The 144,179-nt window shown below is 31.3% G+C and overlaps 1 protein-coding gene, 1 long non-coding RNA gene and 1 other non-coding gene across 3 annotated transcripts; 1 reads left to right on the top strand and 2 right to left on the bottom strand.

Annotated features, from left to right (window-relative positions):
• Nucleotides 1–47,079: 47,079 nt before the first annotated feature.
• TRNAV-CAC (transfer RNA valine (anticodon CAC)) lies at nt 47,080–47,152 on the bottom strand. The gene has a single exon. It is a non-coding gene; the product is annotated as a tRNA-Val (tRNA).
• Nucleotides 47,153–69,338: 22,186 nt separating this feature from the next.
• On the top strand, nt 69,339–72,400 carry LOC146537533 (uncharacterized). The gene has a single exon (XM_085188617.1). It carries the CDS (start codon nt 69,682–69,684, stop codon nt 71,665–71,667), a length of 1,986 nt encoding a protein of 661 aa, XP_085044743.1. The 5' UTR covers nt 69,339–69,681; the 3' UTR covers nt 71,668–72,400.
• Nucleotides 72,401–100,301: 27,901 nt separating this feature from the next.
• Nucleotides 100,302–120,680, bottom strand: LOC146537532 (uncharacterized). Its single transcript, XR_014878132.1, has 3 exons — nt 120,288–120,680; nt 113,216–113,258; nt 100,302–100,490 (listed from the first exon to the last, which is right to left on the bottom strand). It is a non-coding gene; the product is annotated as an uncharacterized LOC146537532 (long non-coding RNA).
• Between the last annotated feature and the right edge of the window lie 23,499 nt (nt 120,681–144,179).

Below are 144,179 nucleotides of genomic sequence, written 5' to 3'. Positions count from 1 at the left end.
AACTGATATTTATTTTTCAATTAAGAGTAGGTACCTAGCCTACGACGTCAATATTTAGGTAGAGAAAGAGATCTCAGTATTTTTTTTAGTTTTTCACTTTCTATTTCTTTTGATATTATTATGACCGAAGAAACAATTATAATTGCTGAAAATGAAAAAAATCAACACAACCATTGTAAGAGTGGTAATCGAACCCAAAACCGACGCGTTTCCTATCCCACTCCGCTAGAACAGCTTATTATATCTCCATGCTTTATATTGGTGAATGACAGACAGATAGGTCATAGGATCGTCTATTCGGAATACATATTAAGCGTTAGGCCTCCGCTAGACACTTAGCGCATGCATTACCATACAATGGCCTGTCATAGCTTCATCCGTCAGGCCCGCGCTACCGGGCTTCATTCTGATTGCTCTATTGGATTCATCAATAAATTGTATGAATATATATTGTGGTATTATTTGTGGGGGAATTTTGTTTTAGTTATCTTATCTTTATCTTTATCTATTTTTTTTTATTTGGATTGTCTTTGATGTTTCTTTCTTTTTGATATTTTTTTTTTTTCATTTAGTAGATTTGACAGATATTGGTAATGTATCAGTCTGTCGTTGAAATTTAAATAGTGGATTTTCGTTACTTGTGTTTATATGAAGTTAATGTCAAAATTAATGTTAAAATTTTTTGTAATAGAAATATTATAATTTCTTCTTTCTAGTAAACTATATTATTTGACTCTCTTTATACGAAGAAAGGCATGAACATAAAAAATAATGTATATAACGAGCTCACATTACAACATTACACTAAATAATCTATTTTACATTGGAATACGGTAAACATTATCATTTATTTGAACAGTGTGTTCAAACCATAACATGGCGAACAAATTGAATTCCTCTAGTGTAGATCGAATTTCATGTAAGTTAAGTTTTTCTGCATATCAGTTTTTATTTTTAGAAATAAAATCTTAATATTAAGAATCTTAATATTGTATCTGAGTAAAAGAGGGGTAGTAAGTAAAAAACGAGGCAAGGCACGGCATTAAATTCCGCCACTCAACTCACAATGTTCCCAGAATTTGGCGGAAAATGGGGAACGGAGAGTCTTAACAATATGTTCTCTCTGCTTACCTAGCTGTGGGCAGGATACAGTGTTAAAACATTAAAACAAATAACAAAATAAACTTGAGCTTTCACTAATTAAAGCTTTAGAAAGGACATTCTCCTACACTTGTAATCTACGTACAAATGACACCACATTATGAGAATCTATGAGAAGTGTATTGTAATAATAATAAATATATTTATGGTAAAGTGTGGTCGTTTGTGGTCAACTTATAGATGGTGTTCAATACATTTGCCTGTCAAAGATATTTCGTTTTACGATATGGTCGAGACACAATAGACATTTACCTAACTCAAGCGACATATTATGTTCTTTAGTTATTAATGTTTAGTTCAAAGCTATAATTTTAGAGATAATTAGTAAGTATTTTTTCTAAGTATTGCTAAAAACTGATTTTAATAAGAGCTTTTAGGTTTAAGCTAGACCTAGTAATGAGGACTTGACGTATATTTCAGTGCATCATCAGTTAATACAATTCTATAGTTTTAATAAACGATTTAGCTTACATAGCAGAGAAGACAGAGCCAACCTACTAATATAGTCTATAACTATATGAAAGACAACGCTATGTTTCTTTTTTCTAAAGTGGAAAAGTCAATTAAAAAACCTAAGTGGGAATCGAATCCACATGCATCGCGTTTACATTTAAATGCCGTGCCACAGGGCCACGACGGGCTTACAATTAAAACTAATTTATTATTTAAATATGTCAAAATAAGTGGATCCGAGAGTCATAACAACATATGGCTGTATAATATTTGGTCGTTGATATTTGCGAACGGAGCCGGAAAGTGGTTCGATGACCTTTACATCTTCGTGACAGACAACAAACAGATTTTGTCAAAAGCTTTGGCGGTTTCGGGAAAAAAAACTATTTCTTGGATGAAAATTCGACGGCGTTGAGTTACGTCATTTGATACGCAATATCTTGAAAATTAGGCGGAAAGTGTCTTATATAATATGTCCACTTTTACTAGGTTATTGCTACTTATCTCTTTTTTTCTCGTTCTCTCTCTTTTTTCCATGCTATGCAGGATATAGCGTGAAACTAAAAAAAAACTTATTTCTACTTCGTGTTTAAAATCACGTCTTAAAAATTTATAAATAATAATTGTAGTTTCTTGATCCTAAATCGTTATCTGCAATAATTAAATATTATTGTTAAGGCAGCTAATTGAAGATTGGAAAAACGTTTTATCTGCATCAAAACTTTGATATGGCAATATATGAATGCATTTTGAAAACTAGCTAAAGCATTTTATCTTCCACGTTTTAACCGATTTTCTATAATAAAATGTTCTATAATGAACTAATTAAAAGAAATAAAGAAAAAAAAACAGGTACAAATCAATAAAAATCTACGACAAATTAGTACGAGTTCGAGGGCAAACACGTGTGCTCACTCACGGTGCGATGACCGGCATAAACTAGCACTAAAATACATAAAATATAATTATTTTTAGTATATTGAACGCTAGATCTCAATCTGGACCAGTTTTTAGATATCGTCTCGACTGGATTACGCAAAAATCAATAAAACATGTAAATGAATGGCAACCAAATGTATGAACATCTTTGAACTATTTTATTAAAAAGATCGAAGTTATTAAGTTCTATTGAGTTCATTGTTCTTTTAACTATATTTTAGCTTTGCAGTTTTATAAATACGACATTTGGTATATTTATTTATTATATTATATATATATTATTGGACTAAGAAGCATAGTGGGACGGTAGTTGGTTCGATTCCCAGAGATATTGAATAATTTTCATTTTCTCGCCGTGCTATATACGGTCGTGAACCTGATATTTTTATTTTTATTACCGTATATAGTCTTAAAAAATATTATAGCTATATGCTAGTATGCTATTTTAAAAATGATGGTGAAGTTTTGTTATGAGAAATTAAAGGAAGAAAGTTTTGCTTTTATTTTGGTAAAAAATAGTAACGATGTAATGGTAATGATTTTACTGTACTTACCATATTTTAAAGATTTTATGTTGAAGTAATGAGAGCAGGTACAGTAGTTTCTTAAAACAAAAGGAATTGTCTCTAGGACAAATTTTATCGCAAGACAAGATTGTTTTCTTAATTTTTATAGCCTTTGTAAATGAAAATATATATTTTTTTACATAAAATTTGATTCCAATAACAAAGAATTTTATTAAAAACGTTGGGACGTTTCTTAATCTTAAGAGAGTGACAAAAATACTTACGTCATCTCTAATTCTGATCCCCACACGTGACTTATATTTGTTTTGTAATTGACATAATTAAAAATGAGATCGTCCTTTTAAGTTTACCATACTCATATTACAAAGCTGCTCTCTTTTAAACATAGTTTTTATTTTTAAGTATAATTTATATGATTTTAATCATTATTATACTGTATTTCATTTATTACTAATATTAGAAATGTAGAGTCTGTGAGGATGGACGTTTATAGTTTGCTTGTATATAATAACACATAGGCTACAATTTATATCAATTTGGCAATAATAAAATAATAAAAAAAAGCGGGCGAAGCCGTGTTTGTGGTCTTATATTCATAGTGTGTACCTAACGCACCAGTTTTCCAATATTAAAAATATTTTATATTTTTTACATTTTTAAGGTGTCATTTTACACTTAGGTAAAAAGATACTTTTTTTTTTTAAAAAAATCAAAAAGGAACAAACAATTATAATATTTTTCTTTTATTTTTTTTACATAAAAACTTACTTACTTTAAAATGAAGTATAGACTGAAATATTAATAATTAAATATAATTACACACTCGCCTATACGTATTACTTAATCCACACAAAAGTTTTGTGTATACAGCTAACAAGTGAAGTACAGAGTACCGTTCTCACGCGTAAGTTCCGGTCGGACCGTAAGAATTTACATAAACTAAGTTTTAACTAATCAAAAATGTGTCTTTTTGAGTTTTGAAATTTTATAAATTTTTCAAATTTGAACCCGTACCTAAAACACCTAAACTACAGTTGATATTTAAAAGCACCTTTCCCAGATTAGGTACAGCTTTATTCATTCTTCATAATAAGAAAAGTTATTATTTGATTTAGTAAGTTTTAAGTGCATACCGAAAAAAAGAAAATTAATCTTTTTATAAATAATTTCATTTATTATTTGTCATATTTAATTGATCGCCGGCGTTGAACTCCTCCACTCATTATATAATACCTCATATAGGAATATATACGTATAACTATATACCTAACATTGAAGGTAGTCTTGGCGCAAGAGCACAGTGTGACCATAGTCGCGACAGGTAGTGGGTTCAATTTCCACCACTCAATAGGCAATGCCTCTGTAATTCAGCGTAAAATGGGAAACAGAGTGTCTTAACACTAAATCTTAAAGCGGGACACTAAAAAAAATATTTAACATAAAAATATAATTAAATGACATACCTAGTCACTTTCAAAACAAAATGTGTTTGTTAAGTGGGTGTTCCGTTTTACGACTATGATAATTGAGTGTTAGATAAGATACAAGTTTTATAACGTTAAGATTCTTATTTCATAATAAATTTTTATAATAGTGTCTCCAAACAATGTAAAGTTGAGAACTTAGTGATTTGACACCTTATTTTCCATGTCGATAATATAAAGGAGTAGTTTTTCGATTGTAGCTTTATGTTTGTTTATTTTGTTTTGCCTAATTTAATAAATTATATTTCTTTAAAATTAATAGTCCCCATTAGGTAGAGGCCGTCATGGCGCAGCGGCGCAAGGGTATGGCTGTAACGCGATGGTTGTGGGTTCGATTCCCACTCGAGGAAGTGAAATATTTATTTATTTCACTTCCTCGAGTGTCTTAACATGAGGTTCCCTCTGCCTACCCTGCTGTGTACGGGATACAGCGTGAACCTTAAAAAAACAATTGAATGCGAAAAAAATATCAATTATTTTTAATTGCACTTACACTTATACCTACTTGAATCAAAAAATAAACAATAAAGCTTAAAAACTAAAGGTCACCTAACATTACTTTCAAATTATACGATAAATTACGCATGTGCCCATAAAAATACCAAACAAGACTAATAAGGCGTTTGACATATAAGGTTCAGTAATATGGCATTAATATCGATGTTTCTGAGTACAAATGAAATGGAATATATTAACATTTTATTTAAAAATTACTTACTTACAAACGTATTAAGCATTTATAATTTATTTATGATAAGACAGTAACGGCTTCTTTTTTGTTCATTTTGGTTTAACATTTTTTGTGGATATCATTTCTTAGCTCTTAAAGAAAAGTATTGTATATTAGATATACGATATTTTCACATTTAATAATATTGGAGAATTGACTGTATTATTCTTCACTAAGAAAAACATCTCTTGGAACGCTTCTAAGAAGCGCGGAATTAAAATAAAGCCTGTATCAGCTAAATTACTAAAAACTAAAGTTAATAGATAGATAGATAGAAGTTAAAGTTAAAGTAGATAGATAAATAGATAGATTTTCTTTCCTATTATATTATAGCCCTTGTATTTATGTTAAGAAGTTGTCAACAATTATTATTTATAAGATTTTCTTTCCTATTGTATATATTCATATATTTTATTATTTGTATTGGATATTGACAAGTATTGGTGGGAGAGATCAAGAGGTTACATTTAATGTCTTTGGCTATCGTGTTAATAGCAGATGTAATAAAATTAAATTGACAGAACTATGATGGCCAATACATCAAAGGGTATAACATAGCTTTATGAATATTATACGTACAAAAATAACAGCTTTCTATATAGAAATATCTTCTCATTTAAAAATGTCAAATTTTAAATAAAACTTCTTCTCGTTCTTTAAAAAAAACTTATTTGAAGTACTCAAAAATAGCTAAATTCTGAAATTATATTAAAATTAGTTAAGTCCTATTTCAAATTAAACTATAAACAATCACCTTTATGAAATATTTTGTGAATATTGATAGATTGTTTTATCATAGGCGAAAGCTGTATATTACCTGGAGAACATACGTAAGAGACCACGATAGAAAGATATATCTTTTTTATCATATAAGTCTCTTTCCTATGTTCTCCATATAATTTGACATTGCCAAAATATTTTGTACTCCACGGGCACCCTCAGAATGCCACAATCAAGAACCTGAACTAAACTTTTACTATAAAAAAAAACAATAGATTATGCCACACATAAAGAAAAACAAATAAATTCCTTTGTTCCTGTATAACTAACCCGTTCTTGCACTATCGGTTCAGAAGTAATGGGACTCTACCTCAACGATAAGGCTCGATAGCGATCTGGCAGAGATCTGGATGTCACTAGTACCATAGATACTATTGTTACTCCTGTAAATAGTGTAGGTTTCATATATTATGTACTGTACTAGATTTCACCTGCGGCTTCGCCCGCGTCCTATTAACTAGATAACTAGAGGTATTCAGCCTTAGTTTTTGTTTTTGTGATTAGGTGGGGGTATATTTTTAATAAATTTAATTTAATGCAAGAACATTTGTAATTGTTTATAGATGTTTTTTTTAGTTTCATGCTGCATCTCGCATACAGCGGTGTAGGCAGAGGGAACCTAGTGTTACCCAATGTGGTTAAAAGTACAAAGCTTGCTTCTGTCAATCATCAATCAAGATACGATAAATTTTATTGAGTGGGAAGTTGATAACGGCCTAAAACGGATAATTTTCTACGTATTCTACAATATGTTAAAGACATCGCATAAAAATAAAGAAAACAAAAGAAACGCTTAGAATATAGAAAATGTATCTACAATCTTAGAATATTTTACGAGTTTGATGACATTTTTTATTTCGATACATAAATGCCACTCGAATAAGATAAATAGAAGTGTTTATAACGTAAATAGCAATAAACACCCACGTAAAAGTTTTATGGGAGTATTGTGGTGTCCAAATAAATCCTATAATCTAAAATCTCATTGTGGGAGTGTAATATGACATCGATTCATTATTATCGAGAACTTGTAGCTGGTGCTTAGTTATTTAGTTTATCTGTGCAATGGTCATACTGATTTTATTGATATGGAATTATGTAAAAAATATTTTTTAGTATTATTAGTTATTATTAGTTATTTCTATACTATAGTTATTATTAGTTATTTATTTTAGTTTAATTTGCATGAACTTTTGAAAACTAGCCCTCCACGAAACTCCGCAAAACCCTAATCTAAGTACCTACATGAGAACTTAAACTTTCTAAGTCCAGTAGTTGTTTATTCCGTGCGTTGTCCGTCAGTCAGTTCAGTAACAGATAAAAAAGAAAATATATAGATATAGAATTATATATAAATATAGATTGTTGACAATCTAAATTTAGTTAACAATCTATCTTTTTAGTTAAGTTAAGTTAAGTTATTTTTTAGATGAAAATATATATTTTTCTATATTCTCTATATTTTCTGTGAAAGCGAAAGGCCACTGCAAGTGAATGATGGATAGTAGATATTTATAATAAGAGTATATCATAATTACATGTTGTAACAAAAATATATTTATTTCACATAAATTTACATTTTTATAAAATTGAAATCACTGAAAAAAACTGAAAATTAAAAAAAAATACTATTCCCAGTTTTTCACAGGCATTTGGATTAAAACAAAAGAATTCATAATTATTCAACACAGTTATTATATGCTGCTATTATATGTAATATCTTTAAAAGGGGTTCAATTTAGTCTATAAAAACATCAATTATATATTATAATAATGATAAAAATTAGGCATGTTTTCTCATCTCGACTCGCATAAACAAGATGTCCTATCGTAAGACCAGCAAAGTTCACAATATGCCTTTTATTTCTCAAAAGCTTATCTCAAATGTACAGAGTAAGTGACATTATTGTCATCGTCGTGTAAATCTCGAGGAATGCTACCGCCATAAATTGTACTGTATCTAAATGGTTAACGCACGCGACTAGTTTGTTTTTATTGTAGATTTTTTTTTCTTTTTGTTTTAGTTTCACGCTTTATCCCGTTTATTATGGGATATGAAGTGTTAAGACACTGCGTTTCTCATTTTTCGTCCAATTTTGCAGATATTGAGTGGTGGAACTGAAAGCCGCTTTGTTTCGTTACAGAGTAAAAATATGTATCTTTTCCATGAGCGAGAATTGGACATATAATTATAGTTTTTTTTTTTAGTTTATAGGTCTGTAATCCAAATCAGAATTATTTTTTTAATTATCTGTACAGATAACGACAAAAATTGCTAAATAGGAAAAAAAACAACATTTAATTATCATGTAGATGTCACACTATTAAATACAAATAAACAAATAAATAAATAAATTTAATTTTCTAATAGTTTAATTGATTTATAGACGTCCCATCATTATTTATGATCGATCGGACCAACTTGTTCCCCGGTGACATATTATACTGTATTTCAAAATCGGTTATTTATTGCTATGTAACGTAGTGACAAATCGCTTTTTGTCGATCCGATCGCTTCGATTACACAAGTTCTGGTGGAAGGGATCGGTAAGTTGAGCCTGGGGCTTCTGTGGCCTTTTGGCTTTGGATTTCTTGTATTTAGATAAGATTTATTTGTTTTTATAGTTTTGTTATGTGAAATATGGCTTTTAGGTAGTGGAAAAAGGTTAATGAGAAATAAACTTGATGAGGAAACGCAAGAGACATAAAAAACGTTAAAAATATATTTAAAAAGAACTATACAATAGTTAAAAAATAAAACTGCTAGGCTTAAAAAAAATTCTATATTAATAATAAAATTCTATATTATATATATATAGTCATTTCCATGATTATTTTAATAATTAAACGCATAGTATTGTTATAATAAAAAATAATAATAAATTACTTAATAGCCAAAATTGACTATATTTAATGATATTAAAATAAGAAATTCGATATAAAAACAAAGGATTTATATATCTAGCGTGCTTAGAAAAACATGAATCGTTGGGTCACAGGTGCGGGAGCCACATAAATCGCGCAGGCACTAAATGCACTCTGATCCAGTGGTATACAACCATTTATTTTTTTTATTTGTAATTTTATCTTTATAGATTATTAATTTTTAAAAAATCAAATGGCCATTTGAGAAATATTTTAATTTCCTTACTGTGGTTAGAAAACAAACAAACAAAAAAATTCTACAAGTTGGATATCACACATACAAATAAAAAATACAAATATCCTATTTAAGAGAAAATAGAACAAAATTTAATGGCAATAACACTATAATGTAAAATAATGAGTATAATGAGCCAGTGGCACAAGTAAACGGCGACAGTAAACCCCCACGGTTGTGGGTTCGATTCCCACTCGAAGAAATAAAATATTAAATATTTTTAATTTCTCGCTCTGATAATGTAGCAAAGCGCGGCGTTAGAACTATTTTAAATTTTACAATAAATGTGCTGAAATTATAAATTTACTCAAAAACTTTTGATATAAACCCAATTACAGCGTTCTATAAATAATTTGCTGCCACTAAGTAATTTTACAGTACAATATTTTCTTATTACCCTACTATAATACCTATACTTATACTGTTATGCCCTATTTATTACTGTGACTGGCGCAAGTAACTTACAATCGATTAGAAGCCTTTACGGATTTACGATTGCTCTTTGAACATAACCAGTATGACAATAGCCAACGGGTTAGAAATCGCGCCTAGGATCGTGATTCTATCGCGATTGATCTAGGACTGTAGCTGAAACACTCCGTCTGTCTGTAAGCCAAGTTATTAAACAGCCATCAGCTATCCTATTAAAATTAATTACTCGTATAGTGCTTGTAATTACACTTCATATTGTTTGAAGGTGATGATTGATTTTTTTGACCGACTTTTAAGTTGTCAACTAAAAATAATTGTCTTGTCTCGCCTGTTATGATATTAATGATCTGTTTTTGACAATTATTGTATTTTTTTATGATATGGTTATTTTAAATAAGTGAAGCAGTGTTATTTACATTGTTAATTTATGCATTCTGTTGTTGTCCTATGAAATAATGTTTTTTATTATTTTCTTTCTTCATTATTTTCTATTACCTATCGGGGAATTAAATTTTTTTATTTCCTCCCTAAAAGTAACAAGACAAAGCGCGGCGTTAAGTTCTGCCATTCGACACGTAATATCTCAAAACTGGGCATTACATAGGAGTGTGTTTAAATACTAGGTTTTTTCTAGCTATTCTGTATTATGCGGAATGCGGCCTGAAGGAAAAATAAATATCTAAGCATTTAATTTCAAACGAAACACAAATGTTTGTCAACCCTGTTTTATTTTTTAAAAGTCACAGATCTCATGTGCTATAGGAGAAAGGATGGCATCACGTGATTCAAGCCCTTATTGGAATCATTTCGTTTAGTATTCCTGACCTTACGTCGTTATTGTAACGCAAGTGGAATTTAAAAATATTTTGTATTGAAAGATAATACTTTAATGTGGAACCTGGTGCAGTTGTTAACTATGTATGACATTTCTTTATAGACAGGTTCAAATTTAAGAAGTAAATATAAGATCTTAAATCTAAACTGCACTACTAGAACTAGAGTTTTTTAGGAAGAAATTACAGAATACATAAAATGTCATATTAAGATTTCTTAAACGTTCTCTTCACTTATCTTTTATCACTCATTGTTAGTGAAAAAAATATTGTAAAACAAAATATAATATTTAATTTAATTTATATATTGTAGAACCAAATTGTTTTCGAAGAATTCTTCGTAAGTAACGTCTTGCAATTTGCGGTTAGACGATACTTTAGTCATACTAATAAATTAATCATAGTTCGCAGTATTGAAAAACAAAGTGGAATATAAAATATAATGACGAATAATAAATATTCAGTTTAGCATAATAATATAATAATATTATTATAAGAATATTTAATAGGGATGCCATTGTAGCACAGTGGCACAGCTATAAGCACTATGGTCATAAACGTCGATACCCTCGAGGGAAGTGTGTTATTTGCATATCTTTGCTACAATTGATATAAAAATGTTATTTCATTTCGTATAATATAACAATAAGTTAAAACGGGCGAAGCCGCATTTGAGCCGCTAGTATAATATAATTTAGATTGCTAACATTAGGCAAGTTAACTTTATCTAATGAAAATCTAGAAATAAGCAAATACTTATTAAAATTCCTAGACGTCTTAAATTCAACATTCCCACAAAAAAATTGCCACTTAATTTTCTAAATTTTAAGGAATTTTACTTCCAAATCGTAAATGGTCATAATTAAGTTCACTGTGTCCATTTTCAGTCAATTATAAATAAGCACTTAAAATAACTTGCATTTTTTACTACAATTGCATTATCAAAACATCTAGATCTAAAAAAATGCCAGAACAGGAAAATGAGAATAAAATTTAAATATAATCATTAATTACTGACTTTAAATGAACATTGATGAACTCCATAACTGAAATAACCTAAAATGTACCACAATTTTCTTTATTCTTATCATGAAGATATCAGAAAAATGATAAAAATTAATTAAATTTACCAAGTATTTTATTAATATGTTCCACTTAGACAGCTATAACACATTCTAACCGGCAGTGTGGCCCCGCCTTTACCTTTACCACCAGCGGTTGGAGCCAACCACAAGTTTTCAATTAACATTCTCTTTTTGAAGATTGCTTATCTCACTGTTTGTTCTTACACTGATTGTTGATCGTGCCATCATGATTTATGTTTCACCAATATCATTTATTTACAACTCTTAAATATAAATTAAACTCTATTTTTACTATTTAAAGTATAAAATTCTATAACTTTCGTCTAAGCTTATTATTCCGTATGTCATTATGTCTACAATTATTAAAGCGTGACGTTTAGATGCGCACGCGCAAATACGTATTGTTTTTTAATTATAAAAATTGAACGCATACGCCATTTTGGTGCAATCTCCTTTATTAATGAGACGTTGATTCCAATCGGATTTAGTTTACATATTAATATATTTTTTTGTTAATTATAGGAATTGTAGTTAGAAACTGGTGTTTTCTATATCTTGATTTACAGTTAGTTAGTTTTTACGCGGTATATAGAGCAATACTGAAAAAAAGGATATTTGATATTTCAATTTGATAATTAATTACTGTTATTTTAAAGTAGTAGAAGGATTTTATAAAATTAAATAAGGTAATATACAGGTAACATGACAATGAATAGCAGATTTGAGTGGTTTTCGTTTATTATAAACGATTTGAATACGATTCGCTAATTATGTAAATGTTTTTTCCTCGCATTTTCACCAATTCCAGTGAATACACTCCAACCTCCCATCCTTCCACCAATTTCATCCAATTTTGAGATATTATTATGCGATGAGTGTCCATATCTAACATTCTTACTGGTTTTACTAGACCAATGACAAAGATGTTTTGAAAACAGCTTCATGTTTTTTCTCCCGTAAGTAGACAGAGAGAGGGTGGTGAGAAACTTCGTAAAAATGTACAAACATCTTGTGAGTTGAGTGGCGGTACTCAACGCCTTTTGCCTCTGACTGGTCGGTCCAAAATTTAAATATTTTTATTTTACAACTTTTAAACAAATAATTATGGGGTATAGCTGTGTCCTTGAAATTTTCCTATAGATTTATTTATAATGTATAATGTATAATTACGAGATTGATATTCAACACATACTCGTATTAGCTGATATTACTATGTTAATATCCACATCAAAAACGTCTAATTAAAACTAATTTGACTAAGTAATGGCTAATAAAATGCCAATTTAGAAGCTGGCAAGTATATTTTTATTAAAATAAGGTCAATATTTTTATATTTTTATTAATAAAGTTTCATCTAAAGGAATGGTAGATAGTAAATATGTCAAAAATATAGCTATAAAAACGAACGGTGTACAGACGGACGGAGTTAAAGCTTGGTTATATTGTTAAGTAAATCATTGTGAACAACTTTCTTGGACTTTTATATCTAATATAAATTTATTTTATGGCTACTAGTGTGTGTTTTGTGGACATGTGCGTATGAAATTGTAATGGTTATAATAGAACCCGTGACCCATTTACTACCTTGTAGGCAGTTGAGAAAAAGAATATAAAAATTATAATAAACACGCATATTCTCAATTATTAGAATTTCTTCTTAGTTCTAGGTATTAAATATTTATGAATTACTGTAATTTTTTTTGAGTTGTTTAAGGCAGAGGGCTGATCTCAGTCCTTATATCGAATTATGGGAATAGGTAACTTATTGCATTCATATTATATAAGTAAAAAATAAGGTACCTATCGATAAATAAATAGCTTCACTCTGTATCATACATGTGATAGAGGAAACTTAGTGTTAAGACACTCCACTCTCTGAATATTCTACATTATATCAGTTTTACGAAGTTTATGTAAGAACAAGTAATTTTCTACAAACTAAGTAAAGTTTATTAGTGCAATTATGTTATAAATATAACAACCGGTTAACCCTCGAGACTACTAGCAATTAAACTGAGCAAATGTGAAAGATGACATAGCCTAATTAGCCCAGGTTGACCCTGTGCCAGTGGGGTTACGCTTTTAACCTACTACTGCCAATGTTCATTTTATAATGTAGCTCCTTATATTTAATGAGAAAATTTAACTTAATTTAACTGAAAATTTAACTAAAAAAGCTATACGAGTATTTTGGTAATATTTTCTGTTCGTTGATTTGAGCAACGCCAGACAGACATACAGACACACACATATTACGTCTTATTTTACGTCTTATAGTTTAATATTAGATAAATTTGTGGCTGACAGTTAAATATAAGAAAAGTTCGTTCATTTACGTAACTACGTTTATCACCAAGTTTGTAGTTTTAAATATTTAAAGCAATCTGATCTAGATACAATACTGTTTATTTGACAATTCCTTTTTTTTGTTTTTACACATGTAGCAGGATACACAGAGTGCTTAGCCTATCCTTTTGCCGAATTCTGGAGGCATTGCGTATTGAGTAGAAGAACTCAACGCCGTACTTTGTCTCGATAACATAAAACCTTAACAAATATATTTTTCTTCAATTCAACAATGTAACCGACTAACTTAACTTCACAACTCTGTAACGTTTTATACTTTAAAATATGTTTTAAACATGAAAAATTAATACATTTTTTATACGAATATTTTAATTAACATGCTTATGAATAATTGAATTAACGTTCGCTCAGTTCGCTCTATTAAGTATACTTGTTGTATTTTAATTGGTATTTCTATTTCATAATTTGTAAACGTAGTAAGTCGCATCAGAAAGTTTATTTTTTTAGCTTTTGTTTCATCACGCATAGAATAAAAATATAGTTTAAAGGCCGTTTCTCTTTGTGCCTAAATTTTGTATTTGTTTTTGTATAAAGATTTTTTTCCCGCTGTATCCCGCACATAGCAGGGTAGATAGAGGGAACCTAACGTAAAGTTGCCACACAGTTTTACAATCCGTTTCCAACATTCCCCTGAATTTTCGAGATATTTCGTGTTGACGTAACACAACGCCGTGCTTTGTCTTGATACCAGAGCGAGAAAATTCAATTATGAAATAATTCAATTCCCCAAGTGGGAATCAAACTCTCAACCGTACAAACACGTAGACATTTGCGCCACAGAACACACATTAATTTCATTGTTGTTATTTTTTTGTTTAAATATAACTGGTATTTCTATTTCATAACTTCAAAGCGTAATAATTCACAACTGACAGCTGAGTAATTAATTAAACAATATTAATTTGTAACATCCCGCGGTCTCAGACGCCATCGCCATCTTAAAAAGTTCACTGAACGGTTGCGCCATATCTGTTTTTATGTTATAGTTGCCAAGTCGTTTTTTTAACCTTCTAAACTTCATATAACGCACACATTTAGTTTTGAGATCAAAATAGTGGTTTAGATGGTTTGTATTTTTTTGTTTAAGTTTTAATAGGCTTTACCTTGTATCCTACATATAGCAGGGTAGGCAGAAAACATAGTGTTAAAACACTCTATTTTTTAATTTTCGGCCAACGAAACGAAATTGTTCAGTTTCTTCAGTCAATTTTAGTATACGAGACTGCTTTTTTTTATTTCAGATAAAAGCCATTAAATTATATTAAAATTAATTCATTAAAAGTCAGTGCAGCTTTCCCATGCTTATCGAGTTAGACCCTTTGTAACATTATGTATGGGTCCAAAAAAATATTGTACTTGTGTGTTATAACTTACCTCAAATAAACAAACGACTATCAAATATAGTTCCTTATTTAAGTGTTATAACAATTTCCTTAAATTTCTCGTCTAACAAAAATCAAGCAAATCAGAGGAAACTTATAAAATTTATTCAAGCTTTTAAATTTGCTCTTTAATTTTAACAGGTTTGTGCTAGACCTTTATGCAAACAGTTTTAGCTTAATTTCATTTATAAAACATTTTACTGCGATTTTTTTTTTAATGGAAAAAGGACAAGGCAAACGAGCGTTCGGGTCACCTGGTGGTGATCACCGCCGCCCACGACCCCGTGCAGCACCAGAGGAGCTACAGGTGCGTTGCCGGCCTTTGAGCGCGCGCTTCTTGAAGGTACCCATATCGTACCGACCTGGAAACACTGCCACGGGTAGACCATCCCACAGTTCGGTGGCGCGTGGAAGGAAATTTCTACGAAACCGCACAGTAGTTACCTCAAATCAAATGTTAGGAACACTTTAGCACAAAAAATCAAAATGCACATGGATATTAACAAACCATAACTCTAAACCTACGTTGTTGTTACAAATATATGGCCATAAGAGAACCTGTTATGGCAATATAATTAATATTCAGATGTACTGTCCTTTGGAGCATAGCAAAAATCAAGCTTTTAAGTCAACACAGTAAAAAGATACCAGCATTTTTTACCGTCTTGCCGCATTTTTAATTAATTTCACTGACCTATAGGGTACTTCTCCTGGACCTACAATAATGAAATTTACGAATTTAACATATAAAATAAATATGGGAAAAATCCGAAAAATGATAATTTTTAGATATTTCATAGAAAAAAATCATTACAAATTTATATTTGTCACGAAATGAGTGTATAACGAAACTAAACGAAACCTTATTAAGTTTTGTAAATTGTACTTCCCATTAACCTATAACGCTGATTGGGCGAGTGGGCTTGTGGGAGAGGGCTCAGTGGGCGAGTCCGACTCGCACTTGACCGGTTTTTTCTTACAATGCACCTATTGAGATCGAAAATATAAAAGCATTCAATGAAAGCCGAGCTCCTAAACGTAATCGGTGGTAATATGTTGATATATTACAAAAAGCCGTTACTCTTAAATGGTACACGTCTTTCCTATATACGAGTACGTGGATGGCAAATGGACGACAAAAAAGTCGTAGCTGGCGACCTGTGTCGTAGGGAGACAAAAACGGAATACCGAGAGGCAGATATCGTACGTACTAAACAAAACGATCGATGACCGTTGATGAATTTAAGTTTTTTATTTAAATTTCATTAATCATAGATATGTAGATATTGTGTAAATAAGTTATAAAGAAGGTTTTTCTTACCATCTATACATAAATGTGTGTTAATAAGATGATAGTATGTCTTTCAATAATACTCGTACATTGGGTACATATTAATTAGGAACCAAGTAGCTTTTTACCAGTAAAAATTGTACTCATTATACATTCGTCGTATAATCTACATTTTCTTACTTATGATAATTCATAAAAATTTGCAATTATGTTGATATCACAATTGCAAATTTTATATGAATTCTATGTTAGGCTAAGTTTGTACGCTTATTTATTTTTATAAAATATTAATGTCGATTTTTTTTCGTATTGTATTCATTTTATTGATTGAACGTTCACTCGACGAATGTTTTATTATTTGTGCAAGTAAGCACTTCCACCTTGTACTAATATTTAGTTTGGTGGTATAAATAACCAAGTAAAATTTAGAGTTTGAATTTTATCCCGAGTCAATACTGAGCTCGGCAACCATATTTGTAGATCTAGATTAGATTAAATTAATTAGAAGATTCCTTAGATTTAATTAGAATTAATCATCATTAGTTATTTGTGTTTTTTTTACTCTTTCTATAGTAATAATCAATAATTATCAGATTTCTGTAAATTTTTTGTATAATTATATTCAAAAATCTACGTTGGTACTAAATATAAAGTTTCTAAGTCACCTAATAAAGGGGTTAAGTTTTTAATCAATGAGTGAGTCAGTTACAAAAATGCCAGTTTTAAATGTCAATGATACACCAATTTAAATTCTTGAAATTATATATTAAAAACTAGGAGGTTTTGACAAATATGGAAAATTTCATGCATGTAGATTAATTGCTTTACCAGGTACGAAGAGCTCAAAGCTTGAAATAGATTGTGTTAAATACACATTATGCGTTTCCAGCTTTTTTAGTTGGTTCGACACGCTGGTGGGTGTCACGATATGGTCTTTGACAATATAATTTAAACATAAGAAAATAAATAAAATTAATAATGAGTTTATTAATTATTAATATTTCAATATATATTTCTTTAATCCATTATTCAATCTAGTATTATTATCATATTTAGTAATGCCGACGCATATATGTAATGTAATATAACTGGAAATGTAATAACATAAGTTATTTAACGACTTACAGATTAAAAGTTTCAGGTTCAAAGGTTCAAGTTCAAAGATGGTACTAGTTGTTGTTAGCAAATAATTATTTTACAATTTTATTTCAACCATTTTATTTTGTATTGTATAATGAAATTATTCTTTTAAAAAAAACAGTTAATCGAGGCTTCCGTACCAATTTCGGGATTGTAGGTCAATGGATGTACGACTTATAAAAGTTGACAAGCTTAAGTTTGCATTCTGTTAGTTTGAAATTAACTTCAAATATAACATAAAACTTAAGTAATTTTCCGTAGTGCAGTGTTAACATTAAATACAACAATGCCCTAGGTTAGAAAAAATTGCCTGGCTATTGCTGGGACAGAGGTCCCTGGCGTGAGACCCTCCGGATGCCCATGAACGTCGTGATGCAGAATATAAGAGCCAATGGACTAACCATCGAAGATGATGGAGACTATGAAAAGTGGGATAGATTGAATAGGAAACTCTAATCATAAAGATTGAGATTAATGTCAGAAGAAGAAAAAGAAAAAGTATTAATATTTATGTCTAGATTGCAATTTCTCTAATGTATTTAGAGAGTTAAGTAATTATTATATAAAAAAAAACTAGGTAACTGTAGGTACCATCTTATTTTATACGTATTCACAGATAACAAAATACCTGTTCTAAAACTTGAAATATCTTCATGGTAGTGCTATTTAAAGTGTTGTTAGCTAGATCCAGGAAGGTCGTTTGGCACTTCATAATCGTGGGTCGTCGTATTTATAGCTTGTATGACACAGGCGAATGTATTGTTTTGATAAATGAAACGTGTCTGCCTATTAATTATTTTATTATTAAGATTTTATTAGATTTATTATGCTATATTAATATAGCTGAATTTGTAAAACAAGTAATAGGCACGAGTTCGAATATTGAAATATTTTGTTTAGCTTTAGGCTGTATCCGGAATTTAGCAGGGTGGGCAGAAGGAATCTAGTGTAAGGCACTCCGTTTACCAGTTTTGCGTGAGTGTTGAGTGGTGGAACATAATGCTGCTCTTTGTCTTTGTGACTATAGCGAGGAAATGAAAATAATAAATAAATTCCCCCAGTGGGAACAGAAGACAAGCGCAATGCTGCTGTGGCCTGACGACCCCAAAAAAACTCTTTTTTTGTGTTCGTTTAGTTATCAAATCTATTCTGAATTTGGATTCTTAGACAACATTTTAATAGTACCTACATGTATGTTAGTTTTTTTTTTTCAAGATTGAAAATAAAATATATGTTTAGACAGTTACAACTACCGTTGAAATAAAATGAAATTAATATTGAATTTAATACTTTGACAGTAACATTTACAGCATAATAAGTAATTTTCATGAATTTTGGGGCTCAATAGAAATGACTAAAGATATATAATCAAAATAAATATAAAAAACATTTTTCCACTGAATATCTAATATATCTTGGTACACTACTCTGTGCATCAATTTATGGCTGAAAGTTAAACATGCATAAACATTATGCTTCTATCAACATATCCTATGTGTCCAGTTAACATATAAAAGTAAAATACGTTGTAAAACCGATAATTAATGATAAGGGGAATCTAGTGATATTTTTTTTTGTTACTCTTCTTATTTTGCAGCTTCATGTTTTATCATGCATAGGCGTTGAGTAGATGTACATGGGAACCTCGTGTTAAGAAACTCTATTTCAATTGAGCCACTTCCGATTCTGTCCCAAAGAAATATAAATAAAAAAGAACTACTCAATAATTACATAGGTGTCATCATCATTACTACTATTGACTTTGACTTTGACTTTATTCTCCACGCAAATAAAGCTACACGCTTCAACACGTAATACGTAAAACAGAAAAATAAGTCTTTTAAAAATAAATGTTAAACCAGCAGACCAGACCATATATATTATATTTCACATTAAAATATAGTTTTATTATAATTAGGTATATTATACTAAATTTGTATTGGTGTAAGGGAAGCGTGTGTTCAAGCAATTAATTCTGCGACTCCGCCCTGGCGGACGCGTGTGGAGTCACACGGCCTAATCAGATACTTCTTCACTAAGTAGCTATTATAATATTTCATATATGAAAGATTCCTCGTTTTGTTTTTTATAGAATTGCTTTTTTATGAACATTTATACAGCTTTCTGGTTGAAAAATACTTTTTCACCATCTTCGAAAAAGAAGGTCATTGTCGCACTTTCAAGAGTTATCTTAAGACTATAATTATATTTAAATTGTGTCATGGAAAAACAGGCTTACACATTTTATTAGGATATTTATCCTGTAGTGTAAACATTTAGACAAAGCCCTGCTTATAAACTTGTTAATTACGTCAAATTATTAAACTTACGATTTTTTTAGCTTCAATCATGACAGGTGAAAGAAAATCAGGACACTCTGTTCTTCACTTCTCATACTAATTTCATACAGAATTCTCCAAATTTTCACATTTAAAATATAAGTAAGTAAGATTTCTTCTATAGAAATCAACTGCTAGAATAGCAAAATATTGTTTAGATATAATTATTCTCATAACTTTATCAAAATTTCATAATGGCGATTATAACATGTGGGGTGTGTTAGGCTGCACGCTAATTATAGATTACGGGGAAGTACGGTTAAACTCTAGTGTTACTTAAGAACACTAAAGATGTGCTACACTGTGAAATGTCTTATATCTTTAGAAACATGACTTTAGCTTTGTCGTCAAATTTATTATTATTCTTTTGCAATGTTACATTTTAAATGCTGCAATTACATGCTTTTCCAATGTAAATTTTTAAAAAAAGGAAAAAAAAAAAAAAAAACTTATATTGCTTGTATTGTATAATTTGATTATTTAATGAAATAATTATCATGGCGTTAAGTACCACCACTCAACACGCAGAGCCTCCCGAATTCTTCTACAACAGAAGCGTCTAAATGGTAACAGAGTATAAATATTAGGTTCCTAGGTTCCTTCTGCCTTCCCGATATAGCTTGAAGCTAAAAAAGTATACATACAGCGCGTACAGGGTCTCCCTAAAACACCTACGCTACACGTACAAATGATTTAGGAAGCTTACACACGTACATCTTAATGGCTTGCTCGATGTATGCCATAACCACTCGTTTATCCCAAACGTAGGACTGTAATTATAGATAGCTATTATCTTTGACGTTTTATATTAGAGGAAAATATGTTTATTACATTATATTGAGGTTGCCGTGGCATAGTGGTTTAACGTGATGATTGTAGGTTCGATTTCCACTCGAGGAAATTAAATATTTTTATTTCCTTGTTCTGGTAATAAGGCAAACTGTGGCGTTTAGTGCTGCTACGCAGCGCAATGCATCAGAACCAGAAGTGGCCCAATGGAAACGGAGTGTCTAAATAGTAAATTCTTAGGTTCCCTCGCCCTCCCTATGTGCTGTATACAATGTGAAGCTATAAAAGCAATAAAAAATACAATATTGTAAACATGTGAACGTTAGTTGAGTAATGTTGAGTTTGTTTACACCGTTTTACTGATAATTTACCAATAAAACATATATTTTGTATAAATAATGTCTTTTGTCCATTGACTTTGAAAAGAGCAACTGTTGAGTTACTTGCCGGCTCTTCTCAGCAGAACTGCCTTCCGAACCGGTGGTAGCTTTTTGCTGACATGTACATGCGACGATTCAAAAGTGCTTATAATAAATGCCTATTTGAATAAAGAATATTTTGAATTTTTAATTTAGTGGTGTGAGCTAGTAAAAATACTCACGCTCACACTGTATACATATAGCAGGATAGGCAGTGGAAATCTAATGTTAAGACACTCCGTTCTCTATTATCCGCCGAATTTTAGAGGCATAGCCTCGATACCAGGGAGAAAAAAATGAAAATATTAAATATTTAATTTCCTCGAATGAGAATTGAATCCACAACTTGTCGTGTTCACAGTAAAACGCTTGGGCCCCTGAGCTACGACGGTCTTTATTCAATATCATATTAATTAATTAACATTTATATTAATTTTATTCGTATTAATTTATCCATCATTTCTTATATATCAAAACGTGAAATATATGGTGTAAAAGAGAATTATAGTCGTTCTTGTTTAGTTTTTACAACATTTTTAAACAGAACTAAGTAAAGAAACGGTCATCATACTTGTTAATGACAAACTGTTATATCGTAAACTGCTCTGACATTTGCTTGGTGATATTTAAAAAAAAATAAATACGTCCTTATGAACGACGGCTGACGTGACTGACATATATGTATTAGTGACCCGAGTCCAGTATAATCCATAGTAGTTCAAGCATATCAATAAAAAAATATTAATAAAAAAAAATAACTGATTTATATGCACAAACTAAAATAAAAACTAGATTCGTAGAAAATAATATTTTATTTACCTCAAAGAAAAAATATTGATATTTATCTTTGTAATATAGCTATTATTTTTGTTGCCAAATTATTTTTTAGCTTTTATAATTTTTTTTAGTTTTAATTGAATAATATTTATTTATTTGCTGGTCAGAAGGTTATTAAAACGGTTCAAAAATGCCAAGACAGAGAGAACCCAGTGTTGATACACTCCGTTTCCCGGCTTCTGCCCAGTTTCCGAGACATTTCGTGCTGCTAGCTGCTAGCTGCTAGCCATATATATTGTATTAATAACTTAAAGTAATTTACGATAAGTAAATCTATTCTATACCTTTCACAATACAAACGTTTAATTATGAATGGCTGTTAGAATAACTAATACACCTGTTATAATAAATTCGAACATAACCATACAATAGTGTCGGGCGCAGGTGCGTACGCAGGGTACACCTTGTGTTTTTTTTACGAATATCCGTTAAAAAGCAATTTTTTGGTATATAGACCGTGAAAGTAAAATCTATCAGCTAATAAGTATAGACACTATACTTTTAGTTTGTTTGATTGAGCGCGTTGATCTCAAGAACTGTTGGTAATTGTAAAAATATTTTTGTGTGAAAGAGTATTTGTCTAGGAATAAGGGTAAAACGAAAAAGTTGCATAAATATATATTATACGTTTTCTAAATTAGTATTGTTGTTAAGAAACGATAATTATAAGTATCTTTTAAATTATTTACAGGTCATAGGAATTATTTTATTAATCTTTAAATTTTAATTAACTTGGAAATCGTTGGATGGTTTCCAAGAGGCGCGGGTTCAAATCCCGTTACGTTAAATGTTTTTATACTTTTTCTAAATAAGTATTGTTAGAACGTATTAACATGTCAAAATTATAATTATCCTTTAAATTGTTTACTTTAATCTAAGTTAATTAATCGATTATAAATAGCGTGTGTAACTGAAAACATATATTCAAATTAAGTCGCGAATATAATGTTATACACACAAAAAGCTTCTAATTAATATATAATGAAGAATATTATCAATCAATCCCGGATGTGAACCTGCTACATCAACCAATTACACTTATAATTAAATACACTAAGAATAATTAAAACTACCAACATTAATTATAAAGCTGGTATTTTATCAGATGCCAAGTTAAACATTCAACACCGTTCATCGCAGCAAAAGATCCATTTTTGCGGTTCTGTTACGTATATTATTTATTTATACATTAATAAATTATACTTGAAACAATCAGAAAAAGTTTATCAATCAACGATGGCGACGCTTACGTTAATTCAAAGACAGATGTGGTAGTAAGGCCTTTACTGCATGGTGCTGATGAAATGTCTTTCTAAAATGTCTTAATAAACATGATCGAGAGTTCGTGTAAATAAGAATGCTAAAAATGTATTATTGCTGTAATAGTTTTATTGAGATTTTTTTAAATTTGGCATTGATTTTTACTCTTCGTGTAATAAATGAAGTTCTTTCACTGATAGAGTGATGTATTTTACAAGAAATTTTACTTATTTTATTAAGTTAACCACCTAAGGGGAATCTAGTGTAAAACACTCCGTTCCCATTAAGACACTTCCGTTCCCCATTTTCCGCCAAATTGAATGCACTTGACTATAGTAGTTTTATAATTTCGAAATACACAGCAAATTAAGTTTAGTCTGTTTTTGGCTGTAAAGGGTTAAAAGTCCATAATCAGTACATTAACAGCACATTGCGTTGGACGCCCTTAGCGAACTCCTTTAATATAATTGACAATTGTATTCAGGAATGATGGATTGTATGAGCTTATCTCGATCACTTTCTACCAAATTAATGGAGACATGGTGTAAGTTTTTGTGGATATAATCTTTGTTTTAACAAGTATACTTAATTTAATGTTATAATTTGTTAATTATTCTAATTATTTTTTCTGGAAAGATGAGATGAATGTGAAGATGTTCAAGGTATTCAAATTTTATCTTTATATCCTACAGTCAACCTCTTTATTTACTGGACCGTTTTCAGACACTATGTTTTTTCTTTTTTTTTCAGCTTCTGTTTTCAAATCGCTCCAAATCAGATTTGAATTGGCAACCACAAAACAATTTTAACAAAGTAGATTGATTAGCACATACAAATGATTTACATTCTTTGAACCATTAATTAATTATTAAAGTTAATTAATTAACGGTATTAAAGTTAATTAATTTATATTAAAGTATTTTTTTTAACTAAAAAGTCAATGATAGACTGAATATTATCGAAATCAAAAAAAAAAAGAATACATGATGTAAGCAATGATTTTAAAAATATATTTTATGACAAATAATCATTTTATTATATTTTATAGGCTTTTAAAATAATCATGACAGTTAGATTATATATATACTGTGCCAGAACAATAACTAAAAAAAAAAGAAAAAAAAAACAAGTAACATAATAAGCAAAAGTCAAGTCAGTCGAAGAATAAAAAGAAGAAGAAATTTAAACAAAATGTCAGTCATATTGCTAGAAGTCGTAAAGTTTTATTCGTATGTTTGTACATCGCATTATAATGGTTGCTGTTCATTTTGAAATTGTATTGTAATTTTTTATCCATTTATATCGTTTTAATTTCAAATACTCCTCATACATAAAATTATATGAGTTATGGGCTGTCTCTCTGACCGTAAGTGAGGGTTGATGATTCGATTCCCACTTGGGGAATGAATTATTTCTATTTCCTCCCTTTGGTAACAAGATAATTGGGGCGTTGGGTTACGTCACTATACACGCGAGACAAAAAAACAAAAACTTAACTCTTATATTTCCACTAAATATATAAACCTTATGTGTGTGGAGAAAGGAATAGTTCATGTCTTAAAAAATACAAAGAAAGAATTATAGTAAAATTTCTATTAAAGATATATTTTTAACAGAACGTGTTAAATACACAAATTTGCAAGTTCAACGTACTCGCTTCATATTTGGTCATGTGCTTTTAAATACTATTCTAAATCACTCTGATATAATAACTACTTGCAAGTTGATGAAATTGTAACATTATAATTACTGAATCGATAGTCCATTACGTTTGAAAGAATAAAATATGAGATTCAATTAATATTATATGTGATGAAATCTCAGATGTTCATAAATATTTTCTAGGGCCTGTAACTTTTAATTGGTATATTTCTCAAATCTAATATAGACAAAAAAGTCTGTTTTATATTAATAATCGACTAATATTACAAATGTGGAAGCTTGTTAAAATGAATTTGTACTATTTTCACGCAATAACTACTGAACGAATTTAGGTGAAACTTTTCAATTATACAGCTTACAATTTTGTTATAGTATAACAATAAGTTAAAGCGGACGAAGCCGCGGTAGAGTCGCTAGTTGGTTACCTTTATTAGTCTTGCTGTCCACAATTTGGCCGCCCCTGTCGGCGAGTGTTTCACGTCCGCGTCCTGCTAGCGGCAACACCCACGTTTCGGCACTTTGATTGATAACTGCTCTTTCATTTATTCTGGACAACTCACTTTGGAGTTTTGTGGACACTTTGAATTATTATTTTTTTATTATTTTTAACCGTTATCCACTTATATACTAAAACAAATACTTTTATAAGTCTTTAATTTTTAATAACTTTAATCATAATTTTTAATTTACAAATAAAAAAAATGATAAGTAAATTTAGGCAAATAAGATATATAAATGCTTCATTATTGCATATAGAAATCGTATATCCATTTCAATTTTAACTCAACTACATAACGCTACAAAGAAGCGCCATATATCAAAAATTGAAAACGCAGCGGAAATTGAATCCATAACTTTTCTGCGATATTTCTAAGTTTATTTTGTTGGATGTGAACCAAGTTTACGTTCTCCTGGTTATATAACATTTTAAATGAAAATATTACAATATATTTGAGGATTGTATTATAAGTAGGTACTTCAAATTTTTTTTGTTAAATTATTATACTTTTACCTACTTTTTTGCTATAGTAACATTATAAGTAAATAAGATAATTTTGAACTTCAAAAAATAAGATATATTTTATGACCTTTAAAAATATTTTATGAAACTATACAAGACTGATACACAGCTAAGAGATAAATTTGAAGAAAGAAAAATTTAATTATAATAATTAAAGATAAAAAATAATACTAAATTTAATAAATACATTTCCAATGTAACTTTCACAAGAGCTTTAATAAAATACAAAAAAGTCCGTTTTGCACTTCAATCATCAACAGGTGCTGCCAAAAATCGCCCGGAGCAGTTTTGACACCGTTCTACAATTACTGATCTTTTTCGCCGTGTGCTTGGCCCGCGGCTTTACTCGCTTAATCCATGCTTTTTCAAATTATTACCTGTATAGTTTAAAATTGACAGCTTTGCAGGGCAGGTGTGGCAATGGTTTTAGGTTCGATTTTCTTTTTAATATTTTTCTTTTTATTTTTTGTATTTGGTGGAGTTCGGTGTTGGGTTACGTTATCTTATACCCAATAATTGCTTATATATGTCAAAAATTAATAAAAAAGAGGATATATTAGGACATAATATCTCTCGTCATTTAAACTTTTTGATTTTTAATGGTGCAAATTCTATTTAATCTTAAGATTTAACAAAGAAACCAGAAGTAACTTAACTTATTATTAGCACAGTGTTGTCAGTAGACAGCAGTACTCGTGGTGCTAAGACAAAAGCGTTCACTGAAAACGCTACATATTGTGGGTTCGATTCCCACTCGCAAAATTGAAGTATTTATTATTTTCATTTCTTGTCTCTGGCGTAGATCTTGAGGTCCGGCACTCAATACGCAATGCCTCCATAATTCGACTGAAAGTGATGATCAGAGTGTTAACACTAGGTTCCCTCTGCCTAGCCTGTTTGCGGGATACAGCGTTAAGTTAAAAATAAACATATACTATAGTCTATGAAGGCTAACACAGCTTAGGTATAGACTCTAGCCCTAATGATGCTACATTAATAAGGGCGTGGCGAGGGTTTAAAATATGCGTCTAATATAAGCTGGAGGATATTTATGCAAATTTCATTATTCGTTATTCCGCACTATAATATGATATATAGTCATTATTATAACCTGACTATCATTAAAGACCATTTGTAACATTTAAAATTAATATCCATTTTGACTTTGCATTGTATTTAATGGATGTTTTGAAATTAACTTGATGGCTTACTTTAGAAAATAAGATTGCTTTTTGATATATAGGTGTATGATGTACTAGCTATACTCATGGCTTCGCCCGCTTGAGCTATACAATTGTTTTTTTTTTCACTAATTTGAATTGTTTTCATATTCTACTAACATCATCCATTAAATGACAATGTCTAAAATTTCAGCCAAATAAATAAAACAGTCATGTCGAAGAAATTTAGTTGAACAAAATAATTTATATTGATATAACTTTTTTATTTATGAACTGATTGAAGTTAAAGGCCAGTTGTGGCGCAGGTGTAAACGAAATATTTAATATTTTTAATTTCCTCGATCTGGAAACGAGACTCAACACGCCTCCAACTCCTGAATTCAGCGGAAAGTTGGGAACGAAAGGATCTCAATGGGAGCACAGTAATTTCTTCGAGTAGGGATCGAACCACAACCAATCGATTTTACAGTCATACTTTGTGCCCTGCGCTACGAGTGGCCTCAGATAACAGTAACCATAGTAATGTAAGTTGTATAATGAATAAAAATAATATAAATAATCATTTCTGCTTCTCTTGAAAAGTACTTTGAAAAAGATACATAAAAATGCATATAAACTTACAAATATTTTATATAAAATTTTATGATAAAATATAAATACATACATTTCAAGCATGTTCCTATATCTTGTTTAATTAAACAGTAAAAAGTTCTAACAAGCCATTTGGATGTCATTGAATACAATATTATTAGCAATATTCACGTGGAGCAGCTGGAACATTAATTACGTACTGGCCTTTGATGGATGGAACGCATTAATTGATTTTTTTTAAATATATTTTGTATGCAAAATTCAACAGCATGTAATCGAAAACAATGTCGCCGATGGCATTTCACGATAAAACTTAAAAAATAACCTGCAAGTACGAAATACCAGCACAATCTCTGTCTCTACCATTGTAATTTTATAATTATTACTCGTTTTACTACAGCTGCTCAAGTATTTAATGGAATACTTTGCGTAACGCCGTAATTGTTTGAGTTTTCTATAACTATAGTGAGAATCGAGTATATTCGTAGTAGGTGTAGGCAACATAGTTGTCTTGATTGATTTGTATGTTTGTCAAGTGAAACAAATAACGTCTCGAGTACTGAAATGGCAACCATTTTAACGGTTTAATTTTTCTTTTGTAATTAAATAAGAATTCTTTTTTTTAACTTTAATTTGAAATAAAAAAATATTTGACATTTTAGCTATACAGAATTCGCTATTACTTTCTATATATTGATAAAATATAATAAAATTGGTACTAATTTGACCAAATATGAGGTAAGTGTGTCCTATGAGGCGAATGGCGTGTTTTGTTAATATAATCGAATCTTTTAGGATATTATTTAACTTAGTTTAAAATAATAATTTATTGAATACTTTTCATAATTATTAGATAATATATTACATAATTGTTTACATACTGTAATCTATCAAGAAAATTGAAAAATACTCTTGCTTTTAAGCCATTTTTCATCAAAAAAAAACAAAATCTAGAATACTGTGATTTAGAAATTTTTCTTGATTAAGTATTTTTGACTTAAGTTTTAGAATAACTAACATAATATACGATATCACTCTCCTATACATAACAAGAAAATACATTTTAAGTAGGTACCTACATTCCACCACCCAAAAGCTTTTTCACAATAGGTAAGCAAATGAAAATAATAGTATTAAAAAAAATGTATGCACAGCAGATTACAGAATACGAGCCTATATGTACATGCTGTTAGCATATGAGGTAGAAATTTGACACTCGGACGCCCTGCGTGGGCGCCTTACTAAATATCACGAGGCACTAAAGTATAAATCTTATTGTTATTTTAACGATTCAAACAATTTTGGTTGCGTAATTGTACGAGTATTTTATATTATGCAAGTATTATATTTACTTAGTAATGGAATAGTTACTTTCAGATTCGAAAAATAGATGTGGTTTCTTTAACAAACCTAAATTTTTTTTATATAAGTTTTTAATATTTTTTTTTAGCTTTACGCTGTTTTCCGCATATAGCAGGGTAGGCAGTGGGAACCTAGTGTTAAGACCGTCTATTCCCCACTTTCCGCCGATTTTTTTTTATGGGTTTTACTCTAAGAATTGAATAATTTTCAATCCCTCGTAAAACTCCGCCATTCAACACGCCGATATGGCGGCCATGAAAAACGACATGATGAAAATTAAAAAAAAAACTAATTCCTAAACATACCATACATAACAACCAACCAGCTTTCATAGTAGTTGGTTACATAGATAGATAAAGGTAGTGAGAAATAATCGCTATATAAATCTTAAGGAATCTTCGATAAATGGCCAGCAAACACGTCAAGTCGATGTCGTAAACAATCACTTCATAAATAAGCTAACAAGCGTTATATCCTATAAGGCAGCTTTGTTATGTTTTATAAAGTCCGAACTAAAATCAAAAATTTTACTTTGATATTGATTTGGTGGGGTGGAAGTATCTTAACACTAGGTTCCCTCTGCCTACCCCGCTATACGTGGAATACAGGGTGATAATAATAATAATTTGAAGCCATCGTCGTGCGGAGATAGTTTCGACTAAATGATTAGCAATATGTAGAAAATTTAGGGGAAATGAGGAACAGAGTGTCTAAACACTCAGTTACCTCTATCAATTCTGCTTATAGGGAAACGTTTGAAGTTATTTTTACATTAACCTGTTTCGGATAATATTCGCTAATCTATACCTAACATCATTGGGTTTATTCTACCATTCTAGCAAGAAGCAGATTCCCAAACATAGTATTATTTTGATTCCACAGTAAAATGGCTGGTACGATGTTGTAAGTTGTGGCTTACTTCTTATTTAAATTACTAGACTTTATTGATTCAAAAAAATACCATAAGCTTAAAGGTTGGCTCTTTATTCAATTTTAGTACAAACATGAAGAAATTAACTTATTTAAGAGAAATTATACAATTCTTTGAGGATTCATAGTTACTTTTTTTTTTATATTTAGTTTAAATATCCATCCATCCATCCATTCATCAGCCTTTCAACGTCCACTGCTGGACATAGGCCTCCCCTAATTCTCGCCACTCCGTCCGGTCCTGCGCCCTTTGAATCCAGCGGTTTAAATATAGAAAGAAATATATTTCATACTTTTTATAGTTGTTACTACACACCCCCATAATTTTTATTGGTCTCTTCACATATTCTTTGAATTTGGTAAGATTAGCAAAACAAGAGTACAATCCGGTTAACTTTAGTCCTTTCCACATACCACTATTATTTAAAACCAACGCTGGAATTAGTTCTCTCATCAGGAAAGATAAAAATGACCGCCTTAAATAAGAAACCGGCAGTGATACTGAAGGTTACGTAAGCCCAAGATGCTCCCAAGACAACATGTATGAAGAGGTTGATGATTGGGCGAGGCAAAACAGGTATGCAGAGACCGTAGCGTTTGGCAATCTTTCTCTCTGGCTACCTACCGATACCAGTAAATCGTGAAGCAAGACAAAAGGAAACTATCATCGAATATTAGTAAAGATAGCATATGGTCGATCATATTTACAAATTATAATCAAAACCTTAGTCCGTGAAATGACCACTGCATACTCAAGATGGCTTACCACTATTTAAATGAGCAAAAACAGTACAACAGTCCACGTAAAGTTGCCGTCATAAATATGTAAATCAGTCTTTACATACTTGTTATAAATGAGCTTAGATTTATCCAGTACATTACCATGCATTATGGACGATTTCCTGCACTTGGTACCTAACAAGGAAACGCGTGCGCATGTGAAGATATATACGCCATTCGATCAGACATCGACACGATTATAATGAGTTAGTTTTTACGAATATAACAACACATAATTGTGGAATTAATTTAAAATATATACAGGAAAAAAGAAAGAAAGAAACTGATGAAATGTAAAAATCATTTAGATTCCTCTACCAATCCTGCTATCCTGGAAGTAGGGTAAACTGTTAAATAATTATTTTCATGGCATCGCTAATAGCCTTACCCAGTAGTCGAACCGAGCGAAGCAAAGCCCCCCACTACAAATGGTGTTCACAAGTCGCGGTCCGAGTCTCAAAAGAGACGCCCTTGGGCCACTGTGTTCTCTTTTGGTACCTTCCACGGTAGCCAAGCCAAGGTCAGAGCTTGTCTAGCTCGGCCTCCCCAAGCCCGGTGACGTTGTAGAGGCCCATATGGCCAACAGCATAATGCTCAATCGAAAAACGAAAACGCAGCGCCAAGTTCCTGAAAATTAGACGAAAAGTGGAGACCAGAGCTTAACACCAAGCTCCCTCTACCTACCTTCTATATGCCTAATACAATATAAATCTAAAAAAATCGTATCGCATACACTATAGAACACCTGTTGCTACGTCAGTCACAACAAATTGTTCGCCAAGCGAACGCCGATGAAATCAACGTGAGCAATTGCATTGCGTATTAACTGCATAGCGTCAGCCCCATCTACGGCGTACTGCAGATACGAGCTTATGTCTGTGTTAGCCTGCTGTGAATAGGAATAGCTAGTTTTAGATTTTTCTTATCTTAACAAGCTCCTATTTGCTTTATCTATCTATCTATCTATCTATCTGTCAATTGAAATATTATCTTGCAAAGCTGTTTTGATAGCAACCTGATGCGTACCAGAATGACCAGCCGAGGTTGTGATTATTATGCCGTTTCCTGATTGTTTAGGCGGAGAGATTGAAATAAAGTCGTTAAATATTGTATTAACATATATTTTTGAGGCAGTTCGCGTCTAATTCTAAATGTTAGTGTGTGGATTCGATTTCCACTGGTGAGAATTGTTTTCTCATTTTGGACATGTATTGTCCATTGCGCGGTTAAGTTCCACCACTTAACACACAGTGTCTCTAAAATTGTGCTGAAAGCGGATCTCAAATCCGTTTCAATAAGGATTATATTAGAATCGCAAAAGATAGTTGACGTTTTGCAATTTAAATTAGAAGTTAGAATTAAAATACTTGTAGATGTTAAGAAATATTTCCTTTCTTACAAATATAAATTAAAATGCAAAGCTACTATAATTAAATTTAATTATAATCGTTAAGTAATTAAACTTCAATCAACTTGATTGTTTGCGTAACTAATGTTTTTTATTTCATTTTTTTATCTCTCATAGTAGAAGTAGGCAGAGAGAACTTACTGCTAAGACGTTCTCCACATTCCCTAAATGAATAATCCATATTCCAAACAATTAAATACCTCCAAACAGTATCCCACTGCGCCACAACAGTCCAGACCAAGAAACAATCCATTCGTTAATTCAAACGTAGTTCAACAAACCTACCTGGCGACCATTCGATATTCTCCCCGCGTGGGCCCAGGCCGAAATAATAGGCTGACATACGTCCCTCACCGACTACAATAGTCTATAAATATTGAAAAAAAAAACAGATAATCTATTAATATCACTTGATATTCAAAGTACGTACCAACTTTGTATGCTTTCGCCGATCTCTACAGAAAACGTATGGAATGATGACGTCAAATTGTGTCTTATTAAATGCTTAATGTTACGCTATATTGGATATATTTCAATGTTGTCAATTTATAATGTGCTTTACGATGTATTTAATTGTTAATAGTTTTGATCTGGTCATCTTGGCGCTGGGGTGTCTGTAACGCGGAGGTTGTGGGATCTAATTCCATTCAGGGGGATATTAATTATTATTTAGGCAAAACCCGGTGTTGAATTCCACTACACACGCAATGCCTCTAAAAATTCGGTAGAAAATGGGAACGGAGTGCCTTAACACTAGGTTCTCCCTGCCTACCCTGCTATTTGTAGAATACAGCGTGAAGCAAATTTATTAATAGTTTTAACCTTTTAATCTTCTATAATCAATTATGAGCTATTAAATTAATACATTCTCTCATTATTGCTTGTAAAATACCGATTATTCGAAGCAATAAGGAAATCAATGAAAAATAATGTCGTATAATATATTTTTACGATAGGTATATTAATATATTTAGGCACCGTGGTACTGTTGCACAAGCATATGGCTGAAGACGACGGTTGTTGGTTCGATTACCAGTCGGGCGATAAAAATTAAAATATTTAATATTTTCATTTTCGTCGCTCCAGTAACAAGGCAAAACGCAGCGTTGAGTTTCGCCACTCAACACGCAATGCTTCGAAAATTCGGCGAGAAGTGGGGAATGAAATGAACATTAGGTTCCCTCTGCCTACTTTGCTATGTGTGGGATACAGTGTGAAAAATTTTCATAATTGCTTATTACTTGAACCACAGATTTTTCAAAGTATAATAAATATATGTAGTTACATTTTGAATTACTTATTTGTTAAATTTAAATTTTACTGGAAATAGATGAAGCTATACGAGCAATTCATTTGGCTCTTTAAAACGTATTATCATTTGAAATATCTAGAGGCAAACCCATAAAACAGAGATCGAGTATCTAATGGAAAGGTCAGCGTTTGATAGTGTTTTGCCTACGCCTCTCCCATTCTTGACATAGTTATAAGAACAATACGTTTACTTAACCAGAACTCCGAAACTGAACCAAACTAACTTTTAACATCATCCACATAAGACTGCCGATTTAAGAAGTTAGCGCACAACAAACATTGTTGTAGTGATTTGAATGGATTTTCAATTTAGTCGTGTCGCAGGTTAGATGTCGTAAACATTTTCTTGGTGATTCGTATTTTATTGGTTGTTTCTTATCTCCGCTTCGTAGAAAGGTTGGAAGGCTGTTATGGCTGGCACTGCCTTTCTACGAGATCGTAATAGGTGTGCCTAATGCTTCTCCGACGTAGAAATGTACATTTTCAATATATGTACGAGTGCTCGAGCCTAAGGTAGATCTGTCACGCTTTTCAAATAACGTGACAGCTATGTATTGTATGGCACATTGAATATGTTTAGTATTTCGGATTACAAAATGTAAGCGGCTTCTTAAATGTACTGACCAAGAGAGGAAGAGAAATCACTGTTATCTTGTTTATTATTTTATGGTTATCAATTCGAGTTTGTGTTAAGGCATTATTAATGCTAGCATAATCTAGGGTTGTGAGTTCGAGTCTCTGTTTTGGGAATGATTAAAATATGTACCACCAGGTTACACTAGGAACACAAAGTACACGGAAATTAAAATAATATGTTCCCCGTTTTATCCTTAAGGCAAGGAACCCTAAAAATATATTTTTTACTCATAGTAGGAAAAATATTATATATTTCATTCCCCCGATTTGGAATCGAACCTAATACCGTCGTATTTACCGGCCTATAATAAGTGAATAGGTAGCTTGTGTTTCTATTATAAAAAGTCTAAAAGTCTTATCTATATGCTTATACGACTGTCGAGAATCGTAAAAATTATAATAGCAGAGCCTACAAATATTTCTCATTTGTACCGTTTTATTGGTTTTTGATGGCCAAACTGTATTAGACTGGGACGATAATTATATGATGTAGCCAATTTGTATTCATTATAAGCTTTGATTACAGCTTATTAATGTATTTTTTTTAAGTTTAAAGCTGTCATTTGAAAGCTTGATAACGGTTTACTATAAATATTTTTATTTTTTAGATATAGAAGAACAAGGTATGAAAAAGAAAAATAGTTTGTGTTTTAAAGATCTTTATTAATGTTCATAAAATTATTTTTATTTATTAAGGCCGTCGTGGGTTCGATTCCAATTCAAAAGAATTAATTATTTTCAGTAACTTAAGCTATTAAAAATGAATCAGCCAATTGTGAATTCGATTTGTGTATTTTTTGGTTATAATTATATATTTTTATTTTATTTATTAACTTACAGGCAATATATTTCTTCATGTTATAAATAAATAGTTTCCACCTACAAAAAGTACACTCATAATAATAAAATAGATTCTTAACATAGATTCTATCCTATAATTGAATTAAGTAATTATGTCTATGCTTATACCGATCCAGGCTGCACTCCCGGAGTACCGTCACCGGATGTTCTGTGGGCGGTCCCGTATATTGTCATTCAAAAAGCCGAAGCTTTATTAGAGCCACCAGGCTTTTAAAATTTTTAAGCATAAAATAAATCCTTTTATCCAATAATGGAGTTGATCTTTTTATATTTTATTCTAAATAATTAAATTCTACTACCTTTATAGTTGTAGTTAGTTAAAGGGTTTGACTTCAAGCGATGATTATCGATTCAAATCCAAGTCTACATATTGTTTTTCCATTTCCACATTCATGTTCTTTTAATTATATAGTTAAAATTAATGTGAACGTATAATATAGACTATATAGACTATAGTCATTTATTTTTCTACCAGTTCCTGAGATTAGTACAGTTCCTCAGATTAGCAAAGAAATAAATTCTTCTTCTTAGTTACAGAGTAAATTATTAATAGTATTAGTAAATAGTAGGTAATATTTCGATTAAAATTTATCTAACATCTTGACGTGCTGTACTTGTCAGAACCGAATGCAATGTTTGGTCTACAGAGAAACCGGAGAAACGAAAATATTTCTTCAAATATTAACCCACTAAAGCTTTAAACGCATAATTATTGCTATAAATATAAATAAATAATATGAAAATTTAGTTTAAATTATATAAATCAATAAATATCACTTAACAGAAGCTACTTTTGTATAACACATGCATAATCGGTGACTAGCATGTACATATGTATGTAAGTATATAACCTCGTCAGCTATATACGGACTTCATTGTAAACACATAATTGTTAGGAATTTATACAACAAATGAATAAATAATAATAATTTCTTGTTATTCTTGAGAATTGTAGTGGTTTAGCGCGAATAAAACGGCAATATTATTTGTTATTATTCAGTATACTCTAGGTACACCTAAAGATTACGAATTCAAATATTTCAGTGATATATTTGATTTAAGTATATGTTTAACACAATTTATTTTAACTTATATGTAATATGGAAATACATAAAGGAAGTACAGAAGCTTAGTTAAGCAGAAGTCAGTCTATAGCGTTCCTATAATCAAAATCTCAAAATTTGATTATAAATAATTTTTGAGCCTAATTTATTTTTATTTCTCTTCTTCAAACACACTCGGCCCGCATTATCACGAAACTGTACTAAAAGAGGAGAACAGAGTGATTTGACCCTGTATTCTTTCTGCCTACTTTGCCATATGTGGCGTACAATGTGAAGGTATACTAAAATAAATAGAATATATTTAGTGGTTTGTGGTCACCCTATACATTATGAACGTAATGTATTGTCTCTATGATGCTATTAGCAAAATTATTATTTACTCACTTCTATCCGCTTATTACTGTCCTGCCATTTCCCTTTTGATTTTGTTTCGCGACTAATTAGGTTTCATTTTTATTATTTTAGTCCTTTATTTGCATACTCGTTGTAGAGTATAGTAGGTTAGTAACTATGTTGTCGGTGTTTTTTACATACAAGTTAAATTTAAATAATAATTTAGAAATTAATGAATTTAAATAAAAATAATGTAAATTATTTATTGTAATCAAATATAATGTTTATTTCGGTTAGCTCGTGGAATGATTATACCTCTTAGTTAAACTATATTATTATCATTAATGACGCAGTGGACTTTGTTTGACTGTAAATGCAAAGGATGTGGGTTCATTTCTTTTTCCTGCTTTGAAGTATTAGTAAAGTAAATTAGTCGAAAAGTGTGGATTGTAGCGTGAAGCAAAAATAATAAATAAAACCTAACTGGCAAAACTATTACCGAGTCCTTTTAAATTCATCCCTATATTCCAACAATAAGAAATAAAAAGATTTACGATTTGATTTTACATTTCCTCAACTCAACTCACTCAACATGCAATGCCTCCAGAATTAAGTAAATGGGGGACAGAAGTATCTTACCATTAGGTTTCCAGGTACCCTCCACCACCTTAAGAAGCTATAAAAAATATACAAACAATACAAACAATCACTAATAAAACAATTTAGTGGTTAATTTTATAATTAATTCCATTAGAAGAGATCCGTATCTAAGGCCATAAAAAACGCCGTAACGCCGTACACAGGCCTATCGCACAATTACGTCGAATTTACGTAACATCCCAAATTACTCCACGCATCATGAATCCTAGAACACAAAGAGATTTGGAACATTAAAATGTAATAGAGCATTGTGTTGTACTTTAATTGTGTTGAAAATATACTAGTAGGGTTAAGTATAATTGAACTTGTTTACATATTATCATTTTGGTTGATATGAATTGGGCTATGACATTATTGTTTTATTGTCTTTCTTTTGTTTCACGCTTTATCCCGCATAGCACGGTAGCATATCCCGTTTAGCTGGGTAGGTTAAGAAAGGGATTTCCCTAAAATAAAATACTAATTTTAAGCGAAGAAATGAAAATATTAATAAATGATAATTCCTTCCTCCGAGTGGGAATCGAACTTACAATCATCTCGTTATTATTACATGCTTTTGGGTCTGCGCTAGGACGGCCTGACAAAAATATTGTTTTTTAAATTCAAGGCATTTATTTATCTGCCTTAAAATTATATTTAGCAGTACATTTTACTAGTTACTATAATATAGATAACAGTAACAAAATACTATAGAGCTATATACAGTGTTTTTGTCATCACTACTTTAAATAGTTTTAAGTACTCTTTATAGAGCTTTTTTGTTTTTGTTTTAATTGTTTTAATAATGAAAAAGTGTTTTTTTTGAAACAAAATAAATAAAAAAAATATCGCTGTAAAAATATATTTTTTAGATATGGTTTTAAAATATTTTTCCCTATATGCTGCTCTCGTAAAAGGAGCGCAGCCGCTTCCACCCTGTATAAGAAATCTGATGTAGAACGTGGTTTTGCATAACTTATAAGTAATATAGAAAATAATCCCCAATTAGGCGCCTGATGCTGCATCCTTTTGCACTGTTGCTATGCATTGCACGAATTGGGAGATTAAAGATTGATATTTAAATGTCGCATATGTTACAGACCGACGTAGCGCAGTGGAGCAGGGCCTGTGGTAGTGGGTTCAAGACAGCGTGAAGCTGGAGAAAATAACATCAACTATTGTTTCATTCTGTATAGATATTATGCTCTAATATACCACAGAAAATAAAAATCATTGATTTTGTCCATTTTATTAATATAATTTCTTATGAGACCTCCGTTATTATACTTACTTTTTACATTTAATATCCTCGATTATAATAAGAATAAGATATATAATTAGAATTTGTATCCACACTTACTAACCAAAGGATGTAACCACTCTACCAAAAGCACTAGATATATTCATATATATATATAAGCAATTCGTATATTTCCCGCTACCTTTATGATGCAAAATAATAAATATTCGTATATTGTTATAAAAAAGTATTTCCTTCTTGTTTGCGATGTAGAGTGTAGAGTTGAATTTAGGCGTACTGCCACATCCTTGTTTCGCTGTTGCTATGTGATAGTGTATGGAAAATATGAGAGTAAACTTTGATATTTGAAACTTTTATTTTTTATATATTTTTCCTATATGTATGGTAATTTATTTTTATATTGAGACATGATGAACCTAGTGTTAAAACACTCCGTTCCCTATTTTCCGGTGTTTTAGAGGCATTGTGTGTAGAGAGGCCGAACTTTGCTTCGATACCAGGAGTAAGAAATGAAAATATTAAATACCTATGTAATTTTCTCGAGTAGAAATCGAACCTACAATCTGTCGCATTTACAATCACTCTTCGTTCCCCTGCATATTAAATTTATTCTCGACTATATAATAAAAACTATAAATTTACAATTTTAATAAAAAATAATGATATTTCATCTATTAATAAAATATCTAAAATTAAATAAAAATATCTAATAACCGAACAAACAATCTAACCGTTCAATAACCAGAGAAGCTTACTCTATGTCTATATAATCTATCGATATCTATAAATAAATAGGAATAATCAAATATTTGAACAAGTATTCATCTCCAGTGTTCACGTACACTCGACGTCAGTGTTGGATTGCGACATCGAAATCAGGAAATGACTCTATCGCGGGTCGCTGCCTCTACTGTACCCCCCTACTGTATCACGATGATATAGAACATGTAAATATCTTTAAGCGGTTTTTATTTTTTTAATTTTAAATTAGACAGCTTCACGCTGTATCCCGCACACATCAGGATAGGCAGAGGGAAACTAGTGTTAAGACACTCCGTTCCCCTTTTTTTTCCTAATTCTGAAGGCATTGCGTGTTAAGGCAGAACGCGCTTTGCCTAGATACCAGAGCGAGGAAATAGAAAATATAAACGTAAATAAATATTTCACTTCCTCGAGTGGGAATCGAACCTACAACCGACGCGTTACAGTCACGCCTTTGTGCCGTTGCGCCACATCAGCCTTTTATTAGTTATGTTCCAAAACTTTATTTAAGTACAGCTAGAGATGTAAAATGAAAAATGTTGTCTTTTCTGTTACTATAGGAGTTTCGACAATTTTTCTACACGTGTTTTCCTACACTATAAATTACCTACATGCTAAATCTAATTTCAATCCTTCTAAGAGCCCTCTCGTTTCGTATGTGCTTTGTCTGTTAGTCAGTACCAGTAGAGTTTTATAAACATAATTATATAAATTAACAATATGTTTCAATTATTTGTATTTACTTACTTTTCTACTATCACTAAAAATACATATAGTATATATAATTTTCAAGTCGCTTCCATTCCTCTAACTCCATGCTTGTCATATTGAATACGCATAGGGTAAACCCCGGATAGTTGCCACACTTTTTGAAAAAGCTCTTTTGTTAGAAATGTATACCACTACATTACCTATTCAATGTGTGTTCTTAAACATAGTATATTAATCTTCTAACTTAGCCAATTTTTTCAAATATAAATATTATTAATTTTGAGTACTGCCTGTTTTACGTAGCCTCTAAAAAAGGGGATAGTTGCCTACTATGGCGGATACTAGCCTAACGTTAAAAATGGTTCGGGGGATACTTGCCTGTCTATTTTTTTTTCAAATAAAAACGAACTTATATTAATTTAAGTAATCACTTTTTGTCATTGAACACAATCTTTCATTAAGTATTAATCAAAGTCAATATAATTATAAAATTACAACAAAATAGACTCCAAAATGGTAATTAAGTATCCAAAATAATAATTAAATATTACTATTTATTTTAAAGGTAGAACAACAACAAAAATAAGAATTAACTTTGGCTTAGCATCTATTAAATAAGTATTCAGTTCTAATTACTTACTGAGATCCTTTATAATTATTACCTAAACAACACTTAAAAGTACTAAGGTTTTAAAATTTTAAATTTGAACATGTAATTTTTTCATTTAAAAAAATAATTAAATATTAGTATTTATCTTAAATATTAAAAATAATTATGGGAATAACTTTGGCATTAGTATTGATTATTACCAGAAGCCAAGGTTTTCAACTTGCCACATCTCATGCAATGGTTTTTGAATGTTGTACAAGTTTCATGCAACCAGATTCGACACATCTCACATTGTATCCAATCTGATTTTGATTTAGTTAAATTATAATTTTCAAAACATTCTACACAATAATTATCAAGTTTAACTTCTTTGTTGGTATTTCATTTTTTTGAATTTGCTAATTGATATTGCTATTTTGAATTTCTTAAGGTTCGAGAGGATATGCCATAAATCCGGGATATTTCGTTGATACTTTTTTGTTTTTTATTTAGATCTTCGAACGCAAGTGCTAAGCTATCTTCTGTCCAGCTGATGTGGCGCGGCACCACGCCTGGCTTTCGTTTATACTTGCGAGGCATTTTGCTGTTGAGAATTTATTTTATTTAAGATAAACTATAGTAAAGCCCAATAAAAATATCACCAAGAAAAAAAGATAAAACCAAATGAAAAAAATAACTAAGAAAAAAATCTGTTTGCTCGTTAAAATGTGTAGTTACGGATAGTTGCCCCAGGGCAACAATCCGCAAAAGACAGTAAGGCAACTATCCTTTTTGATACGGATACTTGCCCTTTTTATTTACAAAATAAATAAAACATATTTAACAACAAAACGTTTATTACAGTGCAATTTAAACTCTAATGCAATCAAAGAAATAATTATTTTACTGAAACCGCAATTAGTTATAATTATATTTAACGGAGATTACTTGCCAATATAATTCTGACGCTCGTCAAAGTATCGTCGCGGAAGATTTTTACTCACACGGACAAAACTCGTGCACCTACTTCGACAGCTGATGCGGCATCGAGTCCTACGCGGGGGACGCTTCTTATTATGATCAAAAAGAAACACTGTAAACACGTCTAACATAGAGCATTTGAAACTGAGGCAAGTATCCGTCCGAGGCAACTATCCGGGTTTTACCCTATTACTTTGATGGAAGTAATGTTTACATATTAGCGTGTACTGTTGTGGTTAGATTAGATTTTTTCATTATAAACTGATAAATGCTGTCCAAACAATACAAACTAAGGCCAATACTCTACAGCTTTACTACACATTAGAACCAAGTCATACTAGCTAATAAATAAAATTTGTCCGTTTATAACATAAGTGAGGACAGTCGTGGCGTTGGGGAACTAGCGACCGGTAATGCGGATTGTGGGTTCGATTTCCATTCAAGGATATTTTCATTTTCTTGCTCTGGTAACGAAGAAGCCGGCGTTGCAGTCCTCAAATGCTTCGAGAATCCGGCGGAAAGTTGGGAGCGGAACTACTTTATTTGGACAGACACACAAATATGAAAAGTTTAAATAGTATAATATATAAATAACAATTATTATGATAACTTTTTACCTTGACTAAAGAACTATTCTATTTTAACTTTTTACGTCGATATCACTGTTTGAGTTCAAACACACCCACGTAATGTATCAATTCGTAAGAGATGTCTAATTTTGTTGAGTAAATAATATTTGCTTGAGTATTGTATTTGACATGAGCTGTGTTTCTTTTTTCTATATATATGTACTGATTTCAGAAATCATTATCGTGTATATAAGTAGTAAGTAGTTTTGTTTTTAGTAACACATTTTATTTCACTTATATTAGAGTAAGTAGGGAAAACTTAGTGTCAAAACAGTACTTGGTCCATCTTTTCTAAGAACACACAGTTCCACCACTCTACACACAGTGCCTCAAAAATACAAGACTATATGATAACTTGGCATTCGTTTTCATTTATTATAATAAAAAATTAGGGGGCTGTCGTGGCGCAACCACAAGCGTGTATCTAAAATTGAAAAATTAAATATTTAATATTACCATTATTCTTAGCTCTAGAGTGTAGATCTGAAAATACTAAATAGTAACGAGACAAAGCGCGGCGTTGGGTTCCGTCACTCGACACGTAATGCTGCCAGTATTCTTTTCTCCCAGAGTGTCTTAAGATTAGGTTCCCAGGTTCCCTCTGCCTACTCTGTTTTTCGGAATACAGCGTGAGAGTAAAAAATAATAAAGTCTTGGCTTTATTTTAAAAAAAATATGCTTTTAATAATTTGAATAACTTTTATTAGGCAAATTCATACACTGAAAATTCATAGTGTTAAGTCTAAGCATAAAATATTTCAAAATAGTAAGTTTAAACTTTAACAAGAAAAGATTAATTGTTTAACTAACACATAAAATTTACTGCCTGGATTAGAATACACCACCTCAGCGAAAGGTTAACACTTCAATGCAATGTTCTCTTGTTTATTCAGTGTGAATTTAGGAGTTACAACGGTTTCGCATACATACATACATATTATAAACCTCGCTTAAAGCTATCATGACATAGAGTTGGTAGTTTGGTGAGCTTTTGGATTTGAGTTTTGTCATTTTGCCACACGTAATGTCTCAAAAAAATGGGGGAAAGAGAGGAGGGGAGAGTCTTAACTCTTAAGGTGTCTTAAATAGTTACCGCTAGGTTCCCCCTGCCTACCATTGCCATGGTCGGTTATTATATTTTATATGCTTAGGTAGTTCTATTAAATTGGGACAATAATGTCCCATCTCATACGATTCCGGGACAGTCTTGGAAGTGCATCCTAGTAATGAACTGATGGTTTTTGAAAGGCCTAAATCTTTTAGTAACCTATAAAAAGATTTTACTGTTATATCCTTCACTAAAGTATATACTTACGAAATATATGTGTAGATAACTTTGTTATTTTTATTCCTATTGCTGGTTAAATATTTCTATAATCTATAGTAGGAATGGCTTGTATCTTTAAGTAAGTAAATCTTGTATAATATAATCTAATTATAAAAAGACATTGCAATTTTCCGTGCTTTAAATGTATTAATGTTGAATTTAAAAATCAATTTTAACATTTATATGGTGACGTGTACGTTACATTTAGAATACATAAATAATTAATAATTAATTTGTAAGATATCTTGTAAGTACAACTAGGCCCTTAATGGCAATGGAAGTAAACTCAAAAGTTCATGTAGATCGACTGATTTTCATCATAATTATATTTTTTTAGTTCATTTTGACTAATAAAGAAAGGTCATTCAAGTCCATTGACAATTTCATACGTGTCACCAGCACGCTCGTCACGTGAACGTGACAAGTAGTGTCACGGACTGAAGACTTGAATGTCGTGCTTTTGAAGTTGCCGTACTGGATATCTAGTTTTCTTGTTTCGTGCGTATGTCTAAGCAAATTCACAAATGATATATCATTAATTTGATAGAACAATGATATTGTTGTATTAAAAAAATATAATTATGAAGTTAAACTATTTATATACTTTTATTGACTTTCCAGCATTTAAAAAAAATGCTAAATTATCTCAGTGTGTTGTTGAATTTTTTATTTCAGATTCACGCTTTACCCTGCTTAGAAGAGTAGGATGAGAGACCTAGTGTGAAGAGAATCCTCATTTTCTGTTTTACGTTACTGAGAGATTCACCTAAATATTTATAAAAATATATAATTGCATAAGACACATATATTAATAGTTTTAGTAAAAATCTGATCTTTCAACAAGTATTTAAAAAAAGCAACGTATCTTTTTTTTCTTCTTGGGTAACTTATATAAACTATTTTTAAGTAGGTTATTTATCCATAATTTTATGTATCCATAATTAAATTACTTTACTAATTTATTACTAATAAGCTTTACCAAATGCTAAATTAATGAGCATACAGACTCGAAAACGTGCAAATAAGTAGCACAAATTATCCTTTAAGTTACTTTTTGCTTTATAAATATTGATGAAACAGTTTTGTATAGTAGAATGCTAGCAAATAAGGTCAAATACTGGTCAAGCTAATTATTCTGATTAAAACCCTGCGCCCTTACCCGTCTAAGGCGTTATTGAAAAATACGTACTGGCATTATTCAATAATTAAACTGACAAATAATTATATTATATTTATTTAACTGACATTATATTTATATAATTGACAAATACTGATATATATTTTTAACTACCTTCAAAAAAAGTTAACAGTATATACAATAGAATGCTAGCAAATAAGGTCACATGGTGTTACAGGGAACGGTATAGTCAAGGGAATTATCTGACTTAAAATTTAAAACACTCCGCCTTTATCCGTCTAAGGCGTAATAATACTTGGTAATAATGTATGTTTTTTTATTGTCGTTAGTTTTTCGGGAATTAAAATTCTTTTTAATATTAATTTAAAGTTCAAAATCGATTCTGTACTTTCTGTAGACACAACAAGTATAATATTTTATAATATATCTATGTAATTGACTGGTTGGTTTTTGGTGTTTAGCATCACACTATAACATATATATATGTATACATTTCACACATAGCAGGGTAGGCGTACGGAACCTGTGCACCTAGTGTTAAAACACCCTGTTCCCATTAAACGACTTTCGTTCTCCACTTTTCACCGAATTATCTATTATTCATTAGAATATTTTATTTCCTCAGAATCAAACCCACTACCGTCGCGTTCACACTTGCACACCTCTGACTGTGTTTCACGATAGCCTCAATTATTCAATTTTCACAATTTTAAACTTTAAAGTTACCGGCAGGACGATCACTCCTGTCAAAGCTGGCTAAATCTTCAGCTATAACCAATAATTATTCAAGATTTGGCAGTCATATTTGTAAAATTATTTATTATTTAATATCGACAGCTGTCAGTGAGAAGCATTTTAAGCTTCACAATCAATTATAAAAATTGCAGCGATTTGTTGATTTTAATAATGTGGACGCGAGTTTTTCATGTTTTTAACTAGACATTTGTTTGTGGTTTTGCCTGTTAATTATATCTTATATTTTTTTTGTAATAATAAGTATGAGATGTATTTTATCTCTAAATTAGAAACTGTCATGGCAAAATGTCTTACTGAATTTTCCCACGAATCAAAAAAAAAAATCCTCGCTTTGGTAAACATGGTGCAAAACAATGTCTCGAAATTGCAAATCGGAGTTCTTTAACATAAGGTTCTCCCTACTTAGCTTCATACATGCTGGATACAGCGGAAATCTAAGTAAATTTTTTTGTATAAAAGGACCAACTTGAGGCAGACGACAGACAGAAAAATAGACAGACAGCGAAATTTTTGACATCATAAGGTCCAGTTTTATGTATAGGCTACGGAATCTTATAAAAAAAAATATTTTATGATATCGTGACGGTTGTGGGGGTATATATATTTATCTCAGTGTTAAAAAAAATTATAGTGGCTATATTCAAAAATAGCATAATACAAAAACTTAAATGTCAATAGTCCCATTAATACAATTGAAGATTAAATTGATTTTTCTAAAACAGAATTACTACAGTCTATATTTATATATAGTAATGATAAACCAAATAGAAAATATAAAAGCCTTCACTAAAGTAAACATATGAAATGACAAAATTAAACAGCTTTTTGTAATTTATACGTAAAATATGAATTATTTATTTAGTAACAAAATTAAGACGCAACCGTTTAACTTATTAGCCATAAATAATATTGAATTTTAGTGTTATTATAATACGATCAACGTAATAAAAATGACAATTTTGGTGATTTTCGTCGATTTTTTTTTTTAAATATTATTTGGTGCAAAAACTTTGTGACAAAAAATAGTCCACTAAAAATATAAGAATCGGGAGACAAATTTGGGGACATTAGGGGACAATGCTTGGTCGGTTTGAGTAAGCTTCATAAAACAAATAAAGTCTAAAAATACTAAATACGCTACACAGTCATGTGTTCATAGAAGGGGGGAGACGAGTGGACTATGCCTAAGTCAGTATAGTCTGGTGCCCACCCCAAAAATTTTTACTTAAAATAATTTAACCTAAAATATTTAAAACATCTCAAAATCGATGAATTAGTTGAAAGCTAATGTTTAAGCCATTTTTTTTTAAATTAAAAAAACTACTTTTTTTAAATTCGAGAAAGATAAATAAAATAATACCTATATAAATAAAAATATCAGTAATACAAAACCAGTACAAATAAAATAATTTTGGGCAAGAAGTGCAACGGTCGTCAAATCATAGTACAGTGCTACTATAGCCAGTTAAAATATATCGGTACTATACGTAAATATAACAAATTAAAAGTAAAAGCTAATTTTAACTTTACAGAAATAAACATAATTATCAATGAACTTAATTATCACTCTATGTAACATTCAAAAATATGTCGAGATAAGAAACTAAAATAAACATTACATAAATTATTTACAAACAGATATGTTAAACAAAATAGTAAGCTATATTCTTTATAGGTATACTATTTTCTATTATAGTAATATTACCCTAAAAAAAGTTTCAGCATGAAAATAAAGAATTGTTTCCGCCCGGGATCGAACCGGGGACCTTGTGCGTGTGAAGCACACGTGATAACCGCTACACTACGGAAACGTATTTGCAATCGTGAAATTTATTATCAGTACTAGCGGCCTATTGAAATATACGAATGTTTATTTGCCAAGTACGAGTCGGACTAGTCCACCGAGGGTTCTGTACTAATTCCAGGATTGTGATTGAGAAATACGAATACCTTATAAGATTTGATATGCGCCGAATAAAGTTAACAAACTTAAGTTTGCGAGCATATGCACTTATTTTGTATCAAATGAACTACAAATATAAGTTTGTAATGATTTTTACTACTTTTTTTACTTTTCAGATTTTTTTTCTTTATTTCATCTTAATTTTAATAACCGTTTGACAACATATTACAAAATGAAGCAAGAATGATAAATAAATGCTCATAAATTTTGACTGACACGTCACGTCTTGACAGACGGAGAGATGAACAACAAAGTTTCCGTTTAATAATAAGATTTCCGTTTTTTCCGTTCATAGTCCCACGCTTGTGCCCTGCGCCACCACTAGCTTATATTATTCATTTATTTTTCATAAAACATAATTAATTAAAACTTTCATTTACAATTATAACCATAAAAATGCAATTACCCTTTCCTTATTACATCGTAATCGGATAAAAAAATATTCTTAGACATTTTATAGCCCAGTAAAATCTTATTAGTATGCAAGAATTGTATACCAACTGACCAGTCGTAGATACACGTGTTATTTCTACGTATGTAGGTATTTTTACATATATACTATACTATACTAGAGTAGTATAGAAGTTTATTTTAACGCCTATAGTTGTAAATGTCAGCAGTTTTATGGTTGTACGAACGCAGATCACATAAAAGGAGATATGTGATTCGAATGCTATCAATGTTTAATAAGGTTATAGGTGGTGATGTGAAATATAATTGTATTGTAGACAACTAGCTTTATTCTGCGACTTTGCCTGTGTGGTCAAAAGGTTATAATTAATACTTTTGTATGACATTCTAATAGGCAAAGAGATTTTGACCATACTCTTCCAATTGATACTTAAACTGAAAATCTAATACTTTGAATAAGCACCAAAACTGGCCATATCTTTTTTTTCGTAATGTAAACATAATGAAGCTTCTTCTAAGTTTGTAACTCAAACTTGCAACAACTGAGAGCAGGCAGACCGAGAATCCAAGTCCTTCACATGAGGAGATTGGTCTACAATCCATAAATTTCATTATGACCGTATTCTTGATTCTCACAAAAAATCCCATAACCTCTTAGTTTATAAGTGCTTACTAAGACGTTACTAAGACTTACTAAGAAATATTAAATGTTTCATTTTCTCGAGTGAGAATCGAACCTAGAACAGTCCCACGATTGTGCCCCTGCGCCCTGAGTGACCTCAATCTTTATATGTATAAATATTCTAGACCTATTATATGATTATACATAAGTTATTTAATAGTTACTATTAAGTTAAGCGTTGCAAAAGCGTTTGATTGTAAATTATAATTTTCTTGATAAGTTCGCAGTCATGAATCAATCAAAACAATAATTAATCATATGGAATTAACGAAACTTATGTAAGCCCATTCGAATTCCAATATGTTGCGAAATGTATTCGGATGAGAATAATATTTGTTGAACTACGTCAAACGTATGTCATTCTGATAAAAAAATAACTTTATTTTGTAACTAATTAAAATAAATAAATATATAAAAAAATGCTTTTTCTACCATTGCAGACCTACCTTAGAAAAAGCATTAAAAGAATTAAGGATTTGCCTCGAATGGGAATCGAACTCATTTTACTACGAAAAACCTCTAATTTACATATTATATTTATTGGTTTGCATCTAAAGCCAGTGATGGTGCATGCGCACAAAGATTGACTGTGAGCGCGACTGGTTGTGGGTTCGATCCCCATTCGAGGAGATGAAATATTTATTTGAATTGATATTTCCATTTCTTTGCTCTAGTGTCCTTCCTTCTCCGTCACTCAACACGCAATGCCACCATAATTCAGCGGAAAGAGGGGAGGGGAGTTCCTTAACACTAGGTTCCCTCTGCGTTCCCTGTTACAATGTAACATTAAATAATTCGAAATAAATGTTTTTTTTAATAAATGTTAATATTTAATAAATGTTATATAATCTATATATATAAAAGGACTTGTCCTCACTGACTGAGGTAAGACGCACGCACAGCCGTAACTGCTGTGCGTAGGAACGTGAAATTTGGACAGATATTTACTTTCGTAATCTGGACATCCACTAAGAAGGGATTTTGGAAAATTTTTACCCTAAAGTGGTGAAATAGGGGTTCAAAGTTTGTATGGAAAAAAAATTAAATCGGCACCGATTTTTATAAAATTTGAAATTTAGATTTTTAAAAGTATTTAATTGAACACGTGTGTCATCGTTTTCTAAAATTCTCCCCCTAAGGGTGCAAATAAGGGGTTGAATGTTTGTATAGATTTTTTTTAAAATCGGCACCAATTTTTATAAAATTTGAAATTCAGACTCTAAACTAAACTCTAAATACTTTTTATTTAATTGAACACATGTTTCATGGTTTTCTAGAATTCTTCCCCTAAGGGTGCAAATAAGGGATTGAAAGTTTGTATGGAAAAATCTTTAAAACGCCACCGATTATTATAATTTTTTTAATTTAGACTCTTAAAAATATTTAATTGAACATGTGTTTCATGGTTTTCTAGAATTCACCCCCTAAGGGTGCAAATAAGGGGTTGAAAGTTTGTATGGAAAAATCTTTAAATCGCCACGGATTTTATAAAATTTGAAATTTTGACTCTTAAAAATATTTCATTGAACATAAATTTCGTGGTTTATTTTAATTCATCCCCTAGGGGTGTAAATAAGGGGTTGAAAGTTTATATAGAAAAATCTTTAAATCGCCACTGATTTTTATAAAATTTGAAATTGAGACTCTTAAAAATATTTTATTGAACACGTGTTTCAAAGTTTATTAGAATTCACCCCTAAGCAATAAGCAAGCGAAGCTGCGCGCGTCCGCTAGTTTACTATAAACCCAAAACAATTGCTTATAATATAGGCAAATAAATTGAGGTCAAAAGGCATAAAGCAATTACATCACGTCATGAAACTCGGACTCTGCTGGGATCATTAAAATAAATTAAAACGTATGTTTACGAGTGTTTCAGTTATCATAGCGCTTTCTATAATCGTAAAGTTGTTAAATAGCTTTAATTCATATATTAATTGTATGAATAATTTGTTTTTATATATGTATAGATAGATATGAAGTATAATTAGGGTTCCGTATATCTAAAGGTTAAAACGGAACTCTTTTAGGGTTACTTTGTAGTCCGTCCGTCTGACAATTCAAGACCATTTATTTCGAGAAAGAATGAAGTTGGAATTGATATCAAATATTTAGATCTGTGGTCCCTTTAAGAACAGAAAAAAAATTTTGATTCTAAGTGAAAGCAATTAACAGATACGAGCATTTATGAGTATGGTTCTATTTTGATATATTTTGTATGAAATTCGTCGTCGCCGCCGTAATCAAAACCAGTAAAAAGGTTCTTCCCGTGGATCTACGGTTATTAAAAAGTAATATATTATTAAAAGTAAAAATTTACAGGTATTTCATTAAGAAAAGTCACTACTAACTCGTGGTTCGTAGTAATGTAGTAGTCGTAGTAATATTTGTAGTTAATTTCAACAAAATGAGTAAAGGTGGCCGACTCGCACTTAACCGGTTTTTTTATATTGATTTCAGTCTTTACATTGTTCTCTCTAGTTATCTTACCTTGAAAGATTATTTTTTCTTTTATCACTGATTAAATATTTTGTATGTATTAAATAAATAAAAAACAGTCTAACTGTATGAAGAAGTACTAACAACAAAATATTAGTTTATTTTGTCTAATACGAATGGCATTAGATGTATTGAAAACCTACAAAAGTAAGGAAGATATTGCATGTTGGGTGGCACTACCCAGAGTGGGATTCGAATCCACGACCATCGTTATACGACGCTTACCGTTAGACGAGACGAGAGCCTCAAATAAATTACTAAGTTATCATAATAAAATAACCTATTAAAATGTGTAGGAAGTGCCATTTGAAAATAAATTGATATGTTAGATGGAGTGGAAGAAACAGAAACAGCGATTAATATAATTGAATTATTGCAAAATGGCGGTAAAATACATCGTTAAAGGGTCGTGCTATGTAAGACGAGTTTAGGCCACTTTTCTTCATAAGTGTCATTTTGCATAACATCTTCATTTCAAATATTTGAATATAAAAATACTAGGCATCGCCCGCTTTGTTTTCGTGGAGTTTAGGAGACGTCAAACGGTAAACGAGTTTTTGGTCGTTCAAGGGAACGATTATTCTATAGACAATTTCAAGAATTCCTTTTAGTGCACACTCTCTAACCTACCTTTTTCCTTTTTTTCAGCTTTACTCTGTATATACCTCATGTAGAAGATAGAAAGAGGGATTGATTGTCGACACCAGAGCGAAGAAATGTAAAAATTAAATATTTTATTTCCTCGAGTGGGAATCGAACTTACAACCTGTCGCGTTTGTGTATGTACCTATAGGACTCTTTGTACAACATGTGACTAATATGTCTAATAACGTCTAACATCTGGCTTATCAAATTGAACCAGTTTATTCAGCTACTGTGCAACTGCGATTATCGAACGTCATCTATAAAATTAAATTACATTAATTATATACTTTCACACTTAAGATATTTCAAATATTCACAAATAAACAAGTTTTAAATCCATTAATTAAAATAATATGGTTGTAAAATACATTGCATCCTATCTTAAAAGGTATTTGATGAACTAATAAAAATATCTCGCGCCGACGTCTTGAGTCTGTGGTATTTGTGTGGAGGGTTGCCATTAAAAATTAAATATTATATGAAATTTTTAGTTTTCTTCTTAATATTTTAGTTACAAATGTTAGCCTCTAAGTAAAAAAGTTTTTTTAGAGCTTTAATTTATGTAAACAGAAAGACAATCCGCCCTTATTTTACTTTTCACATGCATTCGAGATTTCCATTGGCACCGTGTTTGACTGTAAGCGCGACGGTTGTGAATTCGATTCCCATTCGGAAGAGTGAATCATATTTGTTTTACTCCCGCGATGACACTAGGTTCCCTAGCCTATCCTGCTATATGTGAAATACAGCGAGAATTTTTATTTATTTTTATATAATTTAACGACCTATATGAACGATATTTTAAATTAGGCTAGCTTAGATAATCTTATATTTATTTTTATGGAGACTCTACAAAATAAGACAAGTTTAGAACTAAGTGTCACTGTTATAGAGTCCATGTATCTTCGTTAAGTTACCGCCAGTACAATTAGATCCCTCTAATTTTACTTCAGTTATTTATTATACTAAATTAAGAAAAATGTTTTTAAATGACACCTTGTGGATTTATATTTAAAACGTATTTTTACATATATTTTAAGAAATATTACGGTAAATATATATATATAGATTTAAAAAATACAGTTGTAAATAAGTTTAAAACGTCATATTATTCATTTTCTGTTAGTAGGTCGTGATAACAATATCTTAATTGTTTAAACCTCTCTTTCTCTCTCCTGTGCATTATTAGTCCCATCTGATGGTGGGGTCTGTTGACCTCGTGTTTTCTCTCCACTTCGCTCGCCTGGACGCATCGTGAGCGGAAACGTTGCAGGCGTTCCAATCTCTCTTAATGATATCTACCCAACTCATCTTCGGTCTTCCTTTTCTTCTGGACCCAGAGATGGTCAGCTTAGTTAATCATATCAAAACATTTAAATAAATAGCTATCTATACATAAATGTCACCTTGGCTCACCAGATTGTTTTACCAGAATTCGAAAATAATGAAAGAATTATAAGCTTCTTGACTTTTAACGGCGTCTCTAATAAAGTCGGCCGAAATTTTACTACCAATCCAGTGACGATAGTCGAGTGCCTACAAAGTGTTCGGATCTCAACGCGGCAGGCACTAAAAAATTTATTAATGTATACGAAAATAGAACAAACGACCGTTTTTTTATTACTCGCACCATAAGTATTTAATATATTTCAAATTTTATTGCCTTTAAATTTTTAATAATGAGTACATTGAAGACATTTGCAAGTGTTGGAATTAGTTGTGTTAGTTGTTAATGAATTATCTAATGTTATGTAATAATTGTTGTATTAGAAATAAATTAACGTTTTTTGTAGATATTTATTTCTTTGAAGCAGAGAAATATTTCAAATCAGTTTAATGTTATTTGTTACACAGGAAACGTTGAGTTTCGACACTCAACATGTAATGACTTGAATAATTCTTTTTTTTAGGGTTCCGTACCTCAAAAGAAAAAAATGGAACCCTAATAGGATCACTTTGGGGTCCGTGAGTCAGTATTATTATTAAAATTTCAACCATTTATAAATCGAACGTGCGACCAAGCGTACTAAACGAAGCTGCCGGAGGTCGACGTCCATCAAAAAACTGCGGGCAGCAGGATATAGGTATATAGGGCAAACCGTCGAATGCCCTAAAATCTGCCCCAGTAAATAAAGGAGTACTCACACGTGCAAAACCCGCATAATTCAAATAGTAAATCGACTTAAAAATAATATACATAAAAGAATGGATGCAGTCGCGGGGCGCCGTTAACAATTAAGTTCATTGTTCTTAAAAAATGCTTTAAAATATAAAAACAAAAGGTCTCTGGTAACTTCACTCATGCGGGTAGTATTATTGAACTGAATTTACAAGGAAAGTGTGCGATTCAATTTCCGTACAACTGGGTTTTATATATATGTATATGGGATCATATTTTTCTTATTATTTCTACCCATTTTGTGAAATTTTGGTGAAAAACATGAATTTTAAATTTTTCTTTGTTTTCTTAAAAAAAATATATTTTTGCCTCTTTCTTTATTTTTCCACCATATTTTTTGGGGGCAAATGGAGAAACGGAATTCTGTTCACAAAAACTTCTTACTCTATATTTGTTTTGTTTTCCAATAGTATAAATGCATGATATAAATAATTAGTAAGTATATTTAAAAAAAAAGACTTAGATATAAACTTTAGGTTTACACATTTACCTCATACTTATGAGCTAGTGCATATTTCAGTGAAGAATATATGAAAACAAATTTTCCATACAAGTATATAATTTTCCAATTATATATGACTTAACTGGTACCGATGTCGTATAGCGAGTGAACTGAAAGTAATAAAAATAATTGTGCAATTTCAATTGATCTTAAGACAAAGGAAACATGTATCACATAATTATAATTAATTGACTTGAGGCCAGTCGTGGTGCAGGGGCTCAAAAGTGTGACTGTAAACGCGACTGGTTGTGTGTTCGATTCCCATTCGAAGAAATTAAATGCTTATTTAAATTAATATTTTAATTCTTCACTTTGGTGTCGAGGCAAAGCGCGACAGAAAATGGGGAAGGGAGTGTTTTATCACTAGGTTTCCTGCTGTGTGCCAGATACAGTAAAGTTTTGTAGTAAGTGAGAAATGAATAGAGAAACTTCACAAATTAAGAGAAATAGGACGTGAGAATCTGCGAATGTAAGCTATATATAGTTATTTTTATTTCTTTTTCATATTAATGCTGTACCCCACATATAGCAGGATAGGCAGAAAGAACCGAGAAATATGAAAATATTAATAAATAATAATTCTATTCCCCGTATTTGACCTCAGAAAATATAGAAAAACTAAGCAAAGCCGGGAGTGTGAACGATGTATAAAATAATGTTGTAAAATTGTATACATACATAATTTTAAAATTCTAATAGGTATGTATTTTGTTAGTCACTTGCCTTATCACTGTTTCCTTGTAAGCTGAGGTTGATGAATAGAATGGTGTTTGTTTGAATTACACAAAAATTACAAGCAACAAAATTTATCCTCAAATGTATTTACCGAATAAAATATGTATTTAATTTTAAATTATGTACAATTATATATAAATTCAACTTATAAGAATTTAAATGGTTTATTGTCCAGCTTGACTGTAAACAGGATAGTGGGTTCGATTCGCACTCTAGGGAATGAATTATTGTTCATTTCTTCGCTCTGGAAGAAGACAAAATCAAGAAGTTCCGCCACGTAATTGTAATATCTTGAAGGGTCTTAATCATGGAATTCCCTCTCATCGTGGATGAAATGGAAATGATGAAATGGAATTATGTAGAAAGAGAAAATTCATTCGAGCCGTTGCGTGTGAAGCAACAGAACTCTACGCCTCTCTTAGACTAGCAACACTATTCCTCCAAGCGGAAATCGAACCCAGAGCCATGCGCAAGAATAAGCTATAAAAATATTTTCATGACATAAAAATAATATCACCATCAATACTAAAATACAAGTAATCTCTAAGTCAACACAACAAAGTCGGAGTTTTTAGAACTAGAACTATTTACTGTACAAAGACACGCTCGACTGGTACAAACGTAATGATTCATTCCATTTAACCGTGGAGATTCCAATGTTAGTAGGAAAACAATTTTTATAGTCTTCTAATGGCAGCACGTTTTAAACTAGATCAATAATTAAGTACTTTGAAATAAACAATACTAATGATATCTTTATAATTGTTAAATGAAATAACAAAGAAACGGTTTTATATTAATGACAATGTCGTATTATATATAACAAGCGGACGCGCGCAGCTTCGCTTGCTTATTTAGGAGTGAATTCTAATAAACCACGAAACACGTGTTCGATGAAATATTTTTAAGAGTCTAAATTTTAAATTTTATAATAATCGGTGGCGTTTTAAAGATTTTTCTATACAAACTTTCAACCCCGTATTTGCACCTATAGGGGAAGAATTCAAGAAAACCACGAAACATGTGTTCAATTAAATACTTTTAAGAGTCTGAATTTCAAATTTTATAAAAATCGGTGCCGATTTAAATATTTTCCCATATAAACTTTCAACCCTTATTTCACTCCTTTAGGGTTAAAATTTCTCAAAATCCCTTCTTAGTGGATGTCCAGATTACAAAAGTAAACATCTGTCCAAATTTCACGTTTCTACCATCAGCAGTGACGGCTGTGCGTGCGTCTTACCTCAGTCAGTGAGGACAAGTCCTTTTATATATATAGATTGGTATAGCAATGACTGTAAACAACGGTTGTGGATTCGATTCTTACTTTTTTTTATCATAACGCTATATTCCGCACATAGCAGTGTAGAGGGAACCTGAGAACTTAGTGTTAAGATATGCCGTTTCCATTAAGACAGTTCCGTTCCAGAATTTCCGCAGAATTCTGGAACGGAACATTTGGTGTTGAGTGGCGGAACTCAACGCTGTATAAAATACTAGCGGCTCGCTCGCGGCTTCGCCAGCGTGAACTATGTTATTATTAATTTCTGTCTCCATGTATACCTACGTCTTATAAGTGACGTCCATGCAAAATTTGAGACTCCTAGCATGTGTAGTAACGAAGTTTTATACAAATTTTCAACCCCAAAAACAATCCCTTAGAAGTCGAATATTGCAAATTCCCGTCTTAGCGAGCACCTACGTCCTATAAATAACTCATATGCAAAATTTGATATTTCTAGCACATGTAGTTTCTGAGATTTCGTGATGAGTGAGTGACCTTTCGATTTTATATATATAGATTAAACTAGATGCTCTTTAACTGCTCAGAAATGATCTGAACAAACAACGTAAAAGTGAATTTAATGATAAATCACAATTTTGACTATCGTCCACGGAATTACTTTTTTTAATGTCATTATTTTTTTTTATCTATCTATATTCTAGACTAACATTTTATATGGATTAGAGCCTACAGCCATTGCGTGCAATCCGACACGTCTAAATTATTCTACTTAATGACAATGCTATTAGACCAACTATATGGGTCACGTCAGCTAGTACAGTTACTATTAATAATAAACGTACAAATTAGCTTAAATTGTTATTAATAATAAAAAATTGTATATTAATATTAAATTATTAAATGTCGTACCCCCTTTGTTAATACGTCGTACAATTTGTCAATATTTTACGCGTCTATTCGTTCTATAGTTTTACTAAAATTCTGTTATATAGCTCATTGTAAAGCTTTATTTATTTTATTAATTATAGTTATTTATTATTAAATTGTTAACAGTTTTAGTCGAAATCGTTGTATATCGAGAGGCCACATAAACAATATCTAATATTAAAAATGTCGTATGAAAAAATTCTTCTTAGAACAAATTTCTAATTAGAACTAATAGCGACGTTTAATGTATTTAAGTACCTACTTGGTATTTTGAGTCATGGTATATAACGTTTTCCTGCTAGTTTCTTTCACATATATATTTTATTCCATTTTACGGTTTTTGCAAAGTGAAATTATGGATTAAGTCCGTTCTTTATTTTCTTTACATTTCTGTAAAGAAAATCCAACAATAATCTTTCTAACCAATAAATAAGACGTTATACATAACTATACATAAGAAGTTATATAAGCATAAAAAAGGCCGTTATGGCGTAGCGACAATGCGTCCAGCTGTAAATGACTATGTAGGTAGGTAGGCGATAGTTTTAGGTTTGATTCCACCTAAAGTAACGGATTACTTTCTTCGTCACTTTAGTAAGAGTACAAAGCATTGCTGCCACTCAATGCTCAACTCCTCAAATTCGGACGAATAGTGGGGAACGAGAGCTTTAACACTTTTGCGGGATACAGCGTGAAGTTATAAAAATAATTTGCATAGAATATTATAGGAATAATATTATGTATTCGCACTCGTATATTAAAATAATAAAATATTATTTTATTATACGAGTAACGTATTTGGCCAGTCTCTATATATGTATTAACAAACTATTGTGAATTTTAGCATTAATATAGTTTATAGATGTGCGATAGCAAAATGTGGATAGAAAATCCTTAATTTGCCATAAGTTACAAGTTATCGGCAATTTATGAGAAATATTTAGTTAGGCAGAGAGAGAGTTGCGTGTGTTGATGCGTATTTAATTTTCGTTAACGCAACACTTTGGATAAGTTTCTTCTCTAGATGTGCCAAAAGTACTTTTACTAACCAGGCAACACCAACAATTTTTTTTTTAATTTTTTTTTCTTTATGGGAAATGGGACTCTTAACTCTAGGTTCCCAGGTACCCTCTACTTTGCCTTATATATGCAGGATATAGTGTGAAGCTAAAAAAAAGCCATTTTAAAAATTGTAGCCAATACAGAAGTGGGAAGAAACTTAAAACCTGTTTCCTTTATTTACTGCGTCACATTTGTTCCCTAGTAGCTAGCTAGTGTCAAAACACTCCGATCTGCGTTTTCCACTCGAATTCGATCCTTATCGAGTATTGAGTGATGGAACTCTATGGTGCGGTTTATCTCAACAGAGTGACGAAACGAAATAAATATTCTTTCGAGTCAAAATGATGATATATTAACTAAATTAAATTTAACCCTTAACTGCTCGCACGAAGAAAATCGCTTAACTGCTTGCACGGGGTCCGTGGTGACCCCAATTTGTATGGATAAAATTTGATGATTTCTTTTTTTTAATGAAACAAGCGAATAGTAATTATGAAAGTACTTTATTTAATCTATAAGACATAAAAACCACAACTTAAAATAAAATCTTCTAAGGCATAAAAATAACTAAAATATAAACTTCTACAATAAGGAACATTTTTGGCACAACATGAGATCATGCATTAAAATTTCATTAATATTTAGGAACTAGGGCAATCATCGTTATTGCAGTTTTGGCAGTAAACAATGAAGTGCTCATTACACAAAAACTTTTTGCCTTAACTGCATTTTGTGGATACTTTTCAGTCACTCTTTTTCATGCACCGCACCGCCCACGCCCACGCCCAGCACCGCCCACGTTTAGTGGTAGGTGGAGCAGGTGGAGTTTCGAAACCACGTACTTCCAATAGCCGCGTGGTTCGACGTTTTTCATGACTTTCAACAAGTTCCGTTGCAAGTTGTCGCAAGAATGTTTGATAACTGAGGAATAAAAAAAGACCTATGTAAATAACATATTTGTACGAAAAATACAAAATAAAAAAATTCTAAACCAGTAAAACGATAGAAATTATCATTCACTATAATATTTCATTCAAAGTTATATCAATATCTAATTAAAAACAATAAAATATAAAAAGCTTACCTTTCTCAAAAAAGTTACGTAAGTACTCGCACGGGGTCACGGCTCAAGAGAGCAGAGGCTTAGCCTTCACCTGCAGCGGCCTAAACGGTACTAAAGTATGTTCTTTAGCGCATATTAAGAGACTAGCGGGCGTGCGGGGAGGTTCCAACCGTTGCAAGTGCATTTTTTCGATATGCGAAAGTGCTTTGACCCCATGCGAGCAGTTAAGGGTTAAGCTAATAATTATTTGAATATTATTTTCTTGCTATAAAACAAAAAAGAATCACAGCTGTGAATTCTCCTTTTGTTTTACTATAAAGTTCCTTTGTTATGAAAACAAGAGACTTTTTGTATTGCCTGATGGCAGTTAAGAACTATGCACGAAGAGTGTAGTACATGTAAATTATGAAAGACCTATTGACATAAATATTTGAAATATTATAAAATTTAGTTTAGTTAATTTAAAGCACAAAATTAAAATTATTTTGACGTGAGATTTTTAAAACTATTTTAGAAATATCTCTATAGCTCCTATACGTAATGTGGCAATGTGAGATGGACTCTGGTATGCGTTAGAGTTGTTAATTCGATTCCCATTAGGCTAAGAAATAAATACACAGTGAGTATACTAATAAGATGAACTCAACAAGTAATATGTGGAATTTGGAGAGAAAGCGAAGAGCTAAGTGCCTTGACACTAGGTTCCCACTCTACTCTGCTATGAAAAATCGTGAAACTAAAGATAATAGATTATTTTCAACAACACATTTCAATACAACAATATCATTTAAATAACACAACAAAATAAAATATAATTAAAACTTTGTATAAATAGTTTTAAACTTACTACTATTAAATACTTTTTTCATCTCAATTGTGATGAAACAAAAAAACCCAGTGCAGCATCCAGCTTGTATCCACCGACCCCTAATACCATATTTCGTGCACGAATGCTCTTATTTGCATACGCTTATTTCGATCCCTTTTTTTACGTTTTTTTCTATTTTTTTTCTAGATACGCAATCTTATTAGGAAAAAACTGGATAGGGTCAGTTTTTTGTGATCTTTAAAAATTATTGTCATTATAATATCATCTATGTATGTAGATTAAAATATATATTGTTTCACGAACATCTGTCGGTTATTGAACGTTGTGTTCGAAGTTTATAATTTGCATGCGATCCGCTTGTGAAATTTTTTTTTTGAATATGTATGGATTTTTTGTGGTTTTTTATATGTTTATATGTATTGTACGAAATTATTTTATAATTTTAATATAATATTATTCTAAAAAAATATACATTTTTTATTTTTTAGTATAATTAATTGGTTTTAGTTTTATTTTTATATTTTGGCATAGTTAGAGCTTATGTGGAAAAGAAGTGGGTAATGTAATCCTAGCCGGGTTAAAATGTATGTAGGTTTGAAGCGGGATAGCCAGAGGGAAGTTGAGAATCAAGTGTTAAAACACTCCGTTCCAATAAGACACTTCTGTTCAACACTTTCCTCCGAATTCTCGAAACAGCGAAGAAATGAAATATTTCATTCCCCAAGTGAGAATCGAACCAACCATCGCGTTTACAGTCGCACGTTGCGGCACGACGGCTTCAATTTGATAAATCCATTAAAAAAAATGAGTACACACACTACGTCGTAGCATTCACGTTATTAAAGCACCGTCTATTTAACTCGTCAAAGAATCTTCTAGTATTTCTAAACACATGTTACATTGAGATCGAAGATCGTAAGAAAATAGTGACAGATAGCTTCCGTATCAATCAATTAAATGGTTTTTTTATGTACATATAAATGTTCTACACTTGTTTATTTGGTACACAGATTTTACGACCCGTTCGAAAATAAAAACTCTAAGATCTGAGAAGATGTGGCTGCTCTCTTTTCCATAACTTTTTATATTATAAGCTAAAACATTTATTTGGCTAGTTTTAACGAAAAAAATATTTTTAGGACAATAAAAGATAAAACTATATTCAATTAATTTGTTGTAAATAAAATTAGCTTTTTTTACGTACTTAAAACATAAATTAGGAAGTAACATACAATTAGAATTAGATAAGCCCTGTTCACACTGAGTTCCACATTTAGCAGCGTATGCAGAGGGAACCTAGTGCCTGAATTTTCGAGACATTCAGTTGATTATCGGAACACAAAGCCGCGCTTTTTCTTTATACCAGATCGGGGAAATGTCTAAAATCAGTTATTCGTTCTGTTCATCTCCTCGAATGGGAATCGAACCCCATAACCTATCGTATTTACAGTCCCACGCTTGTGCCCCTACAATACAACTAGCCTCATTATCTTTTATATGTAATTAAAATATTTTTTCAAGAAATATTGGAACGTGAGATATGTATAAATAATTGTTAACCTATCGTTCACAGTAAAGTATAGATATCACTTAAAAAACTGGTATAAATAAATATTTTCACGTAAGCACTAATTGAAGGCAAAAACATCTAAAAGTTCGTTCGTTCGTTCAATTTCTTTTGTTATTAACTTTTTTGCTTCAGTTGTAATACTTGGAAATGTTTGTTGTTCAATACAATTCAGGTCAGTGAGCAAATGTATACGAAACCAGAAGTTTCTATAATAATAAGGGCACAAGGGTGTGACTGTAATGAGACGGTTGTGAGTTCGATCCTCATTCGAGGGAATAAATTATTCTTTATTATTATATTTTCACTTCTTCGCTCTCGCACCAAGGCAAAAGCCCGGCGTTAAGGTCCGCTACTCAACTCGATAAATTAGGTGGAAAGTGGGGAACGGAGTGTCCTAATACTAGGTTCCCTCTGCCTACCCTGCTGTGTGCGGGATACAGCGTGAACCTGATTTATCTAATTTTTTCCTATATTATTTTTGCGTGTATCGTTATTATTTACGTTATAGGAGGATAATCGCGACAGGTTACGGATTCGATTCCTACTCGAGAAATTGAAATATTTAATATTTTAATTTCTTTCATTCTTTTTCTTATGGTAAAAAGGCAAACGCGGCAGGTACAATTCGGTGGGAAGTGAGGAACGGAAGTGTATTATTATATTAGTGTTTTAATAGGAACGGAGTATCCCCTAGGTTCCCATGTTCCCTCTGCTTATTTAATGACTGGAAGATTCAGCAGAAAGTGGACAACGGAGTAGGTTCTGTCTGTCTACCTAGCTGTGCGTCAAAAGTGTGAATCTGAAAAAAGTTTTAATCATAACAATTTTTATGATGAATTTTTATGTTTCTTTAATTCTTTAAATTATAGTTTAGACTAACTACCGACTTGTACATCCTCTTTTTTTACTTTTACATCCTCAGTAAAAGTTAAAATCTTAACACACAAACAGAATAATATATTTTTATGTGTATATTTAAAATTTATAGGCATATGTTGGTTTTATTGGTGTCATAAAAAACTAAAAACTTGAATTCGGCATAACAGTTTTTGTGTGGGCTTAGTTGGGCATGGCCCGTAATTTATGACAATCATTTGTTTATTATAGTGGCCGTGGCGTAGTGGGAATAATCACTGTGCCTGTGGGTTCGATTTCCATTTGCAGGAAAGAGTTATTTGCAAACATGCGGCGTTAAATTCCGCCACCGAATATGTAATATTTTGAATTTGGGTTGCAAGAGCAGAACGAAATGCCTTAATACAAGGTTCACTCTCTTTTTGCTATGCGTGATAAAGCTTGAAGCTCAGTGGAAGTAGGTATATACAGCAGCAGGTTCGATTTTGAAGACGTATTTATCAATCGATACAAAAATAACTTTTAAAATATACACTATACGAATTAAATTAAAATTTAAATATAATTTTAAATAAATTTATAATCTCATTATAAAAATCATATCGTTTTTATATACTAAAATTATTTTAATTGATAAAATTATAATTTTAAATGACTCTCATAATATATAATGGCAGTACATATTTTTAGTTTCGTCTGATCATTTCATTAGTCAAATTTATAGAAATACATAAATTACGAAGCAAAAAAATATTAAATTAGGCATTAATTTTTACTGTAGCGTAGAATATTTTTTTATATAGTTATTTTTTTAATAAAAAAATTTAGAAATTTCACATGTATGTGATTAGTAATTTGTTGAATTCCGCCATTCAACACACAACGCCTCAAGAGGAAAGTGTTAAACGGAGTGTCTTAACACTGTGTATCACTTCCCAGTTATACGCGGGATAAAGAGTGAAGCTAAAAGAAAAGAAAAAATACATTCAAAATTCGTATCTCACGATATTTAGTACCCATTTTAATAATATGTAAAATAATTCAACTTACATTTAATACCATTAAGACGTTATTGTGCAAGCTTGAATATCTTAACTTCCGAGTTCACATAAGTTCCCTACAATTCTATTCTACGATCGATTTGCATACACGTGGGAACCCTCAACAGTGGGCCACGATAAATTTTATTTAAGTATTATTTGCTAAAATACTTTTTTGTAATTTACATAATATTGTTACTTTAAAAGATATGGAAATTTTATCTTTTGTATAGTAAGTAGGCAAGCGTAATGTAGGACGTCCTCCAGCTAGATGGGGTGACGATATTCGCAAAGTAGCGGGCAGCGGCTGGATGCGAAGAGCTGAAGATCGAGCTCAGTGGCGTGCCATTGGAGAGGCCTATGTCCAGCAGTGGACGAGGACAGGCTGATGATGATGATGATGATGATGATGATAGTAAGTAGGGTTAGTCTTAAGATTTAGGGGTATTTTTATGATTTGGCCTTAGATACGCGCGGTGTTTAGTTTCGCTCCGTGTTGATGCTGTCTCTGTCTACTCTGCTATACGGAAAACTGATTTTTTGGTCTTACATGATTTTTTAAAAGTTACAATTGTATTAGTTATGGTATCTACCTAATCATCATACAAAAGATAGAAATTATAAACCGCAGAGATATAACACTATGTATTAATATTTAATATAAAATGGGTACTAAATTATCTACAGTTTAATAAATAATTGAAGAGTTAAATTACAATAATCAGTAGATACAAACAGAAAAAAACAATAATTCAACGCAATATTAACATAAACTAATAAGCAAAACATATTTCACGTCTAAACATAGTTCAACGTGATAGCTATAAAAACCACACATTACCTACATTTGGCACACCCACAGGACAAAAAAAACCACCCTCATATAGCAGGGGTAGTGCAAAATCGCCCTTTGCCAATCTATCGAGACGGATCACGATTGGGCCGAGAACCCCAATGCTAGCTAATATAACTTGACCCCCAGTACTATATGAGCTAAGGAAAAAGCTTCCTAAAGCTTAAAGAGGAGGAAGGTCTACCTAATATGGACATAAAAACACGTGTGATGCAATAAAAGTTTTATTTTCCCTGATTTCCCCTATTTCGGGCATTATCATCCCGGGGGAGGTCGTCCAATCAAATTAAATCCGCGATTGACGTCCTGGAGTTTGAATTTCAAATTGTTTTTATGGTATTGTAATTACTGTATCGGGTAATGGTGGGTTTTTTGAATTTAATTTTATTTAAGACTTATAATGTCGTAAAATTTGTGTATTGAATTCAAAGAATCAGTTGAATTAGACGTTTATTTATATATCTTTGTATTAAGGTACATATAGTAAAATTACTTCAGATTTAGTTTTATTTACTAGAGCGGAGAGTTTTGCCACTCAACACGCAATTTGGAAACTAAGAATCATGGATTCCATTCCTGTCACATTCTAATTTTCTTAATAAATTCAATATAATATGAATTATAATCATACAAATTAAATTTAAAACTTTCATGATATATTGTCATATATTGTATATTAAACTTGTCCAAGCTATATTTATTACACAACCGTATAAAGGTGTGTACAAAATAACCGTAACGAATATTTTAATATTAAAAGCTCAAGGGCGAACATAAAATACGTTTCAATCATTATTCACCTAATAACTGCTAATTAAATTTTAAAACCACCTGCTAACTGGAAATTGTATGCTTCATTATTATTGTTACATGCTCAAATTCATACCTAATTGAATGTCTTTGGAGTTTTTGCCTACATTTTACTTTATTGTTCTGTCCGCCAGCTAATGCTAGAATGATATATACCTACGGTATATTTTTCCATTTTATTTTTTACTAGTGGACCCGGACGCGGCTACGCCTGCTTGAACTATAAGAATATTTATTAAATATTATATAATATATTTATCTTATAAGGATGAATATCAAAATATAAGTTCATTTTGGGTGACGTTTTCTTAAAACAACAAAGAAATGACGGTTGTTATTAACATGGCAGAATAAATTGCATGTCAAATTAGAAAGTATTTTAATTTATTAGTATATATGTGTAATGTAATATTATATAGCCTATAGCACTTCTGAAGAATGCAGCTTTCATACAAAACAAAAACATAGTAAATCGGACCAGTAGATCCAAAGATCTTAGCGTTGAACGCAAACACACAAACAAACAAACAAACTCTTCCGCTTTATTATATTAGTATAGATAAATAGATTATAAGAGATCGTTGTGGCGCAGCGGGTCTTAATCGTCGGAATATAACTCTGCAGCTGTGGTTCGATTCCTAATAGAGGATTTTTTTTTTTATTTTCTAGAGGTGAGATAAGAGAAAGCACGGCGTAGGGTGGCGAAAAGTGTTAACAATGAAGTAGAGAAACAAAATAAGATATAAAAAACATAAAACAAGCAAAGTAAGACGTGAAAAATAGTCGAATGTGATATTACCATATTTCATTTTTATACCTCAAAACTACTTTTATAATATTATAATAAAATATTTTAAATGGCTATGAATATATTAATAAAAAAATAACTAGGTATTTTAAATGATCGGATCATATTTCTCTATGATTTAATTTTTCATTTTTGTACGGAAATAGATGAGTCCTGTCGATCGTATTTTGGTGATATGAAGATAAATTAACATTTTTTACGAACATAATGTTTTTTTATATATTTTAGCAGGCTACACGTGTTACCGCGTGAATATTTTTTTATAACTTTCCCAAAGCAGGATAAGCAGACAGAATCTAGTGGCAAAACACTCCGTTCCCTACTTTCCACATCATTGAAACATTAATTAAGTGAATATTTTAAAATGAAATATAAATACTTTTTAGTTAATTAAGCAACAATAATTAAACTAATTCATTTTAGATGTCCTTCCATTATGTTAAAAAAAAATAAGTACACAAATTTAAACATGTTTCTCTATGCTGTAATATGCGATGGAATGGAAATAAATAACTAACTTATGATATTTTTTTGGCTACCCTAAAAAAAAAGAAAATTATTGATTGATACAATAATTCATCTTAATACTTCGAGTTATTATACCAAAAAAAAAAGTTTATCAAATAAACTTGTATTTTTAAAGTGTTCATTTCAATTTCAAGATAATTGTAAGGCCATTAAAATGTTCTTCTAATGGAATAGAATGTCAAAGTAAACCTATAATGGTTAACAACTTCACGAACAAACTTGACCGACACGCTAAACTTCTTTTAACTGCCGCTACGATGAAAAAACATGTTTATTTTAACGAAGTTAAGAGTAAAATTTGATCGGAATATATAGGACTAACTCTTTGTAAAGTTAGTTAAATTCGTTAAGATTGACGGTGCAGGGAAAATATATCTTTGAATTTTGTTAGATTTATTATTGGATTTGCTAGTTTTTACTTACGGTTCCTGAGATCAGCACGTTCATCCAAGCAAATTTCGACTTAATAATATTTCATTGTAACTAATAAAAGGGGCTTATTTATTATTGACAATTTAAAATGATAAAAGTTAACAAAATTTTTAATTAGCAACCCTATAATAGTTGACTTCGATTTCTTTTTTCTATAATATTTGGATTTCTAATAACCATTTAATGTCAAGATCATTTAAGGACATCAACACTAAAAACCAGTTTTACCTAATTATAGCTTCATATCCACTTCACTGCACTATGGACGACAAGCCTAACATTGTTTGGAGGATAACGCAAGTTCGTTGCGGGGTATCCACATAAAAGTTCAATTGTATAAAATCTGGTTCATTTTTAATAACAAACGTACACATATGGCGGTAATCCTTCCTATATGGTAGTTATTTAGTAAATACAATTTTAGTCCTTATTCTTAAAGCTTTTTGGGTCAAATTTGTAGAGAATGGCTATAGTATGTTTTCCAAAGCTTGCAGTTTTGTTGAAGGTCACTCTCACGTAATAATGTAAAGCTAAATGCATATACGAGTATGTAGTGGATACAAGGCCATGTATAGAAACTGAATTTGTATAGATTTTTAAGTAAATAGTGATAAAAGAGAGCAAATAAGTAATGATTTACATGTATAAATGCGTCAGCAGAAATACAACGGTTTTTAAAGTGGTTTTTTATACTTGTAGAAAATATATAATTTAATAATAGCCTATAAATTTTTATTATAAACTAATATATTTAACAAATTTAATATAATTATGATATTTTTTAAAAATTGTAATTATACAGTCCAGTCGTGAGTTCGATTCCGCTCAAAGATATTACGTTTTTAACATTTTTGTTATCTCTCTGTGGTAACGAAGCATAATGCGGTGTTGAATTCCGCCATTCAACACCGCATTTTGCTTTGCATGAGAACACATGCTAGGTGGGAACCTAGATTCCCTTTGCCTACCCTTCTAAGAGCGGGTTACAGCGTGAAACTAAAAAAACTATGCAGTATGTACGTGATGGTACATATTTATCAAGATCAATTTTTCGTTCGTTTTTTAGATTTGCAAAATATAAAGATTTTTTTAAAATGTAAAAGTATTCTTCATTCTTCTTTTTCGTCGTTTCGCTCTTGACAGGGCTCTTCATATTTTGAATATTTGAGAAGAAGTACTATATATATACTACAAAAGAAGTGATACAAAGTGCTAAACGGACAGAAAAATTATTTATGAACAAGTGTAAAGTTTATATACAAATTTATTAAAACACTATCATATCCATAATTATTCGATAGGGATAGAATCTGACTGTAAACGCAAATTCAAGGTTTTGATCCTGACTCGGAGGATCAATTTTTATTATTTAAAAAAATATTCTTTGTATAAATATATTCACTTTTAGGGGCATACTTTTAAATTCTAAAATACAAAGTTATTAGGACTCGACGATAATTTGAATTAAAGTTATAATTGATAAAAAACCACTGTCCATCCGTAAATCAGCTGCAGGATATTTAAATGTACCGATATTATCATTTCCCTGTCTCTCAGTTTCATATAATCAAACAACGTACAAAAAGAACGCCACATCGTCCAACAAAAACTTGGGCTTTGTCCGAAACTTAATAGCCATCCCGTGTTTAATTTATAGGATAAAAAAGGACAGACCATCAGATCACCTATGATTACAGAGGGTTGCACCCCTATTATAATATGAACCCTTTCGGCCGATTCATTATTTCTAAAACGTAAACGTGCTTCGGCATTCACCTTAGTTATTTTTTGCTTTTCTATTATTTTAGTGCTGTGATACTTGGTTTTAGAGTGCGATTGCTTAGTTTTGAGTGTCTAAATGAATGCTTTTTTTTATTGTTGCAACAAATACTTGAAAATTTAAAGGATTGGTTGTCTTAATTTAGATTTTCTATTATTTCGAAATACTAAAAGTATAACGAGGGTTTTAAAGATTTTTTTTTATAAACTTTTGACTTAATGTCCATATAATGTATCTTATTATAAAGAACTAATATGATTTCCTAGATCTTAAATATATAAAAAAAAATACATATACATATATATATAAGTTAATTTACATTCGTGCCCACTACAGTCCCCCTTCAAAGCGCAACGCTTCCAGCATGACGTATCACCTCTGCATATTAATTCAGCGTTTGATTTAAAAAATAATAATAGTCGTTCCCCAAAGCTTTGTTTTAACATCACCCCGTGAAGTCGTAACGGTCTACTATTCTATTCTTATAGAAACAATGCATCACAGAAATATGGGGTAATTAATGAGCACTTTCATTTGAATATGTGAATTCAAAATTATTTATATTGTCAACCAATATTCAGGTCAATCAAGGAACCTCAATTTGTGTAAAAAGAATAAAAATTATAATAAAGGAAGTCTCTTTAGATTTTATTAATATATTTTCAGAAATTCGCATAATACCTTTTGGGATGACTATAAACTATTTTATGATGCCACTGTTTATTTTTCTTATAACATAACTTCAATTGAAGAACGAATAAAGACGTCAATATTTAGAAAAGTATGATTAACTGTCACACATATAACATCATAAAAAACAATTTCAAAATAAAGATGTGACCAAAAAATTTATAATATAAAACTTAATATGTATGTCGACATACTAATCGTTGTTAAGTGGAATTTTAAATAACTACAAAAATGCGCGACATCTGTGTAGACAACTTTTTAACGATGTGCAATCCCAATCATCTTGAAAGGCATTCAGACAGTTCGGACTTTGAGAATCCACAGAAAATACCTGCCGTAGCCCCAAAAGGTGGCAACCATCGACTTTTGAACAGAAAATATCACAATGGAATACAAAGAAATCAATTTAGTGGGGACATAAGTACATTTAATAATATAGGAAACACTAACGAAAGAAAATCAAAAAATAAAATGAACCAATGTTGCCTTAAAAGATACAAAAATAATGATTATAAATCAGATATTCCATGTAAGCTCGAAAATGGAGATATAAATCAATACATTAATGAAAAAGCAAATATACGATCAATCGTGCGAGACAAGGTAATGCCTCGTTTGTCAACTATTTTTAGACGCTCTTACAGTAATATCAGAAACATGACAAGTATTGTGGAGGGTAAAACAGATTTGGTAAATAGTTGTAACACAGAAAATCAACTAAATAATAAGCGCCGACATATATGTAAAGTAAATAGACGAAAAAGAGACTTTGATTTGGTACAACCTGTTTATACAGTAGAAGAAGATGTACCAGCATCTCCATTTCTGCTAAAGAACGACGTAAAACCTTTAAATTATAAAATGAGTGATAATTGTTACGCTAGTAATAATATAAGCTTATCATCTGAACCTGGTGAAGAATATCATGAAAACAAGGAGTATAAGATATTTTTGAAAATGGTTAAAGAGAAGTTAGAAAAAGAAATAAGCAAGGAATATCACGAGAAACATGATACAGTAAATGACCAACAACAGCAATATCCATCTAAATTACCATTAAACTTGCCTTATCAAGTCTACACCTCTGCTTCTTGTTTAGCAAAATGTTCATCTACTGAATTGGATGGTGTCAAAAAAGTACCATCAGACTCATCTGCATTTTGGGACTATTTTGCACAGAAAATGAATTGTAAACTCCATAATAAAAAACCTTGTGATTGTGACAACCATTCGCCGCCATGCAGTCCTCATACATGTCAAAACTTAACTCCACAGAACACTGGCAATTTAAAAAATAAACTACAAATAGGACAACATTCTAGCACAGAGTCCAATATATCCTTAAAGAAAAAGGTTAAAGCTATAAATGTTGAGTGCAAATGTCATTCAAAGAAAAGCGAAAAAAGTAAACCAAAAAAGTTACTAACGTCACAAGAGGCTAAACCAATACCATGTCAAGAAAGTCACGATATCCTCGCAGCAGCAATTTCAGAAAAATATAATGGTGAAATATTGTGTATTCATAACCCACCGTGTATTTTAATTAATGGATGCCTAAATTTGCCTCCTCCAAACGTAAACGTACAAGGGCCAAATCTTTGGCCAGTGACTCAGAACAAAAAATGTAGTTTTGTCCAAATGTTCCGAAAAATTAAACGTTCTAAGCAAACTAACGACAACGCCAGCCAGTATCATCCGCCTTACGTAGACATACAACAGTGTAGTCCAGAATACAGAACAGAAAAACTAATTCAAAGTATTTGCGACCACGAACCTCCGTGTGAAATTGTCCACACCTGTTATAAAGCCTCGTACGACCCTAAACTCCAAAATTCTTGTGTCCACGTTCCAATGTGCCGAAAGTTACCAGAATGTGTGCTAGTGGAAAAAAATAGTGAAAACTCATTGTGTAAGCATAACCCCAAATGCGCAGAGCTTCCGCTTTGTTCGAGGAAGTATATTGTACTCACCGCAAAGGAGGAAGTCGGTACTCAAGTGAGGCCCAAAGCAAAGATGGTATGTCGACATGAGCCGCATTGTTTCATGATACCCAAATGTTTAGCGCAGGCGATCAGTGGTGACTACATACCGTACGGTGCCATACCAGGATGTGTCCATAACCCACAATGCGAAAATATACCAGCTTGTTGCAGGAAGTCTCTCAAAAAAATGACTTCTGTTCCGTCCCAGTACCCTAACAATTGTCGTTTAGTTTAAAAATGAAATAAGGATTTAATCAAAGTTTTATTATAAGTTAAACGCATATTAGATAAACAATCTGTATCTGTCAAGATTGCCATTCGTTTGTAGATATGCTATTTGACAGTTTCTGTCATCTAAATTGTGGAAGCTTGTCTTAATTATATCAAATGTGTAGCTTTGACAGATAATAATTTACATTTATTTAAAAGCTGTTTTTGACGATCAATTTCTATTCAAATATTGGAAAACTTAAATGTTGGAACTTGTGAATTTTCTAATATATACATTAAAAAATATATTTTTTTTTATTGACAGTTGAAAAATAATTGACGCAACAAGCTCAAACCCCTTATTACTAGGAATGGCTTTGATGTAATATTAATAAAATTTTAATTTTCTTTTCAGGAACCCACATTCTCAAAGAACCTAAAATATCCTGAGCTGCTTAGCATCGAGGGCTATTCACGACTGGAAGTGCAAATTTGAGCAATTCGCGCAGACCGCCTAATGACCGAGCAGACAATAAAACTTTACACACGCTACAATTAGCCTTTCATTTATATGTTTATTTAGATATTATCGTTGCTAAGACGTCAACAGTGTATTGCTAATGGCACTGTTAAATATTCCCATGCTGGAATGGAATGGAATGGATATGGTACGCACATTCAATGGAATGGGTTCAAATCCCATTTTTCTTAAGTAAGCGTAGTAGAACTCCGCTATTAACTAGTTGTATTAATGTGGTTTTATAGTGAAGAAGTGATAAGGATATTAAATATTTCTTTTTACCTTATTATACAGGTATATATAAGAATGTTGACGTTACACTACCAAAAATATATTTAATAGTAAATTATGTTATTTAATTTATATTAAAATTATATTTATTCATATATTCATTTGCAGCTTAGAGCGTGTAAAATTAAGTGTTTTTACAGGATTTGTACATTAGTTGTATTCGCAGAAGTGTTGAAATAAAATAAAATATATTATGTTTTTACCAGAAATTTAAAATCTGACTCATACTTAATTGGGCAATTTTCCTTGATTTTACTAAAGTAAAAAAAAAACCCGATATTCATTATTAAAGTGTAAATATATGGTATCTATAACTATAACAAAATAATAATATAATTAAAACGAAGAACGGAGTGAATAATCTCTCCATTATCTATCATTCTCTTAGAGTTATATACTAACTTATACAAAATATTGATAATGAAAAAAGAACATTGCAAAGGTTAAATTCACATAACTATAAACGTAATGGCCGAGGGTTAAATCTCGTTCGAGATAAATTATTTTCATTTCTTCTCTCTGGTAGACACTGTGGAACGTCTACTTCCACCACTCAACACTCAGTGTCTTGTGTCTTTTCTTATTGTCTACAGTTCTTTCTATATGCGTAATTTTATAATGCGCTTTTTACCCTATATCTTGGGTCCATATAATGTGATATTGGAAAAGTGATGAGAACACAACTAGATAATAAAAGAACAGAAGAGAACTAAGAATATTAGAATTCTAAATACACACAAAACGACAGACAATTCTACATTTCATATAGATAATAATAATGAACGAAACAGTAATTTCTAAAGCGATTAACAAACAAAGACCAAACGAAAAGAATGACCAAACTCAATTGTTTCGCGTTTGTGGAATAATTTTATTTTTAAATCTATTGAATGCAAATTAAAGATATTTCAACTTGAAATTCTCTCACGGAGAAAATCGTAATCGCACCGCCCATACTAATGTACCTGTGATATGACCTGTTCATGTTTTTGTCAATCAGGGAGCGACCATTCGAAGGGAAATAGATGTTGTTTTAAAGATATAGGTATCTTATTTTGTTAGTAAGTTATAGTTTTTTTTGTATAATATTTTTTTTTATTTATATTAGAGTGTGTGATAGTAGTGGGTTCAAATTGAACTGAAAATAAAATCAAATATTTAAGATATATAGATTCTTTTCATTCTTTAAACATTCCATATAGCATATAGTTTATAGTTTTAAAATACTCCATTCCCCATGAAGCGCCCCAGTTTCGAGAGCAAGATTTTCGCATTGCCAGAGCGAAGAAATGAGTTAATTAATTTTCCCGAGTGGGAGTTGAAACACCAACCATCGTGTTCACAGCCTGATGCTGAACCACTGCACCATAAGAATGAGAAATTTTATAAAATATTAATTTTAAAGATTTTTTACGAAACATTACCTATGTTATATCACAACCATCATATTTTTAAGATAAACGACGCACTTTTTCTATGTGTAATTCAATCAGTTGATTATTCGATCGATTTCAAAGCATCACTAGCAACCGCCGGGTCCCCCTATAAGTCTATACATTCCTTTTTAACATTCAACCAAAAATTATCGGTACATAATAGCTACAAAAACCGGCCCGAGGCGATGTCTATAAACATTTCAAACTTATAGCTTAGAAAAATTTCCTAATCTGTGGGCACCGAACTCAGGAATTTTATCATTTCGACCGTCTTACACCGGAGAACCAGTTGTGTGACCGTAAAATGAAAAAATCTCTAGTTGCCGCTGCCAATATAATTTTAACTTTAACACGTCGAAATAAAATATGTTTTAGCTTAATTTTTGTATTGAGGTTACATCTTTGTGCTGTTGGGATGCTGTGATCAAAAATTAATGAGAAGAGAACGTTGAACCCGACCAGTTTTGGTCTCTGACTTTTGAGTATTCCTTAGGTAAGTCGTTAACTAGAGGCGCAATGGTTGACAATACTGTGATGACACTGAAATTTCATACTTTTATTTGTTAACCCTATACTTATTAATTGCTTATTATTAATTAAAATATTTAGTCATAACATTAATTAATAATTTGATATGCTGAAACTGGCGTTAAGTTCCGCCACTCAACACTTAATGATTTCAGAATTTGATGGAAACCGATGAGCTTAGTGTTTGCACTAGGCTGCCTCTGCCAACCCTGCTACAAGTGGTAACAACGCACATGAAGCACAAAAAAAGTTATTGCAATTAAGGAATTATCCATACATTTTAAGATGCTACGTAAAAACAGTGTTTAATAATCTTTCTTCCATGTGAGTGTGAGAGTAGTGGGTTCGATTATCAATCGAAGTAATGAAATATTTAATATTTTCATTTCTTCACTCTACTAACGAGGGAAAACGGCGTTGAGTTCCTGATATTTTCTTTAAAAAAATACTATTTCTATTCCAAATTCAATAAAACACATGTCACAATTCCTAAAAAACTTATTCGACGACGCCTAAGAACATTAAAATTGATAAATAATATAAGAACTACTAAATTCGTCTTAAAATGTAAAGTATAATGTGCTTACGCATTTTAGGCAGAGCTTAAAGCTCGGTATCGAGCTTAGCTATCTTAATAGTCCCATATAATAGAATAAGAATCTATTGTCAAACGTAAATCTGTCATACGAATATGAACTTTTGGTCCTTTTGGACTTTTTCGAAAAGGATATTTTATGGATACATATTATTATGTAATTCTTAATTTACTTGTATAATAAGGGATTTATGTTTTGTATATTTTAAATTGTATTTTTAATCTTTTTTTTTAAGTGTAATTCCATACTAAGGACAGAATAATATTTTTGGAAAACATATAAAACTTTTAAGCTAGTAACCATGATAGGTTGTAAGTTCGATTCTCATTCGAGGAAAAGAAATATTTTCTACCTAGCAGGACCGCTAACTCGCATCTCTTGAAAACTTTCTTATGTTATTTAGCTGTTGTCCATATTTCTCCAAATATGGAGAAATATTTTCTCATTCTAAAAATACATATATAAATGAACGCATTTTTATTTTTAAATCATCAATTACCTATATTCTATATCTATTACTCTATAATAATAATCAATAACCTAACCAGCTGTACTTAGCGAAAATTAGAGCTTTGGAACACTTAGAGCTTAACGAGTTCCAAGGTTCAACTGAGATACCTAGTTTCTATCCCTTTCCCACTTAAATCTAAACTACGAGAGCGATAGAAACAACAAACCAGTTACAGCCAGTACAAGGAGCCATTTAAATAAATCATAGACCAGTCGACATTACTACTGTCATAATAAATATCATTACAACTTTCTAAAAACCAAGAATCGAACCCACACTCTTATCTGTATGCTAATCACGAGCGTAACGCCCACGAGAAACTATTTCCAACACAAATGTATGCAAACGGCTTCTTAGCGCATATAAATATATTATAGAGTGAGTTGTCAAATCAAAATCAGTTATCGGAATGCCTTTTTATGAATAACACATGGGTGTAATTAAAAAGGTTAAATTTGTGGTATTACCACGGTTTAAACAATTTGGGATTAAGTGGTAATATTAATTATACAAAATGTACACAATTGTAAGCGAGAACTAAATTGTTTTAATTTTTTCTTCTTTATATGTTCATTTTAATATATGCGTATGAATTAAATTTTATATTGTTTTTGAGAGGATTAAAATTATATTTATGAACATTATTAAAAGTATTTTAAGAGGCCAGTAGTGGCGCAGGAGCAAAGGCTTGAGATTGTAATGGTAGTGGATGCAATCCCTATTCGATTTTTTTATATTTTCAAATGCAATGCCTTCAAAATTCGGTGGAAAGTGGGGAACTAAACTGATTTAATGAGAACGGAATAATTAACACTAGGTTCCCAGGTTCTCTCTGATTTATGCTTCTGCTAAAAATAATATATATATTTCTTACATTCACTCTGTTTCCCGCATATAGTAAAATAGGGTGAGCGAACCTAGTGTCAAGGCACTCCGGCACTACTTCACTCTTCCTTACACACTGCCTATCCTGCCATATTATGTAGTATACAAGAAAAGGTAAAATAAAAACATTCCGACGACGTTCATTAAAATTTTATAGCTGAGCCCTTACGCCATCTCCATAGTGGGTTATCTTTTGTGTTTTATTTATTAGGAGTTAATTTTAATATGCTATACACGGCATTTATCTTCCGACAACAATATTCTTAGTAGTCCCTAGTTTTTCTTGATTTATTATGAAGTATAGAAGAAGAATTTAATTACTTGAATCTTTATTTTTGAATATATACAAAAAGATTGTGTCCAAATAATACGTGAAAACATTAAGAGGATTTGACTTAGATTAGACCATACTAGAATAAACCCAAAACAAGGTAAAGAAATATGTACATTGAATTCTCTACCTTTTCTCATAATAAGATATGGAATTTTGTCAAATGTTGAATGAATTACTGAATTTTGCATATGGAGATGTTTCTTAATATTATACCAACTAACGTTCCCTGCATGGGATTTGAACTAAGGACCTTTCAATAACTTGTTTTAAGCAAATTACGCTTGATTAAAACCAATCATAAAAATAATTTTAGTATTAATGTTTAATTTGTACTTCCAGGTCTTGAGTACCTTCCAAAACAGATCTATCTCCACCTCCAAGGGTGCAACGCACCTGTAGCTTCTCTGGTGTTACACAGGGTTGTGGGCGGCGGTGATCACTTAACATTGTATTGCATCGGGCTGGCTCATTTGCCTTGTCTTTTTCGATAAAAAATTACTGGGCATAGACAGCTCAGACATAATGTTGTATTAGAGAATGTAGGTAAGTATAAAAAATAAATTTCTCGAAATTAACAAGGAAATTAAAAAAAAACAGAATTTTGTTGTTTACGGGCCACGTAAACGTAGTCATGATATAAAATTCAATTATTATATATGTATAAGTATTTAAAGTGAGCAACAGAATGCTAGTTTTGCATATAATTGTGATACGCTAGAGTAACCTTGCTCGCCTCGTAATAATTCTAAATCATTTTATTTGCACGAAAATAACATTTAATAGACAAATATAATTTTATCTAGAATATAAAATGACTTTGTGGCGCCAGTGTTAGAAACATTGAACTCACAGATAAGTAATTATTTTAAGAAATATTTAATATGTGAATTGTAAGAAAAAATAAAATATAATACTAACAAGTAAGAAAAGAAATCTTCTCGGTATTTTTACTAACTTTTTGCTACTGTAACAAGATTTTGTCTATTATTTAGTCTGCTTCTACACTTAATTTCAGAATTGGAATTAAAAATAAATTAAGTATAACTTTTTGCAAGAATTAATAACAATTTTCTATTGCCTATTTTTTTATTTATGTTACAAATATGTTATTCCTTCGAGTAAAATTTTTATCCACTATCATCTGATTATCTTCGTTCAAAGATGGAATCTGGATATAAGCTTCTTTATGGTGTGGTACGTTGTATAGTCGATAACCTATGGGGTAAGGATCTGGATCTGGTTTACATATTTCGCCTCCCGATGTTGAAATAGAGACGATACTTGCAAAAATAGGCAACGATTGGAATTGAAGAATTCAAAATTGAACCCAATTATACTTAGTTAATCTCTACAGTGTCATTATGGTTAAAATTTAACATATGTACCAAGAATTCTGATATTCATATTCTCTGTATATATGTAAATATTGCTTATATAAGTTTAGTTGTTAAGATATGTTTTATACATGAGAATATTTTTCTATGAAGTTTGAGATTAAGTAGAACTAGATCTAGACTTCTTTACGACGATTTAGTAAAAATAAAATTAAAATATAAATGAATCGAGCGGATTCGAATCCCGTTACGTTAAAAATTTTATATATTTTCTAAAATATGTTTCTTGTCTTGTTATGGAATCACACTCTAATAAATATATTAAAATAATATACTGTGTTAAATAAGTAATCATGGGTATATCTATCTACCTAATTTGGAATTAAAACTTAGTTTCATAGCTTAGCAATATCACGCTATTATTACATCATCTAATACATATATATATAAACACTTTACCAATCTAAAAAAAATAATAATATATTCTTCTAAATTCTGTTATCGCCAGATCAAAAATAATGTGTTAACAGACCAATTATAAAAAAATCAACAGTCACACTCAAAATGTTAAGCATTAATTACTTTAATTATTTTACAGAGATCATTTTCCGGGCAAAACAATAATAATTAACTTTAAATATGACATATTATGTCAAATTAAATGATATTATATGAGTCTAAATTATATCGTAGAACCGCTATATGCTTAAAATTTGAATATAAAATATAAATAAATATAAGTAAATTAAGTATAATTATTATAATTCTACTATTCTTCTGTACAGTGACTAAGCTAATTAAACAAAGGAATTAAAAATAAAAGAGTATTTATGTAGGTACATATAAAGAATGGTCCAATTCCGTCAAAATTCGGGAACGGAAGCTGAACATCACAGTAAGTACTCCTAGACTAGATTATGGTAAAAGATTACGGAGAAAATAAAAAAAGATAAAAAGAAACAGCCTTAGCAAAAACTTATGGCATTGCAGCTTTACTTTCTTTCTTCAGCTTCATGCTGTAATGGCAGAAATGGAGATGTAGGAAGAACCTAGCGTAGAGACGACGTTCTCTTTTTACCCAAATTTCAAGGAAAGGAAAAGTTAAAATAAATCATTCTTACGTGTAGGAATCGAACTCACAACTATGACAACGTTTACAATCTGGCTCAATGCGTCACGAAGGTATTTTTATTTTATATAACAATTTTAAGTTCGTGATTCTTATAATTTAGGGTTACATTTGAAATCTTCAATTATTATAACATATTAATTTGCCTTTTTATATTCTTAGTCATATCTTAGTTTATTTGATTTAAAAAGTTAATTTTATTTTTAGATTTTTAAAGTGAGCCTAATTTCTAGACAAAATTTTATATTTAAAAAAATATAGGTACAGTTAAGTTAATTTCCAAGGCAAACATAACTGTATTTAAAATTGTTTGGAAACTTAAAAAATAAAACTAGTTTCACAACTAAGAAGATTGCATGTGGAATGAATAAATATTTACAATATTTTAAGAGCTCGTAAGATATATTGACTTAACGCCTTAAGTGACCGCTAAAGTAGTCTAATGGCTGAAAGAAAAAAAGAAAGTCTTTACTTGTATAGAAAATTAAACTATTTTATTTTATTTGTTCTTTATGTTTTCTACAAATAGTATTAAAAATGTTTACATGTACGTTAGTAAATTTAAAGTAAATAAAAGTTTTTTTTCTTATGTTACACAATTGGTTTGGACATGAACATAAGGACCAGCATATACGGTTAAAATATGCCAACAGTTTAGACGTATGATTTTTTTTCATTTCACGATTTTTATTAATTACCCATTTTCATTGTATAAAATCTCAAAAGTTACAAAAATAAGAATAACAATAGTATTAAGAAAGTATATGATGTAGCAGTACCTACTCATATAAAAAAAGGAAGTGTTATAGCACTAGATTTCTTCTGCCTTACCTGCTTATTAATGTTTGTATATTCTAGATGCGGGAACCTAAAATTATACACTCTCCAGAATTTGACGGAATGTTGTTAGCGAAGTGTCTAAACCCTAGGATCCCTCTGCCTACTTTGCTACACGTGGGAAACTGTATATATACAGTGCATACTAATAAAGTGGTCTGATTTAAACTGCAAGCTTGATTGGTGACCGCCTATCCTTCCGTGGCAGGTGCATCATTGCATCTTGTCTCTAACACAATTAACTTGTCCTTGTATAGAATTATTGCAGTACTACTACGATTGTTTAAATAAGTTTATTTTAGGTTTTTATTAATTAAGAAAATGAAAATAAGATATTTTTGAATACACAAAAAAATCAGCTTCACGCTGTATCCCGCAGACAGTATGGTAGGCAGAGGAAACCCAGTGTTAAAACACTCCGTTCTGGCAATTCGGCAGAAAGTGGGAAACGGAAGTGTCTTAACATTTCCCTGCCCTGGTTCCCTCTACCTACGAGTACGACCTACCTCTACTACGAGTACGAGTACCTCTACTACGAGTACCTTGGTAGGGGCGGCTGTACACCCAAAATTGAAGCTAAAAAAAGAATAAAATACAAATAAATTAAAACAAAATTCCATTTAAAATTTAAGTTAGGTCCTTGAATCAAAGTAAGCGATCACAAATAACCGTCCTTAGTCGTTATACAATATATAGAATTTATTTATCCTGAACAAAACGTGCTTCCAATAAAAATGCTATATTACGATGCACATTATAACATAAAATGTGAAAAATTTAAATTTTTGCATAAATTTTTTACAGTGCCTTCGTTTTAAGGAATTTTTATTACATACTGGCTTTAAATACTTTATAAGTACGAGATTGGTGATTATTTTGTCTGGTGAATATTATATCTTAATATTATTGATTTGTTTTTACTTTACTCTTTAGCGGGGTAGGCGAAAGAAATCTAATGTTAAAACACTTTGTTCTCCACTTTCTGTTCAATTGAATTCCGTTCAAACCCAAAGACGTGCTTTATCTTGTAGAGAGCGGAGAAATAAAAATAATTCACTTGAATAAAAAATAGAACCCACAATTGTCGCATTTACAGTCAGTACAGTTTAGAGTTTCAATATTTAATAATTTTTATTAGAATATTGCAAAAAAATATTATTATTCATAAATATATGTATAAGGAAAATTAAAATATATTTGTGGTTTTATTCAAAGTTCTCCGAAACAAACAGCAAAAAAAAACTTGTTGGATTCACAAATTAAAAGATTAAAAAATTAAATCACCAAATACTTGTAAGGCAACTTTCTCGTTTATACTAAAAAGTGGTTTATTTAGGTTTTTACATAAAATTACGAAAAGAGCTCTACTATTTCATCATGTAGTTGACATTAGTTAAATATTAATTATGGTCTCTGAGTACTTTTAGCATTTTTAAAGTAATATTTCACTAAAGATGGAAAAATATTTATATATAAAAAGGTATAAAAAAATTAACGTAGTGGGATTCGAACCCGCTCCTCCTGGCAACTGTATAAGCACGCTGTCTACAAAATTTTCCTAATAAGCAATATCGAAATGATTATACCTAAGTTGTAATTTATTTGTTCTTCAAAACTATTTTTTTTAAGTCAGAATGTAATATAAAATTCCATATTATCGAAGAATCTATTATAATATTTGTAATAGCAGTTTGTGCTATTATATCGATCTCCACTCGAGTAAAAATTTTTTTAAATTTATATTTGCCAGCGTTGAGTGCCGCCTCTCAACACGCAATACCTCCAGAATTCGGCGGAAAGTGAGGAACAGAGTCTTAACACTAGGTTCCCTTTGCCTCCTTTTCTGTTTGCTTACAGCTGATTGATAGATTGTTATAAAAACGGTGATTCCTTGAGAAGAAAAGAGTTACGCTTTGGAATTTTGTATGTAAAAATAGAAAGTAAATTTAACAAGCAAAATCAATATCACATATAACGTTTGGAAGTAACTTAATTTGACAGAACTATATCGATTTCATTGAAATCCATCGAAGTGTATCGACATGTACAGTGTACACGTTACATGTACTTTTTATGTCCAAACTTATAAAACATGGATTGGAAATAAATATTTTTGGATAGGTGGACAGAAAAACTAATGACATCCCTGGATTTTACTTTTTCACTACGCTACCCACTTCCCGGCGAATTCTGGTGGCATTGCGTGTTGAGTGGCGGGACTCAACGCCGCGCTTTGCCTCGATACCATAGCGAAGAAATGAAAATATTAAATATTTATTTTCCTCGAGTGGGAATCGAACCCACGACGTGTCTCGTTTACAGTCATCCGTTTTAGCTACTGTGCCACGACTGGCTTCAACTGGGACTGGAAGTGCATTTTAATAATAACTTCATTTCATAAAATGGGGCCACTCTGACACAGTGGTACAGCGTAAGACTCTAGATGCGATAGTAGTAATTCAATATCTACTCGTAAAAATGATTATATATTTTTTATTTTCCCGCTCTCTTAAAGTAACACGGTGTTGGGTTCCGCCATACAATATATGATGTTAAGAAATACAAGCAGTAAAAGAAGGACGGAGTTTCTTTGAACTAAGTTTTCTACGCTTAGAAAACTTGTACTTCAGGTTGACTATTAATTAAAAGTTAATGATAGGACGTTCTTCCAACTGCACCACCATGGCGTCTAATTAAAATAAATTTTATTTGTTTAATAACTCTTTGTTCAACTATAAAAGTGGTTTTACCAAAAATAATGTTATAGAATTTGAACCTGCATGCCAATGGATTATGCAATACCTTCATAATAATAATTAATAGTATAAAATAACTATTAAATATACATCATAAATATTCTATTCAACATTTTATCACCTATATCTTTGGAGTGACGCACAAAAAACACACAGTCCATAAGCACGTCTTAACAAGTTTTAAATATTTTTTGCACTCATTTATCACAATTAGACGCCATTTTAAAATGCAACGTTTCTACCAGTGCAAAAACTAGTTTTAAATATTAGCGAGAAGAAATTACTCAACTTAAAATATAAAATTGCAATTTTAAAATATAAAGAAATTAATATCTACGTTAAAGTAGTAGAAATGTAAAGTAGCTTCACTCCTTTTCCCGCAAAGCAGGGTAGGCAAAGAGAATCTAGTGTTGAGACACTCGCGGTATATCGCAACTATAATAGGCTAGGCACAGTGTAACCTAAGCCCGTATTGTATAAACCGCCTTAAGTCTAAGATCGATCTTGAGAGCGATGTTGAGATGCCGTTTTCATTCATAGATAGAAACTGCTGCTTTTCTCCGCTCAAATTTAGTTAGTGCCTTATTTAAATATGCATATATTTTTAGCTTCACACTGTGTTCCCCATATAGCGGGAAGGCAGAGGTAACCTAGGAACCTAGGTCCTAGGGCCTAACCATTAAATATATGTGTATTATGTTATTTAGTTAATTTACACTAGATATTTATAACTTTTTACATATCTTATCAATTGAGTCTAATTATATACAAAAAAAAAGAAACAATTTTATAAAATATATTTTATTTTTATATAACTGAAGTCATTCTCAAAAATTTAAAATAAAATTTGTATAAAAAAATGCTGTAAATTTTATGTATAAAATATATTTAAAAACGGATGTAAAAAGAGCTTTTGTAAATGTCAAAGCTGCCGATACGATCGAAACATTTCTTAAATACATATATATATTAAACATATTATGTTCAACATATTGTATGTAAGTAAGTATTACTTACACTGGCAAATTCTTCTCTGGCGCGTGACATGAAGGTAAGAATAATTTAACGAGTTTTATAAGTAATTTTGTACAATTATATAGTGAAAGTTACCTTTTTTCTTTTCTTATTAGCTTCATGTAGCAGTTTCAGTTTCCTGCATGTCATGACAGAGAAAGTAGTGCTAAAACACTCCACTTCCCATTTTCTGCCGAATTCTGGGGGCGTGATGATGAAAATATTAAATATTTCATTTTTCTCGAGTGGGAATTGAACTCACAACCTGTCACTTTTACACTCGCTTCTGATCCTGCGCTACGGCCGATCTCTTCCTATCCTATATCTTATAAAACAAAGTCGCTTTTCGTGTCTGTCTGTTGTTTCTAACTCTTCTTCTTCTAAACCACCCAACGGATTTTGTTGCGGTTTTCACCATTAGGTCGAGTATTTTTCGTAGAAGGTTTATATATAGTTTATTATTTGTACATTCTTATGTAAATTAACATAAATACGAAAAATATGAATAAAGTCCTACCCGCTGAGACACTTTCGCGCATGCGCTGCTTTAATGGTAAGTACTACATGAAAAAAATGTACTGGAGTATTGTTCCTCTCAATGAGATCTACAAAAAAGTCCGCGAGAGCATATTTTTATCTTTTAAGGATAACGTGTAGTGATCATATTTCTGTCTAAAAATAATAATTTCAATATATTTTTTATTGTGAGGGATATTTTTCCATAATGGTATTAATCCTTATCCTTTAAAATACTTTATTAATTTTCTACGTTAAACGAAGATAAAATTTGCTTTTCACACAATTTCGAAATTGCGAATAGTTTAAGAGAAAAACGCATTTAGTTGTTGACACATCACGCCGTTGACACTTCAGCAGTATCGACTCAAGTTTTACTTATCCCTTACTCTCAGCATATAAATAAGTATATTAGTTACGTTGGCCATTTAATGTAGATCAAAACTGTCTTTACTGTTTCTCATTTTAATAAGTACTTTAGAAGTTGTTACAATATCAAAAAATCCTTACTGCGAAACGGCTCGCCATTCGCCATGCGTCCGCCGCGCCCGCCTGCCTTGCATGCATCGGTGGTTCAGTGGTAGAATGCTCGCCTGCCACGCGGGCGGCCCGTGTTTGATTCCCGGCCGATGCATTCTATTTAATTTTCCTCACAGGCAGCCACGTAGTGCTTGCTTTTCATCAGGGACAGAATACCCTCTTCAGCATTAACCACAAGCAAAAAAAAAACCCGCCTGCCTTTATAGCAACGAAGATTTAGATGCGTTTGCACGTATTGGATAATTAGAGTTGAATGTATTATTTCAGCGCGATATATTTTTTGTAGTAGTTATTAGTAGGTAGGCTTTTGTTTATAATTTCTTCCGTTTAAAAATAGTCATTTAACTATCTAAAAATAGTAATTTAAATATATTTTAATAAGTACTTGAAAAGATTAGTAGCACAGATTTAAAATTACGGTACCTACTAAAAAATCCTTGCTGTGTAAAACAATTGGAAAATCCTTATTGAAACTATGAAAATGCGGGTTGCATTGGGGTTTAATTAATTTTCACATTATATTAAGTGCTTTGCAAACATACATTATATGAATAATCCAGTAGTAAAAGCGGGCGAAGCCGCAAGGGGGTCGCTAGTATTAAAATAAAATAAACCAGCTTCACGCTGTATCCCGCAAACAGCAGGGTAGGCAGAGGGAATTTAAGTGCTTGCGCCCTTGCACTACGACGACTTCAACTCAACTACTATAGTAGAGGGTTGACTAACTGAACTAATTTGGGGACACAGGTGGAAAGATCTTTAATGACAAACATAATATAAAGTGTAATCTTATTGCAAAATATATTTCATACAAACACAATAAATATATGAAATATTCATCTATTGGTATATAATTCATTCCCTCAAGTGGAGATAGAGCCCACAACCGCCGTGTTTACAGTCATACCTTGTTCCACTGCGTCACGACGTACTTTTTTATGTTTATGTAATTGTTTGTGGTATACGAGTATAGTCATCATAGTGAAAAACCTATTAATTTTGTTTATTCACTAAAGAGGTAAGTACCTACTTTGAAAAGAATATATATTGAATTTAGTAAAAAAAAAACATATAATATCATCATAAAATTACGATATCCACTTAACATTTGATTATTTATTATTATAAAAATATATGAACAGAACGTTGATTGAATATAATTATACAAACACACCAGTAGCTTCCGTCGCGTCGGTGAGTCACGGATAGTGTCATAGTTTTAGTGACGTTAGTGCATCGGCATGTACCTACTTGCCTGCACTTCCATACATGTTGAATCACATGTCATAACATGTGCATGGATTGAACTGGAACAGGCTGTCTTGAAAGTTGGGAGGCAAGTGGAGAACGGAAAGTCTGAGAATAGGTTCCTGATGCTGATCTTGCTATTTGTAGATAGGAAAATGAGAGTTTAATTCTGTATCCTGTATATAACAGGGTAGGTTACCGTATTATTTAACAGTATGCGGCATATGGAGAATTTTCAATTAATATTAGAAATGCAATATATGATAAATAAAATCTCTATAATCTGTTCAAAGATCTTGACCTTTCTAGAACTATCATCAGTTCATTTATGAAAGGAATTTTGAAGGTAACTTCATAGAGACAGAAGATTCGTCGCGTTTCAAGGTGGTTCTTTAATCCTATCCTTGGGTCGCGTGTCTTGGGCACGATGCTTGCAAAGGTAGGTTTGATATTCACATTAGAAAAAAATGTGTGCATAACGACAAATTTGTAGCACAGTTGGTCTGCCTGTAATAAAGCAATTGTAAGCATAATTTCTATTTAGGGAATGGTTATAGGTGAAATATATTTGTATCTCTGGTTTGGCAACCCCTAATGTACAATTAGTAAAGCTATCTCCTATATTATACTAATGGAAAAATAACGATGTATTTATAAGAAGTACATTTTGAACTATTATATGTATGTTTTTTTTAGCTAAACAAAGAGAGGAAATTAGTTATCTTATTTAATATATTAAGTAATAGTTATTCAACTAATTATATTTATTGAAGTAAGGAAATTTATTAAGACTAACAAAACTAATATTTCTTTGTTTTAAATTATTATCTTATTTAGACTAGAAAATGCTATGGCACTAACGACTCTTATAATTATAAACATCTCTTTATTTAACTTTTTATAATTACTGTAAATATTATACTTGTTTACTGTTCCAGCAGTGGTTTGGTTACTATGGGTAGAATAAAACCATATTATAGTTATACATAATTTATTTATTCTTTCGAAAACATTGTTTTTTTTAACAATATGAATTTGAAATCACAATCAATATTAGTACTTTTTATATATTATTTTTAGCTTCCTAGGCAGAGGGAGCCTAGTGTTATGTCACTCCGCTCCTTACTTTCCGCCGTCGCACCCACAAACTGTCACGTTTATAATCACACTCCTGTGCCTCTGTGCCATTAGTAGCGTCTAATATATAAATTATATAATAAAAAAGTAAATGTATAATTTATTTATATACGCTGTATTCCGAATATAGCAGGGTAAGCAGAGGGAACCTAGGAATCTAGAGTTACGATACTACGTTCTAATTTAACAAAATTTGCAAAATTGTAACAATTATGTAGATAGGTATATATCAATAGGAATGCATATTTAAAATGAAAATCAAAATATTCTTTATTCAATTAGGCCATTAAGTACAAGTTTCTAATCGTCAAGTTACATAGAAAAGTCAGTAGTGTTAGTCCTACAGGAAGCTACGAACAGCGCAAAAATCAGATGTAATTCTACCTATAAGTATTGAAGAAACATTAAAAATATTAAGAAATTAAAGTTGATGGGCTTATTATAAAATTATAACATTATACATTATAACTTTTTGATTTTAAATTGAACACTAATTTATAAGTAAGCTTTTACGTTCAGCTTCGTCTCCGTGGTAAAATAAAAATAACAAAGAGTTATCTATGACAAATAACACATTCTGAGTTCCCGAGGTATCTCTGACTGCTTACAATAGGTTACATCAGAACTAATAACGTCATCAGAACCCATCTATATATAATCGAAAGGTCACTCACTCATCACGAAATCTCAAAAACTACCAGAACTAGGAGTTTCAAATTTTACACGGAGGTTATATGACGTAGGTGCTCGCTAAGACGGGAATTTGCAATATTCGACTCCTAAGGGGTTGTTTTTGGGGTTGAAAGTTTGTATGAAACTTCGTTACTACAAATGCTAGGAGTCTCAAATTTTGCATGGACGTCGTTTATAGGACGTAGGTACTCATGGAGACAGAAATTAATAATAATGTAGTTCACGCAGGCGAAGCCGCGAGCGGGCCGCTAGTAACTATTGTATTTATAAAATTAATATATCATTTCTAAATAAATATTTAAATTCATTAAATTACTAATAATATACTAATTTACATCCTAATTAATAACATAACAATCTGTAAGGTAAAGTATTCGTACCTATATGATAAAATAACAAACTATTTAATTATTATTATATAAAATCGATACTAAACTGGATATTTTCAATTCCCTGCTCACGGAACTCTATGACAAGCATGCTCCATTTAGACCTGTTAAGTTAAAACACTTACCTGCACCATGGATTACGCAAGATATAAGATCTTTGATGGCAAAAAGAAATCGAGCTAAATGTAAGTATAAACGTAATCCTACTGATGAAAATTCCTCAAGATATAAGATCTTGCGTAATCGGTGTAGTAGAGTTTGCAGAGATGCGCAGCAGAACTACATCGATTCTAATTTGCAAAATTTAAATCCACGTAAATCTTGGCAGTTTCTTGAATCGTTGGGAATCGGTCGGCAACGGCAAGACTTGAATCGCGATATTGATGTTGATGCTTTAAATACGCATTTCACCTCGATAATGCCTATGGATAGTACTATTAAGGCAAATACATTGAAATCTATCAGTTCCCTGCCGTCTCCATCAACCATTCCATTCCATTTTTCCGAAGTCACAGTAGCCCAGGTAAAAAAATATATTTTAGGTATAAAATCGGACGCCGCTGGTTTCGATGGTATCAATCGTAAAATGGTTATTTTACCCCTTAATGTTATAGCTCCTGTAATTACTCACATTTTAAATTTCTCCCTGACAACTAATTCCTTTCCTAGCTTGTGGCGAATAGCCCGCATTTTTCCCATACCAAAGTCCAAAGATCCAAAATCCTTTTCTCAATACCGTCCCATATCAATACTTCCTTTCCTGTCAAAGGTTTTAGAGCGTATTGTCTCGCACCAGCTAAATCAGTACCTTGTAGAAAACCATATTCTATCTGATTTGCAGTCTGGTTTTCGTTGTGCGCACAGTACAGTCACTGCATTAATTAAAGTCTGTGATGATATACGGCTAAATATGGATAGACAAAATGTTACTGTTATTGCTTTGCTCGATTTTAGTAATGCCTTTAACACAGTAGACACTGACCTCCTACTCGCTGTTTTACGATCCATTAACATCTCTTCTCATGCTACGGAATGGTTCAGAGGATATTTATCTGATCGGCGACAATACGTACAAACCAATGACAAAATATCTTCCCTTCGTTCTTCTTCCATGGGTGTTCCTCAAGGGGGTGTTCTTTCTCCTCTCCTGTTCTCTATTTTCATCGATTCTATCTCCCAAAATCTTTCCTCATCCTACCATCTATATGCTGACGACTTACAGATTTACATGTCTACGCCTTCAAGTGATATAGATGAAGCTATTCGTAAATTCAATATGGATTTGCAGAATGTTGCTAGTTGGAGCAGGTCTTATGGCCTATCTGTTAATCCTGGCAAATCACAGGTTAGTATCATTGGTAGTACTAAGCAGTTAAAAAAACTTAATATGAATGACCTTCCTACTATACAGTTCGATGGTACTGATTTATCTGTTAGACCGACCGTTAAAAACCTTGGGATCTTTTTAGACAACTCACTATCTTGGTCAGCGCAGATAGCTGAGGTGAGCAGAAAACTATTCGCTAATATCGGAGGCTTGAAAAGATGGAAATATTTTCTACCTATGAAAACCAAAACTACTCTAGCTCATACACTACTGCTACCGATTTTAGATTATGCTGACTCTTGTTACCCGGATTTATCTGAGGAGCAATTGAATAAACTAGAGCGGTTACAAAATCTATGTATAAGATTTATTTTTGGCCTGCGTAAATATGATCATGTCTCCGATTACCGTCGTCAGCTAGGATGGCTTCCTATTAGACTTCGCCGCAATTATCGTATGCTTACTCTTCTTTATTCGATCCTTTACAATCCTTTCGCTCCCTCTTATTTAAAAGAGCGATTCAACTTCCTTGCTTCCGATTCTCTTCTACACCTTGAACTAAGGTCGCGAAGTGATAACCTCCTCAAACATCCAACCTGCTATACCCACTTCTTTTCCAACTCCTTTACTGTGAAAGCTGTTATTCTCTGGAATGCACTTCCTACTGAAGTGCGACATTCAATGTCACTTAACATATTTAAAAGACGTCTAAAACAACACCTTTTTAATTTAGAAAATTTGTAGACTCTTCTATCTATTAATTATATTGTACATATTATATCATATATTGTATTATATTATATGTAGCATTTGTTTGTATAAGTTTATATATGTTTGTATGTATGTATTTATAAATTAATGTATTTGTGTATTGTGTATGAGCTTATGTATTTTTGTATATATCATAAGTATTTTATGTGTTTACTTAGTATTATTATTATTATTATTTAGTTTGCACTTACGTTATTCCACCCTTCTCTTCTTATATTTTAAGTCCTTTGCTGTTACCAAAGGTTGCCTGGAAGAGATTGCTTGAAGCAATAAGGCCGCCTTTGCATACTTGTTTTTTTATGTCTTTTCTGTTCTATTTGTTTTATTCTTTTTCTTCTATTTGTGTGCAATAAAGTATAAACTAAACTAAACTAAACTAAAATCTTCGGCTTATAAGGAACATTTTCTTCTTCTTCCTTTTCTTCTATCTTCTAATAAGAATTGTAGACCATTGGCAAACCCAAGAGCACGGTATGAAGTTCCTACAGTTCTATATTACGTAGGAACTCTATACCTCGCTAGTGGCAATCACCAGTGTTTTCTTCTTTTCATATTCTTCCTTCTTTTTCTTACATGTTCCTTATTTTTCATTTCTTAGTATCTTGACTTCTTTCATATTTTCTAATTATAATAATTAATATTACTTATTTGAATAGGGGTAACGAGTTAAAATTAGATTAACAATTTAAATTTAAAACACTAACAAATAGGCGTAAATGAGAGAGCGGTGAACATTAGATCATATCTAGTAGAGGAAGTGGCGTGAAACTAAATATAATATATTTCAAAATTATGATAAGATACAAGTTATGCAAATGAACGAGCGTGAAGCAACGCAAAGTGATAAAGTTAGTTAAAAAAAATTAAATTAATATCATATTTTATCACCAATCTTGTTTCGAACACGTCGAAAAAAGTACCAACCTTGACATTACACTAAAAACTCGAATTAACATTTGAATGTAACAGCTGCCGAAATCCCCATAATTAATTTTTTCGTGGGTATCCTTATTTGCAATTCATAGAGCAGTGTCGGTATGGAACCCTTTGGACATGCAAATTTTTCTAATTCCGTGAGAATGAAAAATTTGCATAAGAACTTCTACAGTAGCGAATGTCTATAGAAATCCTTGAGAAACATCAAGAAAGTGGCTTCTCTTGGGTTTTGTAGGCAGAGTGACGTTAATTTGTGATCGATTTCCGCTTATATCAAAATCAATAAATAGAAAAAACAGAAATAACAAAATATTTCGAGAATTTAAATAAATTACAATATGTAAAAAAGTTATTATTGTAGATAATTTTTCAATTGTTGCTCTAGTCTATATACTAGTATGTGTGGGTGGAGAACTAGTGGAAAACGGAGTTATGGATCACTACTTATTCCATACACTATTTGACATAAGCTATATAAAGGTATCCATGTTTTACTTAAGAAATACAATAAATACATAATAATAAAGGGTCATACAAATATTTATATACCTAGATAGACTAAATCACACCTGCCTTCACCTAACTATGAGAAATATATTTTATAGAAGATAATTCGATGCTGATTAGCACATTCATAAGAGTGTGCTATGCACTTCGGTTATTTTAGCAAGTTTACTTTAACATGGCCATAAAAATCATTTTACGATGGGAAAATAACTATAGCCAAAGTACTGTAATAAAGTAACATACGTTACATATTATATGAATGTAGGTATACTAAAATAATTTGATTATGAATTATTATTGGTTCCCTCTGCCTACCCTCCTGTGTGCGGGTTAGAGCGTGAAGCTGAAATTATTATTATGAGATCCTTTTAGAATTAAAAAAAAAACCTGTTGTATATTTTGGATAAATTTGCTAAATTTTGCTATTACTTCGTCTTGTAATACCAACTTAGCAGTCTTTACTTTTAACTTATCTGTTATTAACAAAAATAGAAATAAAAAAAGTTTCAATACAATGAAAAGTAAAACTGCAATGCAGGCATGAAAAAATAATAATTTCATGTTCCAAGATAAGATAACTTTATATATTTAAACATTGCAATGAATGTATATTTTTAATATGACATTTTTTCGCTTGGTACCTAACATGACAAAAAGCGGCGTTGTGTTTCGCAACTCAACATGCAATCAAAATGTTTCGAAAAATAAAAAAAGTAAATAACGGAGTTAACTGCCAAAACAAAATAAAAAAACTTGACTATCACTTCCTTACCACGTCATCTATATTTTGAAGTAATGGCAACGAAAATTAAACAAATAAAGTAATAAAAATATCCACATACATATGTTAAATAAACAGAACCAATGAATTGGAACCAGTAACTAGCAACTGACGCACCCCATGTAGGTGGTCTAATTAAAACAGCGGGTGTTTTTTAATATTTTAATATAGTTATTTTGTGCTAGTGAAAGTTTGATCAAAAATTGTTTAGCTATTTCTGATGATTGATGTATGACATTTTTTAGATTACTATATGCCTAATAATACTACTCTTCCTTTTTCCCAAAGAATCAAAAATTTTTAAGATATTAGGCACTCATATCTTTTTAAGACAAATATCTCTTTTATAAAATATAACTTAGCAACGTAGAAACTTTGACATAATATTTAAAACTTTAAAAATACTTTACGTGTTATATATAACCTTGAAAACATAAAATACGAGTATATAAATACAAATACGTCTTATATAATAATGAAATAATAAGAAAAAAAAAATATTTTTTTTAGGTGAAAGCAGTTTTAAAAGTCATAATATCCAACATAAAGATAAAAAAACGTAACAAAATCAGAACGTTATTGACTTTTGTGATAACACTATCAGATAATTTACCTACTTCATTGCGAGATCCCAGCAAATAATATCGTAAAAGGAGGCACGTGGAGTTTTTATGTAACTTTTGTATGTATGTATGTAATAACATAAACTAACTAACTAATAATATATTTATTTTTATTAAAATAAGGCTGAAGTAACTGATGGCAGTCGTGGCTCAGGGGTAAGCATGTGACTGAAAGCGAGAGTTGTGAGTTCGGTTTCCACTCGAGGAAGTGAAATATTTAAGATTTTCATTATATCGCTCTTGTGTTTAGGCAAAGAGCGGCGTTCAACTCCGCCGCCCATCTCGCAATGCCTCGACAATTCGGTAGAAAGTAAGGAACATAGTGTCTTAACATTATCCCTTTCCCCTCTGCCTACCCTGCTGCATGTGGGATACAGCGTGAAATGTAGGCATATCAACCTTGGCCTAAGCTACTCCATTCTCAATACCTAGAAATATGGTGCTAGTAGTGTTCAAACACTCTCCACCTATACAGCCGATAAATAGAGAGATAATATATAGAACGATACGTCAAAAAATTACACATGACATATTAAAAATATTTTAAAATAAAATTAATGTAATATAAGCCAAAATTCCTTTTAAAAAAAAATGTATGGCATGTTATTCGAAACGTGAGCAAGTTAGCCTTCGTGGCATGTACACTGCACGCGGTATTCCAGAGGAACCACCGTAAAGGTGTGGTCGGAAAGGCGACGAGCCGTCTTGCCAAATCCCACTCATTTTGGGGATTTGCAGTTGAAATTAGTTCGCAAATCTCGGGCTTACCCGACCCTCACAAAATGTAGATACGATACATAAATAGCATCCTACTCTCACGTTGTTTATCGTTTTTACAAGCCCGTCGAGGGCTGCCGAATTATTACTAAGATTTCGTGTTGAAACATATTATTATTATTATAATGAAATTACCAACGAACTAATAAAAAATATTTACTTTGTTGACGTGACATTTCACGATTTTGAAATGCAAAAGTAAATACATACTAAAAAAAAAATAAACACGTCGTCAGCCGTTTTCACGTTCACGTTTAGTTAAGAAAGGAATGTTTGTGTGAAAGTTGGGTAGCGATAATAAATCCAATTTCCCGGGCCTAATGCCGGCTAAATATGTATGAACGGCTCAATTGAATAGCCACGCAACGCCTATAAGTGCGGGCGCTCACGACATTACCGTTGTACCAACATGGAAAAACAATCTTATTCATATCTTTCTATATTATTTTATACAGAAAAAAAAAACCACTAATATTCAATATATTTTAAAACATTTTTAAATAAAAATGATGTCAATAATAACATAAAACAATTAGCTATAAAGAAAAATATATACTACTCACAGAAAGACTTAGTTCCGCACTACGCACCAGCTTATTCGCACCGAGTGCCACTTTAAAACACCGTCTTCATTAAAAATTAACTGATTATTGTTTTTCCACAGCGACCAAGATATCCACAGAAATTATAGTGATAAGGATATTCTTTAAAAACGTTAATTACCCGCTATCTCGTTATGACGGCAGATCGGAATCCGAGATAGTGTGGACGGGGCCTAAGGTATCGCGTGCACGGCGGTAGTTTGGCCGGTACGCGCCTGACGCAGCGGCGCGAGTACCCAATAAATACGCGTTTGACGCCCGTTGCGTCCATCACCACGGAACCTGGAGCTCTGATAGCACGCACGGTGCTCCCCTCCCCTCCTTGTAGACCGTCTACAGTGTTGCCAGCCTGAGTGAAACCGACCGCGATGTCACAACTAAATAATTGCACTAAAAAAAAACTAATATATGCATACTACTTCATCACCACGATTTCTTTACACGGCCCATTTGCTCGCTAAAGCTGCCTCGCCAAAATGCACGTTTATGGCGCTTCCTCTACCATATTCAAATTTTATGGGGACAATTAAAAAGTATATTGGCCTCCTGATATACGGGCCGATGAGGGTTCCGTTCTACTCCGTGTGAGCTATTATTAGCTCTTAGATCCTACACGTGGATGCACCTGCTTGGAGCCTATGCAGATAATAAAAACATTAAACTTTATGACAGTGAAGCTATAACATAAATGGAAATTGTGAAAGGTTTATGCTTAATAAACTTTCGACGTTGCCAGTTTATATGACGGAGCCGGTATAATCTTAATACAGTGGCATTACGCACAATATTTTCAATTCTCGGCTCTGGTGTCCAGGAAAAGTGTGCCGTTGAGTTCCGTCACTCAACACGTTAAGCCGAAGTGTCTTAACACTATGTTCCCTACTGAGCCGAAGGAACCCTAATATATCACATGGGCACTAAATGCCTGTGTAATTACGTGTGAAGTTGCATTTCTCGACTTGTTTCGGTTTTATTTTGAATTATGGCCGTTTCGCGAAATGCACTCGTATGCCTACTGGAACGCAAACATAAACAGTCGTTTTAGGATATTTTAGGAGGTGGTAAATGGGTTCATTTTAATGGCCGTTTTGTCCGCTATATGTATGTTAACTTTATAACCGCTAATAAAAATGTAAAGGGCCACAGTCATATATTGTAACGATGCAATTATGTTTCGTCGCTTGTTTCGTTCTATTCGTCGGTTTGAGAATTTAGTATTTTAATATTAGTTTTGTAAATACTACGAGAGGCCAGTCATGGCGCAGGCCTGTATACGCGTGAGGTTGTGGGTTCGATTCCCACTTGAGGATAAAAAATATTTAATATTTTCATTTCTTCGCTGTATATATTTTTGTCAAATTAACAATGGTCAGCTAATTTATTTATATAATAATTTCACTTAAACAACACGACATAAAGCCTAAAGTAAATAGCCTGTAGTCCAAGCTTATTAAACGCAATTTAACTGAGGTCATTTAGTTTATCAACGATTTTTTCCTGCCAATACCTACTGAGGGATTCGCTCGCATCGGAAATACACTATTATCATACTCGACAACATATAAAGGCATATACGTATTCCTCAACGGAAACACGCTAAAATGGTCTCTAGGCCTAATAATTATAGTTATTACTTTAGTCTACAAGGTCTGTTCCACATGAGCGGGAAAGGGGAGAGCCCCATGCGTTACCCTAAGGGGTAATTTTTACCCCATCAGAACGTTGCCACCCACTCTACTCATCATTGGAATTAGTTATAGCAATTTCGTTATTCGTATTTTGTTGATTTCGACTGTTGAGGTCTTATTGGCCTTATTTTGATAGTTTTATTTGATTTTGTGGTTTTGATAATGAAATTGTGGAATTATGTGTTATTAGGAAAAAAAAGGAAAGTTTTTATTAACAAAATTAATAGCCGTATTGAAATTATTTGATCGATTATATTGTAGAGTTCTAAAAAAATGTTATGATATAATTTTTACTTTTATTTTAAATATTTGAAACTTAAAATATTTTAAAAATAATTGTAATCTATACAAAAATCTCATAAACGCGATAGAAATAGATAAATTCCTTTTTTTTATAAAAAAAAGCAATATAAATTTACACATTAGTCAAAATCAAATAAAAGTCACACAAATCGTTTCTATAATAGTCCAAATAGACACAAAGTTCCATCACCAATTTCAGTTTGGCTCGAGGGTTCATAGTTTCACTATAAAGATTACAGGCAATTTATCTAACTGTTCTTTTGGGATATGGCTGATAATTTCACATCTAACTATCACTCGCACGGGTGTTATTAGAGAGAATGTAGACGGTATTTTACTTTATTATTAATTCGTATACTCGTTGCTATTAAAATAATTCTAGTCGTTTTCAATTAAAAACAATTTAGAATATCTCAAATATAGGATGTATTGTAATTATTTTTTATTATTTATTTCAAATATAATTTTAAAATTATCTAAATTCATACGTTTACGGTTTTTTAACGTTTTTATTTTTCATTTAGAAGTATTAAGAAGTATTTTAAATGAACAAGTAAATCTAATATAATGTACACTCCGAAGCGAATATGGCATATAGCAAAATGAAAGTTCCGGCAAGCCGCCAAAAATACTTGGCATGCTGCTATTCAATCCAACAGAAATTAAAAAGCTAAACATTAGCTCCTGTATGCTGAAAAAATATAAAGTATTTTTAATTCTCATATATCTATACATTTTTTTATGGGAATTAAATAAGATGTTTGGCATTTAGGCCTAGATTGCTGGTGATGATTTAGACCTAGTCTCTATCTAATCTCTGGTTCTATAGGTGTGTAAATTATTTAAAAAAAAATGTAGATATATGAAAATATTAATTTTGAAGATTAAATGGAATGGCTTTTATCGACCAAATAATTTATTAATCAATCAATTGACCCTTCGCCAGTAGCATGCATATTATTGTAAGTACCCTACATGTATTCTGGCTGTAATATACTATTTACTTATATGATATAAGCGAAACATGTGGACTACTATGCTTATAAATGTAGATTCAATTCCCAATATAATATGACTATTTATAATCTCTGAGATTTTAAGAGTAATTAAATTAATTCATTAATTTTACGATTCGCTTTAATGTCACTTGGTTACACACTTTTTTTTTAATACAGATTAAATATTATAATGTATTCAAGATCTCTTTATTTAGATATGTTCTGTGGAGTTTTAAATTAACTTTACCAGTCACAAAAAAATTGATAGAATATGACGTGGCAGCTTGCAAAAAGGTGTAATTAAAAATAAATTTATTACTCTACCATTTGTGTAGATAAATAAATCTTGGGTATTTCATTTACATAAAAGATTTTTTTATGTTCACACAAAATAAACATCTTAATTTTTAAATTAATACATTCAGTATACGAATCATTTATATATATATATAGAAATACTACAAAAACTAACGATTATAAAATGTAAAAATACTAATTTGTTTTGACATTTCAAAATGTACTACCACTTTTCCCGCCTACAAGTTTGCGCGGTCGAAATCCGAGGGGTCTCCTTAATGTGGCATAGATAAAAAATAATGTGAACCATACACACATAGGGACCAAATTACGTTGAAGGGGTAGGACTTGGTGGATTTTATAGCTGGAGCAATTGAGTTTTCGCATATCTATTATATTCGGGACCCTTTCGGGTTTCTATTTTTTGCCCATTGTAGAGTAAAACGTCCCGGTAGGGTGATCCCCTATGAACGCGTGCCATACGATATTGCATTTCGTTTGAAAAAAACTTGCGTCGCGGTCGATCAATAGCTAGTACAAAAAGGTTTATAGATTTTTATATGATGAGTATTTACGCCTACATTATTCCCTCAAGTGCGTATTCCAAGAATGTTTGTTATATAAGAATATAAATAGCAGAACTATGTATAATATTTATTAAATAACACCGAGTTACATTTTATTATTTGCTTGTTTATAACTTTACTACAATAGGCCTATTTAAAAATAAAACTTTGACATTTGACAGCCACTTTTATAATAACAGATTAAACAAGATAAACACACGGAAAGTCACACAAATGGAAAGTCATGTGTCATTCAATGTACATGTAGATTAATTATCTATTTTCTACTACGTAACACCAGGTCTACACAATGCACAAAGGGCATTGTATCGGATACAATGGCGTGAGTCATTGTGACGTACAAAGACAATACAGGGTCCTACACGCGTACTCATCCGATTGCTGGAAACTAGGCGTCGGTCCTGCGTATCCTAATACGATAGAGATTGAATATACAAATTTTAGATGGTCAATTTTGTTGAAAATTATAATGGAATCTCCTATAAAAATTGCTTTAATCTTAAAGATATCAATATACTTCAATTATCGTATTAAAATAAACATAACAAACAAATAAAGTAACGCTAGTACTAACTTAACGGGAAAAACAGTTTGTATATTTTCAACACCAACATATCTAATGACCTCAATTACATATGAGTCTCCATTTTTCTAGGAAAATAAAGATAATATAACGTTATTGTAATACTAGTTGCCTTATATATAATAATTATATACATTTACATATATAACGACATATCTAGTATTTATTTAGTAACTTATGGTTTGAACTTAGTGAAACCCTACCTTTATGTGTGATACACGCCTAGTATTGAGCTGTCATTGGCAGAACCGGTTCGATTTGATCAACAGTTCAATTGCGACCTATCCTAACCGTAAAGTAGTAATATCCTTTATTTTGCAATTCGATAAAATGTCACTTTTCATAATTTTTTTGTAAATATCTTGTCTTAAATATATTTTAAATAAAAATGGTGTATCTTATACGTTAAAGAAGAAGCTTTGTCTACTTTCCGCAAAATAAACATTAATTTCTAGTACAGAAAAGATTTGTTAGATGCTTGACTTTTTATTACCAAATCAAACCACATCAAAATATTACTATTGAATTGTCAAATTACTTAAAAACGTCAATAGGGTCGATAAGCAGTTCTGCTGAGAAGAACCGGCAAGTAACTCAGCAGTTGCTTTTTTTAAATATTTATACAAAATAATTATATAACAATTATTAGCTTTCCAAGAGAACATCGACAGCATTTAACTCGCACTATTATCATTATTATAATATTTGATTTTTTTATAACTATAGTTGATTAATATTTTCTTTTAATTTTAAATTTCTATTTTAATCAAAACTAAACTAAAAAAAGTACTAATTTCAATACAAAACAGTCAACAAATATTTAGTGTATTCAAATGTATGACTAATAAACAAGTAATCAGTATAAACCACAATGTAAATATACTGCCTATTATGTTATACGTACGAGATATTCAATTTGACTCTATTGTTCAAAATACGCATTGATTTAAGCATACCACAATCTACAATTGTTAGGGAATATATTCTAAAATTATATACTTACTGTTTTATATAAAGGCATATATATCTATTTTTTTAAAAAAAAAGAGAATAAGAGTGAGATTTCACGATGTAACCCGCATATAGCAGAATAAGCAGAGGGAATATAGTGTTAAATGTGCATTTCCGTGAGAGACAATCGAAACCACAACCAAGATGATCTCATTGAAATTTTAGTATGTGAAATTTACTATATTTTTATATTTAAATTAAAAGAATTTTAACTCGTTACCTTTTCATAGAACAATATCAGTATTTTTCACGCTGTCATATTATTATTATACATATTAATAAATAATAAACAAGATATTAATCTTAAATTAAAAAAATCCATCTACCATTCTTAAAACGAGTGCCAACGACCGCATTGTGTACCTAAAACAAAAGAATACAATAGGTTAAAATAACCTTTAAATATCATTCACGTGTCTTCATGCTTTTGTAATATGAATAGATTTTTTTTCAGTATTAATACAACGTTTGTCACTTGCCGCCAATTTTTCGGGATATTGGGTGCGGAATTCAACGCAGCGCTTTATCTTGTTACCAGAGAGAAATTAAAATAATCAATAATACATTTCTCCGTATGGGAATTGAACCCATAGCTGTCGCGCTTACAGTAACACGCTGTGCCGTTGCGGCCTCAATAGAATGATTGTAAAAAATAAAGATCGATAAAAAATCCAAACACTTTTTGTGGACTTTGACTCACAATATTGGATAGCTTGAGGTAGGTACTGTCTGTACAAAAAATGGGTATATTACTTTATTTTTTCTATTGGTTTTTGACTTTTTGTCTTGAAGCTAATGACTATTTAAGACAGAGGTCACAGGTTCATTCTCATCTTGGATAAAATATTCGTATAAATATTACATTTAGAACTGAATTTAATTAAACTAAATGCATTTAATTTAGAAACAGGTGGGTATAAAATTTTTTTTACGTATTAATTACTAGAATATTTCAGGAACAAGCAATTGGTCACACAAAACGATATTTACTTTCAAACAATACTTTAATACGTAAGTAAAACGGAGAATATAACAAAAAACGTGAAAAATGTGCAAAATAAGCACAAAAAAAAAAAACTAAATAAAGAAACTAAAAATAACCACACTCCACGCTATTATACCTCATTTCAAATATTTGTCAATTATTTCAGATGATATTACAGTTTGTCGAATTGCATATATTAATATTAATTATGACTGGTTGTTTTGCATTTGTTCAGGTGACAAAGAAAATTATATAATTTATTATAATTAGCTGAAATAACTCTATATTATACTGACTGACTGACATTACTGACTATTTATATATACGTAAGTAACATAAATTGTGATTGATGAAAGATAAAAACCAGTTTAACTGTTAAAACATTACTATAATAATAATAATATAACTTATCTTACTTAGCTTACTTAGAGGCTAGTGGCGCAGGGACACAAAGTGTGACTGTAAATGCGACTGGTTGTAGGTTCGATGCCCATGTGAGGAAATATAATATTTATTTAACTTTATATTTCCATTTCTTCGCTCTGGTATCAAGGCGAAGCGCTGCGTTAAGTTCCGCCACTCAATACGCTTCCTGAATTCAGCGGAAAATGGGGAACGAAGTATCTTAACACAAGGATTCCCTCTACTGCTGTGAGGGATTCAGCGTGAAGCTGATAATAAAAAAAAATAACTTACAGTGTTCTCCCTTCGAATTTAACCCACTGACTAACTCGTCAGTTAAAAATTTAGCAATATGGGCAGGCTACCTAAGTTTTTGCTTAAGTTAATGGCCGAAGTGTCACATTGGATTGGACGGACTCTGTGAGGTGGCCGACGACGCGAATTTCCTTTATGCGTGACTCATACGGTACTGTTTTTGTGTTTGTGTTATTTTTTACCGTGTAACGTGCAACGCCCGACACGACCTCTACGACCTCTTCGACTGCCCTCTAATGTTTTTTGTTAATTTAAACGATCAAATACTCTTGTGAGCTCAGTTTAGCACTGTATGTGCACACGGCGGTTGTAGGTTTATATTTCGAATTTTTTTTGTTAATTTTCCCGATAAAATAGTCTTGTTATTGACTTCGGATCAGATGGATCTTTTTTTGGATGATCTTTGGATTTTGAAATATTTTAATTTCACAGTCCCATTTCCTAGATTTGCGGAGTTAAGTTACGTCACACAACACGTATTATATCTAAGGAGACGGTACAAAACGGATTTATCACTAGCTTCTCTCTGTTAAAGCCACAATGTATTTAGATTGAAAATAAAATAAATAACTCTTTCAAATATACGATCGTACAGTGTCGAATCGATCAAAATGACGCGAACAAGATAATAAAACAAAGGCTAATATAAAACTGGCTCTGAAGCTACCGTCGAGAATATTAAAAACACCAATTTGAATAAATATAGTATGAAATACGTACAGACCGACCAATCACACTCGACTCGCGTCGAAGGAATGAAACGCAGTTAGTTTACTATTTATATTAAAATATATAACTAACTAGCGGCCCGCTCGCGGTTTCACCCGCGTGAAGTATGTTATTATTAATTTCTGTCTCCATGACTACGTCTTAGTGACGTCTATGCAAAATTTGAGACTCCTAGCATTTGTAGTAACGAAGTTTCATACAAACTTTCGACCCCAAAAACAACCCCTTAGAAGTCGATTATTGCAAATTCCCGTCTTAGCGAGCACCTACGTCCTATAAATAACTCCTATGCAAAATTTCAGATTCCTAGCACATGTAGTTTCTGAGATTTCGTGATGAGTGAGTGACCTTTCGATTTTATATATATAGATTTACAATTTAATTAAACAACAACTAAGATTCTAGTTTCCGATGGTAAATTTGAGAAAATTTTCCAAATGGTCTCTTTTTATCTAAAATATGCAGTTAATGGCGGGGAATGGCGGCTCAGCGATAAACTAATAGGGGAGGCACTTTTTAAATAATTAAAACTGTAATTATGGGTCTGTATCAAAATAGCTTACCGTTCTGTCTTCGTTTTATCATTTGTTGTTAAAGAATTTTCTAGTAAGAATATATATATATATATATATATATATATATGTTTTTCATTATTAAAATGCTATCTGTTTATAAGGCATCTGCTTTTGTTTAGAGAATACATTAGTTCGTCGAATGTAGCAGGTTCAATGACGGCAAGATCTTTTTAAACCTTAAATATTCTTAATAATTTTAACTATAATATTATAATATTATTGTTATTTATATAAAATATATAGTATATTCTGAGTCATATAACTAGTAGAATAACTCCACAAGGCAACATAACAAATTAAATGATAAAAATACTCAGGAGATACACATTTTCGTTTAAAAAAATCAGAAACGACGACCGGTTTGTAATTACTACCATAATAGCGATTCGAGTTCTCGAAGGATATTTCTACTTGTAACTTGTAGAATAGTAAACAATTTAATATCGAGAGTTTTATAAAATCGTTTTTACGATGATTTCGATTGTTTTTGCTTATTTAATTCGTATCTTGGACTCTATCTTAACACATCTCCTGTTATACAGTTGAGCTTAAGTGACATCTCACTCTATTATTGACGTTTTGTTGATAAAATGATATTGTGTGTCAGTCAAAGCATTTTTTTTTATTTTAATGTTTATATTTAAAAGCTTAAGATAGATTTTGTTAGATGAAACGTGGCTTTGGAATGCGTCACTAAAAATAAAGGGATACTATCTTCTCTAAATTGTAAAATATATACATATATATATATATCTTTCAATCGAAAAAATATATATTTTTGATCCTATTTTTCGTAAAATACTTAATTGCACTAATCAATGTGAATTAATTTGATTGGTAACGCCTATTAAAATCGTTCTACGTACTATTAATGAAATCCACGCAATTTTTTAAATACTCTTATCGAAAAACATTTTTTTGTCTAGACCGGTTCTAAAGGAACAGGTGATGGGATGATGTTATGCAATATTGCACAATTTAATAATAAAATATATTTCTTATCTAATTTCTAATATATTTCAAGATTTATTAGGTTTATATAACAACTATTATAGATTAAAAAGTTTATAAAGCAAAAAATTGTTTAAAATCAAATATAAAATGTTTTGCATTATACTATCCGGACGTCAAGAACTAGCAGGTAGAATTCACATTTCTTTGGAACAACGCTCAATCAAAACGATCCCAGAGCAAAATAACCTCAAATAATTACGACAGAAAAAGGAAATTTCTATGAATCGGCTATAAAAGTATAATTTAAAACGTATCAGTGCGATTCTAAGACTTTTACATTATAGTGACAAAAACTAATAAAATTAATATAATGAGGTTTTTGTATGTGAATTTAAATAAAAACACCTGCTGTGTTTTATTGTATTTATAAAATTATATACGTATTGTATTATATTTAAATATTTCTATATTCGTGCGTAATTCAATTGGAATCTCATTTTTGGTTTTGATAAAAGTTTAAGAAAGAATGAAGTTTAAATAATAGTTAATTAACTAAAGCAATACATATATTTTTGTTTTGTGAAGCTAGTCCCAGTATTAGTAACAATGTATTTAATAATATCTTGATAATAATTGAACAAAAAAAAATAAACATATCTATTTTTTTATCCTTTACCAATCTTAAAAGTAATATATAAAAGTTAAAAAACCAAACTAATCCCATATTATTATAATATCATATTACTAAAAAGTAATTCACTCAAACCTTTCGAAGAGTCAACATTCATCCACCCCAATTTTATAAAGAAATAAATAGGTAACCTATTTTTGAGGGCAAAAAAACGGAGATACCTGCACTTACCTCGAGAGTGGTCCTGACAAGATGGTCCTAACACGCTATAGTACACTGAGCACTAATATAATTGAAATACTTTTTTAGCTTATGCAGACATTGCATGTTGAGCGGCGGGTTTCAACGCCGCAGCTTGCCTTGTTACTAATATTTCATTCTCCTGATTTTATAGGTATATAAAACCTTCTCAACACACAAAATGTATGTGCAATTTGTTCTAATCGGATCAACCAACTATTATTTCATAGCTTTTAGTAACTTTCTTTTTTGGTAGGCAGATAGTTCGTTCCCCAATTTTTGTCCAATTTTCGAGACATTGTAATTGTATTGAGGAAACAAAATCAACTTATTCCATCGAATGAAAATCAAATAAAATGTATAGCAAAAAACGAAACATTTAGCAGTACTAAAATATATTTAGTAAATTAAAAAAAAAATAACTTCCTGATCAGTGTACCACAAACTTTACTTCACTCATCTTGCCCGATTTAAAAGGATCGTATTATTTACATCTTTTTTTTTCTTTAAAATGTGGAACAAAAAAGGGTAAAAAAGGAATTTGAGCGCTCACCAAATGTCTCTGCAGTTACGACAGGTTGGTGGGTCGAAATATTTATAACGTAAACTTTTATTTCCGACAGCCGGGGATCGCCGATACAAATCCACAGATGTTACTTTAGATATCTCTGAGAACAAGCAATGCTCGATACAAAGTATACTTAAAGGGTTTCGACTGACTGACTGACAGTACTGACGTTTTTATATTGCATCAAACATTCGAAGGTGGTAAAGCCGTGATCGAACAAAGTGAATTTTAATTATTTCCCTTACATTACATGCATTTAAAGTATTGATAATGGATTGGGGCAAGAAAGAGATATTTGACGAGTCAAATCACGGAATTTTTAACTGATATAAATGTATTGAAAAGTTTAATATATTTGTTAAATTTTTTGTTCTTTGTGTATATTATTTTCACGTAACATTTATTGGGCGGCAAAACGACTTGTCGTTTTATTTTCTACCGATTCATGATGTGTTGAATTACAGAGTTTAACACCACTTTTTCTTGCGATATATTTTTAATAAAAGTAATATTATGTAAATAAGATTCGTAGTGGCGTGGCGTTTCATTCCTCATAAAATGATATATAAGAGCATATTGAAATACATAATTTCAAATTAAAATAATATTACTGCAGTGTTCTGGTTTTCATAAACGATAAGTTTCCTGTTGTATGGTTTCAGTTGTTTACAATTAATAAGGCCGAATGCCAAAGAGGCACAAGTCAACTTTTGGGGAAAATGAATTATATAGAAAATTTATATGGTATTTCCATACTTAGATAAACATTTTGTATATTTCTAAAGTGATTCGCTTTAAAATGCTTTATACATAATTATTATTTCCCTAAATTTATCTTTTTTAACTATAAAATGAAGTTTATCATTATCTTGAACATTCAATGTAATTAAAATTTATAATACTGAAAATATATACTGCATTAATTATGAAGTTCAATTTTTATAAGATTTTTTTTAATATGTACAAGTAGTGTGTAGTATTTGCGCAATATTTACACGTTTTCCGTGGATACAGACTACTGAAAAAAGTTCTAAACATCAAGTTCCAAAATCATTAAATTTCACAACTGTATTATATAGAATAATAAATATGAAAAAAGAAAAAAATCAGAAGACAAATAAAAAAATTGAACGCAACGGGACTCGAACCTTTTCCTTGGAAATTATTTTCTAAAAATATTTTTCTATCTTTATATTAGTAACGTTTATGACAATAATTGCATTGAAATAGACGTACGAATAATAATGAATCCTGTAATAAGTATATTTTACTAAATTCTTTAATAATATTCAATATGTATTTTATTTCATTCAGTTGAAAGAAGAAAAATAATTAATAATATTATATACATATTTAAAAGCTATAAATGTGACACGAACAAGCAAAAAACATTCCATTCCATTCAAAGTAAAAGATTAATGAGTGACACACGGCCATATCCATCAAATATGCCTTAATTACACAAAAAAACACCAATAATTGCAAGAAAAATACAAAAATGGCGATTAATTGCTGTTTAGTTATTTTTCCGTTCACAAAATGGCATGCACGTAAAATTTCACAAAAGCAAAGTGATGCCGAAACTCGATATTTGAACGATCTTGCACGACTCATAACCGAACCTGTAATAACCTGTATGCGTCTATATGTACATATACGAACCTGTACTGGTACAAGTCTTACAGTGTAACGTGAAAAATAATATAAGCCGCTTTATTCTTTTGGAAAGCCGACGCTTGTTGTCGTTTCATTCTGAGATCGATTTTAACTGAAGTACGTCAAAAGTCATATAAATGAGTCAGTCATTGCTTTTTTTAAGTTTTAATTATTTATTACTAAACGGCAATGGAAACTAAGAAACGAATTAATTTTACCTCAAATGATTTGAATATATAACCATCCTGTCAAGTTAGGTACGTGCAAACTGCATTACAACGCATCTTAACTTGATTGGCTATTTTTTAGAAGATATCTTCTAAGTTAATAATAAAATAGAAATAGTTGAAGTCGTAATAAATAACATCATTCAAGCCAAACAAGGCAAGTTAATTAGCAGAGAAGTTGCGTATGCGCACGGAAAAAAAGGAAATTCAAGATGGCGTCTATAATATATAGAGAGGGAGTGATGTGTGACGTCACTGACACGCCCGCGATGTACAGTGGGGTTGGTGCTTTAAATTAATAATTAAACATTAATAATTCTTTACTTGTTCTGTATAAAAAGAAAAAAATTGAAGCAAAATTGTTTTAAGTTAGCCTAAGTATTTTTTAACTTTACGCCGTATATCAGGTAAGCAGATAAACCACTCCGTTCCCCACATTTCACCCAATTTTCCTGACATTTTGTTGAGTTGCGAGCTAGAAAAATGTCAATAATTAAATTCCATGAATGGGAATCGAACCCACAAATCGCGATTGTAGTCACACGCTGTTTCTTTATAAAAAGATAGCAGAATTAATTTTAACTCGTACTGTTAATTATTACGCGGTAAGCTTAGTAAGTAACCGAGCGCTCCATTGAATCAAAAATCAATTCCGTTATTGAATGATTCGGTTAATTAATTTGGACTTTTTTACTCGTGACGAAGAAAAGTAAATGCACATGACATTAACAAACTTAACTTTCTTTTACGTTTTAAGCGGAAACTTAAATATTTTGAATGGCCATGGAGAGTATAGAGATTATAATTATTTTTCTCTATTTTTTGTATTTCCTATATGAGGATCAGAACTATAATATATCTAATCCTCAAAAAGACATCATTCGAATTTAGTGTAAAATAGAACACATTTTTGTGAAGTTATTGTATTATAATGTTGTTAGAATTGAAAAAAAAATATCTTATATCAGGCCAGCAGGTGGAGAAAAGAGATTTCTATCAAAAAATTAGCAATAAAAACAAAAACAATAAAATATACATTTTTTAAAATTCAAAATTCAGAGACAAACATAATACCAGTCAATTTAAAAATTAGATTGACAAAGAAAATGATATAAGTTAGCACCGCACGCGGTGACGTGTGTCCCGTACATTGACTTTAATTATCACCTATAAAAATTTATTGAGGAAGTCAACAAATTAAATGACATCAAGACCGTCGTTGATGACAAAACAGCATTTTGTAGGGGAATTTGTATAGAGATAATAATATTATATATTTGTATATATTTTAGATTAATTTACTTGTTTTTAGTGTGTGGATATAAATGAAAGTGGGGAACCTAACCTAACCTAAGTTAGGTCGAAGAAAAACGAAAAAATATTAGACTTCAAGGTATATAAACTTATATCTAGGTTCAAAATGAGATAGCAATGTATTTTTTACATTTTATATTATAATATATACATTACATTGTAAAATGTGGTATTTATAAAAAAATGGAACCTTAAAAAATACACCTTTTTATACGGCAATACTTTTCAATGATCACTAATTTATTTTATAGCCTGGCCCTTAAGTACTTCCTGAAAAGTAAAAAAAAATCATATCTAATAATGGCGAACAGTCGTAAATAATTTATGGGGATATAAAATTGGCATCAACTAAGTGGTGTTGAAGCGGTTAACTGCTTTGCGTTACGTCGTTTACATAATCATACTAAAAATCGATGTTTTTTCAATTTTTTTCAGTATTAAATTATTATATTTTAAATATTGTATTGTAAAAATGTATTTTAGTTAGTGATTAAATATTTGTTTTTTTAAAGATATAACTCAAATCTATGGATATTATAGACGCACATATATGTGAAGTTAATCATTATTATTTAGAAATAAAAAGAAAATAACTAAAGTGAACATTTTTAATTCAACTCACATTATCAACGTTCATAAAACAGAGATAAAATAAAATAATGCATTTTAAATTTAATTAATTCCACAAATCGTTCAACCCCATTTCAAATAACCTTAATCAGTAAACAAAAATGCATACAATCAATAAAAAAACAAATGCAAATCTCATTTAAAAACGTTTGACATTCCACAGAACTTAACCCCGAACACGTTCAGTACAATTATTACGTACATTTAACAACACAATGGTCTTTTGCATGAGAATAGTGAGGCAACAGCTGTGTCCGCCGCCATCTGGAGTTTGTACCGGGAAAGTACACTAAGACTTAAATTATACTCTTCTAATTGAAGACATTTGTAATGTTATCGTTTTTTTTTAATAAATGTACTTATATATTTTCAGTTTCACTCTACGTTTACGTCTACGTTTCACACGACTAGTGCTAAGATACTCCGCTCCTCAATTATTGCCGAAATCTGGGGCATTATGTGTTGAGTGGCGGAACACTGTACACCATAGCGAAGAAATGGAAATATTAAATATTTTATTTTATTGAATAAGAATCGAACTCATAACCAACACGTCGCGTTTACAGTTACACCCTTGTCCCCTAGTGCCACGACTGGCTCAATAAGTTACTTTATATGGAATGAGTTCTTTATTTTTTGTGATGATGATGATGATGCCACCAGCTCCGTGCACGGTGTTTAACTACACATGATAGTAGGGCATTCAATTTGTTTTGTATTGAGACCTATCAAATATCATCGCCTTACGTTGTGATAGCATTGTCATAATTTTTTTAATTATTTCATATTATAACCCTATTTTTAAAATAGCGACGGATTCGATGAGAAAAATCTAAAATATAAAATATTTCATAGTAATGTATACCTTCGAATAAGCAAACAAATATTTTAACAACACGTGTGGCGTGGTTGTGATTATTATTTTTTCGTGCACACTCAAACTGTACGTCAAGTTTAGTTATAATGTAAACAAAGAGTGTAGTGACTTGCTTTTTGTAAACTTACGGCGACGACCACACATTGCCTCTATATAAATAATTCTATGTGTATATAAAATCCATGTATAATTTTTTAATTATATTAAATTTATTAAAAAAATATATAGCTCTATTATCGTTTTTAAATAAGGAGGAAATATCGAAGAAAAAAGATGTAAAAAAATTAGGAGGAAATGAAAATAGTTAAAATAAAAAGCTATGCGTATATAAAAACCTTATTAATATAGGAAAACATTTACGTATAAAAATATACTTTTGGATTATGAAAGTGTAACTGGTTATTTATTTTGCACGTCAACGTGCAATTTTATAATACTCTAAATCATGGAACACACGAAACTATAGTACGGCTTCAGCTACCCTTTGTGGGAAATATTTGCGGCATCGTGATTCACATTTCCAGTAATTCCCGCTAAAAACTATTTCCTTGTAGAATTATACAAATAATTTTTTAGAATTATTTTAAAATAATGAATATAATATCTAATAAATTAATAATAAAACACAGAATACGATAAAATTAAAGCATCATTTTTTAAGTTAGCATGTCTCGAACCAATTCCTCCAAAAAAAAAACATTCCTGAGAAGGCTATTTTTGGGTCCCCACAATAATTACATAATAAGCTACACACAGGCAGTAAGAAATAACACCAATTACCAAATCGAAATAATAATAATAAATAATAATATTATTACAGTTGCTTAAGGAATAAAATGACAGATGCGAGTAATTAAGCCCGTTTTTATTTAAAGTAGCTCAGTTATTAAGTAAAGTCTTGGTCATTTATTGCGAAATTATCGAGTTCACGCTGTGGTGTGGCTTTTGTTACTTTAGACAAGACAAATTTAATGATGTGTCTTAACAACGATCATTTTATATTAATTATTGACATATGGCTAGTATATTATTTTTAAATGTGTGTAGTGTTATTTTTTTTTTCAACTCCACCTTGTATCCTGTAAACAGGTGTATAGACAGAGGGATCCTAGTGTTAAGACACTCCATTTCTCATTTTCCGCCGAATTCTGGAGCCGTTGCTTGTTCAGTAGTCGAACTCAACGCCGCGATTTACCATGACACCAGAGTAAAGAAAATATCAAATATTTCATTCCTCGAGTGGGAATAGAACCCATAACTTAACACGTTAACAGTCACACGCTTCTTCCTCTGTGCCACGATAGGACCCAAGTGTAAGTTTAGTATGTTTATATACGAAAGCTTAATAATTTTTAAATGATCTATAGGCTAATGCTAACGGCTTGTCTATTCGTATTCATAAGAATCATCCGTAAGCTCAATTCTGATCATCGGGACCGTGAACACATTAGAATATTATAAAAAAAAATATATCAGTAACACGGTTCGCACATAAATTATTAACCAATGCATGCACATCTATGGGAATAAGAAACTAAACAATGGATTCAAATCTTAATAAATGATCACATTCAAATAGGGGCGAAAGACTGATTCTTATGCCGTAACCCTTCCACAACGACACCTGGCCGTTTAGATCCAGAGTCAAATTTTTCTTTTATCACATTAGCATAATATTTATAATATTGACAATGGGATGCTCTATTCAAAGTATCTCTGATTCCGCTTGTATGATGTACGCGGTAGCTAGTCATTGTTCCGAGATAAGGGAGTGCGTAACAATAGTGCACTTTGTGATGGTGGTTTGTAAGAAGTCTCTTTGAAAGTGAACGTACCTTGAGTAACGAGCATAGTTGAGCAATCGCGGTTTGGTACTTATTCAAAATCCGCTTATCTGTCCCTTATATGGATAATGAAGCTTCGTGTCTATTTTGTAATTGTAGTGACTTGTGGCAATAATTTTAGTTAATAATCTTGCTTACTGTCGGCTTTTATCTCAATAGTAAGTTAATAGCTTTAAAATCCTATGCAAAGTATCAATTCCACATCCCATTTCATTTTAATATTCAAAAATCCTTTTAACTTCACAATAGACACCAGCCTATTGTCTAAAAACCGTCAAATGATACGCTTTAGTTTTTTGTCGCGTTATGAATACATTTAAAACAGGAAGGATGTGAAAGTTGGTAAGTATTGAAGACACCGTATGTTAAAGGGTTAGGGTTAGACCGGCTGTGTGGGACAAAGAAGTGAGTATAATGGGTAAAACATCGTATTAAGGTATGAATTATGGCGGCGTCTATTGTCTATTACTTTTATTAAAGAAGTGAATGAATTTACTTTCTTGCGGTATATCTTTTAGCCATATTATTATTTATAAGTTTGGGAATACATATGTATGAATCTAAAAAAAAAAAAGTTGAGTAATTTAAACAATGCAGGAAATTAACAAAATATATGAATAGGTAAAAAAATTCATATTAATATGAACGCTGCTATAGCGCCGTTGGTATAAATGAATATGATAAGTTCATATCAAAGGAATTTATATTTATAATAAAGTCATTTCCTCAACATAGATAGAAAAAAAACGTTCATCGAATTCCAAAAATTCAAATGTTAAATACTTTAACGTTTACTTAACAATAGAGTAAATAATAACTAGATAAAAAGGTCATCTAGAAGGTCAAGAAGTGTTGTCAAAAAGAATATAAAAGTAGCATTATCATATCGACTTTCACTTCAAACTTTATCCCGGCCATCAATCAATATCTTATCATGACTTTCTCCTTGAAATTTTTTCAATGATTATTCTTGTCATCAAGTCAATATAAATATAAGATTATTTTTATATGATATATACAATTTCTTTCTATAATCACAAATATGCATCGATAATATTGAACAAAACACGTGTAGATTATTTTGTTTGTTCATATATTTTTTCAAGTAAATTTAATGATTAGAATTAATTATATTGCTTACCTCGTCAACAACATCAGTTATCCAATAGCGTACATTATATTATCTGTAACAAGAAAATTAAGTATTTTATTGTTTTGTATTATAATTGTACATTTTGTTAAACAAATAACTGTGATAGCAGAAACATAAAAAATAAATCTTAAAAATCAATTTCATTCGAAGATAAATTATGCATTTATAAAAACGAAAAGGGTGATATTCAACCGTTACAATATATATGTATGGAATATGAATAATCCAAAACAGATTGCTTATTAAAATTTTTATCAGACAGAGGTGTCAAGCAATCTCATTGCGCCATCCATCTTTGTCTAACTACGCTTATCGCGAGATATCTAAGTGTCGACGGGGCCATACATTATTTATTAAGGCAAGTAATTTGCATCAACTTTTCAAGGGTTAACTACTGATGCTACTTTTGATATAATTATATGTAGTTTCTTTTATCTTTACGCACTAACTGTTTTGCGTGTAGGTGTAGAATAATTAGTGATAAGTCACTCATTTCGTCGTGTCTATTTATTTTAACCATTCTAGGCAGAAAAAGTAACTAGAATCTGTGTCACAAAGAACTACAGAAAATTATTTAATATATGCTATAAAAATTATGAAAAAATGACTGACGACAGGAAAAGAAACTCGATTTTATAATATTGTGATAATTGTCACGTGAATATATAACGAGAGCGAGCTACAATATACAAACTACTGGTATAAGACAAGGCGGCACGATCTGCCATTCCGAGTCTATTTTGACAGACGGCGTGACTAACCAGGCATCGTTCCACGAAAGTGATGTTTACGTTTCTTATTCAATATTTTTTTTGTTCGATAATTATTTTGACCTTAACATTCATTGTAAAAAAACAGCTTTCGTGCTTTATGGCCCATACATAAAAAATGAATGAAACTTATAATTATCTAATGTGTGCTAAAGTGTTTGGAAAGACGTTCGTTATCTGATAGAGGTATAGAAAAATATTATTTTTAAATTAGACCTGACACGCGGCTTCGACTGCTTAAATTTATTGTTATATTACAGTCAATTAATACAAAATCTGTTTAATTTAAATCCCTTCAGTAGTTCTTGCGTGAAAGTGAAAGAAACAATCCTCACAAACTTTCACATTTATAATATTAGCGGGAAGTAGGATAGGTATACACTTAAAATGTGATCGGCTGTCAATCCTTGTTGATTAGCAACAATCATCGCCTTAACATTGACCATACGGAACCCACCATTTTCAAATCCACATCGGACTTAGCTGTTTTAATTTCACGTATTCGTAGGAAGCCACATAAAATAGCACGTAACTCGATCTGAATCCGCCTTGAACTTACAGTGCAACTCTGTATCTCGAAAATTAAAATATCATGTTGCTAAACTCTGGTTCGTAGAAAGGAACGCAATATCACGCTAGGGGAAGTGTGGGCAGTTAATTAATTTGTAAACACGAACTATTTGCACTTGGCTTTCAAAAGCGTATACTTATATGGAAGATCTATAGATCTTTGGACCTGAGATTTATCAATTACTTAAGCAAATATTATCGTTTGTTAGGAGTGTTGTGATTCTATTCAAATTTATGCATTTAGCTAGGAATGGAAAAAGATAAGTTTTTATATTATTTTTATAATGTTGTTAATAACTTATAAGGATAAGAAATAAAAAAAATGAACTAACTTAAACACGAATTCAATGTAATAAATCTTAACAATACAATTTAATATTAATTGATTACAACCCACAAAAGACACAACAAAAAAGGGCACTTCACTTTTTTTCTAATTGAAAGTAAGTAAAAAGTTTTTATTGAGCTTTCATAAAAAAAACAATAACTTTAAGAAACCGCAAAAAGTTTAAGTTTTCAAGGATTCCTTTTTTAACAAACGCAAGTATAATTTTTAATAGTTCTTTACACGGAGTAGGTTATTGTGTGCGAGACAGTTATGAATTGCCTGTTACTTTATGTTACATCAAAACATCTCGTTTTGACGTCTATTGAGTTGTTCAAAAGATTTAACGGCTCGGAGTCAGCTCAGTGTGTTAAGGGTTATCATTGAAGCCAATTTCACTTAACCACAAATGATTGTATATAATAATTATAATAAATATATTTTTGCTTTTTTTTGCGTTTTTTTTTACGTTATTGTGGGTTAGACTAAGAAAAAACCTAATGATATTTTTTTACTCACGTATTAATAGGTATCTCCAGTATAAAGTTTATTCAAATGGGTTTTAAACTTATCACTGTCGTGATCAATCAAGCGTGTATCGCCTGCATATATCAATAGTAATGATGATTATAATAATATACTTTTTTTTACAATAATGTTAATATACTCTCGTTATGTTGGTATAATATACTGTTGGCTCTTCTCATAAAGCTATCAATTTGAATATTATTATTACAAATGATTCAATTATCAGTTTAAAAAAAATATGAGATGATCTAAGAATTTATTTTTTTATCAATAACGCGCCTATTCACGACTCGAAAGCGTAACGAACTTAACGTTAGGCTATTAAAAAAAAACTTTAATCGCCTGTCAAATTGACGTACAGCGTCAAGTGTCATTTTTTGTACGTATATTTAAAAACTATAAGTTGATAATACTTTTTTTGCTAAAATAAAATATTTTTTTAAAGTAAGTCTTCAAAGTAAGTTAATGATAATGAAGTTTAAAAATAATTTTGATATAATATTAGAGTATGATCCTAAAATAGCCACTTGTTGACTCTATTTCTCTACTAATTGTAAATAAATCATCTAAATAATAATAAGAAATTATTAAATAACTCGTTTTAATATTAATATAGTAAAACACACTCAGTTTACAGTTTATTATATCCGTTCTATTCAGAGACACAGTATGAGTCACCGGTAACAAACATGTTTTCCTAGTTAGCGTGGACACATTGGCCGTAGCGATCCGGCGAAGCGAATTATATAGATTGGATGTGAAAATTTGTGAATAATTTTATATTTTCTATTGCCAATGTCTCTTTGATGTTTTTTATATATATGCTATGTATTTCAATATATATTATGTATGCTGTAATATCGGCATAATTGTTTTTTTAATCTGTACAGAATTTTTAGTTTAGTTATAGTTTTATAGCTCTGTGGTCGAAAAGAAATTGATGGTGCCAAATAAATACGAAAGATATAGATTAAAAATCTATTTAAAGACTTACGTTTATTTGCAAACGGTTTTAAACGCTGCCTATGTAATATAATGATAATAATTATGGTATGATAACAATGGTGTTTTTATTTATATTATTTCATTGTTTTCTATTTTATTTTATAATAGATATACCTACAGATTATAAACTCACATATGTCAAATAGATTTATTTAATGTCATATAATGTCAGTTACAATAAGCTATATTTAGTTTAATGATTCCAAACACTCAATAGGGCACGCCTTGATACCTACAAAGTGGATGTACTAGTACATAATTTAATATATCTGTTTCCTTCCCATTTACTTGTAAATACGTGACTGAAATAATGCATGGTGTTCATAAATAATAGCTTTTTAATTTTCGTTTTTATTTTTTTGTATTTTTTACTTATTTGTGTAATAGAATAATATTTTTATAATAATAAATAAATTATTTTTTTTATATCTAGGTATATATATTCTATGTATAGTAAAAAGTTGATTAAGTAACCTATCAATACAGAGAATTAAAGGACAAATAAACCTTGTTACTGTTACAGTCTACCTCATTTTTCAATTTGTGAACTTTGAACTCAACTTATAAACTTTAAAATATAAATTTATAGGTAAAAATCTATTATATAAGTACCTACGGGTGAAATGTGATAGGCAGTAGGTATATGTGTTGAGATAAATAAGTTAATATATCATTATTGCTATTAATAACACGATGGTAATTTTAAAGACCGTAGCTATTACTAGATGACGGCAACATGGAAACTTATATAATTTATACTCTGTGCAAGTGACATTTGTGGTGTCCATTAAAGTCAATGAAGTCGTGAAGTTGACCATAAATTCATCTTCCGTGAAAGCATTTTATTATTAAATTAAATAATTTAAAATATAATATACCTATATCTTGACAACAGTAATTTCAATATATAAGTACCTAAATTTTATGCTACTGCCTCTTATATGATTCACTATATTATTTACTTTTGAGTTGTTTATGATAGGACTTATTTTTGATGAAGATAACGTTAGTTTCTTGAGAAAAAGGATAAATAAACTTGTCATGGCAGATAAGAATAATCAAAAGCTGTGGATTATGAAGAAAGTACTAATATAAAAAATAATAATAACTACACGTTCCACAACTGTGAAAACGGAGAGAACCTGGAGGCGTCAAAATAGGACATTCTCCGCCTTTCTCTTTCCGCCTAAATCTAAGACGTGTGTAAAGTGGCGTAACTCAATGTCGCGCTATGTCTTCTTACCAGAGCAAGGAAATGAAAGTAATTTTTGTATTACTATTTCATATCCGCTGTGGGGATCGAACCCACTACTATTGCGTTTACATTGACACAGTGTTCCATTGCGCTATGACAGCCTTAAATAATTGCATGATTTCTTTATGAATAAAGTAAATATTAAATGTATAATTATTTCTATGAAGTTAACTTTTATAATGAGAAATGCAAATTTAAATAGTTTTTTACTCAAATTTATAATAAATTCATACAGTAGTTGGAAATTTGTTTCAAGATTTATGTTGGAATAAAAAAAATCACAAAAAATTGCTAAATATTAAAATTACTACAACCGTGGTCGTTTTTACTATTCTTATTGTCGAGGCGTACCGTGAAAAATGTATGTTAAAATCTACCTATATATAAAAAAAATAGACTCTTTCGTTACTTAGTGATTGGACTTGAAAAGTTGAAGTTTGGCATGTCGGTAGTTTGGGGAGTGTAGTGGAATAACAGAGGATTACCCGAAATTCCTACAAGAATTGAATTAACAAGATTTTACGTTTTATGTCTAGGCAAAGTTATGGGCGATGACTAGTTTATTATAACTTCAATATAATATATTAAGAAACCTAAATATTTTTTCAGTTTTTTTGTTCTACGATGCATTTTTAAATTTAAAACATATAACACTGTAAAGTTTTAAACTGCCAACCATTTTCATTTAAACCTTAATTTAATAATACTTATTAACACTAACTTGTAATATATTTGACATATTCTAGAGTTGCTGACAGAGAAATTTGCAACCAAGTACCGTGGACTATTTTGAGAAATAATTATATGAGGCGAAGACATCTGAGTTATTATGTATGAAACTATTAATAAACTGGTGACTAAATATTTGGTATGCAAAGTTCGTGAAACAAAATTGTATGTAGAGTCAAAGTAAATGAATTAACTAAATATCTCTTTGCGATTTACGTAGGCACAATTAAAATGTATGGAATCGTATAAAATACTAAGATATAAGGTAAGTCTTTATAATTTCAATGTAGAAAAATTAACGGTACATACACCAATGGTTATCTAAGCAACGTTTTAAATGCATAGCCGCAAGCGGACTATAAAAGCTGACCATAAATAATAATTAGCGATCCAGAATCGAACCCGTGCCGTTTGATACTAGCCATCCATCTTGTCGCCTGAGGCCTGAAGTTATTAATAACTACGAATAAGTACTGATTTATATCTTTATAGTTAGTTCCACATATGCTCAACTCTACTTACGAAGATTTCATTAAGCTTAATTAAAACTTATTATGTTACTTTCAAATTATAAATTATATTTTTCTACTTTAAAAATATTAACATGAAAGTAAAGTAGTTATAAAAATTACTGACTGACTGACACCAAAATTATAATGCAATCTATACAAAATTGTTTTTTTTTTAAATTAGTATATAATATAATATTTCTCATATAAATGTATTGATATTTTATCTGTCTTTTAATGGAAAACGTTACGTTCTTGTAACATTTATTCAGCTCATTTTACTTTGTGAAATATATATATATTCACGTTTAATATAACGCAAAAAATATAATTTACAATAACAATATTTTTCTTAGAAATAAATATTATTTTATTATTTTAAAAATATTTTTTTGCCTGTTGAACGCTAAGTTACTGAATTAAATAAAAATGGCGGCCTAAAATCTTTTCACAAGTCTTTTTTGATTATGTCCAAATACAAAGAGCAAACGTTTGTTAAAATTGTTAAACACAACGTACAAAGTTGTTTTCTACAATGTGATTCTAATATAAAATGGCGTTCGTGAATATTCAATTAAAAATGACGCATGAAAATTATCTTTATTTTCGTGTTGCAATAAATAACATGTAGAGATTAAATATAATTATATAATTTTTTTACTTCAATTCTAAAACTTGTAAAAATATCTGTCTTTTAAAACCAATTTAATTTCTTAAATTGAAAAGAAAACATTTATTTCTTATAAAATTAAATATTACTTATAGAATGTATTTTTGAAGTTCAATAACTTGTTAACACTATGCGAATAACTTAAGCAAATATTTTTAAGAATGTTGAAGAAGACTACTTAGAACTGAGTAGATATATTCGGCAAACAGTTTTTACTCTACAATTCTATTTAAATTTTGTATCGTTCGTAGGTTTTTTTATTTTCACAGTCTGAAGTAAAATAATACATAAAACCTTAAAAAAAATTCTAATTTCAGAAGCAATGAATTTATATTGTTGAGCTAAGAGTATTATTTAAAACATTCAACACATATATTTTACAACAAATTTTGAATCATCAAAGGATGTAAACGATACTTAAAGATATAAAAAAATAAAATTACAATATTTTTCAGCATTTGCGTCCGATAAGGGCTCCAGTTCAAATAATCGTGGCAACAAGATAAAAAAATATGTATGTGGTTGCTTTTTATCAGTAAAATTACTGTTACTAAGTGAGCTGATAACAGCTCAGTACCTATGTAAGTAACGTATAGTTATTTAAAAAAAATAATTCTTACAAGATTTTTCACGCACCATTTTGAAATATTTTTTTTTTTAATTTTTAACATTTACCAAAAATTATCAGTGTACACTCACCACATTATTCTTGAAATTTTCATTTTCATTCTTGAATTTTTTAAATTTTTCCCTTGGCACTATTTCAGCGCCATATCATTTTCCGACACTAGCACTGACCGTCACTCGATGTTTATTTAATTCGTCACCAAGTTTTAGTTTATAGTTTATTTTTACTTTATTGGAAGAGTTGTTGAAATGGAAGAAATAAAATATAAATATTCAAAGCGGCTCGTTCTGCAGACACATCGCGTCACCGGCAATCGATGGCAGAATTTTATTAAACAATTCGTATCGGAATCGACGTACGATGGTAGAGCCATGAGTTTCCATTTGGTAAAAAAACAAATGGTACGTGTTCACGCGTCGCCCGCCGCCGCGAGAAGGGCTGCGGGCGCGAGCATCGCCCGCGCGACGCCAACAGATTGTGTAAACTCCGCTTGCCCGCTTGCGTGGCGGCGGGCGGCGGGCGGCGGCGGGGGGGCGAGCGGGGGCGGCGCGGGGAGGTCGCACGCACACATACACCCCCCCTCGACTTATCCATTACTAACGTTCCTATTTTGAATACGACACGCCAATCTGGCTCCTATGCGATAGGTATACGAGCCACGCGACAGAGAGACGCGGCGCTCTGCCCCGTGCGAGCAAAGGACGCAGCGCCGGCGTACGTGGTGGCGGTACGCGCGGGACTTTGGCTTTGCAGCTACAGCTAGATGAGCAGTGTCTTCAAAATTTGACTCTACCTTTTTTTTATTCGATCCCCGACCGTTTGCGCTTCGATATCAACCAGCGTTCACGCACCACTGGACGTTACAGTTCAATTTACTCCACATGTAAGCTCACGTTTCTCAGGCCCGAGCGCTTTGTCGACGGCTAACGAGCTTCAGACGGATCGGGTTCCAAAGCGATAGATTAGATTGTCTTAGCTAAACAGAAACTGAAAGTACGTAGCGTTAGTTAGTACATATACAAATAATGCAAAATTGATCGATTGTAGAGGTAGAGACGAAAGGGTAGAGTCTCTAACGGCCATATTTTATTAGAATAATTAAACAAAAATAAACGTTTCACATCCACACATGTGTGTGACGGGCGAATGGCCTTCGTGTTATTGAGAAATCGAGTGTAAAGACCTCTGGTGTGATATGTTTTTTAAATACATATTGTGATGAGTAGAATATGACGGGACGGAGACGGAGGCTCTCCACCCACGATGACGATTAAACATTTAAACACGCTGCGAGTGTCACGGTGTACATTAAAAATTCTATTCCTCTCAGTATTATAATGATGCTGATTCTGGATTCTAGCTTCGAATCATGTTTTTTTATATGGTACAAATGATTTACAATTCTCGTTTGGTGGCGTGGTGCGTCTAGGTGCGGGCGAAGGTAATTTGTTGACCATTGATTTATTTGACCAACTCCGCCGTTTCTATCATAAATTTAATTACGCGTACGTTGACGCCGCTTTTGAGAAACTTGATTAGTCGAGTTTAACGGACGTTTTAAATTACTAGCGGCCAAAGAGCAAATATATATCGTAAAATTTATTATTTGGATGTAAAATATATTTTTAGATAATCATTATTTTTCAATTATTGTAGATGGGTAATAATTCATAATTTATATGTATGGCCAAAGTTAATTTTATGAAATATGTATAATTTTTTTAATTATTTAAATGTAAGTAAATGATGATGTATGTAAATTATGTTTTTATAATCATTTTCACAATTTTTCATAAAAGATTTAAGTAGAATTATAAAATTAGTTGCTATTACCTCAATAAAAAAATATTTACATAATAAATAGATAGAGAAAAAATTCAAGGTTTTAAAAAGTTTTTTTTTGTTATTTAGTTAGCAATACTAATTTAATTAAAACCATAAAAACTCTCCATATAATATAACAAGAAATCTAATAGTTCTATAATTATAAGAATATATAAATAATCATAGATTAGTTAAATCTTTTCGTTCGAATCGTAAAAAAAAAATATTGTAAATGTATATGCTACTTTGCTTATAAAATTTTGATTAATTAACAAAAATCACATGAATATATTTGAATATATTTGAAAAATAAAATAGTAATAATATATCTAAGAAAAGTCTATATATACTCTACACTACACGGCATAGAATACATAATTTTGGTAGGTTGGTATCTTGGAAAATGTTGGAGACCACTAAGGAAGGATTTTACTTATATAAATATATAAATACTAATGAGAATGAGAAACACCAGGATTATGCTTTTTATATGCTAGTGACCGAAAATGGGGCCTACGATTAAAAAAAAAAAAATAATTCTATAAAATTTTTGACCTTAGAACTTATAATTTTACAATGACGATTACACTATTTTTGACGAATGCGTCAATCTGAATGTTTTTCTTAGGTTTTTAATACTATCAATATATTTTCCGAAATGTAAGCTTTACCTTTAGATAATTAAGAATTTTTAATTCAAATATAGAGATAATGTATAAGTGGCAAAGGTATCACAGTTTAGATATTTAAGTTTAGGTGTTTTTTAAAAATACTCTGGAGATTCAATTATAAATAACAGTAAAAAAGAGAGTAGAGTGTCTTAACATTATGTTATTCCTGCGTACCATAACTGTTTGCGGGATACAACGTAAAATTTTATAAAGTCAAAATTTTAAATTTCAAAATTATATCTTATAAAATAATAATAATGTGCAGCATTTGATCATGATGAACTCTTTTTACTAATAGTGCTTGTTAAAAAAACGCTCAATTATCTTGCTGTATATTTTTACCGCGAAAATATAATTTTCTATGTTTACAAAGGATGCTAACTTCATTTTCAAATTCATTTTTAACATGAAACTGTTGAATTTGTTTGTCATTTCATATATGGAATCAAAATTCTAATAGGATTTTGGTAAAATTGTAAACAATCTTATCTAACATTGTTTGTGCTATAAAATAACATTTTACCTATATCCCCAGCTATTTTCTAGCAGAAATAACTTTTTAGAATATTTTTTTATTACTCAGTTATTTCTATATCAACTAAAAAATAACTTTACATACAAGCTTTTCTAAACTCGTTATCAATATTTACCTTATCAGTCGTCTAAAAAGCACAAGTTTGGAACACACACACTTTAACGTCACTTTGCACATTTTCATATTAATCTCGACAATTAATTATTATGGGTTTTTGCGGCGGTCGCGGTGCACAGTACACTGCACGACCTCGTTGGTAACATTCTGACTCTTTCCCCCAACACTTTCTACGGCTCTATGAGAACGCAGGCGCCCTTAGCGTTTTTTAAACCGCGCCCACGTTTCAGTAATTTCTATCGTGTCGCGCACCTTTCGTGAAAATTGCGTTTTTTCGTATATTTTTTCGCCACGTCCCTCTCTGGCCGCCACGTTCGCTAATACTCTATCCCTCGAGCTAACGGTCGTTGCGAACTCTATTCTGCCGTAGTCACGCCGTCTCTTTCTAGAGACGCCGCGACGCTGTTGACGCCAATTATTTTGCACTTATCCACTATATAGACTTAAGTTATTTGGAATGAGGTTTTAAATCCGACCTTAGCGTGATGTTATTAGGATTCAACGGAATTTCTGCGGTATGCAGTTACAACTTTATGATCTAAGGCGTAGCGTGTAAAGTTCCGGCCATTTTTGCGATAAAAAAAATGGTTTGCATGCACGTAACCACGCCTTTGTATACACATATCGCTGTCTATTTTACTCCTTTTTTGTTTTTCTCATGCTATCTCACTCTCGCACGCACACATGCGAAGCCAGAAGCAGATGCTTCGGGACGCGCGGAGAAGCGCCATCTCGTGGGGAATAGCGGAACTTTTTGAGCATAGGGGATGTTTTACTTAGTTTCTTTTAGGGGTGGCAGCACTGGAAGATAGGGGTTGTTTTCAGGATTAGTTCCCTAAATATCCATGCGATTGCCACGCTACCCTTGACTCGAACCCTGTCGTTAAATCTGTGATGTAAGGTTAATTAAATCATTTACATATATCTAATACAAGTCAATTTAGAAACCGGTTCAGCTTAAGGAAACGTTTTATGAGCATAAATAATTGAATAGAAAAGAGTTTTCTTGGAATTAGCATGTTATTTGCTTACTGCACCAGCAGGGGGCGCCTTAAGTTGTAGGGGACCATGTAAGGATTACTGGTAAGAAAAATTACTTTCAACGAATCAATAAATGAGTATAAATTGTATTTTCTTATAATTTAAATTTATTGTTTCTTAAATATATATCTCTATTTTAACTTTTTATAGACTATTTAATAGAAAGATCTAACTGTTATGTTAATTATTTTAAAATTCTAATGCAAAATTCGTCTTCATTATCCACTGAAAATATATTATTACATTTTACATAAATAGCAACCTTTATGTGAGTCAATAAATAAACATATCACCATAAATTTAAAAAAAAAACTCTACTAGGACTTGCTGACACGGGCACGACTTTCAGCAATAAAGAATAGGTACGAAGAAGAAGAAGAGATGACTCAAAAAAATATATATAGATTGAATGGTATAAAATGGAAAATCCGGGTTTTTTTTGTTCCCGTAGGAATTTTGAGAAATCCCATTCCGCTCTAGTCCTCTCTTACAATCCCAAGTCAGCCTACACAGCAAATTTCAATTTTCTAAGCCCAATAGTATCGTCTGTGCGTTGTCCGTCTGTCACTTAGTAATTCAAGCGTTTTAAATATATGTATAGGTGGGGCAAATCAGGAGGTATATCTTGTTAAAATATATAGTCTTCATTATAATAAATATATTTTTAACTAAATTCCTTTATAAAAATAACAAAAAATAACGACTAACATATTATAAGTAGCATAGCTACTTCTTATCATTATATCATTAAATATGTAATTAGATAATAAAACTAAGTTGTATTATTACGTCAAGTTGTAATTAGAGGCGCTGCCATATAATGTTAGTGTTATTTTAATTAAAATAACTATTTTCTGATTGGTTGGATTTAACACACCTACTTCTACATATTTAAATGTATATAATTATAGATATTATGATTTGTATGAAGTAATTAATATCAATAGAATTTCATTTTATGTACTTTTGTTGGTTTTTGTAGAGAAGGATTGATAGAGGGAACCTGGAATTAAAACACTCCGCTTCCCATCTTCCACTTTATTTTCAATGCTGCACTTAGTTTTCTCATCATGGTGAGGAAATTAAAATAATTAATTTCTCTGAGAGGGAATCGAATCCACAACGGCCTCGTTTAAAACGCTATAAAGCTAAACCACGACGGCCTTTATACATTTAGAATATTTATTTTATTTTGTTACTATAAAGAAGAGAGAGAATAAGGGTAGATTTCTGTATAAAGTAATATATTAAAGTCTTGGGTCAAAATCACACTTTGGTAACTAGGAGTTGCGTTTCGCCTCTCCACACGGAATGAATCAAGAATTCTTCAAAGAGTTAGGAACGGAAGTGTTTTAATGGGATACGGAGTGTCTTAACACTTGGTTTCCAGGATCCTTTGTTTACCCTGTTATATACGGAATATAGCGTGACGCTAATGAAATAAATATGAAAAACGTTTTTGTCAGTAAAAAAATCGTATGTATACCTATATTTCCTTTTGACCACAAGGAAAGTCGCAGGTATAACCTAGTCCTATATTATTTACCTGCACTACGTCGGGCCATACATAAATAAATAATATGAATATATTCATTTAATATAATTAATGTGAAAATAGCGTTTAAGGGAATTTTGAAGGTAAACAAGTTAATTTGCATTCAAATGCGACAGCGCACAACCAGTGTAACAGTGCTCTTAACTAATTCTGTTACATTACTAAATACAAATTGTTCACCAGATTAGACATTTTGTATTGAGAAATCAAATGATTGGCACAATTACTTTGGTCCAAAACTTATTAATTTTAGTCAAATATTTAGAATTCGTTCGCGTTTATGATTTTGTAGAAAGGAATGCTTAAATAATATATAGCGGTTATTAATTCGAATATTTCAGAAATATTTGTTTCTCAACCACTTGTACTTCATAAATCACTGTCCATGTTAGTTGGGCATATTTGCAAGACAGATATTGCATAAGAGAACAGTGTGCTTAGTCACTACCTTAAAAAGTTGGCACAATTGAAATCATAGCCTGGATCTAATTATATAAGATTCTTTATTGCACCAAATTAACACATAATAAAACGAAAAGACATACACAACGGTGGACTTATCTCTAGAAGAGATCTCTTCCAGCCAACCCGTGGAAGTGGATAAGTGCAAAGTAGCGGGAAAGACAAGATAGTGCAGTGAAATTGAGAAAGACAAAAAAAATAAAAACAAAATAAAACGAATAGTAATAATAAATATAAAAAAAATATTTTTATATTTTTTTATAAATATTTTTAAAGTAATAAATTAATAAAATTGAGGCCAGTCGTATGTTTGATTCTCACTTGAAGAAATAAATACTTAATATTTTCATTTCTTTTCTCTGGTGTCGAGGAATTCCGACACTCTACACGCAATGCCTCCTGATTTTGGCGCAAATTTTGGCACGGGAGTGTCTTAATGGATAGAGAGTGTCTTAACACTAGGTTCCCAGGTTCCCTCATATATACAGATACAGGGTAAAACTGAAAAAAATATATTTCTAAAAGTGTACAAAGTCTTCCATCCTATATGGACTAAGATAAAACATGTTGCATTCCTTCCTACACTGCGTTAATGCTAGAATCATTGTTACCTGGAATTTTACTCTAATCTGGTTGGGAATGGCAACGTAAGAACCTCTAGCTTTGGTTAGATTTTTTAATTCTTGTCACATTAAATGTAAGTGGTTTCTTCTGATCATTTAAATTATTTCCTACAGGTATTGTAAAAAGTTATTTTTTTTTCTTTACGCTATATCCCGCATATAGCAGAGTTTAAATAGATAAACGTTTCATTTCTAAGAGTGCGAATCGAACCTACAACCTGTGCCCTTGCACCACGACTGGCCTCTAGTTCTTTTAATTTGATTTCTACTTGATTCCTATTATTTCCAAGAAAAATAAATACTAAAATAAAAAAATACAATTATTCTAAAAAAAGCCTATTATGAAGTAATGATGGCAAGAATATAAATGGAAACCAGCCTTCTTTCCAAACTAAATGTTCATACATCAATAATAAATTCAACTCAAAATACATATTAATAACGACTAAGCAGCGACTAGCAACAGAGTGGCATCACGACCAGGCCGACACCGGATGTCACAATCAATTTAAAAGAGCCGCGCATACGCACGTACATGATGTACAGTGGGGTTGACGAGTCGTGGCCAAAGTTAAGTGTAGATGGCTGTGCAGATTTGATGAGATCAGAGAACAGAGATCACCATGTCACAGGGGCACAATCGTGTGACTATACTATAATGTGGGACAGATTGTGGGTTTGATTCAAGCTCCTCAGTCTGATAACGAATTCCGCCTCTCAATACTCTACGTCTCCAGAATACGGCGGAAAGTGGGAAACGGAAGTTTCCATTGGGAACGGAGTGCCTTAATACTAGAAACCTCGTTAGAACCAGGATCATGTTACATATGAATGAAATGTCAGTAGTGTTAATCCTACAGGAACCTAGAGAGGCAGTTCTGCTGAGAAGAGTTGGCAAGGAATCCAAAAATTCCTCATATTATAATATAGTTCACAATAAATATATAACTATAAGTAGTTTCTCGAGAGAGCATCAACAGCATTAATTTCCAAGCACTATTCTCATTATAGTAGTCTTGGATTTAACTCTAAGCTTTGCCTTTTATATTTCCAAGTATACATTGGCCACGACTCGTCAACCGTACTATACTCGTATGTATGATATCGTAACGAACATCAGGGCTTATACCAACTCATTACAGGCCAAGTTTGACTCTGAGCAAATCATAATGTGTATCTCGTTATATTGACTCCCACGCAGCAATAATAAGTGGAATCTACAATTTATAATTTAAAATTAATTCTATTTTACTTTGTAGAAAAGTGCAGTGGTTGCTTAAAATATATTTTTTTAAATTAATAACAGAGGTTCAAATTTGAAAAATATTAGTACTAGCAACACTGTGAAGAATTTTCCGAATTTTATTTCAGTTCATTTAAGGAGTATAAGTTAGTTCTGCCTGCCATGCTACAGGCAGGGTTCAGTGTAATGCTAAAAAGAAGAAAGGAAATAAAATATTTCAAACCACAAATATAATTTTTAATATGGCAGAACCCAATTCAGCGAAAAAATTTTTTTTGCTTCACACTGTATTATCCACATAGCATTGTAAGATTGGAATTTGGGAACCTTCAGTATATAGTATCTAAATGAGCGATAAGACAAAGAAATGATGATCACTGAGTTCCCCCTGCCTACCCTACAAAATATCGTGGTGCAGGGGAACAAGCATGTGTCTGTAAACCCAACAGGTTGTGGGTTCGATTCCTACTTGAGAAAATGAAATATTTAATATTTTCATTTTTTCACTCTGGTGTCGATGCAAAGCGTGGCGTGGAATTTCGCCACTTAACGCAATGCCTCTATAATCTGAAGGAAAGTGGAAGATGGAAAGTCTCACTGGAAACGGGAGAATGGAGTGTCTTAACACTAGGCTCCTTCTGCTATATGCACTATATAGTTTTTAGCTGAATAAAATAATTAATAATAAATAATTAATATTGTTAAATCGAAACTCAAGTTGTTTGCTGTATAATTTAAAATACAGCAGGAATCAAGGCTATCTAGCCATGGCTATAAAGTTCGAAATAAAACATATCTCGAACATGATCGTCATGTCAGTGACTGGCGTATATGTAAATGAGTTATTAATTTCCTTTATTATATAAAGGTTTTAATGTTTTATGGTTATATTTTACAACTCTGTTACAGTAAAGTGTTTAAATTTGCTATCGCCTCAAGTAATATAATATAAGAAGGTGTTTCTGGAGAAACTTACTTGCCCTCTTGGAAAAGTCACTTGACCTCTTTCTTTTTTGAATGTTTTCAATATGAATATTCTTTAAAGTGGGAACCACAATCGTCATCACTAAGTAATTCACATTGTTACTTTTTTAATGTCGCAAGAGAAACTTTCCATACTCGACCCTTGGGGAAGAGTGAAGTTATGAGGCAAAAGCTCGGTATTGAGTTCAGCCACTTAACACATGTCGAAAAATTCAGTGAGAAAAAACACTCAGTGTCTTAACACTAGGCTTCCTCTGCCTGCTATATGCGGGATACAGCGTGAAGCTGATTAAATTAACTTAAAAGCTAATAGTCATATATATTAAGAGATGTGATAAGATTACATTCCAACAATCAAAGCTAAGAGCACAACACTACGCTTGCTATATTTCCGCTTAATGAAACGTTAATTGTTAATTCACTAGTGATGGGGCGTAGCATTAATAATTAACACCATACATTAATTGAGGTCGAATTCATTGACCAAGCATCAAAATAGCTGCTCTAAATTATGGAATTTTGTTTACATTTCCACGCTATGGAAGTATATTATATATTCGATACAAGAATTATATTATTTCTTCCTTCTTCTAAGATATTTATTTTTTACCTAGATAAATATCAGTTCGATTCTCGCTTTAAAGTAGCACTTTTATTAAATAAATAAAGTTTAATGAAGATCCGATATACACAACATTATTTTCGGATGACTAATAATATTTCGTTCTTAAAATAAATATAAAGAAATATTGTATTCAATAAATATAAAACCAATAATTTTACTGTAACTCAAAACCTAACATTTTTTTTTATATTATTATGTAATTGTTACTTATTAAAAAAATATATAACAATATATTTACATGTATATATGTCGGAAATAAAAAGGCGTAATAGATATTAAAAATAAACGAGTAGAACCTCCGACCATGTCCTGGCCTTTGGTTTTACTCGAAATACTTAATTAAACAAATAAGTAAATCTAAAACAAATAAATGAACCGAATAATAACTGGAAACATAGTAAATTACAAGGAAAATAATAACAACATTATCTTATTCTTTAAATGATGGCTTGGAGCAGTGCCTGGGACTTGTGACCCCAGGAGTAGGCTTAAGGGATCCCTTTCCGATATATCAACACTCGCCTTTCACTGCTCCAGTCCAGTATAATTACGAATAGGTCTTAACAACATTCATAATTAAAATAGTCGAGGTTAACCAGCGGTGGAGCACGAGTAGTGCTCCGAGCCGTGGCAGAGCCTCGACTGAGCGTACAACACCCGCACGGCCTTTTATAAATTAACAATGACATTGACAACGGTGACGCGTCCAAAGTGGCGCCACCGAAAGCTGACAAATACAGAACCATCAATTCAATAATTACAGCATTTTATTAACTCTTAAATGTTAATTCTAATTTTACTCCTTAAAACATCTTTTATAATTAATTAACTAATTATGAATTTATTCTTAATATTGAAATAAATTATCACCAGCCGACACGGCCATTCTGCAATAAGGTCGCCCCTGACCTTTATCATAATAAATTAATAAATATTGAAAACCTTCAAGTAGCAAGTAAACTTTGGAGGCCCCTGTCCTCAACAAAATTCGTCACAAACACACACAAATTTTGGAGGCCCCTGTCCTCAACAAAATTGTTCACACACACAAATTTTGGAGGCCCCTGTCCTCAACAAAATTGTTCACATACACAAATTTTGGAGGCCCCTGTCCTCAACAAAATTGTTCACACACACAAATTTTGGAGGCCCCTGTCCTCAACAAAATTGTTCACACACACAAATTTTGGAGGCCCCTGTCCTCAACAAAATTATTAAAACTCAACAACCTTTTTTTTTAATTTATTTTTTATAAAACAAAAATAACAATAATAATGAACATAGTCAAACAACTTTCTTATGAGCAAAAACTTATAAACAAAAAGTCATTTGTATTGATAGAATGATTAACATTTTATGCTGAAGTTTGATAAGTAGGTTCAGGTGGGTCCTTCATCTGTCACCTCTCCCGATGCCGACACGGAATCCTGCACCATCACTCTCTCACCTGGTTTGGGCGCCAATCGCAGTTCTTCATGAGAAACCTCCGTCAGTTCTCCTCCTCCAGACATACCCTCTACTTCACGTAACATTTTTCAGATTTCATATGCATCAGGGCACCTAAGTTCTAATCCAATTTGAGTACTAGGTCCCGCTCTGAACAAAACTATTTCGTCTATTTTGGAATCCTTCCACGTTAGCTTCTCCTCCGTCGAACCCTAATTTATTCTCAGTCTCCAGTACCAATCCTCCTTCCAATACAATCATCCCCGTCCGTCCGACTCAGTGAATCAGCCAGATCCCCTTCAGGACCAACATTTGCAGTTCTATGCGTAGAACAGTCAATTGCCAACGAAAGCGCACCTAATCCCCTTTTCCAACCCTTATGACATAATTCCGGATAATCGCCAGTCCATTCCTAACCACTGGACTGCCATGACACGTTCAATCTGTATATTAGTATGGCTTACTCCTGGGGTCTGATGAATGCCATAATTTTTACATAACTTCCCAATCTCAACTCCATAGGCCGCGTCCTGATCACTTATAATTTGTCTTTAGTAACCCAAACGACAAAACCACGTTCTAGCGTACGAAGCATTGCGCTCGCCGTCGCATCAGTTGTCATATGCCAAAGTCATATATTTCGCGTATGCATCGATCAGCATGACCACACATTAATGTTAGACACCTTTCCCTGCGATACGTCCTGTAGCATCCATGTAAATTGTATCAAATGAAATAGGTTTCCTTGTCGATATTAAATTTTTGAAATTAAATTATTTTAAAAATAAGCACCACCTTCATGTCCCCGAATAAGGACAGCTCCAAGTCCCGTGTTACTTGCATCCGCATGCAGCTCGATCGGCCAATCCTCCCCAAAAACCGCTAGCACTGGTGCCTAAGCTAGGCGCCGCATCACATCAAGTCCAGCACTTCCCACAATCAGGAGTTGACTCAAACCTAGCATTCCTTCCCGCTCAGGCTGTAAAGCAGCATCATACGCTTTAAAAAGGCTTCAAATAAATCGTCCAAAACGACCCGCTGGGTTACAGAACCGACGCTACCGCCCGACATTGGCTGGCACAGGCAACCCCTCAAGCGGCTCAACCCCTCTTGAACCCGGGCGTAAAGTACCGTTAGACATTAGGTCACCTAGGCATTCAATCTTGCTTTGAAGAATAAACACTTCCCGGCATTTATAGAAAATCCAGCCTCTATATATATAATATACTAGTGGGCCCGGACGCGGCTACGCCCGCGAAAATATAAGTCTAAATAATTAAAATAAGTAAAAAAAATAATAATAAGTGGAGATTTATTATTAGAAAAAATATCTGAGTAACCGAAATGAATATACAAAAGAAGTAAAAGTAACTAAAGGAAATTCTTAATATTAGAAAAAGTACCTAAAGTTTGCCGTGCGCGCGTACTAAACATTTTTCTATATTAAATAATTATTAATTTTTGCGAACAATATTAAATAAAATCCCAAATGATTAAAATTACGATATTTTAAGTGTATAACATCGGTATAGATAACCGAACTGAGATAAATTAATTATAAGCAGCAAATAATTACATAAAAAATAATAATAATTCGAAAATATATAAAAATTTACAAAATCATCAAAGTCATCTGCCCGTTCGCGTCGATCATACTATACCACTCGTAGGCTAGGTCATTTCGAATCAGTGACATCTCTTTAATTATTTATTAGAATGTTATACAGTAAACTATAATTTCCATCAAGATGAAATGCTAAAAGTGACTATTATATTTATTTTCATAAGGACGAATATCAAATTATAGAAATCATTTAATTTTTGTTAATGTATATAAATCTATATCGGCGCGCGCCATATATGCGTTAAGCAAACTTACTTTGGGTGACGTTTTCTTAAAACAACAAACTTTGCAAGCCGCTGCTTAGCAACGCGTAGCGACGATTGTTATTAACATGGCGGAATAAATTGCTTGTCAAATTAATTATTTTAATATATTGGTATATATCGAAAATATTACAAATATGAGAAAAAAAAAAGTATCCTATGTTCATCCCGGGACCCTCAAGTATCTCTATACGAGTATTTTATCACAATTAAATTAGCGGTTTGGCCCTGATTGCGTAAAAGACAGACAGACAGACAGACAGACAGTTACTTTCGAATTTATAATATAGGTATGGATAAAGCTACCAAAAGCCCGTTTAGAATTTGCAGACCTTCCGAAAAAGCTCCATACTCCATGAAAACGTTATCCATATAGACGAAAATGTTACCCATAACGGCCGAAAACTCCGCCGGGACGTTAGTCAATCCAGAAGACATTCCTGCATATTCAAAGAAATCAGCTGGACCAGTTCTAGAAATGAAAGTCCCACCAATAGGTATTAGACAAAATCCCTGCGCCATATCGAGGCATATAATAAGTATGCGGCGTCTGACAATTCACAGAGCCGATCCGAAACCATAGGTAATGGAAATTTGATAGGAACTGTATTTTTATTAAGCTCGCAGCAATCGGTGCACATTCTATCCTCACCGTTTCCTCTTTCACAAGAATTACCGGGCTCGCGAATCAAGAAGCACTCTCTCGGGCCACACCATCGGCCATCAAATCGTAAATTCATTAGTTTTCGTTTAGTCCATCAAGTCAGCGTCAATATCCCGAAATGGCTTCTCAAAATTTTCTTACCACAGTGATACCCTGCTTGGTAAAAGTTCACTCAGCCCTTCTCCCTTAACTATATCCGCACCAATTAAAAACGACACAAGGAGTTTCAATGTCTTCAATAATGCGAAACACTATCTCGACAAACACACTATTAATACCACACACAGTCTCAATTTGTTGAAAAGACAAGACTGAAACGCTCCTGCTACCCATTCCTTTCAGCATCAAAAGAGTTGCCTTGTCCTTTTTCCATAAAAAAAAAAATAGTTCATTACTTTCATTCACCAAGTTGACTATGTTAGAATCATCACCAATTCTTTTGAAACACTCAAACTCCACACGCCCAACTTTGCCACAATAATTGCATTTAGGCCCAGGCTTCTTCTGATCTGTCTGAACTAGCTTCAAAAGCAGAATCTGAATTCAAAAATGGTCCGTGGTCACTCACTTTATTTGTCAGTCTATTACAACTGAATTGAGTTTGTCCAGCCCCTTCATACCCAAAGCAGACTATAGACCCCTGACGATTCATCGCTCATATGGGACGCCAGTGAGGTATGGGCGGTTTACGTGATCCAACTTCTCGAGGCCTAAAAGTAGATGTGACCGGTTAATTCGGGAATAGTTGCACACCTACTAGACGCACACTCACTAGATAAAGGCCAGTTCATTGTTCACACATTCAAACTCTGCCTTGACCGCATCTGTAAATCTCCATTCACTACACATGTTTTTTTTTTTTTTTTTTTACTTGTTCAGCGTGATTACGCCAGTTCCTTAAAAGTACGTCCTCCTCTGGATTGAGTGTAGCGATATAAATATTACTCAATCTTAGTCATAGTATTGTTGTAGTTGAATTTAGTAAATAAACTTGCAAGTAACTCATGACTAACTTACATACTAGCCTGATGTTGCTTAGATAGCGTTTCTCATCTCTTCTATTAGCAAGAGTGTCTCCAAATGCCTTGGCACGTTTGTTTGTTGAGAAGATATGAAAGGATGGACCTGCTGGATCTATCCCGCTTCTGATGTCGGAAATAAAAAGGCGTAATAGATATTAAAAATAAACGAGTAGAACCTCCGACCATGTCCTGGCCTTTGGTTTTACTCGAAATACTTAATTAAACAAATAAGTAAATCTAAAACAAATAAATGAACCGAATAATAACTGGAAACATAGTAAATTACAAGGAAAATAATAACAACATTATCTTATTCTTTAAATGATGGCTTGGAGCAGTGCCTGGGACTTGTGACCCCAGGAGTAGGCTTAAGGGATCCCTTTCCGATATATCAACACTCGCCTTTCACTGCTCCAGTCCAGTATAATTACGAATAGGTCTTAACAACATTCATAATTAAAATAGTCGAGGTTAACCAGCGGTGGAGCACGAGTAGTGCTCCGAGCCGTGGCAGAGCCTCGACTGAGCGTACAACACCCGCACGGCCTTTTATAAATTAACAATGACATTGACAACGGTGACGCGTCCAAAGTGGCGCCACCGAAAGCTGACAAATACAGAACCATCAATTCAATAATTACAGCATTTTATTAACTCTTAAATGTTAATTCTAATTTTACTCCTTAAAACATCTTTTATAATTAATTAACTAATTATGAATTTATTCTTAATATTGAAATAAATTATCACCAGCCGACATATAATATATCTTTATGTATATAATATATCTTTTTTCATATTAAAGTACATACTAAATGTTAATCACCTACTTAATATAATCTTGAGAAATGAGATACTGTCGACAATACAAGAATGTCATTAAAACACCATAGTGCACCTACAGTAACCTGTACAAGGTATAAAAACAAAGTAAAAAAAAACCCTATACATTTTTTATATCTTGTTACAAAGCTATAGAGTCGATTGTTGTATAACAAGTGGATTTCTTATAGAAAACATATTTTTGTAATGTTATAATAGCGCAAATTATATGTCATAATCGCGGAATTACACAGTCGTGCAACGACTGCAGCGGATCGGAATTATCGGCGGTTAAGTTTTGACATGCGGTTTATTGGCAACAGAAATGCCGAATTACTTTAATTTTATGGAAAAAAATATAATATTTATTTATAATAGTGTATAATAGTGTTTTTTAAGATGGCCTTTAGTACTTACTGTAAGTTTAGAAAGTGTCTTAATGGAAATGGTTTTTTTTTAGTGAGCAGGTATTAAGAATCTAGTGTTAGGACACTCATTCTTCATTTACCAACTGAAAATGGTCTAATATACAACTAAAAAATCAGCTATGAAAAGTAAACATAGTGATGGACTGTGTAACAATTACAATTATAATTGAAATTCTTTTTTTTTGGAAAATCTCTTTTTACTAAATATTTGTCCCTAGTAGAATTTCAGCTAGAATAGTATAAAATATCTATAAATTAGCAAAAATATAAATAAAATAGAATTATCACCTACAACCATATCAAAACGTCAAGTTGCAATATTAACCCAGCATTTCTAAGTCACAAAAGGAATTTCTGCAATAATTTACGAAATTTGTTTAATCAGTAACTCCAAGTACGTTACGAGACACTTTAATTATTGAATGCAATTAATCTTTATCACATTAACAAAAAGCTTTTTGCGGCATTTTGACAAGCATTTAAATATCTATCAACTTCAAGTGTATAGAATAATAAATACTAGATTAGATTTCAAATATTCGAAGGCCGTTTGTTACAACAATAAACTTATTACAGAACAAACTGAGGTAAGGTAAATAATTACCTATTATACCAATTAATTTGTAGAACTTGTTTTTAAGTAAATGTTTGCACGCGATTTTGGTTTATATAATGTTTACTTATACTTTCTATTTTAGCGTGTATCGATTTCGTGATTTTTTTTATTAATATGCAAAAAAACAACTTTACACGTAAGGTCCCTCCTTATAATCTTATGTTAAGACACTCTGTTTCCCTCTTTCCGCCCAATTTTCTGTCTGGCTGAGAAATGAAAATAAAATAAAAATTATCATAGTCACCAATCAGAATCGAACTTACAATCATCGCAATTACGGCCAGACGCTACCATTGCGCCAAGACGGTCTCTAATCCATATTGTCCATTTCCAACTCAATAATACCAGTTTTATAGGATTTAAACTTTTATAGAATATGTAATAATAATAATAATATATTATTTCATAATATTATTATTATAACACATATAACCTGTATAATAAAGCTTACAGCCACTCAGCCCACACTGGCGGCGTATCAAGCGAATGCAAGTAATCCGTTTTCCAATTAGCTATGGTCATGAGACCAGGCCACCTACATCATTTAGAATACCTAGTCCTCTGTCAAGGTCCAACTCTAGTGACTTATGGTATGCTTTATTCATGAGGCATAAAGGACTCATGTTTAGTTAAAGGCTAGTTAAGTATTATGTTTTATATATTTTTAAGTATTTTGTAGTTTATAATAATATATTTATTAAATTAATATTTGATAAATTACAATACAACTTTAATCGTTAATAACTGCAGTTATGCAGTAGTATAAACTGTGTTGCAGTTATTAGCTCCCGCCTCGCAGCCGTCCTTCTATATAATAATGTATACAATATAAATTATAAAAATAGTAGCAATAAATAGTAAAAATTAAAATACAAAAAAAAAAAAAAAATAATAATAACAATACTAATTATCATAACATTAAAACATTAATATAAATGAGATAGATTAAAAAATGAATGATGAATGAATGAATGAATGAATTAAAATGAATGAATTAAAAAATAAAAAGAAAAATAATAACAATAATAAAATAACAATTAAACATTTCACTGAAATGGTGATGCTGAAATGGTGATGCTGAAATGGTGATGCTGAAATGGTGATGCTGATGAGTGAAAGTGTATAAACAAAATTGTTGATAATTATATTTTAATGAATGCTTATATTTTCCTTAGTAGTATTTATTTTTTTAGTTTCACGCTGTATCCCGTACCTAGCAGGGTAATAGCGTTAAAACACTCTGTTGTGAACGTGAGCTAACAACCTAGTGTAGATTATAAACGAACTATCAAACTACAATATAGATATTTACTATTGATAATAACATTAATAAACTCTAAACGTCTCGTCCTATATTACTTGGGTGATATACATTCAAATTGCATAAAGAGTCATGCACAAATATGCAGCGCATATGCCGATATGCAATATGATACATACATATTAAAGTTGTATCGCCTAATCGACGTTTTGTCCGTGCTAAGTATATAAATGCAATTGTTTGATGGATTAGTTGGAAGAACATTATATGGGTTTTTAAAAAATTTTTTTCAGTAGATTTTTATTTAATTTACAATAACTACATTTAATTTTAATTTTGTATCGATATTGATTATAATTGATTCTATTACTTGTATGACTACATATATTCAGGGGGTTTCTATAAGTATACTCGTATATATATATTTTTTTTGTTAACGCTGTATCCCATATGTGGGGTAGGCTGTGGGAACCTAGTGTTAAGACAACCCGTTCCCCATTTTCTGTTCAATCTGCGAGATTTTCTATGTTGAAATGCGGAATTAAACGCTTTATCTTATTACTAAAGCTAAGAAATTATAATAAAATATATGCCACCGAGTGAGAATCGAACCCAAACGGCCGTTGCTGCTGCTTTACAACGACTTCGGTTTGTACAGGAGAAAACAGCTATAGTCACAAATTCCGACAAAGATAAAATATTTTTAGTAAAATTTTAATTATTTTGAATAATCTATTAATATTTATACTTATAGAGAAGTAATTGAAATAAAAAAATATATTAGGTATATTTTTTTTAATTATTAAAATAATATTTTTTTTGCCCACCATCAGAAGACATGCCAAACAAAAATCAAATCTACAGAACCCATCACACATGACAAGTGGATTAAATAAGGAACAATACTTATAATTACAATTCAACGCACAGACGACGTTGTTAATAAAGATATTGCATGAATGCAGAGTGCAGTACTTGAATCACAATATAAGAACAGTTAGCGTAGAATTTAACTATAATTCTATAGTTATATCTATATATAATATGGTCAGGCCAGGCAAGCGTGCTACTCTAAATATGACGGGTGTGGGTTCGATTCCCGCTTGGGGTGATGGAATATTTAATCCTGAGTTTTGCCACTTAATACGTAGTGCCTCAAGAATTCGTCAGAAGTTAATGGGCACAGAAGTATCATAATATTAGGTTCCCAGGTTGCCTCTTTATAAAATAAAATTAGCCTTTAAGTTCTTAGTTTAATTAAAGAAATTACTTTAATTAAGATGTCTCAAGACAAGATCAACATCGTCTTAAACAACAACTAGTATTTTTTAAACAATAACGAGGAAAGCTATCTGATCGTTTAACTTTTACAAAGAAATAGATCAATTATTATAGTAAATTATTGTACTTATCTTTTTGCACAGAGAAATAAAATTAGAAATGGCATAAAGAAATTTATCAAATTTTATTAAATTTATTAAATTTACTAAATTTTTATAAACTGATAGCTATAGAGACAAATTTAACATTTTTATTTATTATATGTAATTAAATTTCTATTTCTAAGTATACCACACAGCGTAAGCCGTGCACTTGCAACCCGCTACCGATGTTGCATCATCCACATTTGAAAGAAAAAGTGCATTTTTAAGAAGTCCAAAGTCGCTTTTTCCATACAAACACGTTTTCATTGGAACGAGATCTTCCAATCATTAGCTTATTATATGACTTTTAAAAGACATACCATTGACATTTTATAACCGTACTAGCGGACCCGGACGCGGCTACGCCTGCTTGAAATAAAGAATATAATTTCAATAGAAATATAATTTCAATCTGGATGAAATGCTAAATGTGACTATTATATTTATTTGCATAAGGATGAATATCAAAATGACGCGGTAACGAACGCGGTCGCGTAGCGACGACGGTTGTTATTAACATGGCAGAATAAATTGCATGTCAAATTAGAAAGTATTTTAATTTATTAGTATATATGTGTAATGTAATGTTATATAGCCTATAGCACTTCTGAAGAATGCAGCTTTCATACAAAACAAAAACAAAGTAAATCGATCCAGTAGATCCAGAGATCTTAGCGTTCAAACAAACAAACAAACAAACAAACAAACTCTTCCGCTTTATTATATTAGTATAGATCAATATAAAAAGTAAAATATATTCAGAAGTGAATCCACAAGTAAAATATATTATCCTATAAGGGCACAAGAAAAAGAATTCAATTCAAGAGAAGAAAATTGTACCTCGTCTAGAATAATTATTTATATTGTTCAGCTTTACGTTGAATCCTATCCTAGTGTAAAAACACTCCGCTGCCCACTTTCCACCGAATTCTAAAAGCATTGTGTGCAAAAGCAAAATATTAAATAATTAATTTCCTTGAGTGGGAATCGAACCTGCAACCTGTCAAGTTTTCAGTCTCACGCTTGTGCCCTGGCTCCACAACTGTCCTATAATAATCATTAATGCATTATAACGCAACTATGTAACTAACAACTTTATTGAAGACCTTCTATAGGTATATGTTCCTATATTATAATAAATGATTGTTCAATTGTAGTTTGAATGGAATCCAATTGTTTTAGTAATTATATTATAATATAATTTTCTTTGTGGAGGTCTCTTTTCTTGTTTTTCAGCATTTCTCGAAGTCAATGAGAGAACTCACTTATAATTTACTGAATCCTTTCACGTTTTACTTAGGTTTTAAGAAACACTAACCACGCTCTATATTGCCAGATTAAATACATTAAACAATTTTATAAATAGGTATGTATCAGTCTTATCAAAAGGGATGTGGGTTCGATTCCCACTTAGATAAATGAAATATTCAATGTTATCATGTTTTCTAATGCACAATAATACACAGTTATACTCTGTACTTAAATATACGCTTGTAACAAGAATCGAACATATTACTAACGTTAATAAATTTACCACTGAACCATTGTAGTACATTATGAAATTTATTTATTATAGGATATTGTTTTCATAAGAATATATTTTACTTGCCCAACCAGCCGCATTCCAAAACTTGGGGCTTGTTAAAACAACAATTGAATATATTTTGTCGGTTTATAGTAGGGTATTAATTTCAGTGGATTTAATCGTTTTCGATAACAATGTATATGATTTAAGATATAGTGTCAATCTGGTTTTTAATGGTAGTTAGTTTACTAATAAAATGGCAATTTTGACCTAAAATTATTTGAATTTCCCACTAATAAATAAAATGTAGAGATAGATAAGTAGAGTAAATAGTCTCTCCGTCCAAACTTTAAAGCTGAAGTGCTAGTTTGGTTGAAGGCGTTAATCTCAGTAACTACTTCGTCAAATTCATTTTTTTGGTGTTTAATAGTTCATTTGTTGAAAAAGGCACACATCATTTGTTTAGATTTAGCTGGGACAGCTTTTTACTCAAATTTCAATTATGTAGATTCAATTATAATTATTTCCATTTTTCCCCTCTGTCCCCGATCTTGAATCAAAAAAATTTGGCAAGACAAAATGCAGTGTTGACTTGCGTTATTTAGCAAACAATAAAAGCTAAAGGAAAATAATAACAGTAGGCACCCAAAAATATAGCAGAGTATATAAAAGAATCATAGTGTTCACACACTCCGTTCCCCCTTCTCCCTTTCCTATCAGCTGAATTTTGAAGATATTGCGTTTTAAGTCGCGGAGCTTAACGCCAATTAGTTCATACTCAGTATTTTATTTAAATCATAAACCTAGTTAAATATGGCCGTATAAGGTATAAAACAACAAAACGTTAGATAAACCAATTTGTACCAAGCAATGTCTATTTAATTCCAAACAAAACGCTCATTCAGTACAAATACTCCAAGATTGATTGACAAGAACCAGTCCGTTCATTCGTCACTTTGTCTCTAACACTTAACCAGTCCAGTGAGACCAGTCGTGATGCAGGAGTACAAATTTGTGACTGTAAACGCGGCTGGTTGCGGGTTCAATTCCCTATCGAGGAAATGAAATAGTTATTTAAATTTATATTTTTATTTCTTTGCTTTGGTATGCCAATTACACGCAATGCCTCCAGAATTCGGAACATAGGGAACGGAATCTCTTAGCACTAGATTCCCTCTGTCTAACCTGCTGTGTGCGGGATACAGCGTGAAACATAACAAGGTAAGTTTCGATTTCACAGCTTCCACAATCGCTTTCAGCTATTCTATTCACAATTGCTATGAAATTTTATCTTACCTTATATACAGTACACTTCTGTAATTTGCTTCCTTATAACTAATCTCAAGCAATTATCTACTCTAACACTAAGCAATTAGGTCTAATGTATATTAATTCCATAGTTGCGATCATTGTCAGGCTATAGTTAATAACCACATCAAGTTGATCTACCGTCGTTCATTTTTCTCATATACGAATGAACTAAACCTATCAATATAGCGGTTCTCCTTTCACTGGTAATGGTAACAGATTTACTGTCAATTTTAATCAAGTTATTTGTGCCGGTCAGTTTAACTCAAAGGCCGTAGATTCTGTTCCCGATTTGGTGAAAATGGAATGTTTTGATGGTATCGTTGGAACTATAAAGCATGTGAAACACTTAAGAGAACGGTGGAATGAGAATTTATCTTCAAGTCGCTTTGCGTTATCTAACGTTTTATCGGTTACCAAATGATAGGTACCAATAGTGTACGTTAGTTTTAGGAAAATAAAATATTTTATTTATTTTCAAATATATAAACGTGGAAGACGTTGAATGCAGTTGAAAAATTTTTTTTTATAAGAAAATTTAGTTAAAAAAGGTTTAATTTCAACATAAATGTAAAATATGCTATATTTCTGTGTAAAATGGTATATCCGACACGTTCTTTATAAATATTTATTATTATGTTTATGTTTGTTTATTATTTATGTTTATGTTTATTTAATATATATAATCTTTGCTAATTAGTATATTATATTATTAACATACAATACATCATCAAAAAAAAACCGATGGTAAATTATTTGAAGTTCAAAAAATGAACCAAGCAATTTTGTTTTTAATTTCACGCTGTACCCCGCACATATCAGGATAGGCAGAGGGAACCTGGGAAACAAGTGTTACAACACTCTGTTCCCATTAAGATACTTCCACTCCCCAGATGCAACTTCTTACTTTTTATATAATTAACTTACTTTTAATATTTAACTTCACTTTCTTTTATTTTTTTTGGGTAGAAAACGATTTGGGATCGTCACTTAACATAGAATGGCTGTATACGTGAAAATTGTAACAGAGTGATTTAAGATAAGAATAAAATACAAAATATTTTTTTACTTTTAATGGGTTTGTGGGAGAACCGCTAGCTAAACGCGGAGGTTTTAGGTTCGATGCTTACTCGGGGCCATGATTTTTTTCGGTAAATCGCGGCGTTAAGGTACACCCCGAATAACCCAACCCGAAATGTCTCCCATTCGTGTTGAACGTAGAGAATTGAATGTCTTAATACATTTCATCTGCATACTTAGTTAAGCAAAAAAAACTCAAAAATATCTTTTAAAAGTTAGAGATATTAAAATGTAAAAAAGTAATAATATGCCTATACCTATATAGTTGTTTATTATAAGGGTAATAACCTCATTAGTACACACTTATATCTTATCTGAGATATTCGCCTCTCCTAGTTGGTCAGCAAAAATTAAATTTAAATGATCCTGCATCTAGATTGCAATCGACGATTCACTGTACAACCGTCGCTTTAAGTTGTGTTTGTGAAGCTTAATAATTATGTATGTATGTATGTAAAATAATAATTTAAAATATAACTAGATTATTAATTATGGCAGAGTGTCCTAACACTAGGTTCCCTCTGCCTACCCTGCAATGTGTGGGATACAGTGTAAAGCTGATTTTTTTGTTTATTTTATTAATTGTCCTTGAAAAAACGTGTCTCTGCGTCATAATAAACACGGCAGTTTTGAGTTTGATCCACACTCGGGGATTATATTTTACTTAATTTTCGTTTTCCCGTTCTGCGCAAATTAATTTTGAGGCCCTCGTGATCAAGTCAGTGTTTAACTGCAAATACAAAGGTTGTGGATTTGATTTTCACTCAGGGGAATGAAATATTTTCCCCTCTTTACTAAAG

The sequence above is a fragment of the Heliconius melpomene genome, chromosome 7 (assembly GCF_056956725.1).
Source record: "Heliconius melpomene rosina isolate 202511_hmr_F chromosome 7, ASM5695672v1, whole genome shotgun sequence".
Classification (NCBI taxonomy): domain Eukaryota; kingdom Metazoa; phylum Arthropoda; class Insecta; order Lepidoptera; family Nymphalidae; genus Heliconius; species Heliconius melpomene.
This window is presented reverse-complemented; position numbering and strand designations above follow the sequence as displayed.

Bases quoted from the DNA above. Each gene is read 5' to 3' on its own strand.
- LOC146537533 (XM_085188617.1), top strand. From the start codon at position 69,682: ATGCGCGACATCTGTGTAGACAACTTTTTAACGATGTGCAATCCCAAT.